Genomic DNA, 101662 nt, shown 5'->3' on the forward strand with positions numbered 1-101662 from the left:
AACAAACAGGCTGCACTTCGGAGAAACCAGATACAGGGGTTGGCTGGGAGGGAAGGACCCGGAACACATATAATAAAGATATCAGGGTAATCCATTTTATTGATTAGCAATTGTGCCAGGAGTGCAAATTGGTCACTTGTAGCTATTCCAGGGCACCATTTATTGCAGGCACGACGTCCCTGCCTGGATGAAAAGCTTTTGCAGCCCCTGGCTCGTGTCTGGTGGCTGAAGGACTAAGCCACGGGTTAAGTAGTTGCTGTGAAAGTAGTAATTACTCCCTAATAGCTCTGGACTCTTAATCTACACTAATAACATCCTTCTGAGCCTTTATCTGGGTGCAATACTGGTGCAGGAGTTGTGCTGGAGAGGCTGGGAGCTGTGTAGCTGTGGGGCAGGGGGAGCTGGGCTCTGCCAGCGCTGGGAGAGCCACGTGGGGACCATTCCCAGCTCTCCCAGGGCAGGAATACAGTGGGTGAAACCAGTCTCTGTCTGATATTCTGTCCCAAAAGAGATAAACCCCTCACTTTTCAGAAGGGAAGTGGAAAGTGGGTAGAGTTTATGTGGAGACACGGACTTCATCCCATTGGATTTCGGGACAAGATCCACCGGGGTTGTGTCTCCACAAAACCTCTCCCACACCGAAGCCACCAACACTTGTTTTGCCACTATTAGTGCAGTTCCACTGAGGAATTGCTTCTTGCTCAGCCTGTCAAGCAGAAACCCTTCTTTCCCACCCAAATCCCTGGTGCAGCTGAGCCAGCACAAACCTGGGAGGATCCACACATCCCTCCTCCTCCTCCTCCGGGCGCGCGGGGTGAACGCTCCCAGCAGCTCCGAGAAAACAAGGCTGGCAGACCCGAGGGGAAGGTTGTAACTTGGATAACCTCCTCCAAAAGTTTGGGCTGCTCCAGGAGCGGGGCTGGGGCTGGGGATGTGCTCTGGGAGCCAGCACAGGCAGCCACGGGCACTGCTGGCTGTGGGAGCAGAGCTGGGATTGGGGGTCAGGCTGGAGCAAACCCGAGGAATCCTGCCCTGCTCCTTCACCAGCAGGATGGGATGGGATCCCACAGCAGCAGGGACACACCTGGTGACAATCCCAAGCCAGGACTCACCTCACGTGCTAAGATGGGTCCAGCCCTCCCAGAGAGCTCCAGGGGGAGCGAGGCAGGTCTGCCCCCGGACTGTCTCCTCAGCTCTGACCCCGGGATACCATTTCCCTGGGCAGGGAATCCCAGCAGAGCTGCTGGAAGTGGATTTCCCCCCCGTGCTCCGCTGGCACAACCCACATCTGCAGAGCAGCTGCTGCCCTGGATCCAGCTGTGCAGGGGCAGGGGGGGGTGGTGGCCCTGCTGACCGGTGGCCCTGCTGACCCGTGTCCCCACAGCTGGGGATCCCCCGGGAAGCTCCATCATTTTCCAGGCAGGAAAACCCCCTGGGGGTCAGGTCTGGCTGCTCCTCCTCACCCACCACCCTCCACCCCATCACCAGTTCCTACTGCTTTCCTCCCTGCCACTCTCCATCCCAAGTGTTCCCCTCTTGGAGCTCACATTTTGGGGAGCAGATGTTGGATTTGGGGAGTTTCAGACCCCTGGGCTTGATGGTGACAAAAATAACCATGGTGGGACCCAATGATTTCAGCAAAGTCTTCCCTCCTGTGAGAAAAAGAAGCAGCAGGTTGGATTTCTCTGTGGCAAAAGATGGAAATTAAGGGAGGTTTTGCCATGGAAGGAGTTGCTACGTGGAATTAAAAGCAGTGCATTATGCTCCCAGTGCTGATTTTGTGATATAACTGGGTTGTGAGACGTAATGGTTTAATTGCCATTAATGTAAACATATTTTAAAAGGTTATTTCCCTGCTCTGGAGGTCAATGGACCCAATGAAGCAGCTCTAAGTGGGTCGGAATTGCTCTGATGAGGGGCTGGATTTCCTGTTTACCCCCTGGAAGTGGGTTTGGTCCTGCACAGCTGAGGGTACATAAACACCCCAAAGGCTCTCCTCGGCACCTGGAATCCTCTGGGAGCTCCACGGAGGGAGAAAGGTAAGGAATTCCATGTCTGCCTCTCTTTGGATGCGCTGGGCTGCAAAGGGAAACGGTTCTTTCAGGGGAGAAAATGGCAAATAACAGGTTGGGGTTGTGCCTGAGCAGGGAAAAGGGAGAAAGAATCGCTTTGGGGTCGCTGTGGGGACCTCCCAGCTCTGGCTAAATCAGGGGTGATGCTTTTCCCACAGCAGGTGGTTTCACACAGGGGACTGGGAGACCTGGGGGTTGTAAAGATCCCCCTCTTTTGGGGAGAAAGGAAATGCTGGGGTCAAAGCAGGGCAGGGATCCCGGGGAACTGGCACCAGGCAGGGCGAGCAGAGCTCGGCTGCTCCAGGGGGTGTCCACAGATTCACCCCAAACGGTTTTCCAGCAGTTCATGGAAATGTTTGGGTAAATCCTGCAGGGAAGGAGCTCTGCCCTTCCCCAAAATCAGGGCTACCACACCTTCCCTCTCCTGGTTCCACAAATAACTGCCCTGTTCTGGCACAACTTCGATATTTTCGGGTCCATCGTTACACCCTCAGTTGTATCCCCGAGATGTGAAATGAAAAGAAAAATAAGAGGGGAAATGTCAGTTATTTAATCATGAATTTTTTCCCCCCTGCTCTTATAAAAATACCCCTCAGCTTTTTGTGTAACCAAATTTACTTCTGCTCTGGGTCGGTGTTTGCTACTCAATAACTACTTCTCTTCTGTTTCTTTGGCTCTAAGAAATCAGGGGGGGTTGCCGGTGTTTAGAGTGTTACACCTTGCTTTGGAGAGGAACCCGATGTATCCAAGATAATGTAACTCCTTTAGTGTTTTTCTCACTTAATAGGAAGGGCTGAAAACATTTGTAAAAATGTCCCGATTTTTCCAGAGATAAAAAAAAAACCAAAAGCACAAATGCCAAAATTAGAACAACAACATCCAAACTTGCAAATTCTTGTTCTCTCCAAAACCGTAATTGGGCTGCTGGAAGAGAACAAATAACTACCCAGAGGAACAAAGTTCTGTCGTGTGTGACTGAATTAGTGAGGGGTGGGAGACGGGAGTTCTGCTCCCGACCTTTCCCGGTGTCCTTATCCCCGTTAACAGCAGCTCCTCTTCTCCATAAATAAATACAACAAAGGTGAGGTGAGGGACAACCAAACCACCCCCGAGCCGGGACCAAACCCGGTTTTGTGTGGAACTGGCAGGGCTGGAATAGCAATTAAAGGAGCTCAGATGTCCGAGGGCTGTGGGACTGTGGACACGAGGACAAGGAGCAGCTTGAAACCAATAAATCTTGGAGTCTGCTCCTGTCACTGCCCGGGGGGTGTTTTTCAGAACTGATGCTCAGTCCCTACATGAGGCATTATCCATCCTAACAGAACCCTCCCCAGGGATCAGATCAGGCTCCCAGAGCCCTGGGAGGGCGGGTGGGACGAGCAGGGTGTCCTTGCTGCAGAATTCCCCGATCCAAGGGCCGTTCCCATTCCCGGGCTGGAGGCTGAGCCGCCCCCGAGAGCACGGTGAGGTACCCATGGGGTCAGCTTGGAAACACGGGGCAGGACAAAGCCCTTCCCCCGGGAATGTGCCACCCACCGGGCATTTCATGGGCACAATAAAATTTAGGGGAGCGACGCTCAAAGGCACCACGGCGGGAAGGAGCAGAGGCAGGGAGAGAGGGAGTGGGCTGGGAAGGGCAGGAGAGGGGTTGGGGGGCTGGAGGAGGCTGGAGGAGCCTGGAGGAGCCTGGAGGAGCCTGGAGGAGGCTGCTGGAAGCTCAAAGGCTGAGGGGACACGTTTACAAGCACAGGCATGTGCTCAGTCACCCCCATCCCTGTCCCTCGTGTGTGTTGCAGGGGCTGGACACCGGGATTTCCCTCTGCTCTGGGACGGAGAAACCCGCCAGGAAAATGTCCTTCAAGTCCTTCAAGGTTCTCTCTCTGCTCGTCGCCTCCCTGGGCTTTGTTTTGATGGAAGAGAATGTCTCGGGGTGAGTAACACTCTCCAGGGGGTTTGGAAAGCTCCTGGTGTGTTTTGAGCCTTTTCCAGCTCCTCTGGAGGCAAATGGACTCTTTCCATTGGCATCTTGGTGAGTAGGTGAGAACACAAGCCCTGGATCTGGGATCAGAGACATCCAGGGTACAGAGATGAGCAACAGATAAGGGGGAGATCAAACTGAAGCCCTGAGCCTTTGAGCCAGAGCCAGGAACTCCCATGTTTTCCCTACAAACTCCATGGCTGTGGGTTGGGAGGAACAAGCTGGAAGTCAACCAGGGAGAGAAAGGTTGTCTGAGAACAAGAACAAGATGTAATCACCTCCCATGAGTGGGGCCAGAGGGCACCCAGTTCTTGGAAGCTTCTGAAGTCGTGACCAGGTACATAAAGCAGGTAGACAGCAAAGACTTTCCCTCCCTTTCCCTGACTCCTGATAGAAGATTTCCAACTATCACCCGAAAAGATCTAAAAAACCTCCTTGTTAGACCTAAAAAACTCCTTTTTAGAGCAGCAGGAATTGCTGCAATCCCAGAGAACGGCTCTAAAAGGGATCAGCCCTGAAATCCTTTGCTAACTCGCTGGCCAGCAGCTCTGTCCGTGCTGGTCTCGAGGTCATCCCTGTCTCCTGCCGTTCCCTCGGAGCCCCTCGAGGGCAGGGGGGAACTTTCCCGCTGGAGGGGAGGAGGGATCCCGAGCACAACCGGTGCCTCAGCTCAGGGGCGAGTGAATCGGGAAATCCACCCTGATTCCAGAGCAGCAGCAAACACCCAGAGCTCCTGAGCTGAGCTGAGCAGTGTTCTCCTGAGCTGAGCTGAGCTGAGCTGTCAAATCCCAGCTGGAACTGGATGGAAAATGGATGAGGGGCGGGAACGGCCACCTGGACCAGGGGAGAGGGTAAAAGTGCCCCCCAAACCCTCGGGGATCAGGGGGAGTGTGTGACCCAACCCCGAGCCCGCCCCGGGAGCACCTTTGCCCAGAGCAGAACTCACTCCCTGTGTGCCCAGAGCAGGACTCACTCCCTGTGTGCCCAGAGCAGGACTCACTCCCTGTGTGCCCAGAGCAGGACTCACTCCCTGTGTACCCAGAACAGGACTTACTGTGTGCCCAGAGAGGGACTCACTGTGTGCCCAGAGCAGAACTCCCTGTGCCCCCAGAGCAGGACTCCCTGTGCCCCCAGAGCAGAACTCACTCCCTGTGCCCAGAGCAGGACTCCCTGTGCCCCCAGAGCAGGACTCACTCCCTGTGCCCCCAGAGCAGAACTCCCTGTGCCCCCAGAGCAGGACTCACTCCCTGTGCCCCCAGAGCAGAACTCCCTGTGCCCCCAGAGCAGGACTCACTGTGCCTGTCCCCGGGCTCTCCTCCCAGTGCCAGCCTGAGGGTTCCCGCTGCCCGAGCGCTGCAGAGACGCTACTCCGAGGCCACCCTGGCGAGCGATTACAGCCGCACCATGGACAACATGCTCAAGAAGAACTTCGTGGAGTGGCTGCTGGCCAGGAGGGAGAAGAAAAGCGAGTAAGTGCTCGGACCTGCAGTGCTCCCGCATCCCAAATTCCGGCTGGAGAGCGCGGGGCCGAGGATGCTTTCCTCGGATTCTCCGGGCGGTTGGTTTTCTTTTTGTCCCTCCGGAGCGGCAGGAACGTCTCTGATCTGCCGCTGTCTCCCTCCCTGCCCAAACCCGCCTGGCAGCCGGGGTGGGAGGGAGCCGGGATTTGTGGAAAAGCGACATTTTGGCACCCTCTTGTGGCATTTCGGGCTGATTTGTTCCCGTTCGGACTCCGCAGCAACATCGCGGAGCAGTACAGGAGGGAAGCCGAGCCCCAGGTACCAGCTGCGGGTGGGCAAAGGATGGACCTGGGCACCCACGAAGCCAGAGATTTCCTCACCTGGATTCTGAAAGCCAAGGGAAACCAGAGGTGAGGGCGGGGAGCAGAGAGGGAAAGTCGGGATGCAGGGAGGGATGAGGTCTCCGGGTGTTCAGAGCTTTGGGAATGACGGTGACACGCAGGGAAATGGGAGGATTTTGGTCTGGAAAGGAAATTCCATATTTTGCTGCTCCATCTCCTGAGGAAAAGAGCAGAGCAAAGAAAGAAAGGAAAAAAAAAAAAAGCCTGATTTTGAAATTTCTCACAAAATACAAAAGGAAAAACGTTACGTGGAGGATTGGGGTTGTCTTGTTCTGCAAATGTCAGCACAGGCTCGTCAGAGGTCAGAGCAGGGATTTTTGGCAGGGCTGGGGCAAAAATCCACCCTCGAACATCCCAACCCCGAGGGGGTGGAGAAGCAAAAACGAAGGGCTTTGACCTGCTCAAAACAAAGCCCTCTGGAAAGCAAATTTCTCGGTTAAAATGAGGTGAAACTGGTACATTTCTACCAAATGTTTTGATTTGATCAAATCGCCCCAAAGGAGAAAAAAACCCAAACAAACAAAACCAACCCCCCTCGTTCACACTCTCAGAGTGTTGATCGAGTTCGTTTAAAAAGAGAAAACAAATTATTTTTGTCCTTCTATTGCTGCTTTTAGAGGGAAAAAAAAATCTGCCAGCTAAACATGAAACCAGGCAGGAGAGATTCCAGGAGGAATTTCCCAGCTTATTCCTGATCCGAGCAAACCCATAAAGGGCACAGATTTTATTTGGGGTTTTTTTTAAGCTGTAATCATCTTAAAATACTTCCAAGATGTAATCACCTTGATGGTTACACGCACACCATCACTATTACGTTATTAACAATGTTTTTAATCCTCCTCCAACGTTCTCAAAGATTTAATCACCTGCCAGTGGTGATGATCCCAGTGCAGGACGGGGGATGAGCTGGCTGCAAACAGGTACCTCTGGGCGAGGTGAGGGAGCCCAGGTGGAGCTCTGGGTGCTCCTGCAGCTCATCCCGTGTTTTCCCAACCCTCTGGCTCGGAGCTGGTGGGTCTCAGCAGCTCTGGGCTGTGTCAGCAGATCCACAGCCTGGCACTGGGCTGGCTCATCCCCCCTCCCTGAGCCTGGCTCGTGCCACAAATGTTCAAAAAGCAAATTAAACCCGAGCCTGGAGGGGAAAAAATCTGCTCTTGGGCAGTTTCTGTGTTTAAAAAATCCACCAATAAGTGGCTGAGGGGACACGGAATTTCTTCAGCGTGGAGGGGTTTTATAAAACCCAACAGGATGAGGCTGATGAGTCCCGAAATGGTGGCAAGAAAGGTGGTGGGGGGGGAGAAGCACTTGAAACACACAGCCCACTTTTTCAGGCACAATCCTGGTGTTTTCTGGGGGAAAAAATGGGATTTTTAACTACAGGGAGTCACGGGACAGTCGCCCAGAACAAGAATCTGGGGGTGTTTGTTGGGTTTTTTTGCAGCCTTTGCATGAAAACGGTGTCAGAAAAGAGGGTTTGGGGCCGGCAGGGTGGGGGAAAGGAGCAGAGCTGTGGTTCACAGGGGTGTCTGGGGCCAAGCACTTGGAAAATCCGACACCCGGAGCTGCCAGCCGTCCCGAAAATCCCAAATCAAAGGAACGAGGGCTTTGAGGGATCGGGGGAGGTCGCTCGGTCTGACCCCTGCTCCCAAGCAGGATCAAACTGGTCCCGACAGATGTTTGTCCAACCTGTTCCGGGGCAGGGGGGGAGGAGGGGGAAGGGAAAGCTTTGATGCTCGAGATTAATCAGCTTGATTAGTTTCATCTTTAAAAAAATAAATTTTGGCGCGTTCCTTAATGTCCTGAATTATAAACAGAAGTGCGAGTGGCGGGGGAAAGTCCCTCTGGAAACAAAGATGTTTTGTTGGGAGCCGGGAGCGCCGCTGCCGCTTTTGGGGGAGGATTTGGGACGCGGGGAGGGGTCACCGGGTGGTTCCTGCCCCTCCCCTGAGCCCGAGAGACTCTGCTGAGCAGCCAAAACCCTCCGAGATCAAGGGATGTCCCCGTGTCAACGCGGGGTTAAAGCTTTTCTGGGGGGTTATCCCGATAAAATCTCCCTGTGAACTTGTGGGAACTGGGAGAAAGGGATGCCCAGCACAGGGTTTGTTCTTTGCTTTTGCCCCTCATCTGTGTTTCTCATGGATGTTTTTGCAGCTTCACTTCTCTGGAGGACTCGGAAGGGCTGAGGGACGTTTTGAACCGCGAGTTCCTGACGTGGCTGATGGCGACTGAGCCCTGCAGGGCCACGTGAGTGGCTCTTCCACATTCCCAACGGATCCCTTGTCCCAAAAATACCTGCTGCAGCGCCCAGTCCATGAATTCAGGGTTTCTTTGGGTAGCCAGAGTGCTCACATGGCACAGCTTGGCTGCCCCAGCCCTGGAAGTGCCCAAGGCCAGGCTGGAGGGGGTTTGGAGTAACCTGGGATGGTGGGAGGTGGAGGAGCTTTAAGATCCCTCCCAGCCCAGACCATCCTGGGATTCTGTGATTTGGTGGAGATTTTACAGCTCTGGCCAGAATTTTGTCCTGCAAAAGCATCTTCAGGCAATTCCCACCACAAAAGTGGGGGAAGGCAAATTTCCAGCCATTCCTGCCCAGGGAAAGAGGGATAGGAAAGCCTTTTCCCTGCTTTTTAATGGAAAAAGGGGAGGTGTTGGTCAGGCAACTCATGGGAAATATTTTTCCCGTGCATTTCACGTCCCTGGGAAGGGAATTCTGAGAGAAACACAAGGAATTGGGGTGCAGAAGGTGCAGGGACGAGGAGGCTCGAGGGACTGGGGAGGGATAGGATGGGAGAGAAAAAGGCACCATCCCCGAAAACAGGGTGAGGAAAGAGCTGTTGGTGCCAAAGGTAAAAGGTGGCACAGGGATAAAAGGGCTGAACTGGCCCTGGATAAATGTGGGTTGGGAATAAGGGGCAGCTCTGGGCTATGGACAATCCCAGCCAGCGGGAGCTGAGGGGCAGCAGCTCCCAGGGAGAAGAAGGCACTGCTGAGTCCTGCAGGAAAACACTTCTTTACAGCTCTCTGCCCTGCCCAGTCGCTGATTTCCCCCAAAATTTACTGTTAGGTACTAGTTTGGACACACATCTTGCTGTCAGAATGGGTCTGCAGAGGGGGCTGCCTGGTTCAGAAGGGAGCAAATGATGCCTCGTTTCCTACAGGAAGCAGAAGAAATCAGGTGCAGTTCCACAGGAATTGACGCTTTTCTTTCCCATTTCTGCTTTGTTAGAGCTGCATAACTCCAGGGCTCTCCCCAGGAATTCCCTCTCCATCCTGTCAGACACACCAGGAGGAGGAGGAGGAGGAGGAAGAGGAGGAGGATTTCTTGCACCCACCCTGCTCTGTGAACGTGGTTTTATTCATGCAACAAAGAGTTTTTAATTTGGAGCTGAAATGAGATTTGGAGACACTTGATGTGGGGATGGGCTATAAAATATCACTGAATTGCTCAATAAATGTCACAGAATCACGGATTGGTTTGGTTGGAAGGGACCTTAAAGCTCATCCACGGGCAGGGACACCTCCCACAGCCCAGGCTGCTCCGAGCCCCGTCCAGCCTGGCCTTGGGCACTCCCAGGGCTGGGGCAGCCACAGCTTCTCTGGGCAACCACACACAGCTGAGCCCCTCAGAGCCCCCCTGAGCCCCTCAGAGCCCCCCCTGAACCCCTCAGACACCCCCTGAGCCCCTCAGAGCCCCCCTTGAGCCCCTCAGGGCCCCCCTGAGCCCACCTGAGCCCCTCAGACACCCCCTGAGCCCCTCAGACCCCACCTCAGACCCTCCCCGAGCCCCTCAGACCCAGCTCAGCCCCCTCGAGCCCCCCGAGCCCCCATCGCCCCCCTCACGCCCGCCCCGAGCAGCCCCCGCAGCCCCGCCGGTCCCCGGGGGTGTGTCCGGGGGCGTGTCCTGGGCGTGTCCGGGGGTGTGTCTGGGGGCGTGTGCCGTCCTGTCCCTCCCCAGTGACGTCACGGGTCGCGCTGCGGTGACGTCACTGTCGCGGGGCGATGCCGTCACGGGCGCGGCGGGGCCGCCATGCACCGGCGGGGGGTGGGCGCGGGGGCGATCGCCAAGAGGAAACTCGCCGAGGTCAGGGCGGGACACGGGACGGGGGCACAGCGGTGGCGAGGGGGCTGTCGGGCCCGGGGGCGGCGGGACAGGCGCGGAGCGGGGCGGGGGCACCGAGACACACCGGGACTGTGGGAGGGGGGTCGGGGACCCCGGTATGGGGGGAGCTGTCAGAGCCCTGGTTCGGGGGAAGGGGGGCTGCCGGGGTCCATCGGGGCCGTGGGAGGGGGGTCAGGGGTCACAGTCCGGGGTGGGGGGAGCAGCCAGAGCCCCTGATTTGGGGTTGGGGTAAGGAGAGTCCCTAGGGACTCTGGGGTAAGCCAGAGTCCCTCATTTGGGATGGGGGGAGCAGCCAGAGCCCCTAATTTGGGGTAGGGGGAGCTGCCAGGGTCCACTGGTGCCCCGTGAGGGGGTCAGGAGCTGCCAGGCTCTTCTGGTACTGTGAGAGGAGGTTCAGGACCCCCAGTCTCGGGTGGGGGCTCTGCCAGGCTCCACTGGGGCCATGTGAGGGGGTCCAGCCCCCCCCAGCCCTGTGTGGGGCCACCCCCATCCCCATCCCTGCTCTACCAGGGTGCCCTGAGCCTCCCCTGGGCCCTGTATCCTCCTGGTTCCTCCATCCCTCAGGAACAGCTCCCTGCCCACCCTCAGCACCGTGTCCCTCCCCCTGTTCTCCCTCTGCAGGCCAAGTACAAGGAGCGAGGGACGGTCCTGGCCGAAGACCAGCTGGCCCAGGTGGGAGAGCCCCCCTGCCCTGGGGAGATCCCCCCTGCCCTGGGCTTGTCTCCCCGCCCCCTTCTCCCTCCGTGCCCAGGGCATTTTCCGTGCCCAGTGCCCAGTGCCTCGTCTTATCCCCAGTGCTCTCTGCTCCTGGTTAGTTCTCAGTGCTCTCCTCCACTCCCCTGCAGATGTCCAAGCAGCTGGACATGTTTAAGACCAACCTGGAGGAGTTTGCCAGCAAACACAAGCAGGAGATCCGGAAGAACCCCGAGTTCCGGGTGCAGTTCCAGGACATGTGTGCCACCATCGGGGTGGATCCCCTGGCATGTGAGCAGCAGGCCCTGGGCTGAAGGACAGGATTCATCTCACTCTTCCCAAACAGCTCGTGGTGGAGCTGGGGGAGAGTTTGTCCTTGAGGAAAACTGCTGGTGCTTTGATTCCTGGGGCTTGGGAATTGCTGGGATGCACCTTTGGGGGGGGGAAAAGGGGTGGAGATAACAAAAATCCCAGTCCTCCCAGTGGGGTTTGTGAGCTGCCTGCTTCACAATGAGAAGGATGTTTTTCCCAGTGTTCCAACCCCTTTTCCCTCTCTCCCTTCCCAGCTGGTAAAGGATTCTGGTCGGAGATGTTGGGAGTTGGAGACTTTTACTACGAGCTGGGAGTGCAGATCATTGAAGTTTGTTTGGCTCTGAAACACAGGAATGGAGGTGAGGATCCCACTCTGCTTCCTGGGAGACACCACTAACCAGGAGCACTTTTCCCTGTGGAAAATGGGTTGTGTCTCTCAGATTTCACCAAGCACTGGGGTGATCATTTTGTCCTTGTTCTGCTTCTACAACCTGTTGTGGCTCCACCACTCTATTGATCCAGAAATCACCAGCTCTGCCCCTGTCTAGGGAACTAAAACATAACTCAGGAGCATGGAAAGGAGCAGGGCTCAGTGGCAATCCTGAAGGAGTATGAGCCTGCCTGGAGCCTGAGATTGGCTCTGAAGGATCCCAGCAACGTCCAGAAGGTTGGAATACCAGATAGAAGTGCTTAATTAAAAGACAGTAGGTGTTCTTCACTCCAAAGGGGCAATCTGAGGCCAGGGATGGGCTGAAGCAGAGCCAGTGGAACTCCCACGTTTTGTGGGAGGAGGAAGCAGCTGCCTGGGAACAAGGCTGGGTCATTGTCCCCCCAGGGCTTCCCAGGGGAACAATGAACAGGCACTGGGGGGCTCTGGCACAGCACAAAGGAGCCCTGGCTGCTCTCTCTGCAGTAGTTTGGTTGCCATGAGTGATGTTTTCCTGTCCCCTCTTGTTGCCTCCCAGGGCTGATAACACTGGAAGAACTTCACCAGCAAGTGCTGAAGGGGAGAGGGAAGTTTGCTCAGGATGTCAGCCAGTGAGTGTCTGCATGTCACAGGGAAGGGGGATCAAGCAGGATTTGGGGAAGAAAAGGGGGTGACTGGTCTGGGGACTCCAAATTTGACAGTTGGAGGGCAGTTGGAGGGGCTCTAACTGCCCTCTGCTCCTCAGGGACGATCTCCTCCGGGCCATCAAGAAGCTGAAGGTCTTGGGGAATGGCTTTGGGATTATCCCTGTTGGTGGAACGTTTCTGATCCAGTCTGTGCCAGCGGAGCTGAACATGGACCACACGGTTGTCCTGCAGCTGGCAGAGGTACCAGGCCAGCTTTACACACCCCTTGGGGCTGCCCTGGCAGGGAACTGGGGTTAGGCCTGCAGGCAAAACTGTCCCCACTCTGCTAAACTAAGGATGTAAGTCTTGGCTCGAAGCTGACAGTGTTTTAACTCTTTTTTTTTCCCCAGAAAAAGGGCTTTGTGACAGTCAGTGAGATCAAGTCCAGCCTGAAGTGGGAGACAGAACGTGCAAAGCAAGTGCTGGTACGTGGAGGCCTCGTGTGCCAGGGGAGCTCAGGGCCAGAGGGGCTGTTCCTGCAGCCCTGGGGCACACCCTGGGCTGGGAATGAGCACCAGGGATGCCCAGGGATCCTGAGCTGCTGGAATTCCAAAGGCAGAGCACACCCCCTGTAAACACGGACTGGGGAAAGCAGAATCCCAGAAGCTGCAGATATTCCCATGGCTTCATTGATTTCATGGCAGGGGTTGGGGTGGGAGGGACCTCAAAGCCCATCCAGTGCCATGGGACACCTTCCACTAACCCAAGGTGCTCCAGGTTCCATCCAGCCTGGCCTTGGACACTTCCAGGGATCCAGGGGCAGCCACAGCTTCTCTGGGCAACCTGTGCCAGGGGCTCCCCACCCTCCTTCCCAGTATCCCACCTAACCCTGCCCTCTTGGAATCTTTGAAGTCAGTACAATTTTGTGAGCTCATCAACACAGGAAGATGTCTGGACTATATTTCTCCCGGTCAAGTTGTGTAAAAATTATCCCATCCCAAGTTCTACCCCCTCCCTTCCCTGGGATAAATGTGGGGTTGGGCTCTCCTGGGAATGCCCCCTGAGCCAGTGAAGTGTCACTCACAGTTTCTGCTCTGTTTGCACAGGAACACTTGCTGAAGGAAGGAATGGCCTGGCTGGATGAGCAGGCACCAGAAGAACCTCAGTACTGGCTCCCTGCTCTCTTTACAGAGCTGTACTCTCAGGAAATCACTCCAGAGGAAGCCAAGGAGGCAATTCCTTGACTGCTCCCTGTTCTGTGCCTGTCTAGAATCCTCGGGAGGTTCTTTGCATATCACCTGAAACACAGGGACAGTGGACTTGAAATAAAAGGGTTTTGTAAAAAGTGTCTACCTTGAAAATCTTCTAGGATTCACTCCTGCTGGCTTACCTCTGGATTTGCTCCCTGGCTGGGGGTGGAAATGCCACTTGCTACTGGAAACTAAATGTCACAGCAAGAGGAAAATTATCTGGAGTCTTAAAGGATGCAAATGGGATTCTGGCTAAAGAAGTGGGGAAGCTCTTGTGTAGCTCTGCTCTGGGAAGGAGTTGTTGGTTGGTTGGTTGTTGTTCCTCTAAGGAATCACCACAGGCTCCATTCTGCCAAAACAAACTTTATTGCACAAAAAAAAAAAAAAAAAAAAAAGAAAAAAAAAGAAAAAAAAAAAGAAAAGAATCTTATGTACAATAGTATATAAACAAGGTATCTTAGAGTGACTCTTGTGCATATATTTTCAACTCAGTTAGGTCTAAAAATCTGTTGCTAAAACATCTCTGCCTAGAGCAGTCATTGAGGATTGTCACTTGGAAATGGAGACATTCAGAAATGGCAGGACAGAACATCAGAGCTAGAAAACTAATACTTCTCTTACAGCCACATGCGAGGTGGGTGAGCAGTGTCCACAATAAGGCATTTTCTCCTTCCCTTGCAGGGTGATGGTCACACCACGTGCACCACACACGGGGCAGAGCCAGCCCTGCCCCGGGCAGGCAGCAGAGCCACAGCTCCCCCCCCACGCACTGAGGGGACAAACAACGGGACATTTACAGGGGGAGGTGCTGCCAGACCTCTCAGGAGACCCCAAACTCACCCCAGGGTGAACCCCACTTCCTTCACCCCCCGCTCAGCGAGTCCTGTGTCAGCTCAGCTTCCCCTCCAGGGAGCGTTCTCAGTCTAAATCACGACCCGGGGGGGTTTGCTGAAGGGGGAAACCCAAACTTCTCTGGTTGTTAAACAACACCTTCATTCAGAAACGTTTCCACCTTTCAGCTCTGCAGAGTGCAGGGCTCTGAGGGCTGTGAGAGCTGGGATCAGTCACAAAGGCTGGGAAGGATCCCGTGGCACACGGGGCATCGCCTCGCTGTGCTGGTGCTGGAAGTTCTCCCACCACCACCAGGAATCTGCAACGGGGCCAAACTGGTGGGAGGGTGTTTAAGGAAACTGGGAGAGGGCCCAGGACAATGTGCAACTTCGTGCTTAGCTTTCTATCAAAGCTCCCATAAAAATAATTAAAAAAAAAAAATATCATAAGCTCCTTATCAACAAAACTCTGCTCCAATCAATCCTCCCCAGGCTCCACTACCTGGAGAAAGTGGGTTTCTCACCTGCACCCACTGAACACGTTGGAGGGAATGGCACAGCCAGCAGACACCTCTCCAAGAGGGTGGCCTTCACTCACAGGAAAAACCTGCTCTCTGAAACACTCACATACACTCGAGTGTCAAAGTTTTCCAACACTCAGCCAAGTTTGGCAAAGGAATTTGTCCGTAACGAGGCGTCCACCTCCACAAAACTCCGGCCAGGAGTCGCCCCTTATTCCACTTCCAGCATTTCCACCTGATGGACCAAGGGAGCAGCAGGGAGGGAGGTGGCAGGAGGAAGATGGGAGGAAAATAAAATGTGACACCCACTGGAGAGGTGGAAAGCAGAGAACTTCAGGTGAGGAAACACGAATGAAATACTTCCAGAACGCTAAATTCAAATCAACACCTTAAAAAAATAATACACAAACTAGACTGGTTTGTAAGTGCTTCCCCCCCATCTCTGACCAACGAGTTTCTCATCCTCCCTTCTCCAAAAATGCCAGGATGGCCAATCCTGCACTCCACTCACAGGTCCCTGCAGCTTCCACTTCCCACCTGCCCCTTTGCACCCGGAGTTTCAAAAGCCACCCAGGGCTCGAGTAAAGCTTTCAGAAAGGAGCCCAAACTCCACCACTGCTCTTTATCTTTGGTCTGCCTAGGAGAAAGACATCAAGGTAGCTGGGCTCCACGGAGCAGAGAGGCTCCACCTGCCCCAGGTTTCACCTGGCCACACCCTGGACTCGTGGAAGCTCCTCCACAGCCACAGCTCCACGTTCAGCCCCGGGGCAAGGGCTCACTGTCTAGGAACAGAGAAGCTGCCAAGGGTTTGCAGTCTAGATCTCATTCTTTAATCAAATGGAGGGGGGGAAAAAAAAAAACCAAAACAAAACAAAAAGAAAAAAACCTCAAACAACCAGTGTAGGTGTTTCCAAAACAAAATAACCTGACGCCACATGCTGCGGCTTTGCTAGCGCAGGGAGTACCTTCAGGAGGAGCCTGGCAGAGCTGGGCTTGCTCCAGCGTGGAGTCTCCTCACTCAGCGTTTCCCAGAGCAGTGAGGGGGGCAGGGGGTCCCCCCCGTGTCCCTGCTCTGGCAGTGGGTGGGTGGTGGAGTCTGTCGGGGCTGTGGGCAGAGCAGCCCCCCCTAAGCTTTGGAGCAGCCCTGCGGGTCCGTCTCTGTCTCGGAGGAGCTGCTCTCTGAGTCCATCTCCGGGGGCTCCTGCTGGTGCCTCTCCTGCACCCTCTGCCGGATCCCCTGCAAACGCACCAGCAGCGACTGGTAGTCAAAGTGGCCTCGCTTCTCACCGAAGGGATCCTGAAAGAAAAGCGGGGATGAGCCTGTGAACACGGCCCATCGTCCCTCTGCCAAGGGATATTCCAACTGTGCAATAACTGTGCATAAAAATTGTCCTTTTCACGGAAAGGATCCTGAAAGAAAAGCAGGGATGAGCCTGTGAACACAGCCCATCAGCCCTCTGGCAAGGGATATTCCAACTGTGCAATAACTGTGCATAAAAATTGTCCTTTTCACCAAAAGGATCCTGAAAGAAAAGCAGGGATGAGCCCATTAACACAGCCCATCTTCCCTCTGCCAAGGGCTATTCCAGCTGTGTAATAATTGTGCGTAAACAGTCCAAGAATTCAGGGTCAAATCCCATCCCATCACCTCCCTGTCATGGCAGAGGTGATGATGTTTTAATATTTTTTGATTATTTTTATGTATTTTTTTTTACATTTTCTGTTTGGGGAGCGTTACAAACACGAGCAAAACTTCAAACCAGACGAAAGGCCGAGCAGACACGGGCTGGATTTCGACTGCCAGCCTCGGGGAAGGAGATTGTCTCAAAGATTTGGTCCAGGGAAAACATCACAAATCTGAGTCTCTAAAATCCAGAGGCCAAAGACTTCACCACGAGTCAAATTAGTGCTACAGAGCCCATCCAAATGAAAGGCATCACCATTCCCACCCGAAATCAAGGCCCCAGCTGAGCTGTAGCCAAGTCAGGGGCACAAAGTCTTTGAAGGTTATTTAACATTTGCTGCTTTTATGCCCATCCCAGGTCAAAGACACGTTGCCAGGGTCAGATGAGGTGCTGGTGGGGTTTGTGCTGTCCTATCTGATGGGAATCTTTGGTACAAGCCAACATGTGGCCCCAGAATTAACAAAACAGCACATCTGGCAAGGACTCAACTGATACTGAGCCTGGGGTGACTTCATTTCAAATACTCATGAAAACAATGATATCATCTCTCCAGCACCTTGTTTTCAGGCTTCCTGTGCTACTGTTTACAAGTGAGCAGAAAACCAGGCATGGCACCATCCCCTCTGGGAACTGAGCACAACTCAGGGATTCTCTCAGAGCCTGGGGAGAGCACTGAGCTCCTGCAAGGAGAAACCAGAGGGGGCCACACCAGACAACCCTCATGCCACCAAACTGCACCACACCCTCAGTTCACTACTCCCTGCAGCTCTGAGTCGAGCACAGGCACTCCTCAGGGGAATTTCTCACTCCAAACATAACTCTCCTGCTTTGGGAGTGCTTCCAATTTATGAATTACACAGCACTGAGAGGGAAAAAAAAGGGCTCGGAGACACAAGATCATTAAATCAACCACCTCCATCTTTCCCTAGCAGTGGGATTTCTCAATGAGTCAGAGGAGAGGTGGTGGATGAGGGAGGAAGACACATCTGTTCACATGCAAACAGCTTGGCAATGTGGTCTGTAAAGTCTCCTTCCCTGCAGAAAGGAGCTCCTGGATTCCACCTGTCTGGATGTGTCTGTTGTATCGCCCCTGTTCCTCCCTCAGCCACTCTGCACCTCCTCTGACAGAGCAAGGAGGGGCAGAGAGAAGGTCTCATCTGCTGCCTGAGCAAAGGAGCCTCAGAAAAAGAGAAACTCCACCAGTGACCCAGCAGGAAAAGGCTGCACTGGAGTTCAGCTGCCACCAGCACTGGATCACCTGGATGTGAAAGCAAACTGCACCAGGGGAGAGCAAACTGTGCCACTGCCAGGGCTGAAAGCAGCACCTGCTTGCCTGGAGAGCGTCTCAGGCCCAGCCCTCAGGAATCTGACAGCCTGGGAGATATTTTTTGTGTGCCCTCTGCATTTGGGGATGGCAGTGCTGCACCCACAGCAACCCCTCAGGTCTCAGTTCCGTGGCTGGTTCAAAGCTGGAGTACAGATCTCCCAGATCCACCTCTGGTGCTGCACACTGTGGTCTGTCACCAACCACAACCCCTTGTCACCAGGGGAACTGGCTGGCACTCACCTGCATGGTCTGTCCCTGGAGATACAGCCTCTCTTTACACACCCCTTCGTAGAAGTCGTAGTATTCCATGAAGGACTTCTCCATGACACCCCTGAACACAAGCAGAGGGCAAACAATCAACACACCAACAGTCACATCACCCAGGGTCACCCCATCCCACTAGTTCCAGTTCCTGGATTGTCTGGGACACCCTGTGTGTGTCCCCCAGAGGGCACAGACAGGCAGGACAGAGCCAAGGAACTGCAGAGCCCTGCAGCTGAGGGATGCTGCACGTGTTTCCACAACAGCTGTGCCCTCCTCCCTCCAGGATTTTTTTTCCCCCAGAGGACAAGGCCCATTTATTCCCAAACCCAAGCCAGAGGATGCAGCCATTGTGCTCAGTAACAGGCCTTTGTCCTGGCACAGCTCCTGGGCACCACCCGGACCAGCCACCCACTGCAGGGGGGCAAAGCCTTGGCTGGGCCAGGCAGAGCAGCTCCCAGGAGCTCAGGAACAGTTTATCCTGCTTCCCCCACCCCCTTCTGCTCTTTTCCATACCTTAAAGGCTCGGGACAGGGACACTTCCCTTCCAGCATGTCACACACTGCCACCCGGATGGTCTCGTGCCGGATGCACTCGTTGTAGTTCTTGCTGTCCCCAGGGTGCCTCTCCTGCCAACACAGTTCGGGCCAGTGAGTCCAAACCTCTGCAGGGGCTCTTCATCCCTCCCTCCTGGGCCTGCCAAGCTGCACTGGTGCATGAACCCCCAACAGCTCTGTGCTGCTGAGCTGATTCACACAGCACAGGAAGAGCTGGCAGGGTCTGATGTGCCCCCAGAGCCCTGGACTCGCACGGGGTGGAGACAAATGCAGTGAAAAAGTTGGCACAGAAAGCTGCCCCCCTCCAGGAGACCAGGAAAACCTGAGCAGTTTGGTTCCTGCAGGACAATATGGCCCAGGGAAGCCATTCCAGGAGTGGTGTAGCAGGGAAAGGAAGAGCCATCCCATGTCCCCAGCAACTCATGTTCTCCCCTTCCCTCACACTCAGGTGAGCTCAGCAGCCTCTGCTTCAGAGCTGGCTTGTACTCCCCCTCCAGCTCGAGCTGGGAAAGAGCCAAGCCACCTCACCTCCTTCTGATCCCAACTCCAGCATGGGATTTGCCACCAGGAGCGAGGGGTGCAGGGAAGCTCCAGCTCCAGGTCTCACCTGCTCGAAGCCGGGCTCGTTGTGATAAGGGTTCTCAGTCATCAGGGACTGGATGGAGATGAGGACTGAGGAGATACTCTGAGCTGGGCTCCAGGCAGGCCCGGTCCAGGTGCTGGGGCAGCAAAACAGAAAAGCAGCAATTAATGAACCAGGCAGGATTGGGTCAGGGAGCACCATCCCTGCACCAGCAACGCTCACAAACCACACCTGGACCCCAGAGAAAGGCACAGGAGGAGAAAGAGCTGCCACAGGTAGAACAGCACTGGACATTGAGAAAGTTTTCAGGGTCAAAGTAGCTTATTCTCTCAGCTAAATGAGCACCACAAGGCTGACAAACCTCACTCCACTAACAGACACAGGAATCACAGGGAAGTAATGGGGAATTCTGAAGCTCTGGCTGTCACCCCACCCAGCAGCCTGGAGCAACCCAAGCTACCAGCACTGTCTGAGGTCAGGAATAACTCCTAAGAACTGAAATCTGATCTTCCAGACTCGACCAGGCCCATCACTCCTGCAGCCCTGCAGCCCCCCAGCACCAGCACTGCCCCAAAAGCACGAGCTCACGGGAACGAGGGGCTCGTCTCACACACGGGGCAGCAAAACCCTTTGCACTGAACAGCAGCAGCAGAAAAAGCTGTTCTGCTGCTTGCCCTTAATATCCCAGCTCCAGCTCCAGCCCTGCCTCCTTGTCAGCTCAGGGAAGATGTGCTGACCCACATATCCTCTTCCTAAATCCTTTTATTCACGGCTCCCTCTGCGCTTCCCACCCCTGCTCAGGCCCAGGCTCTTTGTTCACTCTTCAATAATTCACCTTTCCACAGGGCAGCTGCTGGGGGAGCTGCTGGGCATTCAGGCCCCTCAGACAGGGGCATGCCCTGCATGTCCTGCCCACTGGCAGGTGTTGGCATCCAGCTCGTGGCTCAAGAAGGTGTTTCCCAGCAGGATCCATCTCCCTGCCAGGACCCATCAGCTGCTGGGACCAGCTCTGGGGCACAGCCACAGCACTGCTGGAACCATCCCAGGAAAGGCAGCTTTACAGCCACACCAGGACTCAGATTCCTGGGGGGTGATCACATCCAGCTGTTGCTGCCCCTTCTCTTGGAATGGTTTGGGTGGGAAGAGACCTTCAAGCTCCGTCTCATTCCACCCCCTGCCATGGGCAGGGACACCTCCCACCAGCCCAGGTTGCTCCAAGTTCCACCCAACCTTGGCCTTGGACACTTCCAGGGATGGGGCAGCCACAGTTTCTCTGGGAAACTCTTCATTCAACCAGGACTTTCCCGTGTTCAAAACTCCAGCAGGTGAGGAACAAGGATTGGCAGCAGTGGAGCCTGTTGGAACAGGCAGCACAGGAGCTGTGCTTTTAACTCATCCCACCCACAGCTCAGCCCCACAGCCTCAGTGGAAGTGGAAGCCCAGAGCAGTCAAATGGCTCTCAAGGAAGTTCTTAGCAGCTTTTTTTTTTTTTTCCAATTTGTTTTATTTATTTATTTTTAAGCCCATATGGAGAGAGGAAATTAAAACCACAAAAACCTACATTTAAAGAACATTAAGGACCAGGCTGGAAAGTGCAAAAGCAGAGGAAGTGCAGTGCTTGGTCAGAGGGTTTGCAAGGGGAAGCAGGAGAAAAAGCAGCAAAATCCCCTGAATTTTGTGCTTGGCTCTCTCCATTCTCAGGTGCTTTTAAAGGCAAGTGAAACCCTTATTTCAGGAGAGGGATTTGTGCTGCTTTATGGCTCTGACTCTGCACACGACTCCACAGAAGCACAAAGATGCACCCAAGCACAAGTGTGGGGGCAGGACCGGGGCCCGACGGGCAGAGAGGGAGCACGAGGCAGCACAGGGCCTGCAGCACCTCCTGACTGCCAGGAAAAGAGCCAAAGTCTCCTCTTACCCCAGAATACTCAGGCAGACCTTCCCATTGCGGTAGAAGTTGGGGTTAAACCTCACTGTGTTATTTCCCGTTGTCATCAGTTTGACCCGGGGTGGGTGGATGGGATAATCTGGAGGACAGCGAAACAGGAACAAGAAGAAACCCCCTTCATAAGGCGTGTCAAATGGGCCTGTGATCAATGCATGAATCTGCAAAACAAAAGCCCGGCTTGCGCTCCACGTCCGCTGCCACCGCGGCCCGACCACTTCCAGGTATCCCAACCATTTCCAGGTATCCCAACCATTTCCAGGTATCCCAACCACTGCCATGGTGTCCCAACCATTTCCATGTGTCCCAACCATTTCCATGTGTCCCAACCATTTCCATGTGTCCCAACCACTTCCATGGTGTCCCAACCACTGCCATGGTGTCCCAACCATTTCCAGGTATCCCAACCACTTCCAGGTATCCCAACCACTGCCATGGTGTCCCAAACACTTCCACACTGTCCCAAACACTTCCACACTGTCCCCACCACTTCCATGGTGTCTCAAACACTCCCACACTGTCCCAAACACTCCCACAGTGTCCCACACCACATTGTCCCACCCCTCCTTCCATCAGACCCATCCACACCTTCCACCAGCCCAGGTTGCTCCAAGCCCCATCCAACCCAGCCTTGGACACTTCCAGGGATCCAGGGGCAGCCACAGCTCCTTTGGGAAACCCGTTCCAGCCCCTCCCCACCCTCCCAGAGGAGAATTCCTTCCCAATATCCCATCTAAACCAACTCTCTCTCAGTTTAAACCCACTCCCCCTTGTCCTGTCCCTCTATCCCCAGTCCCTCTCCAGCTCTCCTGGAGCCCCTTTAGGCCCTGGAAGGGGCTCTCAGGTCTCCCCAGAGCCTTCTCTTCTCCAGACTGAACACCCTCAGCTCTCCCAGCCCCGCTCCAGAGCAGGGGGGCTCCAGCCCAGGGATGCTCTGGACTTGCTCCAACAGGTCCAAGTCTTTGTTGTGTTGGGAGCCCAGAGCTGGGTGCAGAACTCCAGGTGGGGCCTCACCAGAGCAGAGCAGAAGGGTGGAATCCCCCCCTCACCCTGCTGCCCACAGTGGGAGGATGAGCCCAGGCCTCTCCATCCCAAACCACACAGAACCACAGCTCAGGTGCTAAGCTGGGCTTAAAAAAAAAACCCCACCTGAAATATTTCAAATATGAAAAAAAAAAATCTAATTTTAGAAAGGAAAAAAAAAATAAATTCAGAATTTCTGCCAAAACTGGAGCATTCCTCAGCTTTCTGCTCTCCTGCTGATTTGGTCTCGTTAAAACCAATCGCTCGACTTCCTCTGCCAGGACCTGAAATTAAGACCCTATTCTGCCTCTGCTAATTACCCTCCAAGATCCCAGATTGTATACCAGGAAATCTATTCCCCTTGGGCTATTAAGGAAGCTTTACTCCCCCACTGATCCAAGTGAATGATCCTCTTCCCTCCCCAGGATTTTGGTTGAAGGCCCTGAGGCTGGAATTGTACAAACCCACCTTTCTGTGTTGGGGTATTTTGGCACTCCCTGCAGGGAAGTGCCCCAGGTGGGAGCTGCCTGTGCCCAGACACTCCCTTTGTGCTCCCTCCAAACTCCCAGGGGCTCTAATTCTGCCACGGGGGGAATTTGGGGATGCCACATTTGTTGGGGGGTGGGAGAAGTGCAGGACAGGGCAAACCAAAGGAGCCTCTCCCAGCCCCAGAGCCCAGCCCAGGGAACACTGGCTGGAGAAAGGGCAGCACCACCAAAACCACACTGGATCAAGAGGCTGGAGCAACTTCTGCCTCCCAGCTGACTGGGAATTCCAGGAATCCCCAGTTCTGGAAAACCCTGAGAGCCTGGAGGGGAAGAACGAGGGCGGGAGAGGGAGGCTGTGGCCAGGCCTGTCCCCAGAGGAGCCTGTGGGACCCTGGTAGGTCTATCCCAGCAATCCCAGGTCTATCCAGAGTCCATCCCAGCAATCCACATTTCCCTGCCAGCTCCCAGCAATTCCATTTCCAGGCTCCAGAGGCAGATCACAGCCACTCCAGCCCTTCCTGTCACCAATGGACACTCTGATTTCCAGTTGCTCTGAGAAGACCCCCAGAGCCACTGGTTTTCCACAGAGCTCTCCCTTCTTTGGGATGTTCCACTCATTGTTTTCAAGCATCAGTGGGATGAAACAAGCTGGATCAGCACCCCCAGTGTCCACCAAAGCAGAGCTGGGTTATCCATGGAATCTCCTCAGCCCACCAGGATGGTACCTCTGCACAGAGCCAGTCTCCTTGGGAGCCTCTTCCTATTTGAATGCATCCCACCCCAGTGTCACCAGGAAAAGTGGAGCCCTGTGCTCCTGCAAGGCTCACCCCGACTCCTCTCAGAACACCAAGGGAATATTCCACTGGGGAAACCCTCCCAGCAGCCATGGACACAACACACAGGGCAGCAGGGAGCTGAACCAGCTCCAGACCTCTCACCTTGGTCATGTCGTGGGGATCAGGCACAACAAACATTCCTGGGGGTGGTTCCTTGTAAATGGACATGATATCCCTGAGGAGAGGAAAGAGGAATTAGTCAAGGTGTCCCTCGGTGGCTCTGGGTGACAAACCCCTGCACAGGTGCCAAGGGACAGACTTTGAAGGTGGAAACTTGTCATTTGTAAGGAGACAGACGGTTTTCCCTTGGCTCTGACAGTTTTCTGGATGAGTTCCTTCAATTTATCCCCAAAAATTGCTGAGGCATTTCAGGAGCAGCAATCAATGAACCAGCACACCCTGATTAACTTGTGTTTTACCCCAGATCACCTCCAGCACGTCAAACTCCAGCCAGAATTCCCCCCAGGGAGCTGTTTTCGAGTCCTGTGAGGTGAGGTTTGTTATTTAAGGGATAACCTCTCCCTCCTGAGGTTTTCCCTCTTCACACCCAGACCATTTCCAGGATCCCTTTCTGTGCTCACTCATTTGTTTTCCCAAACCATGACTCAACCACTTCTGGGAATGTTTTGCTCTGATCCATTTGGGGTTAATGGATCAGGCAGAAGGTCCCAGAGCAGTCAGGGTGCAACACACCCCCCAAGCTGATCCCAACAGCCTCCCTTCTCCAAGAACTCAACCCAAAATGAACCAAAACCCAACAAATCACCTACAACCCCGTGCAGCTGACAGACAAACTGCTGAATTCCATCACCCAAACCCTCTCTCCTGTAATCAGAGCTGTGCTGAGCTTCAGGACAAGCTCCCACTCGACCTTCCTTCCCATTTGGGAAGGGACCAGAGCTCGGGGAGGTTTCAAGGTGAGGAGGGTGAGAGCAGCAGGAGAAGCCTCTCCCCTCCCTGCCTGCTCTGGGTTGGAAACTGCCCAAAAATCTGGAGCCATCTTTGGGAGACATTATCCAAGCTCCAGAACAAGGATGAGCAAGAGCCTGGCAGGCAGCAATTCCTGCTCTGAGGGAAGAGGAAGGACTTGTTGAATCAGCGCCAGCGTTTCCAACAACACCAGACCTTCCTGCTCCTTCTGGCAAAGGGGATCCACAGGTTGATCCAGGGGATCCCTGGCAGGGTCAGGGCAGCCCCACGGGTGGGCACTGGCAGGAAGGAGGAGGGTGAAGGGCAGGTTTGCTGTGAATATTTTAACTTGGCCACCCGGGAACCAAAAAATCTGTTCCCCTCCCAAAAGTAACGGCACCTCCCAGGAGCTGCCAGGGATCCCGAGGGCAGGACTGGGAGCTCTGCTGCCAAACCCCCCAGGGCAGCTGACAGAGACCCCAAGGGGTGGCACAGAGGGACCCCCGGGCTGGCAGGGGTGAGACCCACACAATCCCAAACACCTGGGAGAGGAGATTCCAGGCCAGGAATCCCGGGAGGTCCAAGGCCAAGTTGGACAGGGCTTGGAGCAACCTGGGAGCGTGGAAGGTGTCCCTGCCCATGGCAGGGGGTGGCACTGGATGGGCTTTAAGGTCCTTCCAACCCAACCCCGTGTGGGATTCTGTGATTCCAGGGCATGGTCGGGACTGGAATGTGTGTCCTGGAGAGCCCTGGGACACAGGGACGGACCCGGGTCTGTTCCCAGGGAAACCTTGGGACACAAGGAGGGACCGGGACTTGTCCTCAGGATAGCCCTGGGACACAGGGAAAGAACCAGGGCTTGTCCTCAGGATAGCCCTGGGACACAGGGAAAGAACCAGGGCTTGTCCTCAGGATAGCCCTGGGACACAGGAAAAGAACCAGGGCTTGTCTGCAGGAGAGCCCCGGGACAGAGGGAGGGACCGGGATCCGTTCCTAGGGAAGCCCGGGGACAGCGGGAGCCGATCGCGGCTCTCCAGGCCGGCCGGTGCCGGTCCGGTGCGGCCCGAGGGGACCGTTACCCCCCCGAGGGGACGAGCCGAACGTCTCCTCCCCACGCGAGCCTCCTCCCCCCCGGCGCCGGGCCCCGCTCACCGTTTGATCCGCAGCAGGCAGGCCGGGCTGGGCCTCTCGCTGTCCCAGTCCCCGCTGACCGTGGGGTCCCAGAAGGCCGAGTGCGTGAGGAGCGCGGCCCCCGCCGCCGCCGCCGCCGCCATCGGGGCCCCGCCGCTCGCGGGGGCCACGCCGGTGCCGGGCGCGGCGGCGGCGGCGGCGCCGAAACCCGCGGCCGCCCAGAGCTCGGCGGGGATGAAGACGCCGGGGGTGCCCGCGGAGCCGGCGGCGCTCGGCGAGGCGCTGCCGCCGCCGCCGCCCGCCCCCAGCACCGCGGCCGGGGCCGGGGCCGCGTCCTCGGCCGCCGGGCTCTCCGCCATTGCGGCCTCGGCCCGCGCCGCTTCCGGGACTCCGCACCACCGAGGCGCGCGGCCAGAGCGGCCCCGCACCGCCCACGCCCCACGCCCCCGGCGGACCATAGAGAGCGAGACAGAGCGGCTCTCCCGCAGCGCCACCTCGTCGCGAGCCTTGGTGCTTCCTTGACATGGCGCCCCCTGGTGTGGTGGAGGTCTCAAGGGGTGGAGGGAGAAAGGAGGGTTTGGGTTGTTTTTTGGGGTGGGAAAGGGGGTTTATGGAATCCTGGAGTCATGGAAACAGGCAGGTTGGAAAAGACCTCTAAGGTCTCTGCTCCTCAGGGCAGTGGTCACGACCACAAGGCTGCCAGAGCTCAAGGAGTGCTTGGACAATGCTCTCAGGCACAGGGTGGGATTTTGGGGGGTCCTGGGCAGGGCCGGGAGCTGGACGGGATGATCCCTGTGGGTCCCTCCCAGCACGGGATATTCCATGATTCTAAGATCACCGTGTCCAACCATTCCCCCAGCACTGCCGAGTCCACTAACCCACGTCCCCAAGTGCCACATCCACAGGTTTTTTAAATCCCTCCGGCGATGGTGACTCCATCACTTGGTTCCAACGCCTGGACACCCTTTCCATGAAGAATTTTTTTTCCAGTATCCAATCCAAACCTTCCCTGGATGTTTCCTCTCATCCTGTTACTCGGGAGAAGAGATTGAGACCCTTTAGGGAAGCGGCTGCTGTGACAGACAGGCTGGGAAAACCCCTCAGGGAAGGGTCTGAGCTCCGGGCAAGGAGCAGCCGTGGGATCAGGCAGCTCCCAGGGGTTCAGATCCCCAACCCAGCAGCCTCAGGGCTGGAAAACAGCTGGATCAAAGGGCCAGGAGAGGGGGAAAAGCTGTTTTTCCAGCTCATAGGAACCCAGTAGCTGTGCCCGTGGTCCCTGTAGGATCATCCCACTCCTCCACCCCCCCAGAGCTGCCCAGAACCACCCTGGGATGAACAGCAAGGATGTGCTGGGGGAGCAATTCCAGCTCCAAGGTCACTTTTCGCTTTCCAGGGATCCAAGGAGTTGTTTATCCAGTCCCATACGTGTAAGGGAGTTTAAATGTAACTAAGGCAGCCCCAGCAACAGTGTTGTTTTCCCAGGGCAGCAAGTTTTGGGTGCCAGCTACAACCTATGGACACCCTGGGAAGATTCCCAAGGCACGGGATCCCTGCTTTAGGGTTACACATTTATTCCAAGGATCCAGGGAATTTTTCCTCTCTAACTCAGCCGAGTTTCCCTCGAGTTCTTTCTGCTTTCAGAGCCACGTTTCTCCAAATCTTGGAGATTTTTGGCTCAAATTCTCCTCACCACTTCCCTTCACAGGGAATTCCTCCCAGGAGCAATTCCAAACAGAATTTCATATTCCTGCACCCCATTCCTGTGCCCAGGGAGGTCACCACCCCTCTGCAGAGGCTTTAAGGACAAGGAGTAGCTGCATTAATTCAATTACTTAAAGCAGATAACCAGACAAGCTCCCTCCAGGCTCCCCTTCCTTAAAGGCACAGCTGCCTCCCCCCCAGGCCCAGATTTTGGGGTGGATTTGGGCATTTCTCCTCCCTGATATACTCCAGTCTCTAAAACAGCTGGAGCACGGAGCTGTGGGGAGGGGGGGGCAAAAAAAAAAACCAACAAAACCCCCTCAGCTCTTTATTTTATCAATTTACTTTTATTTTAATAGAATAATGGCTTATTCTACCAGTTTAGTGCATTGTTTTAATGGAGCAATGGATTTATTTTTTTTTTATAATTAGTGGATTATCACAATCAGCTGTGATTCCTCGGGTAAACTTTGCTCTGAGGAGGCACGTGAACAGTGAACAGCGTGACCTTGAAACCGGCTCTTCCTGGAAAAGGAAGGAAATTCCCACGATGTGGGGGCACTTCCTGGGAATTCAGCCCTGCAAACACCATTTACACACCTGTGAGCACCCTCACCTCGCACCCAGCACCTTTTCCAGGTGCTTTCAGCTGAAAGAAAGGGAGCATTTCCAACAACAGACTGGTGAAAATATGGAATTATGGAATGGTTTGGGCTGGAAGGACCTTAAAGCTCCCCCAGTTTCACCCAGGGACACCTCCCACTATCCCAGGGTGCTCCCAGCCCCGTCCAGCCTGGCCTTGGACACTTCCAGGGATGGGGCAGCCACAGCTGCTCTGGGAATCCATCCCAGCCCCTCACAGAATTTCTCCCTGTTACCCAATCCCAACCTACTCTCACCAAGATTTGCTTTAAAAGGGCAACACTTTTGGGGATTTTTAATAGATTTGAGCTGTTTTAGTCGACTTCACCTCAGTTTTTGTCCCCTCCCACAACATTCCACGCTCCCTGTTTGCTTCATCCCACCCCTGGGATATCACACCCTTCCACCAAGCCCCGAAAACTCCCCTGCCACTGGACCAGAATACTAAAAAATAAGGAAAAAAACCCAAACCAAAAACCAAGCCACCAGTTTATTTAGAGAAATCCTTTCTTTAGTGGTCAGTCTGGAACGCTGCGATGGGAGGAGGCTCCAGTGGCCAGGCCGGAGCGCTGGGAGCCGTCACATGGCGAAGAGGATCAGGAATGCCACCATCAGACAGAAGAGCCCCATGGCCTCGGACAGGGCAAAGCCCAGGATGGCGTAGGAGAAGAGCTGCTGCTTGAGGGAGGGGTTCCTGGGGGGCAGGAGAGAAAGCAGGAGGGAAGCACAGTGAGGAAGAGCCGCGGCGAGGAGGGAACGGGCAAAGCGGAGCCCGAATTCCCGGGATTGTGTCCCGCAGGCAGAGCACGGAGCAGTGGGGTGGCACAGCCAGAGGCTGGAATGGCACAGCCAGCAGCTGGAATGGCACAGTCACCAGCTGGAATGGCACAGTCACCAGCTGGAATGGCACAGCTGGAATGGCACAGCCAGCAGCTGGAATGGCACAGCCAGCAGCTGGAATGGCACAGCCACCAGCTGGAATGGCACAGCAGCAGCTGGAATGGCACAGTCACCAGCTGGAATGGCACAGCCAGCAGCTGGAATGACAGCCAGCAGCTGGAATGACAGCCAGCAGCTGGAATGGCACAGCCAGCAACTGGAATGGCACAGCCAGCGGCTGGAATGCCACAGCCAGCAGCTGGAATGGCACATCCCTGCTTTCAGGGATGCTGAACCCTGAGGGTGACTCTCAGCTACAATTCCCGCCCCCAGTCAGTGCTCCCTTTCTTCCAGAGGCAGCAGGATCCTCTGGAATTAACTACAGGGTGCATTCAAACAACTGAGGAACCTCGTTATTTAAGAGGACAATGGGTAATTTTAAGAGAATAATGGATCCTCATTTTAATAAATTAACATTAGTTTAATAAAATGACGAGGGGTTTTAATAAATTAGTGGATCTTGATTCATGAGGTTTTTTTCAATAGATTCATGGAAATTTCTTAATAGATTCATGGATTTCTTTAATAGATTCATGGACTTCATAGACTCATGGATTTTTTAATAGATTCATGGATTTTTTAACAGATTCATGGATTTTTTAATAGATTCATGGATTTCTTAATAGATTCATGGAAATTTCTTAATAGATTCATGGATTTCTTTAATAGATTCATGGATTTTTTAATAGATTCATGGACTTCATAGACTCATGGATTTTTTAACAGATTCATGGATTTTTTAATAGATTCATGGGCTTCTTTAATAGATTCATGGATTTTTTAATAGTCTCACAGATTTCTTTAATAGATTCATGGATTTTTTAATAGACTCACAGATTTCTTTAATAAATTCATGGATTTCATAGATTCATGGATTTCTTCAATAGACTCCTGGATTTCTTTAACAGACTCACGGATCTAACAGCCCATGGAATTCTTTTACAGACCCCTGGGTTATAACAGCCATTCTCCACCCCAGGGGCCGTTCCATTGGCACACAATCCCCCCCCCCAGACCACCCCCGTCCCTGGGATCAGTGCCGGGCAGTGCCGCGCCGCTCACCTGGCGTAGCCGATGATGAGGCTGCCGAAGACGGTCCCGATGCCCGCTCCCGACCCCGCCACCCCCACCGTGGCAGCCCCGGCCCCGATGAACTTGGCGGCCGTGTCGATGTCCCGGGACGCGGCGCTGCTCCGGAACTGCCGCCGCGGCTGCGCTGGGGAGGGGGCAGCGGCTCCCTGCGGGACAGGGCAGGGGATCAGCAATGAGATGAGCTCGGGGTGTGCAGGGCAGGGCTGGGAGCCAAGCCACGGCCACGCATTGGCCGTCCCCGAGATCGTCAGGGAGAGCAAAGACACCCCGAGGGGGTTCCCACTCGAGTCTCACCTGTGCAGTCTGAGCCTCAGGCCTGCTGAAAACAGACACGGAAACGGGCCTGGCCAGAGCCCTGGAGCAGCATCGGAACTGCAGCACACACAGACAGGGAGCACAGTCAGAATTCTGGGATCTCCTGATCCACACCAGGACCATCCAGCCCAACCCCTGGTCCTGCACAGGCACCCCAACAATCCCACCCTGGCCCTCAGAGTGTCACCCAAACCCTCCCTGAGCTCTGGCAGCCTTGGGGCTGTGCCCACTGCCCTGGGGAGCCTGGTCAGTGCCCACCACCCTCTGGGGGAAGAACCTTTCCCAAAATCCAGCCCAACCCTCCCCTGGCACAGCTCCAGCCATTCCCTGGCTCATGTCACTGGTCACAGAGAGCAGAGATCACTGCCCCCATAATTTGATGTATCTGCACTAACCCTCAGAAGAATGCTTTATGAAGAAAAGTATGAAGATTTTCTGCAAACATCGACTGTGACACAAGACTAAAAAATAAAGGCATATGACATTCCCATTTCAGCCAGTTGGATTAAGTGATTCCACACACCACAGGCTGCAGCACAGTGTCACATCTGCCACAGCAATTTAATTACTGTCACATTTCCACACCTTTCCTTTCTAATTCATCCCTTTAAGGAGAGAGGTGATCGAGTATCTCTGTGGAAATCAGTTTAGTTTATCTTGGGAGAAGGCCCTGGCAGCTCACTCCCATCTATTTACATGGTGTCACCAGAGGTCACCTTGTTTCCCTTCCTCCTTAAATCCAGAACAGACCCACATGATCCCACCTCAGCTGAGGGTGTCCAGGGCAGCACTTTGGAGAAATTCCTGCCCATCCCGTATCCCCACTGAGAATTATCATCCCCCTGCAAGGAAAGGCGACTCACCAGTGCCGGGGAGCTGAGAAGTGCCACGGGAGCCTGCATTTTGTTAATCTAAGGCAAATAAACAAAATAAACACAAGGAGTTGGGACTCCTGGCACTGCTGTCACGTGCCAGCCCCCCGCGGGCTCAGACCCACATCTGACCTCGGGTTCATCTGCTGCCCTGTCCCCGAGGCTCTGCCCCCACTTCCACGTCCCCAAGGTTGTGTCCCCAAGGTTGTGTCCCCACCACAGCTCTGTGTCCCCAAGGTTGTGTCCCCAAAGGTTGTGTCCCCACCACACCTCTGTGTCCCCAAGGTTGTGTCCCCAAGGCTGTGTCCCCACTACAGCTCCGTGTGCCCTCGCTGTCCCCCAGGCTCTGCCCCACTGACCCCCGTGTCCCCTGGCTGTCACCAAAGCTTTGTCCCCACCGCCGATACGTGTCCCCGAGGCTTTGTCCCCTCGGCCCTTGTGTGTCCCCCGGCTGTCCCCGAGGATTTGTCCCCCCCTTTGTCCCCTCGGCCGTGCCCCCCCCACCTCCCCGTTCCCCTCCCTTCCCGTTAATCCCCGCTCGGTGCCCCCCCCGGGCCGGCTCGGAGCTGCTCATCGCGCCCTCCTCGCCACACCCGAACCCCCCCGAACCCCTCATGAGGGCAAGGGCAGCGAAGGAGCCACCGCGCCCTCCGTGCAGCGAAGGGCGCGACCCCAGCGAGCACCGGCCGCGCCCCGAGCTGCCCCAGAGCCCTCCGCGGCTGCCGCGGTGGCGGCGGGGCCGGGGTCGGGCCCGGGAGCGGGTCCCACCTGCGCGGGGTCCGCTCGGGGCGGCGGCGGCGGCGGCTCTGAGGGGGGAGCGTCACCTTGGCCGTGTCCCCCCGGGCGTCCTCCGCGCCCATTGGCTGCCGCCGCGCGCGCGCGCCCGCGCCCGCGCCCCTCATTGGCCGGGCCCCAGGCGGGCCCCGCCCTCCCCGCCCCGCTTCCCGCCGTGCCCGGATGCGGGAGGGCGGGGGCGGCCGCGCGGGAGGCGATTGGTTGGCTCAGTCGGCGGCGCGCTCGCTGATTGGGCGGCGCGGGTGTCAATCACTCTGGGGGTCGGGAGGGGCAGGGGTGGGGAGCGATCCCGGGAAAAGGAGCCGAGCCTTCCAAAAATTGGGGAGTTTGACACACACACCCCCTCCGAACACCTTTACATCACAGAACCCAAAGAAACAGTTCCGTTTGCAGAGAGTTTCTCCCCGCGAGAGCAAATTTGCCCCCCTTCGACCTATTGGTTATCCATCAACACTAAGGGGAAAAAAAAATAGAGGTTTTTCCTTATTTTTTAATGTTGTTCAGTTACTCTTCGCGGTGTAATTGCGCTTCCAACAAACCCCTCCATACATTGATACTGAAGACACAGCTGGTCGCTGTATAACAAATAAGTGAACCCCCCAGCCACGAGGCGCCAAAAAAATAAATAATAATCATCAGAATCATAAAATATTGTCTGAGGACAATATTGGCTGGGGGACAAGGTGGGGATCGGGCACAGGGTGGCCTCGATGATCTCAGAGGGCTTTTCCAGCCTCGGTGACTCTGTGATTCCATGACCCAGCTCACAGCCCAGAGACCAACTGAATCCTGGGCTGCATCCGAAGGAGCGTGGCCAGCAGGTCCAAGGAGGGGATTCTCCCCCTCTGCTCTGCTCTGGTGGGACGAGATCGTCTTCGAGGTCCTTCCAACGCCTTAACATTCTGTGATTCTGCCCCCGGGGTGTCCTGATCACCAGGATGTCCCAGGGGTGTCCCGTTACCGGGATGTCTTGGTCTCTGGGGTGTCCCGGTCCCAGGGATGTCCTGATCACCAGAGCATCCCGGCTCCCCGGTTTTCTCCATCCTGAGGGTGTCCCGGTCCCCGTGTTGTCCCGGTCCCAGGGATGTCCTGGTCACCGGAGCATCCCTGCCCCGAGGTGTCCTGGTTCCCGGGATGTCCTGGTCACCGGAGCATCCCCGCCCCGAGGTGTCCTGGTTCCCGGGATGTCCCGGTCCCTCGCTCCGAACTACGAGTCCCAGCAGCGCGGCGGGACCGCCCAGGGGTGGGACCGGCCCGGGTATCCCGGGCGGGGTGTCCCGGGGGCTCCACCTATTCCCGATCTTCCGCCTGCCCCTCGCAGCCCCGTTCGGTTCCCGTGTTCCAGCCGCGCCGCCGGTGAGTGGGGCGGGGGGAGGAGGCGGCGGGTCCCGTGTCCCCATGGCGGGATGTCCCTCGGGATGTCCCTCGGGATGTCGGGGCTGGCCGGGGCTGCCCCGCGGCGAGGGGACAGCCACACTTTCGCTTTCGTTTCCCGGGGGGGGGTCTGGGCCGGGGGCGGGGGGAACATCCCCGGTTCGCTCCCCCCCATCCAGCGGGACCCCCGGCGATGTCCCCGGGGACCGGAGCCGCTGTCCCGGTGCCCGAGCGCGGCTGGAAGTCGGTCCCGTTGAGAAGGGGAAATCCCCCGGGTTTCCACGTCCTGGGGACGCTGCAGGATAATAAAACCAGCGCGAGAGAAGGAAAACGCCCGGGGAGCCCCCGGGGGGAGGCTGGACCGGGGAACGCGGCGTTTTTCCTCTCCGGTGAGATGCGGCGGTGCCTCGTCCCCGGGGTGGGAGCGGCGCTGCCCCCGAGCTGTGTCCCGCTCCCTCGGGGGGCTCCTGCCACCCCCATAACCCCCGAGCTGTGTCCCGCTCCCTCGGGGGGCTCCTGCCACCCCGATACCTCCCGAGCTGTGTCCCGCTCCCTCGGGGGGCTCCTGCCACCCCCATAACCCCCGAGCTGTTCCGTAACGACGATTAAAAGCCCTCCCTGCTCCGTTTCCTGCCGGCTTTTCCTGGGAATGAGCTGCCAGCAGCACATTCCTCTGCCTTTGTTTCCTTCAGGATCACAACTGTTTTCACCAAAACCAACTTTTTTTTTTTTTCGTTGAAATCGTTTTCCTGCATCCAAACAGCGACTCTTCTGTTTTCTTTGCGAGTTGCTTTTGGCAGGGAGGGCTCCCGTGCCGTCCCAGAGCGATGCAATAACACCATTAAGGTGCCGTTCTGACATTTATTTTCGGTTTTATTTTTGTTTGTTTTTTTTTCTCTCTGGCGGCTCTCAGGAAGTTCAAGGTGTTCAGGAACTGCGGATCACAAGGCACAGCAGGGCAGGGAGGGTTGACATCAGCCGGATAAAGCTGAGGCTTGGACGAATCACAAGCCCTGTCCTACCCTTTCCTGAGGTAACTCAAAGTGAAAGTGCAGCCCCGGATGGCCCAGGGGATCCTCCCATGTCCCTGGCCAGGATCTGCCCTGCCCTCTGCTCCCAGCAGGAGGAATTCCCATCCTTAGGGCAGCCTGTGTCAGTGCAGTGTTTGCTGCTCCTTCCAGCCGTGGGTACATTTTCTTTTCCGAGCACATCCCTGCAATCCCAACCTGAACTTCGGCCTGTTTTTCAGGGTATTTGGCACAGAATAGAGACAATCTCCTGGGTGATGCCATAAAAAACCCAGCAGGGTTCCAGGGAGTTCATTTCCATGGGAAATTTCTGGATTGGAGGTGACCTGAAACCCAGCTGGAGCTGTGCCAGGGAGGGTCAGGTTGGATCTCAGGGAAAAGGTTCTTCCCCCAGAGGGTGGTTGGCACTGCCCAGGCTCCCCAGGGCAGTGGGCACAGCCCCAAGGCTGCCAGAGCTCCAGGAGGGTTTGGACAACGCTCTCAGGGACAGGGTGGGATTGTTGGGGTGTCCTGGGCAGGACCAGGGGTTGGGCTGGATGGTCCTGGTGGGTCCCTCCCAACTCAGGATATTTTTGTTCTGTGTGCTGCAGTGGGATGACTGTCCCTGACCGGTGGGATGGTTGCTCACAATGAACTTTCCCTCTGTTCTGAGGTCATTCCTTATCCCTGAGATCAGCTCAGGAGCTCCTGCTCGGGATTCCTGGGATGGCATTTTCCGGGATTGGCGGCAGGGTTTTCCCAGCCCCTTGACGGGCTGCCAGGGCAGCCAGGAGGGTGATTTGGAGCCTGTGCCCAGCCTGGCAGCTCGGATCCCCCTTGGACCGATGCCCCCACGTCACATTTGCATCGGGGGGTTCGTCAGGTCAGGACAGGCCGGGAAATTTTCCACGTGGGGAACTCCAGGAGCTCTGCTGCTGTTTGCTGACCCTGCTGTCACACAGCGGGTCCCTCTCAGTGCTGGAGTCATCTTGCAGCTCCAGCTCTGCTGTCACGTGCAGGGAGGCTATAACAGCCCTGGGACATGGGCTGGGGACACAGGCTGGGGACACAGAGCTCTGGGACACGGGCTGGGGACACACAGCCCTAGGACACACAGCCCTAGGACACACAGCCCTGGGACACACAGCCCCCAGGGCCTGCCCAGCCAGCACCTCCTCCCATGGGAGCAGAGCTCAGCCAGGTACCTCTTCCCTCTCGGAGCCAGGACGCTGAAGGTGGCAGGGGAGGTGTTGGGAGGTCGAGTCGTCGGGTTGGAGAGCATCCGAAGGGTGGGGAAGGGTCTGGAGGGGAAGCTGAGGCTGAGGGCACTTGGTTTGTGCAGCTGGAGAAGAGACTGAGGGGAGACTCCTCAGGGTCTGCAGCTTCCTCAGGGAGGGCTGCTCCCACCTCTGCTCTGGGTGAGCAGGGACAGCACCCAGGGAAGGGCTGGAGCTGTGCCAGGGGAGGGTTGGGATGGATTTTGGGAAAGGTTCTTCCCCCAGAGGGTGGTTGGCACTGCCCAGGCTCCCCAGGGCAGTGGGCACGGCCCCAAGGCTGCCAGAGCTCCAGGAGGGTTTGGACAATGCTCTGAGGGACAGGGTGGGATTGTTGGGGTGTCCTGGGCAGGGCCAGGGGCTGGACTGGATGATCCTGGTGGGTCCTTTCCCACTCAGGATATTTTATTCTATGATTCTATGGATTTGAGTGCAGAAGATGGGGAGGCTGCTGAGTGGAGGTAAAGGTGGAGTGTGGTGGGGCTGGGACTGCATGAGGATGAAATATTGCAATCTGTAGGAAGCTCAGGGGGTCTGTAGGACAGTCAGGGGGTCTGTAGGACATTCAGTGTGTCTGTAGGACAGTCAGGGGGTCTGTGGGACAGTCAGAAGGTCTGTAGGACACTCCTGGGCTCTGCTCCCTGGGCTCCCACGCAGCAGAGGGGCTGCTGTGCCACTCTGGCAGCCTGGGAGCAGTGAGCAGGAGGAAGAGTCCTCCCCATGTCTGCTGAGGGACCTGCCAGCTGCCCCGGGCGTCCCAGGGTGGCAGGGACACCACTGAGCTCCTGTGCCTTGCTGAGCAGCCCCTGTGTGTGCTGAGGGGGGGTTGGAGCTCAGCTGGGTCATTCCCATCCCACACCTCCTCACTCCCTCCATGGGCACAGCCAGAGGGGTGAAATAACCCCCCATCCCTCCCTCTCCCAGCCTCCCACCATGGAGGATTCCTGTGACGACCCTCCCACCTCTGCCGTGCTCCTGGACAGCTGCCACTTCTCCCACGTGCTTTTCAACCACGTGGAGAAGTTTTATGTCCCTGGAGGAGACGTGACCTGTCACTACACCCTCACCCAGAACATCACTGCCCGTGCAAAGGACTGGGTGGGCATCTTCAGGGTGAGTGGGTGCTGGGCATGGGGTGTGCTGGGCATGGGGTGTGCTGGGCATGGGGTGTGCTGGGAGAAGGGGTGTGCTGGGAGAAGGGGTGTGCTGGGAGAAGGGGTGTGCTGGGCATGGGGTGTGCTGGGTATGGGGTGTGCTGGGTATGGGGTGTGCTGGGCATGGGGTGTGCTGGGAGAAGGGGTGTGCTGGGCATGGGGTGTGCTGGGCATGGGGTGTGCTGGGAGAAGGGGTGTGCTGGGACAAGGGGTGTGCTGGGACAAGGGGTGTGCTGGGAGAAGAAGTGTGCTGGGCATGGGGAAGGAGCAGGAGGCAGGAACAAAGAGCTTGGACTTTGTCACGACAAGGGTGGGGGATTTTTTTCATTAATAACTCTGTGTGATGGAGTATCTTTGTCGTGCCAAGGGACAAAGTGTGACCTGAACAGGTTCAGGGCTAATCAGCCACTCAGATCAAGTGTCCAAGGCCAGGTTGGAGCAACCTGGGACAGTGGAAAGTGTCCCTGCCCATGGAATTCATTCCTGTTTGGAACGAGATGATCTTTAAGGTCCTCCCAACCCAAACTGTTCTGTGATTCCATGATTAACCTTTCATGCACAGACCACAACCCTTAAAAATCAGGATATCCAGGCAAAAAGCCTCCCAGTAGCTGATCCACGTGGAAGTAAAGCCCCATTTCCATGGGATAAACCCGAGGGATGCCACGTGACAGTTTTCCTGTTGCAGGTGGGGTGGAAAACAACCCGGGAATATTACACCTTCATGTGGGCCCCCCTGCCTGCTGCTGGCCACGGGGACACTGCTGTGCAGCAGAAGATCCAGTTCAAAGGTGAGCTGGGAGCCTGGGTCCCTCTGGGAATGTGTGTGTGCCCTTTGCTGCCACCAGTAAACACAGCATTTGGAATTCCAGGAGAGCTGGGGGACTGTGGTTTGGGAGCCTTCTTTCAAATCCCCTCATAAATCATAAAACCTTGAATCTGCTGAGTTCCACCCTCCTGGCTGGGTGATGTTTGTGCTGTTGCCCCTGGCACGAGGAATTGCTGACAGTGCAGGAATTACTGAGCTGGGATGTGGGAGCTTCCCAAGCCTCTCACTTTCTGTGCTGTAATTAAGAGGCCTGAACAATTAAAAGCTGTGTGTGACGAGGCTGTTGTGTTTGTCTGAAGCCTACTACCTGCCCAAAGATGATGAGTACTACCAGTTCTGCTACGTGGACCAGGATGGGATGGTCAGGGGGGCCAGTGTCCCTTTCCAGTTCCGGGCAGAGGCTGAGGATGACATCCTGGTGGTCACCACACAGGTCTGTGTCCTCTCTCCCCTGCTTTTCACTGCCTCAGCTTTTATTGACCCATGCTTAACATCCCATAGCCCCCATGCCAAGCTGCAGCTCAGCAGACTTGGATTCTGTTCTTGGCTTTGCTGCTCAGCAGTCACACAAATCTGAGCCTTTGTTTCTCCTCCTGCCGTTTGCCACCTGAATCCTGAGCTCCAGGGACTCAGGACTGAGCCTTTCGGGGCATTTTGGGTGTTTTGGAATGAAAATGGGGTTTGCATGGGACCAGCCTGCCAACAGAGGGGAGTAAAGGGCGGGCACATGGACAAGAATGGGAATGGACAGGCAGGAACAGCTTCAAAGTGACAGAGGGGGGGTCTGGATGAGTCGTGAGGGAGAAATTCTTTGCTGTGAGGGGGCCCTGGCACAGCCTGCCCAGAGCAACTGGGCTGCCCCAGCCCTGGAAGTGTCCAAGGCCAGGTTGGACAGGGCTTGGAGCAACCAGGGGGTGGGACTGGATGGGCTTTAAGGTCCTTCCAGCCCAGCTCCTCCTGATTCCCCGATTCTGATGCCTGAGGGGCTGTGAAGCCAATCACAATATTTCAGTGTCTTGTGTGCAGCCCTTTGGTTCCTGACTGCACTGCACACAGAGCCCTGACCAGCCAGACAGCCCCAAAGCTCTGCCCTCTGCAGCCACAGAAGGCTCTGAGCATCCCCAGAGCTCAGGGTGTGCTCAGTGTCCAGGAACTGGGTCCTGGGCAGCTCTGGGTGGGGGTGAGGAGAGCTCAGGTCAGGGCAGCACACGCCGTTCCCTCTGCCCAGCTCAGCTTTCCCTGCTCTCCACTCCCTGCTGTGCCCTCTGGAACGTGTGGCTTTTCTGCTGTGACCAAACAACTGTGTCTCCTGCCAGGGGGAGGTGGAGGAGATCGAGCTGCAGAACAAAAACCTGCGTCAGGAAAACCAGGAGCTGAAGGCGAGCTGTGCAAACCTCCAGCAGCAGAACCTGGAGCTGCAGGAGGAGCTCAAGAAGACACAGGTGAACCAAAAAGTTAATGTGTTAGGGCAGAAGCCTTAAGTGTGAAAGATGACGAGGAACTGAGTGGAGTCTTGTCCCACTGAGTGCTTCCAGGAGAAAGCTGGAAGGGTTTTCTCCCCATGTTATCTGTTTAATCCTTCACCAAATCACACAACTGTGATAAAAACAATGATGGTGAAAAGAGGCATCTGCACACCCAGGAGCTGGGAACATATGGGAAGGAAGGAGAGTGTTCAACAATGCTTTGTAGGCTGAAAAATCACGTGGCAATTATCTTTTCCTCCTTCACTTTTGCTCAGGGCTTAATACAAATTAAAAGGGTCTGAAAGAGGATGCAAAGGAGGGATTTTCCCCCTTACATGAGCTGCCTGGCACTGCTGCATTGGAGGGGCTTTGCAGGGCCAGTGCAGAGCAGGATTGTTGCTTGGGTCCCCTTTCCCTCCTGTCAACCTCCCTGGGATTTTTCAGGAGCTGCAGAAAAGTTTGGAGTCTTTAAGGAGCAACACAGAGAAACTGGAGCTGGAGCTGAACTCCCTGAAAGTGGAGAATAAGCACCTGAAGGAGCAGGGTGACTGCACAGGGGCAGAGCTGCAGCAGTAAGTGCATTTACAGCTGGTTTCCAGGCAGGATTTCCCAGCTCAGTTCCCTCCTGAGAAAGCCTGTGGTGTGTTTTGCTCTGTCCTGGGCAGACTCAAAGAGCAGATCCAGAGCGTGACCTCGGAGAAGGAGCGCCTGGAAACCAGGCTGAGAACTGCCCTGGATCACATGGACCAGCTGCAGGTACCAACCCCTCCTGCTCCTCTGGGCTGTCCCTGCTGGAATCCCCTCCCTCCTGCCACAGCTGAGGGCTCCTGAGCCAGGGCAGGAGCTTCCTTTTTGCTGACACGAGTTCCTGAGGAAAATGTCAACCCTCAATGGGACTGAACCTCCAGAAATCTGTTCTAAGGGAGGGTGGAGGGGGATGTGCTGAGAGAAACTGTAGGATTTTATTCCCTAAAACACCCCCTTTCCGTGTTCATCAAGTGACCAAGCCCAGAGTGTTGTTTCCCTCCTGCCAGCCGAGGGTCCAGGCAGAAAACATTCCTGTTTGGAAAAACAGCCTGAAGTTGTGTTCAGGTCTTGGGTGAAAACAAGGCTGGGAGAATGTATTCTAAAACTAGTTTGGACTGGGACATGGGAGACCCAGAACAATGGGATAAACCCTCTGGCTGTGGAGTCTCTGTTTTTAATTTGTTCCCCGACTCCCCAAACCAAAAATGTCATGTCAAAACTTAGGAAGCTCCTCAGAGGTCAGGTGGGCAAACAAATCTTTTTTCCTCAGTCCCAAGTGTTGAACTATGAGAAGGAAGTGGAAAACTTGTCTCACGTGGACCAGGACAAGACAAAGCAGCTGGAAACCTTAAAGGAGGAGAATCAGCAGCTACGCCTGAGCACGGCCCAGCAGGTAAAGCCCAGCTCAAAGGTAAAGCCCAGCTCAAAGGTAGAGCCTTTCCTGACCATCTCAGTGCCCCAGGGAGCACAGGTGGAGGGGCTGTGGCAGAGAGCAGGTGTAAATATTGCTCAGCCTGAGGAGAATCCGAGGAATTCCAGGATTAAAAGTGCCTGTGGGCGTGTGTTCTGTGCACACACAATCCCCCAGACCCTCACAGCCCACAGGTGCTTTGATGATACATAAGAATACCACCCACACAGGGTTTAGTTTGGGAAGAAACCTTTTCTCCAAGCACACTGTGATTCTGGTCCTCTGCACAAGGAAGATTCGGGCTCTGCCTCGGTGCATCCTGAGCCAGCTCCAGGGGTGGAGGGAGCCCTGGGGCACTTTGGGGTTGATATTTGCTGGATAGAGTGTTGCAGAATTGTTGCATCAAAGCAAAATTGTTTCAGGACTCGGATTTAGGGGTAACTAAAAGAAGTTACCCTAAATCTGCCCCAGGTTCTGTGCCTTTTGCCTCCCACAGGAGGCTGGCCAGTAATTGGTGTGCATTGATAGCCCTGCTGGTCTCCCCTTCTCTCTCCTTCTCTCCCCTTCCCCTTCCCTTTACCCTTCTCTTTTTGTCTCTTTCTCACCTCTAACATCCCAAAATTGCCATTTAATAATCACCAGAACAGATGCCACCTGCTCAGAGGGCACCAAGATGAGCCACAAAGAACACGAAGTTCCCACTGTGCAGTTTGAGGCTCTGCCCCTCCAGCCCCCCCTGACACTCCTGGGAGGAATGGGAAGGATCCAAAGGCAAAGGGCAGCGTCCTGTGGCATTCCTTTCCCAAAGAAAAACCCATGCCTGGCATTTCTTTCCCAAAAAAACCCACCTTTGCAAAGCCCACATCCCCTCCAGCCTGGTGTCCCGAGTGACCTTCCCGAGGTGCTTCTCTCTCCCCCTGTGCTCCTCAGGAAGTTTTGGAGGCTCCCCTCTAATTTTGGCACCGAGAGCCAAATGCCTAAAATAGGTGATGTGATTACCTCTGCTGGGATGCCAAATGCCTGGGATTCTCACAGGGATGCTTTGGGAGTGACTGCAGAGCCCCTGAATACTCCTTTGCTGGTTTAATTCAAGAGTCAGCTGAAGAGAATTCCTCAGGATGTCCTGGCTGTCCGTGGAGGTCTCACAGCTCCAGGAATCCTGCAGGCTGGGGTAGCTCCTGCCTGCCAGGGTGGATTTCTCAGCAGTTTGGGTTCCTTTTCTTCATCCTCCCCTCTCTGTCTGACCTGTCTGCTTCCCCTTCCTGTGTCACCTGAGAACAAGTGAGTGGTGACATGGAGATATCCCGAGGGACAAACTCTGGGATGGAAACACCCCCACTGAAAGGGGAAGGTTATTTGTGGGTAATAAATGCAGCCTGAGGCAGCAAGTGTGTGACAGCTCCAGCTTGGGGCTGCCACCCTTGGATTTGCCATTTCCCCCTGATTTACCAACCCCTTCCCTTCCGCAGCAACACGACCTGATGAAAGAGCTGGAGGAGCAGAAACACTTGTTTCAGGTCCTGCAGGCAGAGAAGGATGAAGCTGATGAGGAAAGTCAGGTGAGAGCTTGGCACAGCTCCCTCACCTCCCTCCTGAGGGGAAGGTGACACTGCTCTCCCAGCCTGGTGTCCAGTTCCATTAACCCTCAAACACTGACCATCACCCCAGCCAGGCTGCTGCAGCACCCCCAGCTGCCTGTGTGCCCACACTCTTCCTCCCCACCCCACAGGCTGCTTTAGCCCCAATAACGAGGGATGTTTAAAATCTCCTGAGGTTTGTTGAGTTCTGATGCCTCTGGAATGAGTGGAGTTGCTCCTTTAAAGGGACATGGCCTTTAGTCCAGGCTAAGCAAGGGCTGCCCAGTTTTGTTCCTCACTCTGAGTGACTTCAGGACAGTCTTCTGTCTTTTAGAGTGTGTTGCTCTGCTGTGATCATCCCCTCTGCCTTTGTGAGGCCACAGAATAGGTGGAATTATGGAATGGTTTGGGTTGGAAGGGACTTTAAACTCAGCCAGTCCCTTGGGCAGGGACAGGGACACCTTGGGCAGGGACACCTTCCACTCTCCCAGGTTACTCCAAGCCCTGTCCAACCTGGCCCTGGACACTTCCAGGGATCCAGGGGCAACCACAGCTTCCCTGGGAAATCCATCCCAGCCCCTGCCCACCCTCCCAGGGTGGGATTTCCCCCCAGTATCCCAGCTGACCCTGCCCTCAGTCGGAGTGGAGCCGTTCCCCGGGTCCTGTCCCTGCTGACCCTTCCCCTCCTCACCTCCCCTTTGCTCAGCAGGACCCACACTGAGCTCCCTCACACTTCAGGGAACTGAGGTTCTCGTGCCAGAGGGGCTGTGCTGGGGCAAACCAGGCCTTTTTTCCCTGAGAGCTGACAGTGTCCTGTGTCCCTGTGCAGAAGCTGCGGGCTGAGAACAGCGCTCTCCTCAGGCACCTCTCGCAGGCCACCGAGCTCTCTGCCCTTCCCCGAGCTCCAGCTGCAGCTCCAGCCCCTGGAGCAGGAGACCTCCTCTTTGGAAATCCGTACAGTGGTGAGATTCCTTGGCATTCTGGCTGAAACCACCAATCTGTGGCAGTTAAACCCCAGCAAACTGCCCTCCCTGTCCGGCTGAGGGCTGCAGAAAAGCCATTTCCAGCAGCACCTCTGCTGTGTGCAGAGGACTTGGCAGCTGCAAAATGCTGCCAGGTGTTAAAAGTGGGCTTAAGTGATCAGGCTGTGCCTTTTCTGCCAAGACAGACAGCTATTAGCTGGTTTATTCAGCTGGGAGACAGCCAGTGGCTTCCATCCAGATTCCAGAGTCCTAAATATCGAGGTTTGGATCCAGAGCCACATCCTCGTGTTTCAGGAATTACTGGTTACCAGCACATTACATTGGTAATCATTTTGCTGTGGCTTAAATGGGCTTTTTCTTTTTTTCCAGCTGCAGGAGGAAACCTGGGGGCAGGAGCTGAAGTAAGTAAAGTGGACAGGAATTAGTGGTTTGTGGACAGGAATCGGTGGTTGGAAATGAAGAGCTCCAAGCTCAGCTCTGTGGCCAATTATCTACTCACTGGTTTGGTCCTGGGAAAGCAGGAGACAACAAAATGGAGAATTAGTAATATGAGAAGAATATGAATATGTGTAATATTACATCAGAATAATGAGATTTCTGTGTCTTGTGGAAAAGAAACTCCCTTGACCTTAATTTGTAAGGGCTGGCTCTTGGCAGCTCCTAAGGTCAGAACGAGCAGCTTGCAGCTGCTAAATACCTGATTTCACATTGAGACAGGGCCATGTGCTCTGTGGGATGGAAACTTAGGGCACCTCTCAGGGGCTCTTGACTTTGAAGTGCTATTTAGAGAAGGAGACATTTGAAAACCCGAGGGCGTCACAGGCCAGAAAAAACACTCGTCCCGAAGTGATGGTACCTGTCTGATGAACCCCCCTGCTGCTTCCCTTTGGATATAACTTTTAAACTGAGTTTATCTGGGTTTTTTTCCCCTTCAGGCCTCTCTGAGGGTGTGCCCCCTGTGTGGGGAGCTGTTCCCTGGGGACGTGGAGAGCAGCCAGTACGAGGCCCACGTGCGGAGTCACCTCCTGGACTGCCCCATGTGCACAGAGAGCTTCGAGAACAAGCAGGTCTTTGAGGACCATCTGCTCTGCCACAGGCTGGAATAGATCTGAGTTCCTGCCTCTCTGTAGGATAGGTGAGAACAGCCCAAAATCCCTGTGCAGGCTCCACTCGTGCTGAGCTCCCCCGGGACTGTCACTCTGAGCTCCCTGGTCCAGCCAGCACATGAATCAGGGCAAACACCCACATCCTGCAGCTGAGTCACCCTCAGCAAGCTCAAACCCTGCCTTGGGCAAAGTCTATCTGCTTCTTAAACAACTTACAACTCCCAAAATTAGTAATTTAGTTGACTAAGTAACGGGGACCCAGGTGATGGGACATAGAACTGCAGTTTTCTGTGCTTGGCTGATGCACCTCCCATGTAATTATTCTTTGTTTTAGCATTCTGATGGGTAACCAAAGACCCAGAAGCATTTTATAAAACCTCTCAGGATCGCACTTCCAGCTTCTGGAATGCAGAATTAACAAGGGAAAGCCTAAATAAAAATATATCTTCTTTCACCCTGCAAAGCAGGTGAGAGATATTTATAAAGAGGTGGAATTTCTGTTTGCACTCAAAGTCTGGGGCTGCTCTTCCAGCAAAGGGGACAGAATGACTCGTTGGAGGGTGGGAATCCTGCCCTCACCATTCCAGGATGGGGAAAACCTGTAATTTCTGGCCAGGGAAGGTCAGTGTGGCGTGGAACCCACAGGGGAGCAGTGGCTGAGGATAAATGACCTCTCAGCAGAACCTCATTGATTCTGGATGATTTTTATGTATTTCTGAGCCTTCTTGATTTACCAAGAAGAGCCTGTTCTTAAACCAAACCGTTGGGAATCACAACTAAGTGCCTTGGGACGTTCCAATGCTTTGTGCACACCTTGTCCAGTGACTATTTTTATTTCTGCTTCAGCATTTTCAGTTTATGATTAACAGCCCTTTTTTTTCCATGCAAACACAGATGGGTAAAGGTTTATTATCCAGCTGCATCACACTGTGCTTCCTGCTGGGTATCTGAAGCAATAGAAGAACCCTAAGGAGTTTACACAGAGGCTTAAAAATATTTAGAGTAACAATAAATGTTTCCTTGCTTCAGTTCTACACAACCTTTTTATCAGGCTGGATTTAAACAGAGTATTTCTGCCTTGAGATGTCTGATACTGGTGAGCTTTCTTTATTTAACAACCTGTAACAGGAAATAACCAGGAAAAAAAAATAAAAGCTGTATGAAAAAAATAACCTTTGAAAAAGATGTCTCAGTGTCTGTTCATCCTTGAAGGGATAAATTAAATTGGAGGAATTGCTGGGCTCTTCAGGGAGCTCTTTGCAGCCTTTCAATTACCTGCTGAAGCTTCTGGATAACAAAGTACTTAAAAGCACTTGTGAATAACTTGGTGGTGTCCCCTGAGGGCACTGGTTGATCCTCACAACTTGGGAATGTGGCAGGAAGGCCAAGGAAGAGTGTGGGATAACAAACCAGGAAAGTGAAACGAGCTCTTTGGGATCTGTTTATTTATATCCTCTCCAGTGGTGCTGATGTAAAAACCTGGAGCTGGATGAACTCCTCCCTCACAGAACCGTGGGATTGTTAAGGCTGGAAAAGGCCTTTAAGGTCATCGAGTCCAACCATCACAGGAATGTCCAGCATGTCAACACCTCCTTCCCTAGACCAGGAGGAAAGACCTGAAAACCTCCTTGGGAGGATAAAATATTATTTTAAAAATACTTGCTATTGTGCATGTTTTGCCATTATTATTATTATTATTATTATTATTATTATTATTACTATATTAAATCTCAATGTTTCTGGCATAGCTCTGTCCCCATTTTGACAATTAAACAATCAAAATGAGGGTCATTTGTCCCATATTTTTCCAGGAGAACACTTCCCCCCCCCCCAACATTTTCCTGCACATCCTCATCCTAAATTCCATTTTCCTCCTTTCGCCGCTTTGCAGCGGGACAGGTCGAACCTAGAGAGACACAAAAGCAGTTTTTACTGAAACCCTGCTGGTTCAGCCCAGTTCTGAGCCCTCTTCCCTTCCTTCCCTGCTCTCCGTGTCCCTGAGCCACCGGTTCCACTGTCCCTGCCCTGGAACTGCCTCCCCAGCCCTTTCCCGCCGCTCCCTGTGGTTTTCCAGCGGCCTTTTCCCGTCATTTCCGTGGATTTCGGTGCCGGGGTTGAGCTGCCGGCGCTGGGACAGAGGCAGGTGACCGGCAGAGGGGGTCAGACCGCGATAAATCTCACAGAGACGCCGGGTTTTGAAGCATTTTGAGCCCTACCGTTCATTTTTCTGCAATAATGACCCCGATTTCCCACTGCCATCCATCCCCTCTGGCCTGAGCCGGGTCACACCTTCCCCACCCCGGCCAGCCAGGGACCAATTTACCCCCGAGCACAAATGACATCATATATTTCCTGAGCAAGTTTTCATTTTGGCTGCGGTTTACGGCATTATTTATGTTACCACTGCATTTGGCCTTTGGAATGGGGAGAGGTTCCAATCCTCTCTCGGTTTTATGGTTTAATAGAGAAGTAGCTGGAATGGCTGATAATTAGATATAGTCATATTTTGGATGAGGTCCAGGATTACATTGGCATGTGCTGGACAAGGACCTGGAGATAAATTTTCAGGAGGGGCAGTGGGGGTTTGGCACCATTTGTACCCCAAACCAGGGAACATCTGAACAGGTTAATGAATGTGAATTCATCAGGAATGGTTCTCAAAGGAAGATCTCACACTCTGTGGGCAAAATCCCTGGGAATATACGTCATTTTCATGGAATATCCAGGGTTGGAAGGGACTTGGAGCAACCTGGGCTAGTGGAAGGTGTCCCTGCCCGTGGCAGGGGGTGGAACTGGATGATTTTAAAGCCCCTTCCAACCCAAACCATTCCATGATTCAGGGATTTTATGATCCAGGAAAAAACACTGGGCCTGAGGGAGCTCCTTCTGCTCCTCCTTCCCTTTCCAAGGAGTTGGTTCTTCTCTTGGGTTTTCTCTCCCAGTCACCCAGAGGATATTTTAGATCCATCTGTCCCTGTCCAGGGCACGTCACTCCCAAATAATCCATTTCTGTGGGTGTAAAACACAAACTGTTTCAGCCCTGACAGCCAGAGGGTCTGAAGGGATGCTGGAACAGCTCTGTGGTGGCTCAGCTTCCTTCAGGAGTGACTCCCAGGGAATAAACCACCCTGAGGTGAACAAAGGAGGGAGAGGAGAGCACAGATGGGGTGGTTGTCCTCAGCACTCAATGGGTCAGTTGGATTTTAAGGCGCAGCAGAATCAATAAATCCTACAGAGCAGCACAACACACATCTGGGGTTTAAAATCATCCAAATCCTCATTTTGGGAGTCCTGTGTTTACCAGGTGGAGGTGCTCCTGTTTGCCAGGGGAATGATGGGAGGGGGAGAGAGCAGAGAAGGGAATGGTGGGAAAAACGTTCCAAACCTGCAGCTGGACAGAATTCCAGCCTGGTTTGGGGGGGCAGCTCAGGAAAACCTGGGGAAGGACACACTGACAGGAAACCTAAAAATGGGGATATTCCAATTGTGCAGGGGGGAGGTTTGGTCTGAAAATGCAGATATTGCACTTATATAAGAGGGGAGGTTTGGTCTGAAAATGCAGATATTGCACCCATGCACGAGGGGAGGGTTGGTCTTTTGGATTATTTTGTGAGCACACGTTGTTTATGGAGATCCAGCCTGACCTATTCCTGCCCGCGAGGGGTCCGGCAGTGCCTTTATCTCCCTGCCCTTGTGCAGCCAGAGGGTGCTTGGCGGGTAGAACAACCCGAAACCCGGTGGCTGCCGTTTATCGCCCTCTTAGCGCTGAATTAAACCCCAGCGAAGAATCGAAGCGTTGTTGTTGTTGCGGCGGTGGCAGGATCGGGTCCCAGAATTACAGCAGTTGTTTTCTCTAAACAGCCATTACCCCCCTCCATTATCCTAACGGGGCTGGTTTCCATCCTCTGCCTCATTTATTCCGCACCGGCATTAGCGGAGTGAATGGGGTCCGGGCCCTGGATATTGGAGGAGCTGCCGGGCCGCTCGTAAATAAGGAGTTGTCAAGGATTTTAATGGAAACCCTGGGAGTGCCGTAAATCTGCGCGGCTCTCCCCGCGTCCCCTCCCTCATTTCCATCACAATATCGCTCCGGCGGGAGCGGGGCTGGCAGCATGTGCCAGGCAGCCGAGATTGGTGGGAGGGGGGGAAGGAGGGGGAGAAGAAAGCCGGGGATGGGCCGGGGGGCTCGGAACAGTTGGTGCTGCGGAAGCATCTGCCGGGTGCTGGGATTTGAGAGTCACCTGCTCTGCCCATCCAGGGGGGGAGAACAGAGCCGGGGATGCCCGTGGAATAAAGGGGGGGTGCTGCGTTGCCATCCCGGGCTGGGCAGCCGTAAATCTCGCCAGGTGGAGGGGCTTCCTTAGGGTTTAAGTGGCAGAGTGGCCCTGCACAGGGAAGGGGGCTTTCCTCAGCCAACCCAAACCACCTCTGGGGGAAATGTGACGCCGTGTCCCGATGCAAACAGCAGCGATTCTGTTCTCCATCGGATCTGGCAGAAATTGGGTCGTTACAAAGTACACTCCTTAGTCATCTCCCAGGTATCTGCAGCCTGCTGGGATCGGGCTGCCAACAGCACTGAGGCCTTCTAGGAATGAGCTGGAGCTCTCTCACCCATCAGCTAAATGATATTTTGGGATAGGGGATGATTGGCACAGCCCAGCTTGTGCCCACCCCGCTCCCGAAGCAGATGGGGCTGTGTCAGAGGCCGTGTGGACCCTCTGCCTTCTGAGGCACCAGAGCCCATTAAAATTCGTGTGCAGAGTCAGTTTAGGCTTAAACATGGGCTTGCACCCTGGCTTAGCACATGCATTTATGTATTTGTATGTATGTCAATGTGAATTAAAAATTACATCAGTGACAAAGCTTCTTCCTGCTGCAGAGTGCCCGGGGCTCAGAGTTTTGTATAATTACCAGTCTGGCACTGAGAGTCTGAAATACAGCAAAGCCATCAGCCACAGAGATCCCAAATTAATGGCATTAAATATGGCTCCCTTCACAGCACAGCCACACAGATCCCAAATTAATGGCATTAAATACAGCTCCCTTCACAGCACAGCCCCACATGACCGGCTCTGAAGAACTCGGCCTCGCGAGGCTTCTGCCCTAATTAAATATTGCAGGGAAACACTTATGAGCAGACATGGAGGAATTCAGCCAAAGCCACTCAGAAAATCTGTGCTGTGCTCTAATCCCCCCTGGCCGGGTTTAACCTTCGTTTTGGGAGAAGCCAGAGAGCCAGGATGGAGGGAAAAGGGCTGGCTGCCAAAAGGGATTGATGCCCTCGGGACCCCGGGGGGGTTTTAACCCTTCCCAAAGGTTTTCCCAGCCTGCAGAGGCTGAGAGGGAGTTCATTGGGCTGTGCCTGAGCCAGGAGGAACTGGCCAGCGGGAGCAGCTGCTGAGGGGGAGCTGATAACTCTGGAACTCAGAGAACTCAGGCCCTGAGGCTCCTGCATCTGCACCTCCCGTCCCCTGGTCCCTTCCCCGCTTCCCTGGGCTGGGATGAGCCTGGAATATTGCCTGGGATCTCCTAATGGCTATTCCTGAGGGACCTTGGGCCGGGATGAGCCTGGAATATTGCCTGGGATCTCCTAATGGCTATTCCTGAGGGGCCCTGGCCCTGATTACGGCATGGAAATGCAACCTGAAACAGTGGAAACGGGGCAGACAAAGGACGTGGAGGTTTGGAGGGGGTTTTACACTAAATTTGCTTCTGTTTGATAACAATTTGCTGATTTCTAAGCCGTGCAGTGATCCTAACTCCTTTTTTTGATGGCAGTTACCGTGTTTTTGAGAGCAGCTGCTGCACAGGTTCTGCTGCACAGCTGAGAGGGCCATATGGATTTTTAATTCCTGGGAGTTATTACTTGGTTGGAGCCTCGTGTACCAACCCAAGCCTGCCTTAATGGAGTCATTAGGCTTGACAATCCCTCCTTAAAGAGGGTTATTGTTGGGAGAGATCTGATCCCAAACCCAGGGAAGGTCTGGGAAATGGGCTGGATACTTCATTATATGAAACATAGAATAGATGTTCTATTTTTTAATTATTTTTTTTTTAGGCAGCTCAGGGGGTTTTTACACCTTCAGGAAGTTCATCCTCTGTTAGTATAAGTTAATTTTAATGACCTGTTTTCTGTCCTTTCAGAACTATAATAAGAAAATGTGTTTTGAGATATTATTGTTGCTTTACACCAGTGGTTTTTTTAACAAATCAGACAAAATGGGGACACAAATTTTCCCCTGCTCTTAAATGAAGAAATCCTATAAAAATACTCAGAGTCACAATCCTAACACATATTTGGGAAGAGACAATAACTCTGACAGAGATATTAAAGCATATTTCTCAGTGAATTCTTCTAAGACAACCCCTAAACATGAGATTGTTGAGCTTTATCCTAAAACAAGGAGAGACAAGATTCATCCCTGCAGGATCCTGGATGGAAATTTTCTTTAGTCCCAGAAAAGGCTCCAATCCTTGTATTTACAAGCAGCAGGAAAGGAAAACGTTGTGGTTTAATATAAAATTTATATATACACAGAGATCACTCAAATGCATCGTGCTACAGACAAATCTGAGCAGTTCCCTGGATCTTTAATTGAATTCCACGGAAAACATTGGAAAAGTCTCAACCTTACGACATACATGGGGATTGTAAAACTGGGAATGAACTCCATGAAATCTGGTGCTGCTGCCGTGGAAATGGAGCGGGTTGGGCTGGGGGAAAAGGGAGCAGGTTGGGTTGGGGGAACCAGCCCCACACCCAGGGACGGCAAAGCTTTGCTGTGTCCCTGTGGAACAGTCAGCTCACAACAGTCAGCTCACAACAGTCAGCTCACAACAATCAGCTCACAACAGTCAGCTCACCACAACCTGCTCCATTTCAGCCCTCCAGGGCTGTTTCCATGGCAGCAGGATCTGAATTCCCACAACTGTTGCAAACCCTGGATGTGGGAGGTGCAGCACCCACAGGCCCCGAGCCCAATTTCAGAGGATCAGATCCGGGAGTTTTGGTGCATTATTATTTAATTGGGGTGACTTTTGTGCCTTTTTAACGACTGAAGACGAGGTGGCTCTGGGATCTGGGCACTGCCATCACCCAGAGTTAGGCAGTGTGGGCAGACCCAGTGCAGAGCAACCTGCAAACTTTGGGAGGTTTAAAACTCATTAAAACCAAGCCCAGAAATCCCATCCATGTAGGTGTATGGGGTCTCACAAACAAGGAAAGAATATATATAATATATATAATATATATAATATATATAATATATATAATACATATTATATATTATATATTGTATATATATTATATATACTATATTATATGTAGTATATATATTATATATAATATATTTTATATATTATATATAATATTTCTATATTATATTTATATATTATTTATATATTATTATATATTATATATATTTATATAATATATTTATGTCATATTTATATAATATATTTATATAATATATTTCTATATTATTTATATATTATTATATAAATTATATATTATATGTATAATAGTTTATATATATAATATATATATTAAGGTGAGGGGAAGTGAAGGGGCAGGCCCTGATCTCTCCTCCTGGGTGCCAGGAGCCAGGGAACGGCTGGAGCTGTGCCAGGGCAGGTTTCAGGTGGGTTTTGGGAAAGGTTCCTCCCGACACAGAACCCGCTCAGCGCCCCCGGGGAGCTCCTCATGAATATTCAAATCTCCGCTCTGTGATTGGCTGCGGCGTTCAAATGAGGCCACGCCTCCCCGGGCTATGGGTGGCTCTAGGTGACGTCAGAGCATCCTCTGGTTGCCATGACAACACATCCCCGCCCCGCGCGCGGCCCAATGAGGCCGCGGTATGCTAATGAGGGGGCGGGGCTGGGGGTCGCTGGTCCAGCGGTTTTGGGGTCGGTGGCGAGTCCCGGGGGTGAAATGGGGGGACGAAACCTTGGGAAAAGCCCCTCGGGAGCTGAGCTGCGGCTCCAGGTGGGGCTGGGGGGCGTGGGATCTGCTCCTGGCACAGGGACGGAGCTGGGAAGGAGTTTCTGTTCCCTCTTGGGTGGGGAAGGCAAAATGATTGGGGTGTGGGCGAATTTACGGCATCCCAGGCTGGGCTGGCTGGGAAGGGACCTTAGAGATCAATCGGTGCCACCCCTGCCATGGGCAGGGGCACCTCCCACCAGCCCAGGGTGCTCCAAACCCTGTCCAACCTGGCCTTGGGCACCCCAAGGGATCCAGGGGCAGCCACAGCTTCTCTGGGCACCCTGTGCCAGCACCCTCAGAGCCAGGAATCCCTCCCTGGCACCCACCCTGACCCTCCTAAAGAACCACCGAGCTCCCATTTGCACGGGGGGGTCACAGCATCGTCTTAACCCATCGCTTGGCAAACAAAAGCTCTGCTGTCCGTGGGGCTCCTTCTGCACAGCTTGGCAGCTGCTCCTGGAGTTCTCCCATGGATCCTGGTCCTGGAGTTCCCCCACGGATCCCGTGGAGCTGGGACGTGCCACCAGCCATCAATCAGAGCCTTTACTGGCCCCGGAGTGGCCCCTGTTGTTCTAACACTTGCTCCTTGAGAGTCTCCACTCTCCCCGAAGTTCAATCCGGCTCGTGCTCATTGCACACATTTCCCTCATAATGACTGAAGTCAGGCAAGGAGTCAAAATGTAATGCCTGTGAGCTCCTGCCAGCGTTTTCTGGAGCCGTGCCTCGAGAGAAGAACAGGCAGAACCACTGTGAGTGGCTCTGTTCCCAACCCAAACAAAGCATTACTCAGAGCTCTGTTCCAGGAACCCTCGGAAATATCCACGGGGTGTTTGTGCTGCAGAGCTCCCGGGGCAGAGAGGGGCTGGGGCTGGGTTTGCTGGGCCTTGGCAGTAACTGCCCAGATGATCATGGAGAGCAGATTGCAAATCACGGAATCCAGGGATCATTTGTGTTGGAAAAGCCCTCCAGGATCGTGGAGCCCCCCCTGTGCCCGATGCCCACCCTGTGCCCAGCCCAGAGCTCTGAGTGACACATCCAGGCCCTCCTGGGACACCCCCAGGGATGGGACTCCCCCACCTCCCTGGGCAGCCCCTTCCAGTGCCTGGCAGCCCTTTCCATGGAGAAATCCCTCCTGATGTCCAACCTGACCCTCCCCTGGCACAGCTTTAAGTTATAATTCTATATATTGAGGAGCAAAACCTTGAGTTACTTTGATTTATTATTGGACACGCTGTGTTTTATGGGCTAAATTTGTTTGCACTGAGATGGAAAGGACCTTAAAGCCCATCCAGTGCCACCCCCTGCCATGGGCAGGGACACCTCCCACTATCCCAGGTTGCTCCAACCTGGCCTTGGACACTTCCAGGGGTGGGGCAGCCACAGCTTCCCCGGGAAATCCATCCCAGCCCCTCACTGCCCTCACAGGGGAGAATTTCCCCCCCCCATATATATATATATATATATATATATATACACACACACACTTAACTAAATCTCTATTTTATTCTGGTTCTGTTTCTCATGAAGCTTTATCGTGAAATACACACAGACAGTTATAAGAAAAAGAAATTTTGGAAGGAGGGGAAAAAAGAAAAAAAAAGGTCCTAAATGGTGAGAAAATCTGTTTTACTTCTTTGTGAAGAGCAGTGGTGGCTCAGCTGCTGGCTGGGGAAGGTTCTGCCGGGCAGTTCTGGATCATTCCAGCACGGAATTAAGTCAACTAATAAGGGGTTGGAGAATGGGACCCGACTTGGAAAGAGGGTTATCTTCCATTGAAAGTGCTGATTCCTCGGGAGTGATGGAATTGGAATGCTGATGAGATTGCAGCCCAGCGAGATTGAAACTGTTGAGCCTCATTTATTGGGTTCTTTAGAGTAATGGGATCAGTGCAGGGCTGATCATATTTAGTGCCATTAAATCTCCTGTGCTTAATTAAGATGCTTTGTACACGGTGCAGTGTGACCGGGGTGGTGGGGGCAGGAGGGGAGGGGGGTGACACCTTCCCAACCCTGCAGCTTGGTCCTTCATCTGCAGGGTAATGTATTCGTGCAGCTGGCAAATTATTCCATTAACCAAGACCAGAGTTAATTCTGCCAGGCAAAAACACTCTGGGAGGGGAGAGGGAAAAAAGAAAGAACATCCCTGAGGTGCTCCCAGGGGGGGTGGTGTTTGCCTGTCCTTGGGCACCTTCATTTGCTTGACTAAGTTCTCAAACATCTCTCTGTGGTTCCACAATTCCCTGTGTGTTCTGCTGTTGGAAAAATCAAGGGAAGGGACCCAGGTGAGCAACAGACCCCAAAACTGGGAAGAAAACTCCGGGGAGGGGAGTTTGTTCTCTCCTTGATCCTGCCACATGATCACATATTTACTGGGGTTTTTGTAAGGATTGTTATTATTATTATTATTATTATTATTATTATTATTATTATTATTATCGGTACCATTAATATTACTGTATTAATATATTACTGAATGCTTAAATTTTTAATTATTTATTTTCTTCGATTTTCAGCCTGTCGGCTGCCATCCCCCCCTCTCTCCCCACCCAGGGTGAGTTTTTTCCCGGTGTTCCCGGAGGCGGGCGGGCGGCCGGCAGAGGGGGATCGAACCACACGGAATCGGTGGGAAAACGGGAATGCCGCTCCCGGCCCCGCCTGCCCGCAGGAACCCTCACCCTGCGGCTGCTTCCCTGCTCACAGAAGCTTTCAGGCTCGTCCCTTATGCCCGGGGGAGGTTTGGGGTGGTTCTCAGAGCACAAATTCCACTTCTTTCCCCGCTCCCAGCACACCCGAGGTTGGGTTTGACTCCGTGTTCAGCCTCAGGCTGTGATTCCAGACTGTGTTATCTATTTGTTTCTTTATTTACAATAAACATAAAAGCCATCTGGCATCGCTCTCCCAACGACAGGCTGGGTAAGAAGGTGGTTTTTCCAGCTTGAGGGACTCGCTCACAGACCCTCGTTGGAACCAGCAGCAAAACTCCAGGTTTCCCGTTCCCTCTGACCTCAGGTGCTGGGATCAAGCTCAGTGCACCCCCTGACCCGGCCCCACACACCTCTGCCTCCTGTAAGAGGGATTTAACACCCTAATAAACGATACCCACCCTTCTGGGCAGCCAAATTGCCCAGAAATTCGGTTTCTGAGCAGTTTAAGGCAAACAGGGGAGGGATCTCTCAGGAGGGGCTACAACTCTAATGCAGGCCCAGGACATTGTGAGCACTTGGTCATCCCCTGCAGCAGGTCAGCAAGTGAAAAACACTCAGAGGACTGTATTTAGAGTATTTTATTCTCCTGTTTCCTAATTCCAGTCCTCCAAAACCTCGATCTCCTCGTGGAAGTACAAACTGGCTGAATATCAAACACAGACAGCCCAGCGTGGCCTTGGTCACAAACAGCTGAAGCTGCAAATAAATCTGCAGACAAAGTAAGAGGAGGAGGCAAGACCGGGAGGAAACATCCATCAGCCCAAGAACTCTCACCTTCCACAAACAGTGGCCTGCACTCCATGAAAGATGGGGCACTGCCAGGGCTGGCTCCACCCCGCAGGAAGGAGGGGGGGGAGTTACTCAGCAGCTGATTTTCTGACTCAGCACTGTGGGCTGGTCACAGATGTGAAGGAGAGGCACCCAAATGCTCCTCATTTTCACTCGGGGGTGATTTAGGAGCGAAGGATTGAAGGCTGCCCGGAGGGGAATCGATTTGCAGGCGGGTGAGACGATCCATCAGCAACGCTGAGCGTATGAAATCTGCCTCCCGAGTGATTTGTGGGCTGAAGAAGAGCCACGTTTGGCAGGGAGAGCCTTGGCAAGGAGGGACCTGCCTTGGGCTGTGACCATCGTGTCCTTACTGGGGGCACTGCAGGACGAATCTCCTGCCAGGCAGAGGAGGGTCAGGATGTTCTGGGAGTTGTTCTGGGAGTTGTTCCGTGGTCCCAGCACAGGGTTGATGGGAGGAGAGTCCCGGGGAAGGTCCTGTTTTCCTTCCTCCCGTGGTTCCAGCCTCTTCCAAAGAGTCTGTTCTGCAGCCTGGGGGTGGTGGGAGAAGCAGCTGCTCTCAAACAGAAGCAACAGAACCCAGGGGCTCGTCCTGCCCGACTCCACCCTCGGGTTTGGGTGCTGGTTGTGCCAGCTGGGAGTCCAGCACTTGGAATTCCTTCTGGGGAATCACATTTTAAAAATGCTGCTTTTATAACAAATATATATTATGAATGTTATTAATAGTAACAACATAATAAAAATAATAAATGTATATATCTCCTCCTGGCTCTGCATCAAGGGGGACATCCCAGAATATTCATTTCTCCAGCCTTTCCCTGCTTATCCCAGCGTGGATGGGGAACCTTCGTGGTGCTGTGGGGGTGAATCCATCACCTCTCACCCCCCCACTCTGGAAAAGTGATTTCCACAGAGCCATTATTTTCCTGAGTCGTTTGTTCCAAGAGCAGAACCTCGATAAAGGAGGATCTGTGTCTGCAAAGGGAAGTTGCTGAGCTGGGCAGTTCTCCCTTGTCCTGTGTCACCCTGGAATGAGGAAAAGGGTATTAAACTAATGGATTGATGTATTTGGTGGTTGAACAGCGAGATCAGAGCAGGTGTTAGAATGGTTGGATTTGTAAATGTGGGCAGGAAACAGCAAATCAGAGCGTCTGCTTTCCAAATAACTGGATTTTTGGAGGTTCTTCAGTGTGGCCTGTGCAGCCCTGACCGCTGAGTAAGGACAGGAGGGGAATCCCTGGGAGTAACTGCACTGGGAATTCACTTTGATTTAACATCTTAAAACAAAGCTGGACGTTTCTGACTGCTCCATAATTACTGAACGCTTAAAAATCCCCCCCCCCCCCCGAGCTGTTCCAAAAGTTTAGCTCTTCCAAAGCCCCTAAAACATAATCCTAGAGATTGTTAATGCCTCTGAAAAACCAGATTAATGCCATGAAGTGCCCGGACGAGAATCAGACCCCTGAAAAAGCTGTGAGAAAAATGATTAGAGCGACCTCACCTTCTTCTTTGAGCCGAGGGAAAGCAGCCAAGCTTACATTAAATTAATAAAAAAAAAGCTGCTGTCCTCCTGGCCTGGCTGCAAAGCCCATTTTCGCTGAGTTTCTGCTCTAACAGGCTGGGTCAGCCTCGTCTCAGTGGCTGTGCTGGTCACTGAGCAGCGAGAGGGTTCTGGAGGGTGCCAGGCACGAAATTGTTTTTACAACACCGTAAAATGAATCCGACCGAAATTAGTGTCACTCAGCAGAATCACTCGCCTTCCCTTTTTAAATTGCTTCATCTGGGAGTTAATCAGAAAGAAAATGAAGTTTTGGCGCTGCCCTTCAGCTGAGGGCAGGCCCAGGTCCGTGTGTCCTCCCTGCCCTGGGCCGGGCAGGAATGTTTGACAGGATCTGCTCCTGTCCCTGCTGCTCCTCCCGGGGGGCAGAGCAGGGGGGCAGAGCTTTTCCAGCCCTTCCCACTCCAAAATCCAACTGGCAGGAGGAGCCTGAACCCGTTTTTTCATTGTGAAAGGGGAGTTGGGAAAGAGGAGCTGCAAGAAAGGGAGGGGAAAGGGTGTTTCCATGGGGGAGGTCCTGAAGAACAGGACATTCAATCATTCATTATTATTAATTATTATATTAATTCATCTATTATAAAGCACTGAGACATCCCCTCCCACCTCGGTGCTGCTCAAGCACGGGAGTTGAGGAGCTGCAAACAGCTCAGAGACACCTTTGTGTCCAAACACCAAACACCAACACCTCGATTCCCCTGATTATCTCCCAAATTATCTCCTCAAGGAGAAACCCCCAAACCTCCTTTGTGTCCAAACACCAACACCTCGATTCCCCTGATCATCTCCCAAATTACCTCCTCAAGGAGAAACCCCCAAACCTCCTTTGTGTCCAAACACCAACACCTTGATTCCCCTGATCATCTCCCAAATTATCTCCTCCAGGAGAAACCCCCAGACCTCCTTCATTCCACCCACTCCGAAGGGGAATATTTTGGAAGCAATTGCAGCAGATGCCCCTGCCTGGAAGGCTCTCAGGTCTGGGTGCTGCTTTGTTCTGCTCCTCTCTGGAGCAGGTTTATTATCACTGTTCCCTCCCTCGTATTTGGTGCTCTCGCAGCTCCTGCTGGCATTTATTGCTGGTGTGTTTTCAGAACCACGTCTGGCTGACGAGTTCTATCAATACCAGCTGGGCAGGGTGAGGGGATCCCGAGCCAGAACTGCTCTGGGCAGCAGCACAGTCGGCTGAAGGCCCTGAGAAAGGGGCAGGCTGGGGGGTATTTGGGGGTTCAGTGGTGCCCAGTCCCCTCTGCGACAACACAACTGTGCAAAATGAGCTTAAAGGGTTTGTCTGCAGGTGAAAACTGCATCACTTCCCACTCAGACTGCTCTCCAGCTGCTGTGGATAATATCCATCCTCTGAAAGCTTCATTTCAAGGGCTGGTGGGACAGCAAGACTCAGCTTCCATTTTTGCTGCTTCCCTGGAAGAAACAGGAGGGTCTTGGTGCCTTGGGGGTGCAGAGAAGCCCTTCTGACACAGCTGAGCTGCCAGGGAGGAGCTGCTGATGGTCAGTCCTCCTCCACCCTCCAAATAATCGTGAATTAACACAATTTTAACCCAGTTCTATCACAGCCAGGAGCAGCTGTGGGCCAGCACAAGCTCGTGGGTCACCTGCTGCAGGATCAGGGTGGAATTCTCGGGATAAACACCCACAGAACAAATGAAAACACGAGTGTGGCAGCAGGAAACACCCCCCACTCCCACCCCAGCTCGGGACAGGGAAGAGCAGGAGCAAACCCAGGATAACGGTGGCTGAACACGGCTCAGGAGCCAAAACATTCGCTCAGCACCTTTCGGGGGCTGTAATTCCAGCTGGGATAAAGGTGCAAGTCCCTGCTGGGCTGTGTGGAGGAGCTGGTGCTGCTCCCAGGGCACATCCCCTCTGCTGGGAACGTGGGATTGGGATCTTAATTAGTTCCAGTGCCTCTGGGGCAGCATCTTTCACTACAACATATATCTGAAGATTTATATCCTGGCAGAGCCGGGGAGGGCTGGAGCTGGTGCAGTGCCCTGACTCCTCTCTGCTGGAATTATTCTGCATTTCCCTCCACACAGCAGAGCCAGGAGAGACCCTGGGGCTGAAATCCCGGGCTGTTAAATCCAGGAGGTGTAGGGATAAGGAGGAGACAGTGGAGATGGTTTTTAGAACACCCAAGATAAAATCCCTTTACCTTCAGGAGACGGTCTGAGGAAAACATCTGAGTGAAAAGAGATAATTAAAGTATATATAGATATATATATATATAAAGGAAATAAAGCCAGCCAGGAGGAAGCAATATTTACTTCTTCATCACTTCCCTTAAACATCAACTGGTGGCATTTCTGACCCGTGCTGGGTGAGGGATGGAGGATATGAAGGTGCTGATGGCAGAGTCACACCCCCCGTGTGAACAGGGGGGCAGAAACAGGGGATTCCAGGCAATCCCACCGCTGGAACCAGTGCTCCCAACAGCATCTGTGGGCCCTGGCACTGCTCAGGGGCTCCAACCCTGCCCGGGTCTGTGGGACAGCAGAGTCAGCAGGAGGGTTGGACAGGACGAGGGAGGGAAGGGAACGTTCCTTGGGAACCAGCAGTGCCTGGAGAGGGCTCTGGTGTGGGGAACATGCTGGTGGGGGGGGAAAAGAGGGGTGAGAGGAGACCCCCTTGTGTGTAATAGAGAGAGAGACTCCAGTTCCAACAATCCAACCACGATTGCTGCATGGAAGAACAGAGACACTGCTGCCCTGAGAGTGGAAAGGACCTTTCCTTCTTCCCTTCTGGGCTTTTATTGGAGGGAGAAGAGGTTTGATGCAATGTAAATACTGCTTTATCATAGGAGAGATAGTTAGGATTGTGTATATAATGTATTGCAATATTTATTTGTGTAATAATTGTAATATAATTCCCTTCCCTCTGTATTGAGTCTTGTGTTGTGTTTGGGAAAACCCCTCTCACACTGGGGTTGTGGGAGGGGGGCTTGGACTCAGAAATTGGATTTTTAGGGGTCTCAAACCACCACGACGCTGCACGAGGGGGGAGAACCCGTGTCTGCCTCTGCCGGGGGGTGTAAAGGCGTTGGGAAATGTGGATTATCTGGGAAATGGGAAGGGAAGGGCCTGGCCAGGTACAGCCTCCTGCTGGGGGGGTGGGCAGGAGCCTGTTTGTGCCCCAACCAAAGCGGGGTGGGTGATGCTGGAAGGACATTTGTCCCCGGGAAGGACCGAGAGTGACTCCTGGAGGGTTTCCCAGAGTGCCAGTGAGTAACCCTGGCACGGGGAATCTTTCCTTTCCCTGGATCAGGCTTTGGAAATCTGAGTTATTCCCCAACCAGCAGCAGGGACTGTACTGAAATAAGAAGGCAGAATTTGATCTGAGAGCCCCAAAATGCTCCGGGGGGTTCCTCGGGCTGCCCCGGGCGATGTCCCTGCGGGGAGATGGGACCAGCTCGGGGGGTTGTGCCCGGACACACCAAACCCTCGGCTCCTCTGGAAACGTTGGCACCGGGGGTTCAATATCCGGGCTTTTGAGAACGCCTGAAAACCAAAAAAAAAATCAGAATTCTGAAAATGGACATTTCTCGAGTGGAAATAACGGTCTGAAGACCCCAAAAGGCGCAAAACCACCCGGTGTGAAGGCGCAGGGAGCCGCCTCTGAGGGAATTCTGGGCAGGAGAAATATTCCTGACAGTGGGAACAAGGAAAAATAACCCCGGTGCAGACAGGGATAAACGCTAGAAAAACAAATATCGACTCTGTACACAACTTTCCCAACACTCTGCACGTGCGATTTAATTTCCAGCTGATGATTCTGTCGGAACCTGAGTCATTTTTTTACCTCCCTGTTATTTGATTATTAGGGAAGAAAATGGGTTCTCCTCGCTGGAGGACAAGAAGCCGTGGAGATCGCCTGGAAATCAGGGTGTGAAAAGGTGTAAATATCTTGGGAAAGGTCGCTGAAAGCCGCGTTATTCCCTTTCAGGAGGACACGAGTGATTCCAGAGGGAAAATTCGGGGGTTTTCCAAGCGGAGCCGAGGGTCTGTCCCGTTCATCTCAAGGACCCCCGGTCCCCACGGGATAAATCTGTCGGGAAGAAGGAAAAGAGAAGAAAACGAAAGCGAAATAAGACACAATTCAGCCGCGGAGGTGTTCGCCGACAAACCTCTCCTGAAATCGGCGGCTACAACCGATTGGGGGCATTTTGGGGGCTCCTCCAGCCTTGGCTCAACATTAATAAATAGAATAATGGAGGTAAAAGGGAGCAGTTCCTTCGCGGGTGGGAACTCGATGCCTTTGTCAGCGCGGGGGGAGGAGAGGAGCCGGTTATCGGCGGCACTTCCCCGCCTCCGAGCGCCCCTCCCGCCCCGGGGAGGCTTTTTGGGGGGCCGGGGTACCCCCAGAGCCCCGCGGGGGCTGCCCAGGGGAGCCTCAAAATCGGTGACAGCAAAACGGGAGAGGAAAAATCATCCCTTTTCCCGGGACAGCTAAAAAAAACCCACCAGGTAACGCTGGGTTATTACAGGGAGGAAGGAAAAATCTCCTCTCCCTTCGGGAATCCGGGCAGCGCAGGGGCTAAGTGAAAAAAAAAAAATAATTTATAATGATTTCTCTGTTTTCAAGTGTTATCTCGGGGCTTTGTCGGCGGAGTTTGGGGTGGTTTTCTCGTTGTGGTTGTCGTTGGGTGGTTATTCGAGGGTTTGGGGGTTTCTTTTTGCGGTTTGGCACGGACTGATAAACCAATGGAAGGGATGGAAATAAACTTTTCCTGTCCCCTGCGTGAACTACCACAGGGAAAAGGAATATTTGTGACTTTAGTTACACGGTGCTTCCAGAATTTGCTGCCCTGGCAGAGCCTTTCCACACGTTCCTTTGGATATATCCATATACAGGTATTAAATAAAAAGGTCTTCGGGATGATATTTTGTTCATTCTTAATATTTTAATACAAATAATGCGTTAGTATTATAACATTTATCAGTACGGTTGTCACTGTATAAATAAAAATACTAAATTATCGACGCTAATATTTCTTTGTACATTTATTAACATAATATATCGATAAATGCGCTTTTGATATTTAAACCTCTCGGGGAGGCTCGCAAGGGGATATCGGGTCTGGATTGTAAAAGAAAGGTGTTAATTATGATTTCTCCGTGGGTTTGCCCCCGTGGGAAGCTCTGGGCTCTGCTCCGGGTCCCGAGCACCGGGAAAAGCAGCAAGTGCAGGGAGAGGGATGTGGGCGAGGAACAGGCTCGGGGGGGCTCTGGGCCGGTGTTTTGATCCTGTACCGGCCCAAAAAGGTGTTCGGGCAAAAAAAGAAAGAAAACGAAGAAAGAAAATAAAGATTTCTGGAGATCTCCCCGTTGTAATGGTTCTGCCTGGCTTGCAACACGCCTCGCCTGAGGTGTTTGTTATCCAGCACAGGGAATTCGGGGGAATTTTTAGAGAAAACGAGTGGAAAAGGCTCGTGGAGTTGATGTTCGCAATGACAGGAGATTTCAGCCTTGCAAAGTCCTCACTGCTCGACCACGGTCCTTATTGAACGCGAGGATGTGAGAGCAGAGAATATCAAACCCTTTATCCCGCTCGGAAGGGATGGAAATGGGAATTCTCTGCCTCGACCGACTCGGATTCCCTGGCCGGATTTATTTATCAGGTGGACAGGCAGCCACAACCGCATTTTAATTTCACTGCAACTGTTCAGACGCGATTTCTTCAGCCCTACAAAAGTTCTTTCTGCACCAAGAACTCCTTCTCCTGCCATTCCCACCCGAGCTCCTGGTCCGGTTTCTCCCGGTGTGAAACCCGCGGGATTTTGAACCTTCTCTCTCTTTGGACCTCAGAAACCCCCGCTGGCCCCCAAAACCCACCGGGCCGGGCCAGGAGCCCAAATTCTCCCTCCTGGAGTGGGAACGAAGGGGAGGAAAAGCCACCGCGGTCGCCGGGGTCGGGGAATGTGCTCTCCGCGTGTCCGGCCCTTTGGAAAAGGCTGGAATTGCGCTCCTGGAAGCAGAACACAAAGCAGCCTGTCCCTCTCGTAAAGCGACAATCCCGGCATTGTATCCACGCGTGGGATTTGATGGAGTCTGGCGCTTCTCGTAAACAAACAGTTCACTCACTCACCCACTGGCTCTCGGCACTATTTTTCCGCCATTCTGGCAAAGTAACCTTTGGGAGAGTTTCAATAATTCACAGCGAGGCGTTTGTTCCCCAGACCGAATTAACTCGGCATCAGCTGGAGGGTCCGAGCAGCCGCCGGGTCAGCCTGGAAAATGCCGGGGAATACCTGGCTCTGGATTTCGGTTTCCATTTCAGGCTAAAAAGCTCTTCAGGTCCCGGAGCCCCCCGAGCCCCCCGAGCCCCCCGAGCCCCCGGAGCCCCCCGAGCCCCCCAGCACCGGCTGCAGCCCGGGCAGGGAACGGGGGGGCGGCCGCGCGTGTCCCCCTCTCTGCCTCCCTCCCTCCCCTCCCGCGCCTTCCTCCTCACCCTCCTCTCCCTCGCCGCTCCGGGCGGCCGCGGCCGCCGCCCCTGCAATAAGGAAGGGGACAAAGGGGTGGGAAAAGGCGAACTTTGACACCCCCCCTGCCCGCTCCCCACACCGGCGGGACCTGCGGGCAGAGCCGGGCGGGTCCGGCGCTCGGGGCCAGCCCGGGGGGCACAGCCGGGGGCACCCACAGGCCGGGCACCCCCGGGCACCCCCGGGCACCCCCGGGCTCTGTGAGAGCAGGAGCGAGGCACGGGGTGCCCACGGCAGAGGGGGGCACACGGGGGGTGTTCCAGGGGGCATCGCTGCCCTCCCCATCCAGAGACCCCACAGAGCCCTGGTGGAGGGGTGGGGGAGGAGGAGGAAGGGAAACCAGGGAAGAGCACCAGGGAAGAGCAGCCTTGCAGGGAAACCAGGGAAGAGCAGCTCTGCAGACCCAGTTTGGCCTCGGAGCGTTCCCAGTTTCCTGTGATTCACATTTTGTGTCCTGTTCTCGGTCCTTCCCTGCTGCTCTTCCCACCTCACTCTGGGATCTCCAGCTGGATCCAAGGGCGGAGGAGGGACGGGGAGGAGCCCCTGCCCTCAAGCCTTGGGTTAGGGGGTGATTAGAAATGTGTAAAAACGCACTAAAGCCCACAGGGATGGGGATGTCTCTCCCTGTCCCCCGGGATGCCACAGCCCAGACCACCCCAGAGCTTTGGGATGCTCCAGGAGGGATTCTCGGTGCCTTTCCATGTGCATCCATGTGTTCCCACTGGGAATCACCCCAAGCCACAGTGCAGTGGTCAGGGAAGGCAGGAAAGCCCTCCCAAGGCCTGGCCTGGCAGGAGCAGTGCCAGTGCCAGTGCCAGTGGGGAGGGCAGGGCATGGATCGTCTCCCAGTGTTTGTCCTGGCAACCCGTGAATCCCAAAATCTCCCAGCACTCTTGCCACGGTCTCTGCTGTGCCTGTGCAATGCCTGTGCCTGCAGGGAACTCCTTTTAGGAGTTATGGATCCACCACCAGGCTCTGGAAGGCAGAAGAAGCCGGGATGAAGCACTTGGCCGGGTTTTTTTGGGATACACAGACGTGTCCCTGCAGCACAGGAGAGAAACACAGGATATTTAGCTGGAAAAGCAGGAATGCTGCACTTCAGACACCTCCAGGGGGCATTTCCATAGTGTGGCTGCACTGAGGATATTCACACCCCAATACTTTACCTGTACTGAAAAATATCCCAAAGACCTGGGGATGTTTTGCCATGAATAGCAGGAAGCAAAATTCCCATGGCACGGGAGGCCTGGAGGTCTCAGTCACTGTCCTGCTGCCCTGAGCACCCCTGTGCCCAGCCTGGCACCAGGAGCAGCCTTTGCTTGTCCTGCTGTGATTTATGATCCATCCTGCTGAGCCCAGTGAGGGTTCTCTGAGCGTGGAATTGTGCCAGGCAGTGAGTTAGGCCTGGTGGGAATGTGGCATCCGTGGCTCAGCCTGGAAATTCTGCCCTCGGGAGAAAACTCTGATCCAGCAGAGAGACCAGAAAAGAGAGCAATGACCCATCCAGAGCAGCAGAGCCGTGCTGGAGCAGACACAGTGCAGCTTGTGGTCTCCCCTATGAGTTTATACTCCCAGGGAAGAGAATTCCTCTGGTTCCCACCTCCAGGATGCCCCATGCCCCGGGTACCAGCCAGCCTGGTACGGGAGAGCTGCTCCTGTCCTGGCTGGGTACCCCCAGATCCACCTCCTGCACGGAACAGTTTTGATAACAGGCCTCAAAATCCCCCTGATTCCACCAAAACTGTGTCTCCCCTCCAGCCCCTCCGTGCTGTGCCCCCTCAGGCACCACCCAGAGCCAACTCTGGGTTCTGGCAGCACCAGGAACAGCCGGGAAGAGCAAAGGGTCCCCCCGGGAAGCACGAAGGATCCCCACAGCCCCCAAGGAATGAAACATCAGAAGAAGGGCTTAAAAGCCAAGCCCGAAGCAACTCCCCTTTTCTCCCACAGCAGCTGAAAGGAATTGCTCTGGCTGGGCAGGAGCTGGGGGAACACAGAGCCAGCCCTGGGCCATGCAGGGACCGAGCGCTGCTGGAGGGGAAGTGTGCCCAGGGGAAGGGGCTGCTCCCAAAGGGAGGGAGGGATGGAGGGATGGAGGGATGGAGGGATGGAGGCACAGCCCAGGGCACAGTGCATGGGCAGGGATGGGCAGACATTCACATTTTGCCAGATCTACAGAGAGAGAGTTTGAAGGGCTGTGTTTTACCCGGAGCAAGGCAAGCAGGGACCCCCAGCTGCATTCCCGGGGCTGCTCCCAGGTGGAGGAGGCACAGATGTCTCTGTCTGGGGCAGACAGAGAGATAAGACACAAACAGGAATTATGACACACTTGTATTTTGTCTCTCTGCTCCCAGGCAGGAGCATTTCCTTCCTAAACTGCACCCAGGCCTCATCCCCTCCAGGCTTCTCCCCCCCACCCCGTGGGTAAAACCACCCCTGACTCCCAGCACACTTTTCCCAGCACACTTTTCCCAGCACACTTGTCTCAGCACACTTTTCCCAGCACACTTTTCCCAGAACACTTTTCCCAGCACACTTTTCCCCTCCCGGAGGCAGGAGAGGGGTCAGGGTTGGTCCCCTTCGGGGTTTCAGCCTCCCTGGGCTGGGGGGAGCCGGGGCTGGAGGGGAGGATGCAGGAGGTGGGCAGGGGGCTCCCGGGGGGGTTTATTTTCCAGGGGGGTTGGAGCTGGGAGCAGAGGGCACCACTTCAAGGAGCCACCAAGGGACCTCATGGTCCATTTTTGGGAAGGGGAAGGAGGAACCAGACCGGGGGTTTCAGGTCGGACAGCCCAGGAGCAGCACGGCAGCAGAGCTCAGCTCCTCTGGTTCCTCAAAAAGGCAGGAAAAGGGAAGGAAGGAGCCTCCAGTCCAGCCTGGGGAGCGAAGGGAAAACCAGGAAGGTGCGGGGACGGCGAGAATCGGTTAAACAAAACCCCCCGAGGCTGAAATCACCCCACATTTCACCCCGAAAAGGGGGGAGGGAGGGTCAGAAGGGCGCTGAAGTGATTGCGGCGCCGGGGCTTCGGCAGAGAGGGGATAAAAAGAGCGGAGAGAAGCCAGGGCGGGCTCTCTGTTCCCATGCCAGCTGATCTGTTCAAAGGATCCACCAGAAACGCGCTGTAAAGCGCAGATTCTGCCCCTCCAGGCATCGGGGAGAGAAATATTCGCACCTACGTCCCCCGGGCTTCCGGGGCTGCCTGTGGGGTGGGAAAGGAGGGGCCGGTGGGGAAGGGAGAGAAAGAAAAAAGAAAAAAAAAAAGAAAAAAGATCAAAATGTTTGCCTTTATTTGATTTTTTTTTCCCTTCCCCGAAATATTGCCAGAATCAGAAACCAAAAAGCTGGGCTCCCTTCCAGACCCAGAATTCAATTTTCCAACAATTGATTATTTCCAAACGTGAAGTCTTTAAGTAGTTCCAATATTTTTTTTCCCCACACACACTTTCAAACTGCTTTGGGGTTTGGGTTGGTTTTGAGGTGTTTTTTTTTTTTTTTTTCTCTCGTATTTTCTGACGATGGTTCGAATTCAATCGCTTTAAAAAAAAAAAAAAAAAAAAAAAAAGGAAAAGAAAAAATCACAGACTGTTGAAAAGTTATTCCACAGCTTTTCAGATTCCAGATGGTACAAATATTAAACGGATCCTATGGAGAATATAATAAAAGAATAGTTGCAAACTGATAAGAGCATTTGATAATTTTTCTCTCGGTCACCGAGAGAAGAACTGATGAAAGAATGAAAGAATTCGGGGGGGGGTTATTTTAAAATAACCCCGTTCCTCTTGCTTTATCGTGACCTTAAATATTACCCTGAAATTTTCCCCGCAAAATCGTCAAAGAAGGAAAATCTTAATATCAGTTTAGGAGTCATATTTTAAACTATTCCCAAGGCAAAGCCCGCTCGGAATTTTCCGCGCATGTCGTGCAGGAGACGGGCTGAAGGGAAGCGCAGTTTTAAAAGCACGAGGCTTCGGTTTCGGAAGAAAATGGAATTTTCTCTAAATAAATGACCCGAAGTGCGTTTTTTGGGGGGGTGAAAAAGGCGAATTCTTCCCCAGGGCGGCATCCGCGGGGCCGGGACAAACCCCCACTCACCGGCCGGCCCGGGGACTCCTCGGGAAAGGGAATAAAATCCGATTTCCACAAACCGACCTCATTTTCCGGGGTGTCCGCGCGCGCCGGCGGATCCCTGCTCCTCCTCCGGCGCTGAAGAAGAAATCAATAGGAATAAATAATAAATAGGAATAAATAAATAAATGAAAGGGAAAAGAAAGCGGCACAAACTCCCGGGAAAGTTTCCGGCGGGTCTCTCTGCCCGCGGATCCCGCTCCGGCCTCGGGTGGGGGCACCTCGGGGGCTTCTCCCCGCGAAACCCCCGCGGGCTCCGGGCTCTCCCCCCGGGCTCCGAGCTCTCCCCACCGGGTCCGGGTTCTCCCTGCAGGGTCCAGGTTCTCCCCCCGGGGTCCAGGCTCTCCCTGTAGGGTCCGGGCTCTCCCTGAAGGGTCTGGGTTCTCCCTGCAGGGTCCGGGCTCTCCCTGCAGGGTCCAGTTTCTCCCCCTGGGCTCCGGGTTGGGCTGCGGGGACGGCTCTGCCCCGACGGCCGCGGCCTCGGCGAAGCCCCGGAGCCAAGAGGCTTTTAACTTTCAACTTGGCCTTGACCTCCGCGTTCTGCCCGACCTTTCCGTGCGGGGAACAGGGTGAGACGCGTCGGCAAACAGCCGGGCCCCGGCGCCCCGGTTATGGGGCTGTCGGGAAGCAAATGGGGAGAGGGCAGGAGCCGGGGGGGAGAGGGGGGGGGATAAAAAGGGCATCAAAGAAGGAGTGCGGTCGTTAAACTGCGGAAAGGGGAAGAAAGAAGCTTTGAAATCGGGAAGGTGAAGGTTTGAAGAAATCGGGATTTTTTAATTTTTTTTTTTTTTATTTCCTCCAGAAAAAGAAAATCGTGGAATGCGGGGGGAATCCAGGGAATTTTTTTTAGGGGTCGAGGAGCGAAGGTGCAGCTTCGTGACGGGGTTGATTTCCCTCCCCGGGAGAGAGGACGCGGTGCGGGAGCGGATCTCACCCGGGCAGCCCCGGGCAAAGCCCCCGAGGCGCGGGGAGCTGGAAGGAGCACTGTTTGGGGGTGCCAGGGGAGGGGGGGCTGCCCCCAGTAGCCAAACGGGGCTTCTCCCCGCCCGGGCGAGCTTTGCCGTCATCGCTTCTACCCCCTGTTTCTGCCGGGATTTCTGTCCCTCTGTGTCAAACCCTGTCGTGGTTCCTCTGGGTCGTTGCTCTGGTGGCCCGAAGACGTGGCAGAAGGAGGGTTTTTATTGCCGTTTGACAGTCGGAAGGCAGAAATCTCTTGATTTCTTTGCGACGCTTGAGTTCCAGCTGCCTTGGGGGGAATTTCGGCAAAGCTTTCCTCAGGCGAGGCCTTCGGGAGAAAACCAGGCAGAAAAAGGAGGAGAAACGTGTCCCTGTGTGTTCGTACCGTGTGCGCAGATGATTAAAACCCTACATACCTGAACCATTCAACAGCACGCACTATTAAATGGTTACTGTATTTAAATGGTTCTTGTGTTTACCCCAAACTCTTCCAGCCCGGTGTGATCCCTCATCACCACGTCTGTCTGTCTTTCCCGTCCTCTGCCTGTGTCTCCACCTGTCCAGTGCTCCTGAAACCCAGAGGGACTTTCTGTGTTATTTTCCCACCTCCCTTTTCCCAAATTTGGGACGCTTCCTGACCTGGATCCGCACTAACCCGCAGCCCAGGATCACACCAGCAATATCTGAGTGCGAGCAGATTGTTCCCCACCAACACCTCTGCCGTTGTTTTCTCGGGGTACCAGAGACCCTCTTTTCCCTCCATCCTTGCTTTTAGGGTCTTGAGGGCACGGCCCTGTCCCCAGCCATACAGAATTGGGGTTTTTGCAGCTCGAGGAGGGGCTGCCCGATGATGTGCGTGGGATAAAACCCCCCGAGCAAGGGAGGAATGAGGCTGGAGCCGAGGGGAGGCCCCATCGCCGGGGGTCCATCACTGCCCCACCGTCACCCACTTAGGCCGAGATGGGCCGCTGGGTCTGCTCGGGCTGTGCTGGGATTTTTGCGAGGGCAGAAGGTCCCGAACCCGCGCGAGAATGATCCACACAAAAAAAAAAGAAAGAAAAATAAAAGGTGGTTTAACCTGAACCCGGATTTTTCCACCGTGATTCTCTCTCTCCCCTTGCCCTCCCTCCCCTCGTTCTCCCCATTTCTCCACCTCTGCCTTTCCCCTTTTTTTTATTTTTTTTCCAAGATGCAGCGCAGGAGGCGCTTCCCGTGTACCCGCCTGTCAAGTGCGGGGGGAAGGGGGGGTCGTCTCCTCCTCCTCCTCCTCCTCCTCCTCCTCCTCCTCCTCCTCCTCCTCCTCCTCCTCCTCCTCCTTCTCCTCCTTCTCTTGCAATAAAAGTATTTTCGCAATTTCTGCAGCCGGGGTTTATTGGGGCTGGAAGGTTGGGTGTTTTTTTTTTTTTCCTTCTGTGCGGGGTTGGGGTTTTTTTTTCCCTCCTCTCCGTCCTTTTCCCCCGCCAGCAGCAGCCAATGAGGCAGCCCCTGCCCGTTGCGTCAGGGCAGCCCGGCGGGGAAAGGCAGCTCTCGGCAGCTCTCTCAGCCTTTTAAAAAGATCCGGGGACCCCCCTCGGGCAGTGCCCGGGTGCCGCCGAGCAGGCTCTCCCCATGCCCCGGCCCCCGCGCCGCCCCCCATGCAGCCCCCGGAGCCCCGGGGCCTCGAGGGGCTCCTGGCAGCCGGCGGCTTCGCAGGCGGCCAGGGCAGGGGGCTGCTGCCTCCTCCGGCCCTCGGCGGCCCTTCGCCTCCCCCCGGGGTGAACCCCGGCTACCCCGCGGAGGGCCCGCCCGAGCCCCCCAAGCCGTGCCCCGCCGCCCCGCCCGCCCCGCCGGGCCCCGCCGCCTCCGCGCCGCTGCCCTACGGCTACTTCGGCAGCGGGTACTACTCGTGCCGCGTGGCCCGCAGCGCCCTGAAGGCCGGCCCGGCCCAGGGGCCCTTCCCCGCAGACAAATTCCTGGAGCCCCCCGCGGGCAGCGAGGACTTCCAGAGCCGCCCCGCCGAGTTCGCCTTCTACCCCGGCTACGGGGGCCCGTACCAGCCCGTGGCCGGCTACCTGGACGTGTCGGTGGTGCCGGGGCTGGGCGGCCCCGGCGAGGCCCGGCACGAGACTCTGCTGCCCGTCGATGGCTATCACCAGCCCTGGGCTCTGGGCGGTGGCTGGAGCGGCCAAATGTGCTGCCCCAAGGAGCAGGGGCAGGCCGGGTACCTCCTGAAATCCGCCTTCGCAGGTAAATCCCCTCTTCTGGGGCTGGGAGAGGATAAAGGGGGGTCTGGGGGGGGGGGCGAAATGATCGCCGGGGGTTAAAATGATCTGCCGCGGGTTTGTTCTCGCCATCCAGGAACGCTCGCTCGGGAGTTGGACCAAATGAGGTTTCACAAAATTAGTTATAATTTAGGTTATCGCTGCCCTTTGCAACCCATCGCCCCGCGAGCAGGGAGGCAGATGATGTTATCGGGGTTGGGGTGACGGTAATACCGGGGTTCAGGTGGCGCTGTTACCGAGGTGCAGACGCTGATATTATCGCGGTACAAGCGGTGATATTTTCCGCCTTCCGGTGGTGACACTATCCTGGTTCAGCCACAACCCGGGGCAGCCGCAGCCCGCAAGCAGCGCTGGGATTCGGGGAGCTTAAAAGGGAACGGGGGGTGCACATGGCCCCCATATTTCAGGACCGTGAAGGAGGGGGGCTCTTCCCATCGCCCACGCCCCGCCCGTGGCATTGAACCTTCCCCCGGCCCTGCTCGGCCGCGTAGAAACCGCGGTGTTAGCGCGGCTCTCACCCGCGTCGGGACAGTGCCGGTACCTGGATTTCCTCATTAAAAAAAAAATAAATTTAAAAATAAAATTAAAAACAAAAAAATCCCAATTTAGAAATTCAGGGAAGAAAAAAATAAATCTATAAATATCAATAGGGAGAATACAGAAACTAATGACACAACTGAAATATCTTTAAACATCATCGCTGCCGCGGGGCCGGAGGGAAGAAACGAGGGGTAGGCAGGGAGAGAGGAAGGGAAGGTGCTGCGCGCAGGGAGCTGGGTGCAGGGGGGTGCAGGGTGGGTGCAGGGTGTGCGGGGACCCCCCCGGCCCCACTGAGCCCCGTGTGTCCCCTCGCCCAGACTCCGCCGGGCAGTTGCCCCCCGACGGCTGCTCCTTCCGCCGGGGCCGCAAGAAGAGGGTCCCGTACAGCAAAGGGCAGCTGAAGGAGCTGGAGAAGGAGTACGCCAGCAGCAAGTTCATCACCCGCGACAAGAGGAGGAAGATCTCGGCCGCCACCAACCTCACGGAGCGACAGATCACCATCTGGTTCCAGAACAGGCGCGTGAAGGAGAAAAAAGTCGTGGCCAAAATCAAAAGCGGCACCGGCGGCGGCACCCCGTGAGGACGCGGCCACCGCCGAGCCCCCGAGGGGTCCCTGTCCATCCCCGAGGGGTCCCCGTCCAGCCCCGAGGGGTCTCCGTCCAGCCCCGAGGGGTCCCCGTCCAGCCCCCGCCGCCCCGGGGGGCTCCGGCACCGGCAGAGCCGGGGCAGCGGGTGCGGCATCGCTTGGAGGGGTGAGACCCCCCGGCGGAGGGGAGATGCCCCCTCCCTGCAGGCAGAGCGCCCCGGACACTTCGCTCTCGCCTCACCGCTCCCACCGCTGCGGCTCCAACAGCGCCCTCGGAGCGTGAAAATACCGACGACAAACTGGCCTGGTCGCGTTAATTAACCCCAGCACGCAGCTCCCGGAGTGCGGAGGGAGAGGGGTTATCCAGGGAGGGAGGGAGGGAGGGGGGAACACGGAGAATTTGGTCTTTAGGAAAGAAAATCCGTCCCTAAAAAAAAAAAAAAAAAAAATAATCTCCTTAATTCAGGCCGAAGTATCAAAATGAGCTTGTGAGGGAGAATAAATAAATCAATCCGGGTGTGCGGCAGCGAAACGCACCTGAATTATTTGCATAAAGGTGAATGTACAGAAAACGCATATCACATATATGTAGGCACGCATTTATAAAGGCACGTACGACTTTTTTTCTTTTTCTTTTTTTTTTTTTCTTTTTTTTTTTTTCTTTTTTATTTTGTTTGTTTGGTTTTTTTGGTTTTTTGTGCGCGCGGTTATATATAAAATATACATATGTCCACGCCGATATTTAGCGTTATTTTACCTCTTATCACACGCGATATTTGTGTCGGTGAGTTCCTCTATCCCCGGCTCCGTGTCTGCACGTCTGCATTCGATATAGTCCTGGCTGTGTGGATATAAATATAAAATATGTACTCGGATGAAGGTGTATATACACGTGTTCCATGTACCCGCAAATATCTATGCTCGTGGCTATATTTTGATACAGGTAAACGCCATGCCTATAATTCCAAACGCGCTTTCGTTTGTGCTTAAAATCCGTGTATTTGTACACAGGTTTTTCCTTCTACTAATCCAGAATTATAGCGATTCACTTGGTAGCATGCGCTGAGATAATCCCCGTGTAACACTAAATGATCCTGGTTAATATTAAGAAGTGTCCTCATCCTTTTCAGCGGAATAAATGGGGTGAAATTAAATACGCTCGGACGTGCGTTTTTTCTCTGCTCTTTTCGGCTGATTCACGGCTCGGGGAAGCGCCGAGTCCACCTACACGATTTCTTTGTTTAATATCTCGGCTCGCAGAGTCCCCTTGGCGTTCAAATCTGCCTGAAACTCCCCCCCAAAAAAACCCCATTCGAAATGCGAATAAACTCCCAAACACCTTTACCACGACCAAAAAAAATTGCCGTTTTTCCCCTGCCTCTTCCCTCTTTTTTTCGAAATTCGAAGCTTTTTTTTTGCCCTAAATAACGATAATTTCAAACAGTTTGTCGTTCAATAAAATATTTATTGAGTATTTCAGCCCTGGGGCGGCTCCGGGTTCCCGGCGGGGCCTGGAGCGGAGCCGGCGCGTTATCCCTGGGTATTTTTCCCTTTTCCCCCACTTTTCCCCAGATATTTTCTCCCCGAGCTTCGCGGAGGTGCCGAACCCTTCTCCGAGTGACGTCACGCCTGACGTCAGAAGACCAGGGAGGAGAACAGCCAATGGCGGGGCGCTGTGGCCGGTGACGTCACACAGGAGGCGGGGTACGCACCATAAACCCCGCCCACCCGGGGGGAGCCTCCGCGACCCCCGACGGCACAAAAAATTCCCTAAAAAAATAAAAGAGGAGGAAAAGGGGCGCTCCGGGCCCGGGAACTGCGTTACCGATAATGTTACCAATAATGGGCTTTCTCGCCCCAATTCCTGTGCGTTCGTACCCAAAGCAGAGCAGAAGAGGCGTCACCCGGCGGGAGGAAAACCCTCGGACGTCCCCCAGAGAAAGGCGAATAAGCCAAGAAAATAAAATAAATCCGGTTGGATTTCGGGGTTTGGAAAGGGACCCTCCTCCCAAACCCTCCCCCCAGAGACCTTTCTTTTCCCCATCCTTTTTTCCCCCTCCACCTGGGGATCTTTCCCCGATGTCCCCAAGCCCGCACAGGAACGCCTGGAAAGCCCCGGCCACCCCCGGCCCGGTCGGGATCCTCACCCAGTGGGAAACTGGGCTGGAACTGGGAGAGACAGGACACCCCCGCCCCCAGCCCCTGCCCTCGGCTCCGGCCCCGGGTCCGAAGCGGAAAATGCAGATGGGAAGGGGAGGAGGAGAGTCTCGGGGGGAGCTGTAAAACCTTTACACGGCGGCCCCAGCAAAGGGCGAGAAAGGCCCGACATCCTCGTAAAACGCCGGGAAGGAGCCGCTGCCGGGGGGCGCCGGGCCAGGTGAAGGCTCCCCCCCTCCCTTTGCCGTTGAACTTGAAACTCAGAAAACCTGGGCCAGAGCAGCCCCAAAACCTGGGCCAGAACAGCCCCAAAACCTGGACCAGAACAGACCCAAAACCTGGGTCAGAGCGGCCCCAAAAACTGGGCCAGAACAACCCCAAAAACTGGGCGAGAGCAACCCTGGGAGGTCCCGGCTGGGAAAGGGGATTGGGGGGGCTCTGGGATGCTGTTAGTAAGAAAAATGTGTTTAAAACAGAATCTCTCCTCTCCTCTCCTCTCCTCTCCTCTCCTCTCCTCTCCTCTCCTCTCCTCTCCTCTCCTCTCCTCTCCTCTCCTCTCCTCTCCTCTCCTCTCCTCTCCTCTCCTCTCCTCTCCTCTCCTCTCCTCTCCTCTCCTCTCCTCTCCTCTCCTCTCCTCTCCTCTCCTCTCCTCTCCTCTCCTCTCCTCTCCTCTCCTCTCCTCTCCTCTCCTCTCCTCTCCCCTCCCTTTCCCTTTCCCTCTCTCTCTCCCTTTCTCCCTCTCTCTCCCCCTCTCCTTTTCCCTCTCCTTTCTTTTCTTCCCCCCCAAACAAACTAAACCACCCCCAAACGCACCTACAGCCCGCAGCCAGGCAGCAAGAGGTGCGTTGGGAACACCTCTGCGAGCCCTTCCCTTCCTTCCCGCCTCCCCCTTCCCAGCCTTTGACTCCTTTCCTTTGTTCAAGTTCATGCCCACTGCACAAAGTGTCTGGGATGCTTTTTTTTCTTCCCCCCTCTTTTCCTCCCCTTTCCCCTTCAAAGGATTTTGTCATTGAACTTGAGCCCGCGCTGTAAACATTCTTGGGTCTTACAAGCATCTTGCCGGGATGTCATTAACGGGGACCTCAGACTGCTCTGTCTTTCCCTGCCTCTCCTCCAGCACAATCAAAGGTACATTTTTTTACCTCCTCGCTCCATCTGCTTCTTAATTCGAGCCCCAAAATTACGGCACAATATTTCATTTTGCACATAAAAAAGGGAGCTCTGCCTCTCTCCCTCTCTTTCCTTTCGAATTTTTTATTGCTGTTATTTTTTTTCGAGCTCTAAAAAGACGTGAACTCTCAGTGTGCGAGCTGCTCTACGTCACCTTGTAATTTTAGACCTGTAAACAAAATAGGAAAACTCCTCGTTGTAGCTACACCCAATAAATTCAAAATTAAATTCGTTCCTCTCCAGCCCTGCCAGGGTAATGCCTCCTCGACATATCGGTGTTACCCGCCGCGCAAAAAGGCAAAATAGGATTAATTTTCCACCGGAGCCAACGCTTTCTTTTCTCTGCTAGATGACTTAATTGCTTTTCATTAAATTAAAGATTTTTTTTTAAAAAAAAAAACGAAAACCCATGGAACAAGTTTATTGTTTGCAGCAGCCTCGCCGTTGATGGGTCTCACTCCACTCTGGAAGCGCCACCGGGACAAAATATTCCCCGAACAAGAACTAAAGCACCTTCTCGATGGTTTGTTTTTTTTTTTTGCTCCCATCTACAGAACTTAAGTGTCCTAGTGAGAAATATTTCAATTTTCCGAGCTGGAATTTAATACGGTCGTGGTTTCCTGATGGGGTTTCGTTGATTCCCACCCGAACCCATCTCGTTCCTGCTGCAGGGAACCGTGTGCGGAATGTTAATGTCCGCGGGAGGACCGGCAAATATCCGCATTACAGATCCGGCCGCGAGTTTCTGTCGCAACCAAAAGCCGGAGAAAAAAAAAAAGGGGCTCTTTTCAATCCCTTTCAAGCGCCGTTTCGCCTTTATTCTGACGAATAAACGTTTCGGGTTTATCTTTATTTATTTTTTTTCTCTCTTCTTTAAAGGGCGAGAAAGGAAGGCCCGGAAAGCCGGGGTTGCCCCTTCGCATTCCCCCTCATCCCTCAGCCCCCGTCCCCCTCCTCGGCATCGCTTTGAGCGCAAAAAACCCGCGAGGAAGAGGCGATTCCTCCGGAGAAACCAGAGCGTGGCGGGGAAATGAGGGGGGAAAACCCGATTTTTTTGGTCCCGCCATCCCCGTCCCCCCGCGGGAGGTGCCGCGCCCGACCCGCCGGGAGCGGGAGGGGGGAAAAAACCACTTCGAAAACACAATTTAACCTAAAAAGAGAAACCTTGAGAGTGTCTCCAGTGTCCATCAGCGATCTGAAGCCCGACAGAATTTTTGCAGTGCCTGTTGGTTTGTTTGTTTGTTTGTTTTCACTAAACACCCAAGACTAAATTATTTTTTTATTATTATTATTAATCACGATTTCATTTGAGGATACACTCCCTTGCTTTTTATGAATAAAGTCTCTCTCCAGCCACAGGAATGGGATTACCTACTGAAGAAAAACATGTGGGCATCAGTACGTTGGTTATTGTGAGATTATGGCGTTTTTAGCACGGAGAAGGGTAAGAAAATCCCGGTGGTGCTTGTCTTCCCCTGCCTAAAACCAGGCAGTTCCCAGGACCCTGTGGGATTTGGGGCTCCCAGGGTTGCCCTCCAGCTCCATCCGCAGCCACGACAGTCAGGATATCTGTGGGTATAAACGGCTGAGGTCGCTGGGATGGTCACTGTCACCTGAAGAGCAGCAGAGGAGGGAGAGGAAAATATTTCTGGGTTCGTGAATCCCATCAGGAAAAGGCCAGTTGGGAGAAATCTCTTCCTGGGGAAAAAAAAAAACTAAATATGAAATATTCAATTAGCTGCATGCCTTCACCTCGCCTCCCCCATCCCAAATTAATGAAGGGATAGAAAAGAAATTCCCTTTTGTTTTAGCGGGGCGCCTGCACACCCATCCACATCCAAATCCACACCCACATCCACATCCACACACAAAGCCAGGAACACACCTTTTATAAAGGTTATCAGGAAGATTTCCTTTCCTAGTAAATAAACAAACAACAACTTTTATTCTTTTCTCCTGTATTTTGGGTTTGAGCCCTTTAACGGGTGAGACAGGAGAGCCTGGAGGTGGAATGTGACTGAATTGGGTTAAATGACATTTGTCCTGCGTGAGGGGGCTCAGTCAGCCTTGGGAGCTCCAGGAACGACAACTTCCAGCCCCGAGGATGGTGCAGTAGGTTTGGCCCTACTGAGCACACCCAGCCCTGAGGACGAGGGTGACCCTTTCCTTCCCTCCCATACCCGAGCTCAGCACCTCGACCCACCCCTCTCTTCATTTCCTGGGCTCTCTCTGACCTAAATCAATAGCAATTCCCCTAAAATGCATCAGGAAAATTGTGCAGAGCTCTCCTCCATTACATTTCACCCCGGGCTGGGTGCAGAGGGATTGTCCTTCCATGGACATTTTTGAGGGATGAAGCAGCACCTTCCCACAATGGGAGCCATCATTTTATATCCCTTTATTGTGGCTTCTATTTATCCCTCCACATCCCTCAGCCAGCACTGCTGGAACACCAGCCTGCTGCTGGGCTGGGGATGGAGCTGTTGGCTCTGAGATTCCCTCTTCCCTGGATTTCCCTCCCTCTCCTCCCCACCTGAGATTCCCTCTTCCCTGGATTTCCCTGCCTCTCCTCCCCATCTGAGATTCCCTCTTCCCTGGATTTCCCTCCCTCTCCTCCCCACCTGAGATTCCCTCTTCCCTGGATTTCCCTGCCTCTCCTCCCCATCTGAGATTCCCTCTTCCCTGGATTTCCCTCCCTCTCCTCCCCGTCTGTCCCTCTCAGGCCTTTCCAGCCCGAGTCCCTCAGCTGGGGCCGAGCTCCGTGGGCTGCAGGAGCTGAGCCATCCTGTGCTCTCGTGTTCCCTCAGATGTGCCCCCAGAAATGCTCCCCTGTGAGCACCAGGCTGGGCCAGACAGTTGGGAAAGAAGTGGGAATTCACGGCCTGTTCTCTTTATCCACCGGGAAATTCTGCCTGGGCAGAAGAAAGAGGAATTTGGTCGTGGCTTTTGGACGGAACTGAGGGAAACAGGAGTGGGTTGGATCCATGGAGAGTGTGTTTGGGGTGTGCTGGACCCGCCACAACGAGGCAGCTCCGTGCAGAGCCCACAGCGAGTCCAGCAGTGCTGCAGGGCCCAGACTCTGCTTGGTGCTGGGAATCTCCAAGCCCTGCCTGTCCTTCCTTCCTTCCCCTCCTTCTCCAACACTCCTTCCCTCCCGTGTTCTGGATGCTCCTTTTTTTAACCCTGGGGAATATTGGTTAGTCCCAAATATTCCCTCCCCTCTGGATTCGAAACAGGGGGTGGCAAACACGCCTGTGCATGTCCTGCAGCAGCTCCAGAGCTGCCCAGGGACCAGCTGGGCCCCTTCTTCTACTCCTGCAGAAGCACAGATCAGCTGTTAAATCCAATATCTTCCCCATCTCATCATTCCTCCCCTCTGATATTCCTCAAGAGCCTGCCTGAACTCTTGGATGCTGAGAACATCCAAGTCCCTGATCCGGAACCCGCAGGTTTTTGGCCGAGCGATAATTTGGGAAGGTTCTGAACCCCCCTCCAGCTCTATGGCAAAAACAGCCGTGGAGAGTTTAATCATTAGAAACAATATGTAAACTGATGTGCTTGATTAAATTTAACAATGTGTGTAAAGCCATAAAGGCCAGAGCTGAGCTCGAGGAGACAGGCAGGTGCTTCTTGTTAAAATTCCTCTGCTGAACGACACGGCAGGTTGGGGGGAGTTTCCTGCCATGTGAAGGCTCACCCTTCTTGCAACGACCATCCCTCTCCCCCAGGGTTCTCAAAAAGCTTTTCACGTCTCTGTATCTGTCAAAAACACTTTGGGATATTGTGATTTTTAGACACCTCAGCCTCTCCCGGAGCTCAGGTTATTTTTCCGAGCAGACACCCTCATAGAGATGGTCCCACACAAGGACTTCCCTCCTGCTTTTCCCTCCGAGCATTCAGGCACCAGAGGAGATATTTTTTCAGATTCTTCAGTGCATTTATGTATATGTAGGTATTGATTCTTCATTTTTGAAGAATATGTAGGTATATATATATATATTTATATGTGTATAGATATATGTAGGTATTTATTCTTTATTTTTGTAGAACCAACAGAAATCATTTTTCCAGCTCTTCACAGCAGTGTGTTTTTCCCCTCGTGTGTTCTTTCCTTGCCCAGCCCTGGGTCTTTCTTTTCCCAGCCCTGGGACCTTCCTTGCCCAGCCCTCGGATCCTCCTCCCCGCCAACATTAAAAGAGAAAGTGCTTTTGTGTAACCCGGGACAGGAGCCCTGAGGTGTTGCAGCTCCTCAGACGAGATTTGCACAAGCAAAGGAAGGTCAGCGGTGCTTTTATGGGAGCCCCTGGTCAATGGACGCTGCCGTGCCCGATAAAACCCCTCGTTTTTCTATCCCTGTTATTCCTGAGCTCCCTCCCTCAGCCCCGAGGATTGAGGAGGGTTTTCAAGGAAACGTCAAGGTTTGCTCACGGCAAACGTGCCCCAGGTTCAGAGTCTGGGAGAGACCAAAGAACCGGCATCTAAATAAATGTTTGCATAAAAATCACACACCTTGAGCTTTATGGCCCCTCCTGGCTCTGTCTGCAGTCTGGGTGGGAGGGGAGAGCTTTGTGGGCTCCCTGCACAGCCCGTGGCACGGAGGGGAAGCCCAGACTCTCCTCTTGCCCCCCAGATGGGCTGGGCAGGGTTGGAGCTGGGCAGGCTGGTGCCCTGAGCTCCTCTGGCAGCTCCTCTGGCCCCCAGGGCCGGGAATCTCAGCTGGGGCCTTTGGAAGAACCTCAGGGAAATCAGAGAGTGGTTTTAACTGGAAACCAGAGGGATTCTGGGCTCAGCCTCATCACTTTGTTCCCATCACCAAATGGGCTTTTCCTCCACAGCCACTTGGATTCCCAAAGCTCATTCCCAGAGCCCTGCATGGTCCCAGCCCTGAGAGGAAAGGGAGAGTTGTTGGGAATAAGAAGCCCTTCTCCCTGCCCTCAGTGTGGGCAGCTGATGGTGGAGAGCGAGAGCATTTCACCTCATGGTTCTGCTGGTTCTGCTTCACCTCTCCAGGCTGAGTTTGGCTGAGCTGTGGATTCCTGGGAATCTCAGTTCTCCCACCCAGCCTGCCCAGAGCTCTCTGTGCCTGGATTTCTCTGTGCCCAGAGCTCTCTGTGCCCCAGAGCTCTGTGTGTCCAGAGCTCTCTGTGCCTGGAACTCTCTCTGCCTGGAACTCTCTGTGCCAGAGCTCTCTCTGCCCAGAGCTCTCTGTGCCCCCAGCCAAGCCCCCAGCACCATAAACTGGTGTTTTCCAACACAAACCACTGAACCACCTTCAGGTTTGTCTCTTCTCACTTCCCACTTGCTCTTTGTGTGTTGCTGACTCCAGCCCCAGCTGGCTGGGACAGCAGCCCCCCAGTTTCCTGCCCCTCTCCCCAGTCCCCCATCCCCACCAGTCGCAGAGGATGTGAAATCTGGAATGAGATTCCAGGGCTTGCAGCCTCCGTTCCCGCTGATGCAGCTCCATTTATTGCCAGTCCCATGTCCTTTCTTGGAGTGCTTTTGGCAGTCCTTTCCTACATCTGTGCTCAACCATCATTCAGGCACATTCCACTAACCCTAGGACTGTGCACAGGCCCATGAAACAATGGAATATGTGTGGAGCAGAACTGGAAAGGCGCTGGAAGCTCTGGAATCTGTCCCGCTGTTGCCATCACCTTTGTCTGTGCTCCACATCTCAATGTTCCGTGAAGAGGTAAAACACTGGATTAGGAAATCCCATCAATAAAATAATTTGAGGTTTTGAGTGTGGCTGTAGCTATTCTTTATGAAAATACTTCCCAGAACCGAGCTCTTCCTCTTCCCCACCCAAACTTCAGAGGAAAAGGGGAACATTCAGGACTTGGATTTCTCCAAGACCAAAATAAATGTTGGCTCGTCTCTGCTCCCAGCGGGAATTCAAAGCCCAAGACTGAGTACTTTAAACAAAAATCCCAAGATTTGGTTTGCATTTGGTTTATGGCTTCTGCTGTAAAGGAATTAATGTGTTTCAGAAGCCCCAAGAGCCTGGTGGTTGGGTACTACCCTGGGACTTGAGAGCTCTGAGTAGAACTTCTGGCTTTACCATCATCTCTGATTTTATTTCCACCTCTCCCAGCCACTGTAAACTATGCAGGGATCTCTGTGGAACTTTGCTGTGTAAGGGCCAAAGTCATTTATAGCCTAAATTGCAAAGAAATCCTCCTAAATCGGCCCAGAATCCAAGAATCCGCCTTGTTTGCCAACACCAGGCACGAAGCAAGGTGGAACATGGCAAAGCTGGGGGGTCACCCGGCCTGGAGGAGGGCAGGGCTCGGGGAAAGGCTGCAGAGAGGATTTGGGAATAGCAGGAATTGGCTGGAGCACCAGGAATGGCTCCAGCAGGGCCCAGGGCACCGAGATCCCTGAGGTGTGTCCACCTCAGGGGGCTGTTCTGTCCCGAAATCCAACCCCCCTTTAGCTGTTCCCTTTAACCAGCCCCCCAAATCCAGCTCTCCCAAACTTCCAGAGGAAAGGGGTGACCTGGGAGTGGCTGTTCCTGGCTGGCCAGGACGATGCAGGGCAGGGTCAGCAGTGCCCCAGCAGCGACCTCAGAGCTCAGCAAAACCCTGCAGGAGGACGGGACTGGTCCCACAGGTGGGATTTCCAGACGGGACTGGTCCCACAGGTGGGATTTCCAGGCACAGGCTCGGAGAAAAGCCCTTTATTCCCACCTCTGCCCAGGAATTAGGGCAGGGATGGCTCTGGCTTTGCAGCCCTGGCATCACCAGCACTGAGGGGGCAGAGCTGGTGGGTTCAGGTCTGACATCCCCATCTTCGGCTCCCTGGGGCTCCACATCTCCTCTGCTCTGGCCACCTCCCAGAACAGGCCTGCAGGGGAAGGAGGAGAAATTAAGAAGGAATTGGGGTTCTCTGTTCAGCCAGATTGGTTGGTTTTGGTGGGGTTTATTGTGGGTTTTTTTTTTTCCCTACTGTCTCCCTGTTTGGACTTTAAAAATCACCCCAATCAGTGGGAATTACCACTTCTCCTCCTTATTTTATTTTCTCTCCCTCTTTTTATTTTTTTTTCCCCACTTTTTTTTTTTTCACTGCAAATACCAAATGTGAGCAGGACAAGAAGTCAGATACAAAAATCCCCTGAGGGTTCCTCTGCTCTCTCCCCTTCTGCCAAAGCATTTCTCCCCCTCGTTGCTCACTTCCCCCTCGAACCCCTCAAGAGAGAACCCTCCTGGTTCTCCTACACGATGGAGCCCCGACATGATTTGGGGGGGCTGAGTCCGCCCGAGCCCACCCCAAAATCCCCTCCCATGCTCTGCACGGGGCCCTTTTCCCCCAGGGGGGGTGCAATTCCACCCCATAACGCTCTGGATGTAAACCAGGATCCCCGATCCCCCTAAACCCGGCTCGGGGCACCTTCTCACCGAGCAGGGGGTGCTCCGGTGGGGAGTTGGATTTGCCCCCCAAGGACGAAGCTGCCGAGAACCGAGGGGCTGCAGACGAGCCCCCTTCCCGGCCGAGCCCCCCACCCTGCTTCCCCCCCGCCGCGGTTCAATTTGCTCCGTGCCACAGGGGAAATTTATCGCCGCCCGGACAAGAGAACCGGGCTTTTTTTCTTTTCTTTTTTTTTTTTTTTGGCGACAAACTCGGCCTAAGTGACATTCTCAGACTTTGTCGCCCCGAGTCCCCCTCCGGGAAAAGCCGCCGCGAGGTTTTACAGTAAATCCCGGGGGCTTCGGCTTCCAACGGGACGGATCGTAAATCCACAGCCCGCCCTCCCCCTCCCGCGGCTCCGCAGAGGAAAAATGGGGGAAAAACCTTTTCCGTGCGAGGAGAGGGGGAGAGGGAAAAGGATCGGGGATGATTCGGGCATAAACTAAATAAATCCTGCGGAATCCCGGGAAATCCCGCCTCCGGGTGTCTTCTCCAGCCGAGGGGGCTGAGGGAGCGGGACCCCCGCCCAGGGTCGGTCCCCCCCGTCTGCAGGGAAAACCAGCCCGAATAAAGCTCCGGGAAGGGGCTGAGGGGCTTTCCTGGACGGAAAGGACCGGGAAGGTCTTGGGGGGCGGTTTTCCTGCCTCAAGGACGAGTCTGAGGTGGCGGTGGCAGCGCGGGGGTCACCCGGCAGCCCGGAGGGTCGGACCGAGCCTGTTCCCACCACCGAAAAACCCTGGAGTTGTGCTTGTGGACGTTTAGAAGCACGAAAACCACTCAATTTTATTTTATTTTATTTTTTGCCGAAGAAAAGAAACTAATGAAGGCAGCGGGGAAAACCCAACCCCTTTTTTTACATCATTGAAACCGGCGGATAATGCCGATTTTAATTTATTTTGGACAACGACAACTCTCCAGTATTTAACCCCATCCCAAACCCACACAACCTAAAACCTTATTTCCCATTTTGATGGGAAACCCTTAAAATCAGCGTGGCCCTTCTGCCACCGCACGTTTGCAAAAACTCTGCGAAAACCTCTCGATTTTTGTTGTTTTCGTTTTCTTTGTTCGTTTTGTTTTTTTTTTACGTGAACACACAGTGAATAATAAGGAGTCATTTAAACAATAATATCGGCGCTGTGTAACGTTCTGCTGGGAGGAACGATCGCACAAACGCAGATTTCAACCTGGAAAATATCTCTGTAAAACCACTGGCGCTCGTATCAACCATTTCCCTGTCGAAAATTTGCACTAAACCCCCACCCGCAGCCGCTGTTGCTCTTCCCGAATCCGAAATAAATCTCTCCCTGGATCCAGACACCGAGTTTTTTAGGCTACAGATTATTGTTTGTCTCTGTTCGCAGCTACACTTCCCGCCGGGTAAATGAAATTATCCCTACCGGGTTCCCCGCGCGTGTGAGGCTTTTCTTTGTTCGCTGCCTGACCGAAGAAGAGGAGAGCGAAGCAGTTAAATAATGATATAAAGTTATAAGCGAAGATAAGGAAGATCCCGCAGCCCCACATTTTCTGGTGGAAAAGCCAAGAAAGGCTCCCTTTTGGCCGGCGCTGAGGGGAAGGTGAAGAGGAGCTGAATCCTCCTCGCTCCGCTTCGCGTCCTCCTCGATTTCTGCTCTGCAGAGAGTCGTGATTAGAGCTGAGCGACGGAAAACAAAATAAACCCCGACCCGACGTTCGTTCTTCGCACAAACCCGCTGCTTATTCGGTAATTTTCCGTCTGCTTGGCTGGCGAACAAAGGCACTCGCGATTTTTCAGAGCTCGGCCGCAAGAAAATGTATTTTAAAGGCGGCAGAGGGAAGCGGAGCCGCTTGTGCCGCACACGCGGGGTCTTCCCAGGCAATAATCCCCTCCTGCCCATTTGCAGACGCACCTGATGAGCTTGCAGAAAGCACAAATACATCGCAGCACTCTGCTACCTTTGTTTTACTCTTTATCTTCCACGTCCCCCTCCTCTGCCGGATAAGTTATTCCTTCCGTCCCTTCGCGTTAAATATTGCTGGTGGCGTTTGAATAATTGTTATTATTAATCGCTTTGTTTTGCTTTTGTAATTCGAGCCGGTCCAATTCTTTACTCTCGAAATTTAATTTGTGCTTCACGGGGACTTCAAGCAGCTGCGGGGGCGGCTACAAAGAAATAAAGGCGAGGGAGAAAAGCAAAGCACCAGCCCAAAAACCTGCTCTTATGGAGCGTCTGCGTTGCTTCAGGAGAGCGCGGTGGGACACAGGACTGATGAGGACTCACAACCATCGCAGCTCTTGCTCCTCACACCCGTCCTTAGCGTTTGCTGCCTGTCACAAAGAGGGGACAGTGAGCCCCTCACTGCGGGCTCCTTTCGGAGGGTTGATTTGGAAAACTGGAAGCCCTAAAGCTCGTGAGAAAGGAGAATCCAAGGCGGGATTTGGAGGAGCTTTGCTGTCGTCCGGCTCAGTCAGAAAATCTGGGGATGTCAACGCCCAGACGGAATGATTCTTATATATATACATATATATATATATATATACACAAATATAGATATAAAACTACAACGTGTGGAGCCCGGTGGAGGCCCGGGGGTTGCCCTGCCCGAGCCGGGGGGTGCGGAGCTCTCCGCGGTGCTGCCGCCCCGGGTTCAAGTGTGGGAGGATCCCACCGAGCCCGGAGCCCTCCGGGGTGGGACCCCCGGGCTGCCGGTCCCCGCTGCCCCCGGGGTGGGCTCTGCCTTGGGACGGGGGCGGTTCTGCCCCGAGCCTGGGCAGGGATGTTCCTGCGGGAGCACCGAGAACATCCGAGCCTGCAGCGCCTCGTCCCGCGAGCCCGCGCGTCCCCGGAGCCTTTTGGGGGTAATTCAGGAAAAAGTAACATTTATTGTCTGTGTTCTGTCACTGCGGGCATGGAGCGGGACATGACTTGTTTATCATTTTCCCTGTGATCTTTCTCCTCAAAGGAACGAGACCCATCTGTCGGGCAGAGCAAAGCTGCTCGAGCTGAATCCATAAATGTTCCCGTTTAAGGGGTGCAACCTTTGACAGAACAGAGTACAAGCCTTTGAACGCCTCAGTTGTGCAACTGGCGTTAAATGGCCCGACCGGCTCCGTCACCAACCACGCGCACCCGCGTTGGGCAAAGGTTTGCTCTGTGCAAATATGATCTTGTCCATTTGCTGCGAAATTTATTGCCTTTCCGACCATGTGAGTTCCACGCTATCTGCCGACTTAAAAGCTTAAACATCGCGGATCCATCCTCTGCGTGCCCGCGTTTCATTAAGGTGCCCCATAAATTCATCCTGACTTTCATTAGTTTGCCTTCGCTTCCGCGTTACACTCACTTCTGTCTTTTCAAAGCATCTCGGCTCGAGTTTCCCCTCCAGCTCTGCCCCTCCGAGCCGGAGACACGATGTTTGCTCTGGGGTGTGTTAAACCGGAGCGGTTTCTCCCGGCTGGGCAGCTGCCGTCTGAGGGGAGCCCCCAAAATCCCCAAAAGGTGTTGGCCACGTCCTTTCTGGAGCGGACATTTCATCCCCTGCCGGGCTCGGCTCCTTCCCGGGGGCTGTGGAGGAGCAGGAGCCGCGCGGGGAGGGCAGGATTCGGGGCTGGTTCTGCTCCCACTCCCGGTGGGTTTTATCCCGAGCCTTTGGAGGGCAGGATTCGGGGCCGGTCCTGCTCCTGCTCCCGCTCCCGGTGGGTTTTATCCCGAGCCTTTGGAGGGCAGGATTCGGGGCCGGTCCTGCTCCTGCTCCCACTCCCGGTGGGATTTATCCCGAGCCTTGGGAGGGCAGGATTCGGGGCCGGTCCTGCTCCTGCTCCCACTCCCGGTGGGATTTATCCCGAGCCTTGGGAGGGCAGGATTCGGGGCCGGTCCTGCTCCCGCTCCCTCCCGGAGGTTTTATCCCGCACCTTGGGAGGGCAGGATTCGGGGCCGGTCCTGCTCCCGCTCCCTCCCGGAGGTTTTATCCCGAGCCTTTGGAGGGCAGGCTCGGGATCCGAAGGGGACGTGAGGACAGGCTGGGGCCGGTCCAGAACCTGCTGCTCGGCTGCTCCCGGGATCAGAGGTCAATAAAGGCTCCTGCGAGGGAAGCGGGGCTGGAAGGAGGAAGGTCGGAGTCCCAGGCTGGGTTTACCACATGATCTCGGTTTTACCTCATGATCTCGGTTTTACCTCCCTCGGCCTCCAAATCCGTCCTTTCCGTCCCTCGCAAATACAAAAACCCCTGAAAATGTGTAACATGAACCTCAGCTGTGAACTAAACCCGCTGTTCCCTGCCCTGTCCACCAGGAAATTAAAGCCCCCAACACACCCCAGTCTCGCCCCCACTTTCACCTATTATTTAGGCAGTGCTCTGAAACTTATCTTCAGACTTTACTTCTTCAGGAACTTAAGTATTTAAATGTCTTCAAGGTCTCATTGCATTTATACAGAAAAAGAGAAAATGCTGGGGTTCACTGCTCGGTGTTTGTGAAGGGTCTGAACCGGGGGAAAAATGAAAAGCCACCGGAATTTCTTTTTTTTCCCTGCTTTGCAATCAGTTTGTGAGTCCCCCTTAGGATTTGGCCTCACACAGCTACGGCAGGGCAATAATTTTTATTGATAATAATGGTAAAATTAGGTGCATATGGATCGTATTGTTATAATCTGACCGGGTTATACTCTTATGGTTCTCTTTTATTTTTTAAAGAATTGTTATATATGGCTGTGAAAGGGAAGTTTAAATTAGAAAGCTACTCTGGACATTGGATTTATTGCATTGCATAAAACACTCACCAACCTGCTCGATCTGCTTTTTCCCTCTTTACGGCTTTCTGGGTGATGGCTGAGACGGGACTTTGCCCAGACTCAGCTCCTGGCAGAAGGAAAGTCCCTCCTGATGGTTATCACTGACTTTAAGGAGTTAACTCCAGACCTTGCTCTGGCTCCATTTCTGCTCAGTGGATTTTATGGGCTCCTTTTAACTCCCAGCACAGATTTGACACTCTGGCCTTTCGTAATAATCCTCTCACTCATGTTGTTTCTTCTGGAAGCTTCTCCTGCTCAGCCTGTGCCAAAAAGCTCCACATTCCACTTCTCCCAGGCCTGAGTGGTTTCATTCCTCATTCCTGCTTTTTTTTTTTTCCCCCTGTAGTTAACAGTGAGAGACAGGATGGTTCAAGGACTGTTGCAACAAGGTTTGGTTCATTTATTTTCCAGATATTCCCTCGCTGAGCCACTCACCCTCCCTGGGATGAGGGGCCTGGTGGGATGCACTTCCCTTCCAATACCTGCACATTTTCCCAAGTTTCTCCCTGGAATCAGTCAGGAAATCACTGAGGTGACAAACTGCCCTCCTCCAGAGGGTTGGGCCTTTACTCAGGGGCATTTGAACCCCCTTTCCTCTGCCCACCTTCCCCTCCTGCCAGCTCCTGGCCACCTCCAGGGCTTCCCTGGCACACCCGGGGCACCTCTCACGTGGCCAAGAAAACGTGTGTGAGAGACTGGCTTGGACCTTCACCGCCCTCTTGGGAAAGAGGACATCTGAAAAAAATTAGGTTTAATTCCTGCCTTCTGCAGTGGGGCATCTTGCAAAATGTTACAGTTTGGGGAGCCTCGTTTTGCAGATGGGGAGGCCAAGGCAGAGGAGAGGCTGATTTGTCACCCAGTGGCACAGAATTCAACTTGGAATTTAACTTCTGCCAGGGTTTTGCTCACCAGGCTGCCTGCTCAGGGCAGAGTCCTTTTGCTGGTGTGGGAGTGTATTGCATAAATAATTTGTGTGCTGAAAATTTGGAGCATTTGGAGGAGGCTGAGAGAGAGAGAGAGACCTGTGGAGCTGCTTGTTTTACCCACCATACAACTGAATGGTCTGGCTGGGGTTTAAAAAGAAAAGATTAAAGAAGATAAATTCAACAAAACCCTGATGAAAATAAATGGTGAGCTGGGTTTAGGATTGGATCACCCAGCATAAAGTTCTGACTGATTCAAAAGAAACCCTGGCTTATTTTTAACCCTGATTTTTTCCTTTTCTTGGAGCCAGTTTGACGAATGTCACCGTGTAAAGAAACACTGGCTGCCCCAAACTCGCACTCCCCATAAGTTCCCCCATCTGCGTTTTCCATTTCACAGCCTTCCTCCATCGCGGTAATTTGAGCTTTTGCCTGGAAGGAGCAGTGAGAGGGGAAAAACCCTCCCGAGCATCTCGGGCTGAGCAGATTCCCGGCTCAGCTCCAGCTCCAGCCGGGCATTGCCCTCTCCTGGAGGACGCGAGAAAAGTCGCAGCCCGCGACCCCGCAGTCCTTCCTCTGGGGCTGGGAGCTGACCCCTCCACCTGCCAGAGCCCCTGGGTCAAAATAGAAGATTTTCTCCATCCAAAAATTGGGGTGAGGAGCCCGTCTGGGCTGACTGAGCTGCCAGGGACAGAGGGAGGGTTGGGATGGAGGGTGGGAGAGCTCTGTGCCAGCCTGGGAAGGTGAAGGGAAGGCCCAGGGAAATATTGACCCTCTGTTTCAGAGCATGGGCGAGTGGTTCCTCCCCAGACACGGCAGAACTGGCTGCTCCCGGGGGACTGAGGAGCCAGGATTGGGGATGAGAGTTGGAGAGGGGTCTGGAAAGGCAGATCACCCAGGGGTGCATCCAGCCTGTCTGTCAGTCATCACAGACCAGGACAGGAAGGTTTTTACCCTGCTGAGACATCATCCCCAGCAAAGGTGCACTCTGTGCATGCTGCCTTTTCCCTGGACATCTGCTCCTGGGCTGCAGGATCTGCTCCTGGAAGCCAGGATTGGGGTTGGGAGTGGGTTTGGATGATGCTCCAGGGTTGGGAGGGGGTGTGAGGAGAGGCTGAGGGAGCTGGGGGGGCTCAGCCTGGAGAAGAGGAGGCTCAGGGGAGACCTCCTCACTCTCTGCAACTCCCTGACAGGAGGGGGGAGCCAGGGGGGGGTTGGTCTCTTTTCCCATCAGCAAGACAAGAGGGCTGGGTCTGCAGCTGTGCCAGGGGAGGGTTAGGTTGGAGATCAGGAAGAATTTCTTTGCAGAGAGGGTGCTCAGCCATTGGAATGGGCTGCCCAGGGAGGGGGTGGATTCTCCATCCCTGGAGGTGTTTAAGGACAGACTGGATGTGGCATCAGTGCCATGGGCTGGGAACCACGGTGGGGTTGGATCAAGGGTTGGACTGGATGATGTGGGAGGTCCCTTCCAGCCCAGCTGATTCTGTGATTCTGTGATTCTCTGATTCTCTGATTCTCTGATTCTGTGATTCTCTGATCCCTGGAGGTGCCCAGGGAACAGCTGGACGTGGCACTCGTTGCTCTGGGCTGGTTGACAGGGTGGGGATGGGTCAGAGGTTGGACTCAGTGATCCTGGAGGTCTTTTCCAACCCAAACGATTCTGTGATTCTGCGATTCTGCTGCTCTTTCCTCTCCCCAGCTCTGTCCCTGTGCCCATTCCCAGCAGCTGCTGCCCCTGGCCATTCCCGGGGTGCTGGGAGAGCCCCGCGGGGCAGCGCCACGGGAAGGCAAAGCATAAATCCTTTATGCATTTAAGTCTCTCGTAAAAACGAAGCCCACGTCTCCTTCAGCTGCTCCCCCGGGCCCCGGAGACTCGGCCTGATATGAAACAGGGTTGTGTGGGGTGTTTTTTTCGCGTTGCTATTTGGATAAGGGCACCAGCAGGGGAGAAGGTCCATTTCTCTGCCTAATGGTCCTTCAAACGCTCCTGTGAAGCTGAATTAACGCCACTAAAGGGGAAGATTAGGAGTCACTTTAAAGCGGCTCGGGGGGAAGTTTTCAGCCCGATCTATTTGCACCCATGACACTGTGTAAAGGCAGAGCTAATGGGAGTGCAGCGGAGTCGTAAAGACGGGCTTGGTTTTAAATTAACAAGAGCATTATTTACACCTAGGCCGTGGCACACAGCAAACCCTTCCCATCATCTCTGCTGCTTTCCAGCTTCCCCCTCCCTCACTGGCTTAGAAAATATTAGAGTGGTTAATTAAATAGACAATGTAAAACTTCCAAAAGCTTTGATTCCCCTGTTTTCCTCATCGAGCAATTCGTTTTTATTAAGGTTGGTTGATTTCTGTCAAGATAAATGCACAATATCGGTGTTTTATTCTCCAAAGAGCCACTGAATGGGATGCTAATAACATTAAAATGACAATAAATAAGCCCAACAGCAGCTTTTATGACCTCATTTCTTCCAAGATCCCTTTTGGTTCAGTTTTACTCCCCCTCAGGTCTGAACTCACCCACCACAGAGCTCCAGCCCTTCCACCACGCCAGGGGGACCCACCTGGGGGCTTCTTTCCCTTTTCCCCCTCACCAAAAAGTCTCTCTTTAAGTCTTCCACGGCCCCTGAAAGTCCCTCTTTGCCTTCAGGAGGGTTTGGTCCTTCAGCAAAGGGGAGGGGGAAGCTGAGCCTGGGGCTCAGGAGGGACCTGCAGACCCTTCTCTGTGCAGAGAACACCCTACAGGCACCCCAAAACCCTGGGGATCCTTCTGTGACTGCTCAGGTTGCACCCCAAAACCCCCGTGGATCCTTCTGTGGCTGCTCAGGCTGCACCCCAAACCCCGGGGATCCTTCTGGGGCTGCTCAGGCTGCACCCCAAACCCCCGGGGATCCTTCTGTGACTGCTCAGGCTGCACCCCAAAACCCCGGGGATCCTTCTGGGGCTGCTCAGGCTGCACCCCAAACCCCGGGGATCCTCCTGTGGCTGCTCAGGCTGCACCCCAAAACCCTGGGGATCCTTCTATGGCTGCTCAGGCTGCACCCCAGGGCCCCTGAGCCCCTCAACCGTGCCCCCTTGGCTGTGATCCCACTGCGTTTTCAGGCTCTGGAGCAGAGCCCGGGGTCCCTCCCCAGACCCTCTGGTTTCCCCGGGCACGAATTTATGGCTGGAAAACATAAAACTCCTCAACATTTATTCCTTACATCTCCCCTCCCTCCGGAGGCACTTCAAAAATCAATGCTGGTATAAAAAAAAGGGGCATTTTGGCGACAGATTGATGCTTTTTGCTTCCCTACAAAGGCTTCAAAGCACAGAATAAATATGTAGGTGAAGGGAAAGTGGGTCTGACGTCCGTTTAAATCAATTGGAGCCCCAAATCGCCCCAAATCAGATCACAGACACACAAAAGCCTTTTCCTTTGCTGTGTTTTGGGTTGGTGGCACCTCGCTGGGGTTTTTTATTAATGTATAAACGCAGCTCGAAATGCCAGTGACAGCTCAGGGAAGTGAATTCTCGCTCCCTCTCCCAGCTCCGGTGTGTTTCCCTCTCGGTTAATTCTCTCTCGTTAATTAATCGAGCCCGGGGCTCCCTCTAGCGTTGCTCGGGGTCGCTCCCGGGGCAGGGGCTGCTCTCATCCCAACCCTGTCCCGTCCCTTCCCGACTACCAGGCCTGAAAAAGGGCAGGAAAAGGCCCTAAGGATGAGCTCAAGCATCTCAGCAAAACCCGGGCTGTGGAATTTCCCCCCAGATCTGTTGGAGGTCCTGGATCTCCAAACCCTGGGTGCATTCTGAGGGTGTATTTAATGCCATGGGACAGCCAGAGGGGTCTGTTTGCAGGGCTGTGTGGTGCTGCCTGCTTTGGGTGGGGTGTGAAGCCTCCAGCAGGGACCAGCAGCAGGACTGTGCCCTGATCCTGCTCCCAGCACCCACATGTCCCTCCCTGGGCAGAGCAGGGCACAGCCTGGGCACAGGTACCCGGCAGGACACACGCACAGACCTTCACCTGTGGTGTCCTGGGGTGCAACTCGACGTCTCTGAACCCCTGAGTGCCTCGTTTTCCTCTTTGGGATGGAGATCCCAGCAGAGAAATAAGATTTCTGTGGACTGTTCTACCCTGTCTGCCCCAAAACAAGGCTTGGGGTGCTCTTTGCTCCTCTGGCTGCTGTTCCTGGGGGGAAAGCAAGGCACAGAGCTGGGAGTGACTCTCCAGAGCTCTGTGGGATCTCCAGGAGACTTTCCTGGGTGTGCTGGACACAGGTTTGAGATCCAACCTCCTGCTCTTCCTCTGGGTTCTTTCCCTGTCCTTTAGGGAATCTCTTCCTCTTCCCACGCTGCAAAGATTCTTCTGGGCAGCCTCTTTTCTCCTTTCTCCCCTCCTTTCTCCCTTCTCTCCTCCTTTCTCCCTTCTCCCCTCCTTTCTCCCTCCCCTCCTTTCTCCCTTCTCCCCTCCTCTCTCCCTTCTCTCCACCTCAAGGCTTCCCCAGTGGTGGGATGTTCTTTCTGTCCTTTCCTTCATAAACCTGCCAGCTCTGGGGCCTCTGGGCCTGCCCAGAATGCAAATAGCAATAAATAATGGGGCCTCCTGGCTCCAGCCATCCTGCCCCTCCTTTCTGCCCTCCCTCAGCCCCGAGCATCCTTTGGGGGGTCAGCAGGTAATGCAGCCAGCCGGAAGGAGCCCAGAATTCCTGGGGAAGTGGTCGTTTCTCGCCCCCATCGAGGGCATTCCTCTTTGTTTGGAAGACTTTTCCTGGTGATCTCCAGCAGACACACCTCAGGTTTCAATCCCAACCTCGCACTCCTGCTCCTTTATTCAAGACCGTGACCTGCGACCTTCAAGGTCAGACGGCTCTAATCCCAAGAACAACATCTCTCCAGTCAACAGGGGGATCTCTCTCTCCCTTTCTCTCTCTCTCTCTCTCCCCCCCTAAATTCCTCCAATCTGGCTGCCCAAATCCCTCCTCCTCCGAGAAAGGAAAAGGAAAAAAAAAAAAAAGAAAGAAAGAAAGAAAAATCCCAGCACATTAGTAAAAATAATATATGAGGGGTAGTGGCTCTGGGGGGTGGGGTGGGGAGAAGAGACCTTAAAAGGCCCCCATCTCCCATGGATGGGAACTAAATGGTTTCAGGATGGTGCCAGACTCGCCTTTGCTCTCTTGGAGGGGAGACACTCCAAGTTCTGCCTCTGGGATTCACCCTCTCCTTTTGCTCCTGTGACTCCCTTTTTGATTTTGGGGTCTTTTCCTTCTGTTTTATTACTTTATGGGGGAGCGGGGAGCAGACCCCCACCACCTCCCAAGCACAGAGGTGGAGAAGTGGGGGGGGTTTTTTGGCTCTATTTGGGATCCAAACCTTCAGAGGGAGCGGAGAAGGGGAGTTTGTGTCATCCAGGGTGTGAAATGCTGACACTGCCCAGAGAAGAACCATAAACCCAAGAGCCGAAGGTCCCTGGCCAAGGGCCAGGTGGGTGAGGGGGAGAGGAGAGCTCACATCAGCCACTTCCAAGTGGAGCTAAGCCATGGATTTGCTCTTGCTTTGCTTCTCCCCTGACTGGATTTCCAGGGCTGCTTTTCCCCTTCTTCAGCTGCTCCGGACCGGGATTGGATCGGGATTTTTCTGCCAACACGGGAGCAGAGTGGCTTTGGGATGTCCTGGGACCGGGAAACCCTCGGGACAAACCAGCCTCAGCATCTTCCTGCGGATACCAGAGGGGCTCTGCCACCGCCCCGGGAATTCCAAGGGCTTCTAAAGAGCCGAAAATCCCCCCGGCTGGAATCAGAGTTCAACTCCAGACGGTCTGAAAATCCTGCGGTTTAAGGCCAGGTCGCGAATCAGCTGCAAGGTTTGAACGTTTAAATTCGCGCTAAACCCGGAGGGGTCTCTCGGTGGGGAAGGCAGCCGGGAGGGAAAGGGACGGGGCGTTAGGGAATTAAATGAAAGCGTGGCCTGGGAGTCGGGTCGGAAACACTCGTTGCCTGGTGGTGTTCAGGCTCGGGAGATGTAAAATTACTTTTACAAGGCAGGTTTTTCTAAGAACCGGGGGTGCCCCGACCAGACCGGGAGGGGGATGCCCGGCCCGGGGCCGGTCGCCTCCAGCGAATTTGGGGAGGCAGGGCTTTGGGGCCGTTTCTCGTGTCATTTGTGTCGTGTGGCAAAAATCCGCCGCCTGTCCCCCGCCCCCGGTACCCGCCGCCGCGGGGCTTCAACGCGAAAACCCGAAAGAGAAGAAATTCGGGATGGGGAGGGGATGGGGCCGCCGGCTGAAGTCGAGTCGAGGAGCGATTATCGGGATTCGGCCCGGGGGGAAAGGAGGCAGAGCCCTCGCCCCACCCGCCTCACGGGCCGTGTTTGGTCCGTCCCGTCGGTGTCTCCTCCGGGCGGGGAGAACGCCCCGAGCCCCCTCCAGCCCCCCCGAGGAGGCCCATTTGGCGTCCTTCGAGTATTTCCAGAAGGAAACCCTCGGGAGGGTCCTTCCCGAGGGATGATCCCTGCCCTCCTCCCCGCCAGGAGCGCAGCCCGCGGGCTCCAACTGCCTTTTCCTTCGCGCTTTCCCAAAAAACAGATACTCACCTTAAAAAAAAAATAACCCACCACCCGAACACTGACCAAACCACTCCTTTTAGCCGAAACACCCCCAAACCTCAGCCCTGGATTTTCCTTTGCGAGTCCTGCTCCCATTTATCCTTCCCGTTCCCCCTCCCCAAATTCCCCGAGGGCTCCGGGCGATGAGGAGATGGTAACGAGGAGGGGGCAAGTGCCGGGAGCGGGGTCGGGGTTGCAGCGGGTCCTTGGCTCGGGGGGCACCGCCAGGGCCGCTCCCCTCGGGAACAGGCCGGGTTTATCCCCCGGCTGGCTGGAGGCGTCCAAGGGTGACCGTTTGAAGGGCAGGATCAATGTGCAAAACGCGCCCGGACTTCGGTCTCGGGGGGAAGGAGAGGCTGAAGGGAAAAGTCCCCCCGAGGGGCCGCGGAGCAGAATCGGACCCTGCAGGAGAAAGGTGGATTTTTTTTTTAATTAAGGACAGCAAAGGCCCCGTCGTGAGAGCAAATTGGGATCCGGTTGGAATGGGAGAGGGGAGGCAGAAAGATGAAAACGGGGGAAACCACCCCAATTTCACAGTCACGGCTGCGGCTCCGGAGAGGGTCCTGCGCTGCCCCAGGTCAGTCCCGGCCCGGGGGGAGCGTCGGGGCAGGAGGTGGCTGGAAAAGGGCTCAGGGCTCTCAGAAATGTGTCCCTTCTCCTCCCTCCCCCGATTGTTTTGTACCAGAGGTTTGGTTGGGTTTAAGGTCTTTTTTTTTCCCTGTGTGAAGTTTTGGTACATCCTTACGCTGTCCGAAACCTCTAAAATCCCACTCCTCCACATTTTCTCTCTTTTTTTCCCCTCATTATTGCCCATTATTGGCTATTTAAATTTGGGTATTTTAATATTTTTAGGAATGTGTCGCGAATACAGAACCAGACACAACTGCAAAATACCTTCTGCCCGTCTAAGCTTTAGGAGGTTTCCTACAACACCCGGTTCCTTTCCAGGTTCATTTCCAGGAGGGAAAGTGTATTATAATTGGAAAAATGGCATAAATAGATTCTATGGGAGAACCGGATTTTCCCTTTTCTCCATGTTCTGCGCCTGAGCCATTTTGGGAATGGTGCATCGAGCCATCGGAAACCCGACAGCGCTGTCGGGGTTTGGGTTCTTTTCTTCTCTGCCACGACAGAGGGTTGTGCCACAAACCATCATTTTTCTCCAAGGCAGAGCCAGAATTAATTCCCGCCGATTATTAAATTGTCCTGTGCGGGTGGGATTTTAATCCCGGGAAAAAAATCCTTTCTGAGGAGAGAGTGAGCGGACTGGGCTCCATCCTCCCGGGAATCCCGGCTCCATCCTCCCGGGAATCCCGGCTCCATCCTCCCGGGGATCCTGACTCCATCCTCCCGGGAATCCTGGCTCCATCCTCCCGGGAATCCTGGCTCCCTCCTCCGGGGAATCCCGGCTCCCTCCTCCGGGGAATCCCGGCTCCATCCTCCCGGGAATCCCGGCTCCATCCTCCCCGGAATCCTGGCTCCATCCTCCCGGGAATCCCGGCTCCATCCTCCCGGGGATCCTGGTTCCATCCTCCCGGGGATCCTGGTTCCATCCTCCAGGGAATCCCGGCTCCATCCTCCCGGGAATCCCGGTTCCATCCTCCCGAGAATCCCGACTTGTCTCTGTGCTGGCCATTCCCCCAGGGAACCCCCAAATTCGGGAGAGCACAGCAGAGCCCGGGGGGAGGGTCCCCACACAGCGACCGGCCAAGAACTTGAATTCCTGCGGGAGAGGGGGTAGGAAAAAGGAGGTGGATGAGTCGGAGCGGGGGGGACGCGGCCGGGAGGGGCTGCTCTGCCCGCTGCCCCCCAGCCCTGCCGCCCAGCCGGCTCCCGGCGTGTGCCGGGCGGCTTTTCCGAGGATCTTCGCTCCGGTGTTGGCCCCGGGAAGGACGAGGAGAGGCCGGGGGAGACATCCTGGGGTCCCCCAGCCTTTCGGGTACTCCCAGGTCATCCCCTGGCTCTTCCCTCCGTCGTTCTCGGCGCCGCAGCAAGAAAACCCACCCCGGAGGCCGGGTCGTCTCCCCTCCCCTAAAATCGCATTTAATACCTAATGTTCAATATATAATATTTAATATTCGCCCCCCTCTGCAGCAGCTGCGTGGAGGCTTCGAGTGGGGGAATCTGGCGATCGGCTGCGCGCAGGGCTCTTTCTCCTCACTTTTTTATTTTTGGGGATGGGCTTTCACGCCCTGGCACGGCCGCGGGCTCTCGCCTCACCTCTGCGGAGGGCTTTCCCAAAATAATCCCCTGGCCAAAAATGGGGAGCCCGGAAGGAGCGGTGGGAGCCAAAGCTCCCGGGAGCCGAGCGGACGGGGAGGGGTGGGTTTTATATCAAAAAATACATCCCCCCCCTCCGCAAGGCAGCGAAGTTTCCCATTAAAACTGACAGCGGGGGACGGTCTGAGCGCCTCGCCCGGCCCGGATTGGTGAGCTCGCCCGCAGACGCGCTTTCCAACAGATAAGTCGATCGGCAGAGACCTCCCCCCACCCCGTTTTACCCCCGAAATACCGGCTTTGCCAAGCCCCAGCCCGCTCCTTCCCCCGACCCTCTCCCTGCCGCCTCCCCTCCCTCCCTAGGGGGGATGAAGAGGGGTCCGTGTCCCCCCCCCCCCTCTTTTGGGGATGGAAATGAGCCGCCGGCAGCCGGGACTGCGGGTCCTGCCGGTCCCCCCACCCCGCCGGGGGCACCCCCAGCAGAGCCCTGCCCACCTTTGTGCCCCCCCGGCACAGAAGAGGGGGCCTGGCTGGAAAATGAGGAGGTTGGAAGCCCCCTGGACCCCCCCCCGCGGCTCGGGGGGGCCGTGCCCGAGAACGGCTCCCCGCTTTTCATTTTTTTAGGCGGGTCCAAAGGCGCTGAGAGAGCCCCGAGAATTGGAAGGTGGGTAAAACAAATCAATAAAAATTGAGCTCCACTCCCCCCGTTTTACAGCAGAAGGAGGCAAACACGAGCAGGAATTAGGGAGGAGCGGGGAAAGGCTGCGGTTCGCCGTCAAAACAGCGATTTGGTCTAGACGGGGAGGGAAGGTGCTTGGGGTTTTTTCGCCTTTTTTTTTTTTTCCTCTTTGCTAACACAATGGCCCTTTGGTTAAACATTAATTGGCAGCACCCCCGCTCTCCAGCCAGACTAACGCTCAACCAGAGACAGTCCCTGGGCTTAAAAAAACCCAAAAAACTAAAAAAGAAATCTAAAATTCTTTAAGAAATCAAATTAAATCGGGCGGAGCTGGAGAGGGATTTACTGGGCTGTAACAAGTGGTGGAAGGATGCCTGTGCAAAGGAGGGCTCTGCTGGGATTTCTTTATTTCCCTGGGGTTTTTAAGGGGGAGGGGAAGTTTTTGATTAAAAAAAAAAAAGAAAAGAAAATGAAAGAAAAGGAAAGCAAAAGAAAAGCCGGAGAGCGAAGGCACGGCCAGGTAAGTGAGTGCTGGCGGCGGCTGGAGAGGGCGGCGTTTTCCCTGTCATGTCGGGCTTTGATAATTTCCCACGTGTAGCTTCCCGGGGATATTTTATCCTCGTCATCTGCAGAGCTCGGGGTAGAAAAGCCCCGGCCGGCTCTCCGGACGGGCGGACACACTCGCTCATCTTCCTCCTTCTCTATTTTTATTTTTTTTCCGCGATAATTTCACGCCGCGTCTTCTGAACCACCTCGAGCTCTTTTAAATCGGAGCTGGGGGGGCAAAGCTCGTGTCCCCCTGTTCCACCCGCCTGAATCAGGGAATTCCGACGCTTCTTTTTCCATCCTTGACCCGACTCCTCCTCATCATCACTCCTTTAGTTTCCTCTCGGCCTCGACCCGCGGACCCGCGCGATGGACTCGGGGGTCGGAGCGGCCTGGGGTTAAATAATGCCGATAACAGCCCAGCCCGCTCTCCCTGCTCACCTTTGCACCGTCAGCCCTTCTCCCTCCCGGCGGGGTGGGAAGGCAGGAACGCTGCTGTGGGATGGGAAGGAATTCTCCCGGCTAGACTTGAAGCCAAAAGGTCATTTCGCCGGGACTGCCAAGGCCACTCGGCTTTTTTCCCGCGTCTCCACGTGGTTCTCTCTCTCCGTCTCCACAAACTCCGCAGCGAGGCAGAGAAAGCGCCTGTGCCGCAACCAGGTACCTTTAAACTTCATTTCCTGTCCCTCCCCTGCTTTATGGATTTCTAATAACGGTGTGGAAAACCGGAGAATAACCAATTAAAGTCTCCGGGACGGAGGGCTTGTGTAAATAGTTGGAGGTAGCCAGGCTTAATTGATTTTCCCAACAAATGGATGGAATAGGAACAAATGGAGTATTTCGTCTAAGGAACGTCCGGTGTTGGATTTATTTCTTTTGCTCATTTTCGGGGAACTTTTATCAATATAATTCCTTATTCCTTTTTTTTTCTTTTTCTTTTTTAGTTTTTTTTTTTTCTGACTAAAAACTCTTACGAATATTGAACTGTAATTCACAATACCCCGAATATGGAAACTAAAAGACTCCCTAAAAAACCGGGAAAACTCTCCGGAAAATTATTAAAAATAAGATTTTAGAATTACTTCGCTGGCACGAGAATACACGGGGCTAAATCAATTCTCCCACGAGTTGCTGGACCTGAAATGTCCTTGGCAAAGCGAGAGGTCTAATCCAGGAAAGTGAAATGCGCTTGACCGAGGGATTTGTCCGACCCTCGCTTTACCCGAAATATTTTGCTAATTAATTTTATTTAATCGCGGCCAGCGTAAGGGTTTGGATACTTTGGATCTGTAAATATTACTTTCTAAGTCTTAACCCCCAACCCTTCCAGCCAAAGCCTCGAGGGTTAATTAAGGGAAACCTCATTTGACTGAACTTTGCCGCAAGTCTGGACACTAATTGATATTTTCTTCCCCAAGCGAAACAGCTTTTCCTGGGCCCGGTTTTTGGGGGTCGCGGCCCCCGCGGCTGGGCCTGAGCTCAGCCGGGAGCCCCCAGAGGCTCCTGCGGCATCTCCGGGCATTCCGAACTAAATTCGGGGAGAGGGGAAAGTTCCTTACGGGTTCTGTGACTCCGAGATCTCCTCGTTTTTCTCCTCCGAGCCGTCCGCGTTTCCAGTTCGCCCTGCAAAAAAAACCGGGAATTGTCGGAGTTCTCAGGAGGCAGCGGTGCGGGAACCCCCGCCGCTTTCCTTCCCTATTCATTAGGGCTTTCCTGCTAATTGGAGCGTTCGAATTAATGAGAGCATCGAAGGGAACGTTTCCTTTTTAACCTGGGTTCTGCTTTTGGGGTTTGTCCTCCCGAATTCCCCAGAAAGCGGGGCCGGAGGGGAAGGGGCTGCGGGGACACGCGTGGGTTGTTCCTCTGCTTTTCCTTCTCGGGATTAATGATTCTGTCCGACTGCAGGTTTAATCCATAAAATCCGGGCTGGCCCCCAGGATTTCCAGGGGGAGGGAAACCCCCGGAGGCAGAAAAGCGGCTCCTCCAGGCCAGCCCCGGCGGGGAGGGGGGAGTTTGGGCCGAGGGGCTCAACTTATTTTATTTTATCCTATTATTTTATTTCCTTCCATTTCATTTTTTTTATTTATTGAATTTCTTTTTTTTTATTATTTTATTTATTTATTTATATTCATTTAATTTAATTTTTTAAGCTGTTTTATTTCGCTTCGTGTCATCTGATTTTATTTCATCCGACTTTCGTTCACTTGACTTTAGTTCATTTCGTTTTATTTCATTTGACTTCAGTTTATTTTAACGCGCCTTTCCCTACGGCAGAAAGTTTGATTTTTATTGCGAAATCCTTTTCTTCTTCTTCCCATTAAAAAAAAAAAAAAAAAAAAAAAAAAAAAGAAAAAAAAGGGGAAAAAAAGGAAAAAAATAAAAAAAAGAGAGGAAAAAAAAGAAACAAAGGAAAAAAAAAGAAAAAAGCAAAGAAAACAAAAATCAGTGAAAATGTTTGTCTTCTGCTTGGCAGAGAAACAAAAGCGGGGCCGGGCCGAGGGCGCTGCAGGAACCGGCCGGCGAGCGCCGCCCCGAGGCCACGGGTACGGCCACCTCCTCCTCCTCCTCCTCCTCCTCCTCTTCCTCCTCCTCCTCATCCTGCTTCTCTTCCTCCCCATCCCTCTCCTCCCTCTCCTCCAGTCTCCCAGGAGTCAATAATCGCAGCCCCTGCCAGCGCAGGGGCGGGATTTATTATTTATTCCCCTTTATTAAATTATTATTATTATTACCGGGCCCGCAATAATTCAAGCGCTCGCGTAAAAAAAAAAATTAAAAAAATAAAAAATGATGGCTTCTTTTTGCAAAGGGCGGTTCAGAAACATCCCCGGGCCCGATGGATACACGGGAGAGAGGGAAGAGCCGCTTCCCACTCCCGTCCCCACGCCGCGGGGAGGGTTTAAGGGCAACTTTTTAATCTTTTTGCCCTAAAAGCGCCTCCCGTTCGTCACCTATTCCGCTTGGGAATATCCACATGTGTACCGAGGAACGGACACCGAATATTCCCAAAGGCTTCCCCGGCTGCTGGAACGGGATTTTAATGAAAATATCGCTTTTTATCTGAGCGGGTGGCAAAGAAACGGTGATTTTCGAGACTCGGGGCCATTTCCCTCGGATCATCATTAATATATTCTTCTGTAATGGAGATGTACACACATCTACATCTACTGATGGATGCTCGTGCAAACACTCGAAATCCCCCCTATTCGTTATCTTAGCGCTCATTCCCCT

The 101662-nt window shown here is 54.1% G+C and overlaps 6 protein-coding genes and 1 long non-coding RNA gene across 9 annotated transcripts; 4 read left to right on the forward strand and 3 right to left on the reverse strand.

Moving 5' to 3' along the window:
* Positions 1-2014: 2014 nt before the first annotated feature.
* Positions 2015-9375, forward strand: GIP (gastric inhibitory polypeptide). The gene is made up of 6 exons (XM_051803631.1): positions 2015-2039; positions 3869-4002; positions 5373-5519; positions 5789-5920; positions 8063-8155; positions 9138-9375. Exons 2-6 carry the CDS (start codon positions 3923-3925, stop codon positions 9145-9147), a joined length of 462 nt encoding a protein of 153 aa, XP_051659591.1. The 5' UTR covers positions 2015-2039; positions 3869-3922; the 3' UTR covers positions 9148-9375.
* A 538-nt stretch (positions 9376-9913) lies between these two features.
* Positions 9914-13450, forward strand: SNF8 (SNF8 subunit of ESCRT-II). Its single transcript, XM_051803629.1, has 8 exons — positions 9914-9992; positions 10653-10703; positions 10877-11015; positions 11291-11395; positions 12002-12074; positions 12209-12350; positions 12500-12574; positions 13196-13450. The coding sequence occupies exons 1-8, from the start codon at positions 9939-9941 to the stop codon at positions 13331-13333; spliced, it is 777 nt and encodes a 258-aa protein (XP_051659589.1). The 5' UTR covers positions 9914-9938; the 3' UTR covers positions 13334-13450.
* On the reverse strand, positions 11347-13254 carry LOC127478251 (uncharacterized). The gene is made up of 2 exons (XR_007907147.1): positions 13174-13254; positions 11347-11449 (listed from the first exon to the last, which is right to left on the reverse strand). It is a non-coding gene; the product is annotated as an uncharacterized LOC127478251 (long non-coding RNA).
* Positions 13451-14599: 1149 nt separating the features above from the next.
* Positions 14600-25809, reverse strand: UBE2Z (ubiquitin conjugating enzyme E2 Z). The gene is made up of 7 exons (XM_051803622.1): positions 25457-25809; positions 23498-23570; positions 21022-21209; positions 19128-19239; positions 18480-18592; positions 17943-18033; positions 14600-15987 (listed from the first exon to the last, which is right to left on the reverse strand). Exons 1-7 carry the CDS (start codon positions 25792-25794, stop codon positions 15817-15819), a joined length of 1086 nt encoding a protein of 361 aa, XP_051659582.1. The 5' UTR covers positions 25795-25809; the 3' UTR covers positions 14600-15816.
* Positions 25810-28253: 2444 nt separating this feature from the next.
* ATP5MC1 (ATP synthase membrane subunit c locus 1) lies at positions 28254-31905 on the reverse strand. Its single transcript, XM_051803632.1, has 5 exons — positions 31765-31905; positions 30988-31035; positions 30104-30181; positions 29780-29955; positions 28254-28472 (listed from the first exon to the last, which is right to left on the reverse strand). Exons 2-5 carry the CDS (start codon positions 31024-31026, stop codon positions 28358-28360), a joined length of 408 nt encoding a protein of 135 aa, XP_051659592.1. The 5' UTR covers positions 31027-31035; positions 31765-31905; the 3' UTR covers positions 28254-28357.
* Positions 31906-33042: 1137 nt separating this feature from the next.
* On the forward strand, positions 33043-45171 carry CALCOCO2 (calcium binding and coiled-coil domain 2). Of its 3 annotated transcripts, none has more exons than XM_051803614.1 (13): positions 33043-33147; positions 34079-34198; positions 36371-36559; positions 37289-37391; positions 37729-37862; positions 38746-38871; positions 39340-39467; positions 39561-39651; positions 40193-40315; positions 41803-41892; positions 42740-42872; positions 43263-43294; positions 43829-45171. In XM_051803614.1, exons 3-13 carry the CDS (start codon positions 36380-36382, stop codon positions 43997-43999), a joined length of 1311 nt encoding a protein of 436 aa, XP_051659574.1. In that variant the 5' UTR covers positions 33043-33147; positions 34079-34198; positions 36371-36379; the 3' UTR covers positions 44000-45171. The 3 variants fall into 3 exon arrangements, with proteins under 3 accessions (XP_051659574.1, XP_051659573.1, XP_051659572.1); XM_051803613.1 differs by lacking the exons at positions 33043-33147; positions 34079-34198 and adding exons at positions 35255-35281; positions 35314-35373 and having other exon boundaries at positions 43269-43294; XM_051803612.1 differs by lacking the exons at positions 33043-33147; positions 34079-34198 and adding exons at positions 35256-35281; positions 35314-35373.
* A 25064-nt stretch (positions 45172-70235) lies between these two features.
* Positions 70236-71982, forward strand: HOXB13 (homeobox B13). Its single transcript, XM_051803610.1, has 2 exons — positions 70236-70827; positions 71720-71982. The coding sequence occupies exons 1-2, from the start codon at positions 70236-70238 to the stop codon at positions 71980-71982; spliced, it is 855 nt and encodes a 284-aa protein (XP_051659570.1).
* The last annotated feature ends 29680 nt before the right edge of the window (positions 71983-101662 follow it).

The sequence above is a fragment of the Manacus candei genome, unplaced genomic scaffold (genome assembly GCF_025592945.1).
Source record: "Manacus candei isolate 608988 ecotype Guabito, Panama unplaced genomic scaffold, ASM2559294v1 h1tg000058l, whole genome shotgun sequence".
NCBI classification, from domain to species: domain Eukaryota; kingdom Metazoa; phylum Chordata; class Aves; order Passeriformes; family Pipridae; genus Manacus; species Manacus candei.

Bases quoted from the DNA above. Each gene is read 5' to 3' on its own strand.
- GIP (XM_051803631.1), top strand. From the start codon at position 3,923: ATGTCCTTCAAGTCCTTCAAGGTTCTCTCTCTGCTCGTCGCCTCCCTG. The intron at 5,520-5,788 runs GTAAGTGCTCGG...CGGACTCCGCAG, and splicing joins AGGAGGGAGAAGAAAAGCGA to CAACATCGCGGAGCAGTACA. The intron at 5,921-8,062 runs GTGAGGGCGGGG...ATGTTTTTGCAG, and splicing joins AAAGCCAAGGGAAACCAGAG to CTTCACTTCTCTGGAGGACT.
- SNF8 (XM_051803629.1), top strand. From the start codon at position 9,939: ATGCACCGGCGGGGGGTGGGCGCGGGGGCGATCGCCAAGAGGAAACTC. The intron at 9,993-10,652 runs GTCAGGGCGGGA...CTCCCTCTGCAG, and splicing joins CCAAGAGGAAACTCGCCGAG to GCCAAGTACAAGGAGCGAGG. The intron at 12,351-12,499 runs GTACCAGGCCAG...TTTTTTCCCCAG, and splicing joins TTGTCCTGCAGCTGGCAGAG to AAAAAGGGCTTTGTGACAGT.
- UBE2Z (XM_051803622.1), bottom strand. From the start codon at position 25,794: ATGGCGGAGAGCCCGGCGGCCGAGGACGCGGCCCCGGCCCCGGCCGCG. The intron at 19,240-21,021 runs GTAAGAGGAGAC...TTGCTGCCCCAG, and splicing joins GTCTGCCTGAGTATTCTGGG to CACCTGGACCGGGCCTGCCT. The intron at 18,034-18,479 runs GTATGGAAAAGA...GCTTGTGTTCAG, and splicing joins CCCTGTCCCGAGCCTTTAAG to GGGTGTCATGGAGAAGTCCT.
- ATP5MC1 (XM_051803632.1), bottom strand. From the start codon at position 31,026: ATGCAGGCTCCCGTGGCACTTCTCAGCTCCCCGGCACTG. The intron at 29,956-30,103 runs GTGAGACTCGAG...CCTGTCCCGCAG, and splicing joins CTGAGGCTCAGACTGCACAG to GGAGCCGCTGCCCCCTCCCC. The intron at 28,473-29,779 runs GTGAGCGGCGCG...CCTGCCCCCCAG, and splicing joins CTCATCATCGGCTACGCCAG to GAACCCCTCCCTCAAGCAGC.
- CALCOCO2 (XM_051803612.1), top strand. From the start codon at position 35,353: ATGGGAGCAGAGCTCAGCCAG. The intron at 39,468-39,560 runs GTAAGTGCATTT...TGTCCTGGGCAG, and splicing joins ACAGGGGCAGAGCTGCAGCA to ACTCAAAGAGCAGATCCAGA. The intron at 43,295-43,828 runs GTAAGTAAAGTG...TTTCCCCTTCAG, and splicing joins ACCTGGGGGCAGGAGCTGAA to GCCTCTCTGAGGGTGTGCCC.
- HOXB13 (XM_051803610.1), top strand. From the start codon at position 70,236: ATGCAGCCCCCGGAGCCCCGGGGCCTCGAGGGGCTCCTGGCAGCCGGC. The intron at 70,828-71,719 runs GTAAATCCCCTC...CCCCTCGCCCAG, and splicing joins CCTGAAATCCGCCTTCGCAG to ACTCCGCCGGGCAGTTGCCC.